Raw genomic sequence first — 120,808 nt, 5'->3', positions numbered from 1 at the left:
GTTGCCTATGGCAGTAAAAGTGTTGATTATTTATTGATTCTATTTGTGGAAATTTATTTTGTGATCTAGGCATACATTTGTTATTTGATAAAGGAATCACAACTCTTTCGTGAGTTGTACCCCTTTAACCCAAAATATTAGCTTAAAATGTTTATTTATTTATTTAAAATGTTACTTTTTTATTTTATATTTTGGTTTGATATTATCTTTAATGATGCTGATAACAAAGAATAGACTTTATTTATAATAATCACAATTAAATACAGTAGTGGCAGAAGAAATAAGTAAAATGTTCATATGCATGTTATTCTATAAAGGTCAGATAACATTTCTTTCTTTAAAATTTCTAATAAACATAATGTCTTTTAGAGCTTTTTTTTTTTTTAGAAAATGTCAACTGTCAGAAACAATAATGGTGACTGAAAATCAAGGTTGGTAAATTGACTACTTGGCACCTCTAAGGCTAAAACATTAGTATTGTTCTGACTAAAGACATGAGCATGTCTAAAAACTTGATACTATCATTGTTTTAATAAAAACATTATAAATAAATAAATAAATAAATAAATAAATAAATAAATAAATAAATAAATAATAAATTTATATATATAGTTGAAGTCAGAAATATTAGCCCCCCTTTAATTTTTTTTTTCTTTTTTAAATATTTCCCAAGTGATGTTGAACAGAGCAAGGAAATTTCCACAGTATGTCTGAAAATATTTTTTCCTCTGGAGAAAATTTTATTTGTTTTATTTTGGCAAGAATCTTAATTTGTTTTATAAATCAAGGTGAAAATTATAAGCCTTTTTAAGCTATATTTTTGATAGTCTACAGAACAAACCAATATCAATATTACAATATCTAAAATTATTAAAATATCTTCAATTTTAGAACAACACTTTTTATAGGGAAAAACACTTTCTATAAAGCTAACTTTTATTAAGTCCTTTCTTCATTGTAGTCTCTTCTGCTCACCAAACCTGCATTTACTCCAAAGCACAGCAAAACAATCCTATTATTATTATTATTATTATTATTATTACTATTATTATTATCAATTTTATTAACATTTTAGTACATTTTTATTTGATGTTTAAATATATCCAAATACCAGCATTTATCTGATATGAAAAGCTTTTGTAACATTATATTATAGTATTGAATAGCTTTAAGCTATTTTTTTTGTCAAAAAAAACATTGTAAAATTAATAATTTTATTTAACAAGAACACTTTAAATTGAACAAAAGTGAGGATTAAGTCATTAATAATGTCTTATGATTTAATTCCGGCAAATGCAGTTCTTTTGAAATTTCTAGTCATCAAAGAAAGCCGAAAAAACTCCATCCTGTATGTCTGTCAGCTTTGCCCAGCAGGATGTAGATGTGTGTCTGATCCCACCTGAAAGAAGCAGAGGAACAGAATGCTAAAATACTTAGGAATGGAAATGAATATGGTATCAGCAAGCTATCAGAAAATGAGCAGCTGTGATCATTGTAATGTGTTTTGTCTCTGCTGTGTAGTCTGTTGTCCAGCGGAGGGTTCCAGAAACTGTGGGATGGCTTGTGAAGGTTGTCTGTCGTTTCAAGATGGCCAGCCATTCTGGATCAAGCTCAAGCTTCTCGTAGGAGCTTCCTCCACAATCTGCAATAACAAAACAACTGAATCTACTTCTGGATCTCACTTCATACCAAAACATGCAGGATGACGGAAACGGCAGGATCATTACCTGAAGGAAGACATTCGTCATGTGAAAGAAACTTGCTGATCTTCGGGCAGCATTATTCATTATTGTTAGCCTAAAGGGACGAACAGCTTGTTGTTATTCATTTTAAACTGATATCTACAGATATAAAAGAGTTCAGCTTGTCATAAATAAAAAAAAAAAAACGGAAACATGCAAGACTTTGGCAATTAAATTGTCCTCTTTGTGTTTAAAATTACTTCCATCACACAAAATTTCAAATGTGGATGAAAAAATGTTGCGCGGGCATATACCTTATAACAGATAAAGCATGAACTCACTGGCCACTTGTCCGACTGCTCGTTAACGCACATTTTAATCAGCCAGTTAAATGGCATTAACTCAATGCAATTAGGCATGTAAACATGGTCAAAACAATCTTATGCAGTCAAAACCGAGCATCAGAATGAGAAAGAAAGAGGATTTAAGTGACTTTAATCTTGGCAAAGTTGTGCCAGACGGCCTGGTCTGAGTATTTCAGGAACTGCTGATCTACTGGGTTTTACAGAGGGTTTACAAAGAATGATCAGAAATAGAGAAATATCCAGAGAGCAGCAGTTCTGTGGGCGCAAATGCCTTGTTGATGTCAAAGGTCAGTAGAGAATGGCCAGACTGGTTCCAGCTGATAGAAAGGCAAAAGTAACTCAAATAACCCCTCGTTACAACTGAAGTATGCAGGAGAACATCTCTGAACACACAACACCTCTAACCTTGAGCTGGATAGGTTACAGCAGCACAAGACCACACCGGGTGCCACTCCTGTCAGCTCAGAACAGGAAAATGAGGCTACAATTTGCACAGAATCACCAAAATTGGACAATAGAAGATTGGAAAAACGTTGCCTGATCTGATGAGATTTGATTTCTGCTGCGACATTCGAATGGTAGGGTCAGAATTTGGTGTCAACAAGATGAAAGCATGGATCCATCCTGCCTTGTATCAACGGTTCAGGCTGGTGGTGGTGGTGTAATGGTGTGGGGGATATTTTCTTGGCACACTTTGGGCCCATTAGTACCAATTCAGCATCGTGTCAACGCCACAGCCTACCTGAATATTGCTGCTGACCATGTCCAGCCCTTTATGACCACACTGTACCCATCTTCTCCCAACTTCCAGCAGGATAAGGGGGCATTTCATAAAGCCAAAATCATCTCAAACTGGTTTTATGAACATGACAATGAGTTCACTGTACTCAAATGGCCTCCAGAGTCGCCAGATCCTAATCCAATAGAGCGCCTTTGGGATGTGGTGGAACGGGAGATTCACATGATAGATGTGCAGCTGACAAATCTGCAGCAACTGCGTGATGCTATCATGTCAAGGGCTAACAATTTTGACTTTATATTTCAATAAATGCCATGTAGTGTGTGAAACAGGCTCAATCCAAGGTAACCAAAAGCTTTCATTTGTCAAAAGCACAGAATGACAGTGAATGAGGACCCACCTGGGGTTGCATCAGAGTTGAGTTAAAAGCAGGTGAGCAGAGATCTAGTATCTGCACTGTGTAGGTGCTCTAGAAGCTCAGCAGCAGCAGCAGCAGGGTTTCCCAAAGAACTGCTCTCCACTTCCTGTCGAACGTCGTCCTGCGCACAAGAGCATTTATGTTGTATAAAGTTATGCTGTACTGATAATAAATGCCTTATGAACAATCATGAAGCAGGAAGACGACTTTGAGCATCTACATCTGGAGAAATTCAGTAAGAATGTTTTTATTTCATTAGAGAGGAATCTGATGTGTATTAAATCTATTCTAATCCATTTCCAGTTCCAGCTGTTTCTAACACAACAGTAAATCTGACTGCTTAACACTAAAATCTGGATTTATAAAATGTATTGAAATAATTATAAAACACTATGTGTCATTCACTATAAACAAACTTGGTCATCAGCTTCTTGGAGAGAATGATTCAGCATTTTTATTGTGCGAATTGTTTTCTGTAGGGGTGATTAATGCAGCATAAATTAATGAAGTCAAGATATGTTTTTACTTATGTAATTAATTACTATTTTGAAATAATAAACCTAATTTAAATAACAAATTACTAATGCTAGCTAATGGCCACTGTGTGGATCAGTGTTACTGCAGTGGTTGCCAAAAATTGAATTGCCAATTAGTTTATAACAGCCTGTTATAAAGCAAATAAACACCTATTGTAGTTTATGTTTTCATATTGCCATTGTGTTGTTTTTTCCAGCTTTCAGTTTTTTTGGATTGCTTACACACTAAAGTTAAATGTAGTACACTATTAACAATACCTTACACACAAGTATCAAAACATCAGCCCATATTTGCACAACTATAAGCACATTGTCAGCCTCACACTTGTTGCAAATCTCTACACACAGTGATTTGCAAAACACTAAACACACTTAACACATTACACACTTAAATCTATCATGAAGTCACTTCATTGCAATACCAAAGCACTAACTGTCAAATTACTGCACCGTCCAACCAATTGGTTCAACACAGTCATCAGGTGTGCAAACACTTCTTTGATTTATTGTAGACACAACAATCAGGTGTTTAAGCACTGTAAAATGCCAGTTTCAATGAAAACCATCAGGGCTCAATATTAACACTGGCACACACCATAAAAAAAAAACATATTCAAATGAAGCAAATTTATAGAGTGCCTTTAGAGCACAATTTCGAAAGGGTGAAAAGACTGGCATGATTATGCAGAGGTATGTATTCACTTTAGCATTGTGATCTGGCAATCTGTCTCATAATCTTTTACTGTACTGTAATACTAGATCTACACTGAACTACACAATTTTGCCTGACACTGTTCTTCAGGTAGTTTTACGAATGGATGGAGAGGAGATCCAGCATGAGTTCATTTACGTAGATGATGGTGTGTTCAACCTGACGAGAAGAAATAATGAAGAAATATTGGCCACAGGGCTATAGTCAATGTCCCAGGGCAACGTGGGGGAAATATACAGTAACACATGTGCAGCCATTACAAAGAATGGGGTCCTCCACTGCCATGCCCATATGGGCCCTTACTGTATAACACAGCACATATACTTACATTCTTGGACCAATTGCACAACATAACAGCAGCAAATCAAATTGGTCATACCCAGTACATTGTTGTCTGGGACAATGTGTCTTTCCACCGTTCTGCTCTGGTTCAGAACTGGTTTTAGCAACATCCACATTTTACCGTCCTATATCTTCCACCATACTCTCCATTCCTCAACCCTATAGAAGAGTTTTTCTCGGCATAGTGGTGGAAAGTATATGATCTTCATCTCCGAGCTGAGGTACCCCTCATCCAAGCCATGGAGGAGGCCTGTGACCAGATGGAGGTAGCAGCAATACATGATTCTACATTCAAGACACTTCTTTCCAAGGTGTCTTGCCAAGGACAACATTGCAATTGATAATTCTCATGCTACATCTATCTTACAGTTCAAAACGTAAAGTGACATGTTACAGTACTTTGAATCTTCATGCCAACATGTTGGACATGTTGATGAATTACAGTTTTTTACAATGGCTATGACACTTTTTTCAATACATTTTACAAGTTTGCTAAACTCTTAACGCAACAACACACCTAAAATACACAATTGGCAAAACAGTTAATTTTATGCTCAAAATCACACATTGTAAACTAAACCTCTAAACTACTTTTCAGAATACAATAATAAACGAACACACTACATCATGTCTAACAAAACACTGCAATCATGTTTCAAAATGAAATTATTGTTCAAAACACAAACACATGTTCTCTTCCAACATAAACATTCAGTCAATCAGAAAACACTGACAATAAAAACACTATCATCAGCTGACATTACAGAAACTCCATTAGTTTATGTGTCAGCTCTGCCCTTATATTTGAAGTCTCGTTACAGTTTTGTTTCGTTGGGTTAAGTAAATGCATGCATTTTCTTTCGTTTACGGCAAAAATTCTATACAAAACTATACAAAATTCTATGCTTTATAAAATTTACAATTTATGTAAAAAAAATACAGACACAGAATTTCTGCAGTACAGACTTTTTTTGCAGAAGGACATCACTGCAAACAGGAAAAGCACCACAATTATAATAAAATAACAAAGTAATCTTCTATTCTGCCCTGTCTTTTGCCACATGTTCTCATCCACATTATACTTGATATCTTCTGTGGACCGGCACGGTAACTGTGGCTCTTTGGCCTATTATGTTTTTCCTACGGCGACATCCCCAGCCTTGTCAACATTGAAAATTTCATGTGGTACTTGATTGGCCTCTAACTTCATGACTCTCTAAGGGTGCTTTCACACCTACACTTTTGTTTCGGAACGTATCTCGTTTGCCCAGTTAGCGCGGTTCGATTGACATATGTGAACAGGGCAATCGCGCTCTGTTCCGCGCCAAAGTAATCGCTCCGAGATCGCTTGAATGAGGTGGTCTCGGCTCGATTGAAACGAACCCTGGAGCGGTTCGATTGCAGTGAGAAAGCGATCCGATCCGAGCGCGGTTATATCACAGTGTTTTATGCATACGTAATAGGCTTACGGCTATATGAAGAGAGAATTATGAGTAGGGCGGGAAGTTTCGCGAGTCTCCGGATGCCCGCAAACGAGTGATGATCTCCCGGTAATCTTGCGTCTCCCTCCCTCAAATAGGCATCGTTGCGCACCCTTCTCACCCCTCCCCACCGCGTCTCTCCTCAGACATGTCGCGCGCGCGCACCCTGTCAATCACCACCAAACCACCACCTCTCCTGACAGCTGAGCGGGACGCTGCAAAACAAACCCTGACACTCTGACCAATGTGAGGAGAGTTTACTCGCACGTGACTTGTTTTAACTCTTTTGGTCCGTTTAGAAACTTTGCAGTGTGAAAGCGAACCGCTCCAAGAGCAAAGAGCAACAATGTAACAATTGTAATCTCTGTTTCGGAACAACTGAATCGATTCACAGGTGTGAAAGCACCCTGAAAGTAATTATACACAGTGTATGCAAATGCTGTATATGTACTGTATGTACTAATGAACTCCAGGTTTAAAGAGTAGTTTACTGCAAAACACACTGTGTATACAGTAATGACTGTATTGTATAATCTTACATGGACGTATTGGTGACAGAGTTCTTTGATGTTCCTTTCAAAAACCTCAAGAGTCCTCTATTAGAACATATGATCATGTGATTGGAAAAACCAAAACAAGACATGAGTGTGCTTTCTAGATGGGAATCAGCTGTCATATATATATCATATATATATGAGAGACTCATATTGCAGTTATATATATATATATATATATATATATATATATATATATATATATATATATATATATATATATATATATATATATATATATATATATATATATATATATATATATATATATATATATATATATATATATACATTTATTTATTTATTTATTTATTTATATAACCGCAATATGCTGTTTCTCATTGGCAATTGAATAAAATACAGGGAATAAACTTGTGTTTCAATTCACAATTAGATCAGCTGTTCCTTTTGACTTTATCCTATATAATTTCTGTTTAGAACATGGTGTTATCTGTTCTGACATACTGTGTTAAAGCATTTGTAAATTTGACTGTAAAATTACATAGTTTTGGTCTTGGTTGTGCTTGTATGTAAAAGAAGTTAAAGCATTTTAAATTTGTGTTAACTGGATGCATTTTGTGTCAAAACAACAAGAAATGTGTTAATTGTATAGCCCACGAAGACGGATGTTGTGCTAACTGTGTTAAGAGTTTAGGAAACTTGTTAAATGTATTGATAAAAGTGTCATAGCAATTGTAAAAAACTGTAATGAGTTGCTTCAAGGTGCAGCATTGGTCTTGAGTAGTGTTTGGTGAATTTACTTTATATTTGTACTTTGTTGGTGGTAGCATATTCTAATCATAGGGAAGTAGAAGTGCTAAAAGTGTTTTAGGTTTATCACAGCAGTGTGTAACTCGTGCAAACAGTGTATAGTAAATGTGAAAATGTGTGTTTCTTATTGTAAAAAAGTGTGGTTTTTAAACAGAAGTCTATAGTTTTTTATAAGAGTGTTAAATTATGCAAAGGATCTGTAGTGTTTTGCTAATTGGGTGTGTGGTTGTGCTAATTGTGTGTACTGTTTTGAAAACACGGGCCCTATTTTAAAAATCGTGCTTAAGCAATCCAAAAAAACTGTAACATACATCACACACTAAAATCTATCATGAAGTCTCTTTCTTGCAATACCAAAGCACGGACTGTCAAATTACTGCACCGTCCATCCAATTGGTTCAACACAGTCGTCAGGTGTGCAAACACTTGTTTGATTAATTGTAGACACACCAATCAGGTGTTTAAGCACTGTAAAATGCCAGTTTCAATGAAAACCATCAGGTCTCAATATCAACACTGGCACACACCATAAAAAAAAAAAAACATATTCAAATGAAGCAAATTTATGGAGTGCCATTCGAGCACAATTTCGAAAGGGTGAAAAGACTGGCATGATTATGCAGAGGTATGTATTCACTTTAGCATTGTGATCTGGCAATCTGTCTCATTATCTTTTACTGTACTGTAATACTAGATCTACACTGAACTACACAATTTTGCCTGACACTGTTCTTCAGGTAGTTTTACGAATGGATGGAGAGGAGATCCAGCATGAGTTCGCTTACGTAGATGATGGTGTGTTCAACCTGATGAGAACACGGAGTAGAAGAAACATCATTGACCACTGGGCTATAGTCAATGTCCCAGGGCAACGTGGGGGAAATAACAGCAACACTCTGAGCAGCCATTACAAAGAATGGAGTCCTCCACTGCCATGACCACTTGGACAAACTGCACAACATAACAGCAGCAAATCAAATCGATCATACGCAATACATTGTTGTCTGGGACAATGTGTCTTTCCACTGTTCTGCTCTGGTTCAGAACTGGTTTTAGCAACATCCACATTTTACCGTCCTATATCTTCCACCATACTCTCCATTCCTCAACCCTATTGAAAAGTTTTTCTCGGCATAGTGGTGGAAAGTATATGATCTTCGTCTCCAAGCTGAGGTACCCCTCATCCAAGCCATGGAGGAGGCCTGTGACCAGATGGAGGTAGCAGCAATACATGATTCTACATTCAAGACTCTTCTTTTCAAGGTGTCTTGTTAAGGAGAACATTGCAATTGATAATTCTCTTGCAAGATCCAGCTAGGCGAAGAGACAATGTCTAACTTACAGTTCAATACGTAAAGTGACATGTTACAGTACTTTCAATCTTCATGTAAATATGTTGGACATGTTGAGGAATTAATGAGTTTCTTCAAGGTGCAACATTGTTCTTGAGTAGTGTTTGGTGAATTTATTTTATATTTGTACTTTGTTGATGGTAGCCTACTCTAATCATAGGGAAGTAGAAGTGCTAAAAGTGTTTTAGGTTTATCACAGCAGTGTGTGACTCGTGCAAACAGAGTATAGTAAATGTGAAGATGTGTGTTTCTTATGGTAAAAAAGTGTGGTTTTTAAACATAAGTGTAAAGTTTTTACAAGAGTGTTTAATTATGCAAATGATCTGTAGTGTTTTGCTAATTGGGTGTGTGGTTGTGCTAATTGTGTGTACTGTTTTGAAAACAGGGGCCCTGTTTTGAAAATCGTGCTTAAGCAATCCAAAAAAACTGTAAAAAAGAGAAAACAAACTTACAATCAGAGTCAGTTTAAAAATGCTTATATTTATATATTTACTGCTGAATAACAATGTCAGTTTTCTATTGGCCTCAAAGTGAATGATTTCAGATTCTCTGCACATTTTTGCAATTTATTTCTTTATTTCAAACTGAGGATTTGGATAGTAAAAATTGTCACTCGTTAAATCAATTACTATGAGAGATCATAAATATAAGAAACTACTTATTATACACCATATAATAACAATTATATCTAGACTTTAGATTTAAATGAACAACAGTGGATATTTGTGGAAAACTTGCCCACAGACTGACAAATGTCCTAAACCAGAACATTAAAGTGTTATATTACATTTTCCAACACTTCTGTTTATATTTCTTTATATATTAGCATGAACTAAATGAAATGCAACTGCAAATAAACACAGCTGCCCTTAAGATGAATGCCTTTTCTTTAAATCTGGCCTGCGGTCAAATTGTCTGTTAGTTTCAGATTGTGCATCCTCATACCAGATTCAGACCATTCTTGTGCAAAAACTGATCTAAATGAGTCAGTTAAGAAGAGGACTAAATATGATGTCCTGATTATTATTTTTATTCTTATTTAGTCAAACCAGCAAGAGACAAGCAATAACCAGCATCAAAACATACCTTACCAGCATATGATTATTTTAATGGTGCCCATACGCCACCTGCAGGAAAGACATCTTATTCCTCAAGGGAAATGCTTGTACGGGTTTTGTTATCAATTCACCCCTACAGTGGACAGGGAAAGTTGTTTATTTAAATTACGAAATAATATTGTTGTGTCAAAGTCTGTTAAAAAACTAAATCAAAAGTTCATGTTGGTTGAGAATTTTGAAGTGAATAAAGTTTTTTTAATAGTTAGATATTTTAAAAGCTGACCATTTTACCAATTATACAATCACGGTTTAACTACACTAACAACAGTTTAACCAGGGCATTAACAAATTTTATAGGGCATATTCCATGATAATTTAGGCCTTTGTCTCATACATGGAAGTCTACCAAGAGAAACAACCCATTCTTGTCATTTTAAACCAAAAAATGTAAGCTAAAAACCCTAATATCACTAACCTTGCAAGATATCCAGAGAAATGCCGTCCCAAAAAGTTTTTGTATCAACTCTGTAACGGTAAATAATAAAACAACCACTTTATGATTTCACTAAGTGTTTACACCACGAATACAAGTTTAAAGCATTACAAACAATTATGCTAACCATTAAAATCACCAGGCCTACATGCTAATGCTTTCTAGTCTTCTGGGACATTTCATATTTTTTGTTGTCTTTTTCACAAGCGTCTTTTTAATTATGCTGCAGTTGAGAAAGAAGTTTGAATAATGTTAAAAAAAAACCACACAAACTGTCAGCATCTCCTCTAAAATTCAGGCCTAAAAATAATCCCATTATTTGGCTACCTCGTCAATATCTCTTGGCCTACCTGACGGATAAGGAAGATGCCATCATTTGGCCCTCAAACGTAGATTTTTAGTAACTTTCGTTTGTAAACTCTGCTCTCTTTGATTTATTGTTTTTACATTTTACGATTTTAGCATTTTTATATGGTCCATGTTGGTTAATTTAGCCCACTTCATGCAAATTACGCACTTGAGCCGTTGGAGCTGTTGTGTAGCCTACTGACATGAACTTCCCGCGAAATCCGAAACACTTAAAGGAATGGTACATCCAAAAATAGTGGTTTGGAACAAATCTGAAGGGTGAATATATGGTGACAGAATATTCAATTGTGTTGATAACATGACACCAGAGCCATATATGGCACGTGTATGTATGCTGTATCATTATAGAAATGACCTCGTGGGATGTGTTCTTTCTTTTGACATCACATGCTGACATATGTATAAAGTCCAGAGAGCTCTTTACTTCTTTGTTGAATGATTTTGTTGTTTGACCTAATCATCTCACTCATTAGACATTACTACCACCTACTGGAAGATTTAGATTCTTATTTTGAGGATTATTTCAGTTTTTAAAAATCATATTTTTTCATATTAAAATGCAATAAAGAACAAAGAACATTATTAGGCTATTTGAAGTAAAGGGATAATTCAAACGCACAGAATAATTTTGACATCATATACAGACTTTTGTGCCGTTTAAATCTGTATCAATTTCTTGGTATTGTAGATGAAAATGTTTACTTTGCTTCTTTTCACATTTAACTCAATAATGACTTGAAATCTTCTTTCAGTGGTAAATTATATGTCAATTTTATAACATTAAACACAGAATTTTCACAATAATTTGAAATAATTCATTTAAATTAAATTAAATTAAATAATTCATGTATATATATGTATATATATATATATATATATATATATATATATATATATATATATATATATATATATATATATATATATATATATTTTTTTTTTTTTTTTTTTAAATATCAGGCCTATCGTCTGCAGTCCATAATCAGGTGGTTTGTCTTGGTCAGGCATCTCAGCTGAGACCTGTCCACTATGGGTGACCCTACCGGTAACTGTGAAGTACCAGTGGCATAGCTCTCAGCATCACTGATGCACACAAGCCCTCACAGCACGTCAAGCTGCAAACCGTGTGAGGGACCCTAACCTACCCTAACCCAACAACCAACACTAACAACCCTAACAACAACCACTGATGTGCCAAAAACCACTCAGAGGAGACCAGCAATACGCAACAATCCGCCTAAGAAAACCTTGCTAAACGCATATCAACCTACAGCGAACCATCCAAAGAACCCAACAACCCAAGAGCCGAATACCAGCAACACCGACAATCACCAAAACATCCAGCAATGTGATGAAAACTAGAATTAAAAGTGAAATTTGATGTATTGCAAACTTATTCTATAACTATATACAATATATACAGTATGTACATACGTGCCCATGATACGTGCTCCATCTGGCACTAGGATGGCTCAGTGCCTGGGCTTCTTCCTCCGGGGCTCCTTGGGCAGCGGCTCCTTGCTGATGTCCACCACGATACGAGGGGGGACACTGGACCCGGATCTGATCTCCGTGATGAACACACGTCCATCAGCCTGCTCGGTCTCCAGCAGCGCAGGCCGGTCCAGCTTCTCCCACAGACGCTGCTTTACCTCCAATCCTTGTTGGGGAGTGTACCGTCTTGCGCGCTTCTTCACGGTGGAGTCCACCACACTGCGGTAAATGTGCTGATACTCCTGGACACTCCGACCGTGGATGGAGAGGGGCTCCTCCTGTGGACACTTACCCACTGAGGAGACTGAAGCTGCAGGTCGGAGGGCAGGAAGGACAGCCGCGTTCCGCAGGTGTCGCTGTTCCACGGAGGTGTCCGACATGCTGTTGGTGCGCTCCAGCAAGAAGTCCTTGAGTTGTCCAGGGAGAGTCCTGGTCCTTTTTGAACGACGCAGAGTCATCATGAACAACTTCCCGAACTGATGAAAGTCAGCTAACAGGAGATTAGTTCAGAGTTTAGAAGCGCGCTGATCAGGATTGATGACTTTATAGGCAGATGTGTGGATTTGTAAACCAACTCAGGTCGCCGTGGTGACATGACGAGGGTCATTTAAATGTAAACAATAATTGATTTCAGTATTAAGTCAATTAGAGCAGCAGGAGCTGTATGTTTACACAGTCTTTGTTGTTAAATACAGAAAATATTTCAATAAGTAGTAAATATAGAAATAGAGGGCCCATATACCTGAATAAATAAATATTGTCCCCGTTTTTCCTTATTAGGATAGTTTTACTTTTGAACTTGAACATCGTCACACGTTTCTACGTCAGAAAGAAAAAAATAATAATAATATTTAACCAATAAAGTAAAATCTTAGTAATGTTACATGACATCTCTTTTAACCAATAAAACTTCACGTTATTTGCCATTTGCTTTACAAAATTGGAAAACGGGAAATGAGACTAAAATCAGCACACAGGCTCTCAAGCAAGGGCGTATTCGCCTTTGATACTGGTGGGGACCGAGTTTGACATCGACCAAATGTTAATGTAACTTCACTTTTAAAATGTAAAGTCTTCCGTTTACTGAGGGCTTATTTGCGCATAATCACTTACACCGCATCTGAACACCTTTTTGTCAGTATAATAATGACATTTATTCACTTTAAGCTAAAAGATGAGTTTACATGTTCTTTTCTTTCTCTGAACATGCAAACAGAACAGCACGTTCAATTTGCACTTTAAAAAAGCTTAAATAAATAAATAAATTAATCCAATATAATTAGTCATAAAACAACATTTTATAAAGCATGTCTTATGGTGCAAAGTTAAAGTAAATTTAAATGATTTGCAGAATGCAGACTTCTGGAAAGGGGAGGCATATGACACAATAACCTTTTTATCTCGATTGTTGTTTTTTCGTAATCGTTGTGGAGGCCAAAATAGAAATTTTTTTTTTATTATTAATTGCACATCCATGGTTCCTATTATAGTAGACTTAGTGAACCTGACTTCAATTTTCACTCACACTTTTCTTTAAAATAGCTTATGTCCATGTCTTACCTGAGTCTTGCACAGTAATCCTGACTGGAATATTTCAACAAAGAATTATTTTATTTTGGAGGCGATTAAATTATTGGGGGACATTTTAATAACTGTGGATATTTGTGTGGACACGTCCCCTCCGTCCATGCTAATTCTACAACCTTGCTCTCAAGGCACGATGTATGGAGGACGAAACCTGCAAAAACAATAAATAAATAAACACGCAAATATATAAATAAATGAGTAAATAAATCCACAAATCTCTGCATAAATAAAGAAATATACAAATAAAGAAATAAATGTATATAAAAATTCACAAATTCTTGCATAAATAATTATTTCAATAATGAATAGTGCGGGCAGGTAATCAGATAAATAACATGAATGTTGGGGGAATAAGAAAATGCTAAACTGAAGGTTTATTTACCCCCTTTCAAATGTTTATTCATGCTCTTTAGCATGTTGGCTTGAGAAAAAGCTAAATACGAAACTATCAAGAAATGAATAAACGTTTGAAGAGGGAAATAAACCTTTACTTTTTCCCCCAACATTTGTGTAATTTTGTATACATTTTACACACATTTATTTGCATCGATTTATTTATTATTTTATTTATACAGGGATTTATTTTAAGAATGACAAAGTACTTTTAGCGATACATTATCCATATTGTTTATGTGTATCTGTCAGTGTCGTTCAGTACAATGAGTTGAGAGTTTTATATCTGTTTTCTAGGCAGGGGCGCCCCCAAGGGGTGGCCAGGGGTGGCCACGGCCACCCCTCGGTAAACTCTGGCCACCCCTGTGGCCACCCCTTTGGCCACCCAAATATAATTTTGCGGTTGACATTATTGATTTAAATGAACTTATAAATTCCCAATATTTAAATAAATAAATAAATAAATAAAATGCAGCCACTAAATTATTGTTGGTGTTACTGACATAGCTCTCCCCCTCTGGTTCAATGCTGGTAAAAGCAGACTGACGCATGCGCGCAGAAAACCATTCCCGCGTGCCTCACGCACTCCTGTGGTTGTTTGCATGCACGCCGACAAAATAGGCACCGCTCATGCGCCGTGAAACCGGAGTAACAGCCTTTTGTGCAGAGGTGTCGGCAAGCAGCGAGTTTTGAAAGTCGACTAAAGTTTATATATGATGATGATGATGATGATGATGATGATGATGTTACTTTCACTAAGCATACCTTTAAAGCAGAAAGGAGGGATAATGAGTCAGGGAGGTAAGACTTCATAACATGATTTCGATCTGGTCTAAGACCACAGATAATTCTATAATACATTTTTTGTATTCTCTAGAATTGTCATAATTAATTTTCATGCAAAAGGTTTCTTAAGTGATCTTGGCATATCACTCCAGTTGTTGTTTTGCAGTAATATTTAGGACTGATTTCTGTTATTTATTTAGAATAATAATTGTATATTAATATCAATTGTATTTATTTAGAATAAATGTAAATAAATTGTTATATTTATTGAATAACAAATCTAACAATTCAAGAGAGGTGGGGGTGTATAGGGTGGTTCGCCCAGGGTGTCATTTAAACTAGAACCACCACTACCCTTCCCGATCGTCGTTGACAGCACGCACACACCTTCAATAGACAGCAATGGCAATTTAATATTTACCTTAAGCTACAGTATATCAATAGAAGAAGCTGCATTAATAAAATCAAAAAGCAATAAGCAAAAAGCAATATGGATAAATAATATTATTAGGTATAGTGAGTGTGTATATAGTTCAGTTTTGTTCAGTTTGTTCATTTGTTTGGGTTATTAATAAACTCATTATTCTTTCATTCATTTTCTTTTCGGCTTAGTCCCTTTATTAATCCATGGCCACCACAGCACATTTTTACACAGCGGATGCCCTTCCAGCTGCAACCCATCACTGGAAATAATAAACTCATTAATCTTCATTAATTTTAGACATGGCATATACCGTATGATGTACAATAAAGGCACATAAAAAAGAAGTTATTTATACAGTATATGAAAAGTGTTTTTAAACTAAACATAGATTTTTATTTGGTTTGCACATGTACTTGCTGAATTATTTCAGGAATAAATTGTAATACTACAAGAAGAATTAATTAAATTAATAAAAACTACATTATTTCATTTACCAGAAACAAAAATATAACATTACACTTAATTCATTATTTTTTTGTGTGCCACCCCAAGATTTGGTGCGGCCTCTTCTGGCCACCCCTAAGAAAATTTTCTGGGGGCGCCACTGTTTCTAGGTTGATGTTAGTAAGTTTTTACGGAGGACAGAGAGGAAAACCTGAACCAATTCCTGAAGGCAGTGATGATAGTGACAGCATTGCATGGGAATGTCGCAACAAGTTTGTTATCAAAGTCAGCCATTCGTATTCATTTTCCTACACCAGTTTAGGAGATGCGTCTTGCCATAGCAGATGAGCTGCACTCTCCAGGTTACTACTTCAAGCAAATGATTTCCTTTAACACATCGTCCAGCAAACCTTTACTCAGTTCAACAAGAGATGAACTCATCACTGAACTGCACAGAGAAAGAAATGTGGTATATACATTTTTTTGTTTGCTATTAAGTAGTTACACTTAAAAAAAAGTATGTATGGTAATTCTGTGTTATGGATAACATTCTGTGCTTTTATGCCAACAAACCTATTGCATTTGTAACACCTGCATACATACTTTATGTGGCAAAAAACGTATATATAAAGCTCTGTTTTTCATAGGTGTTTCACATTTACTCACACTTAAGTGGTTTTAAACTTAAATTATTTTCTTTATTCTGTTGAATGTTGAACAGAAAATGTTGGAAAAAAGCAGCCATTGACATCCATAATAGGAGGAATATACTACAGAACTCAATGGCTGCTGCTTTTTTAGTATACGTTTATGTTTGGCAGAAGAAATAAAAAAAAGATTTGAAAAGCAAATGATGACCATTTTTATTTTGGGTGAAGTATATTCATTCATTTTCTTCTACTTATCCGGGGCCGGGTCATGGGGGCAGCAGTCTCAGGAGAGAACCCCAGACTTTCCTCTCCTCAGACACTTCCTCCAGTTCCTCCAGACGGATTGCGGGGCGTTTCCAGGCCAGCCAAGAGACATAGTCCCTCCAGCGTGTCCTAGGTCTTCACATAGGTCTCCTCCCGGTGGGACATGCCTGGAACACCTGCCAAGGTAGGCATCCAAAACAGATTGCCCGAGCCACCTCAGCTGACTTCTCTCGATGTGGAGAAGCAGCGACTCAACTCCGATCCCTGCCACGCTGCGAAGGATACTCATTTCAGTCGCTTGTATCCAAGATCTTATCCTTTCTGTCATGACCTAAATCTCATGATCATAGGTGAAAGTAGGAACGTAGATTGACAGATAAATCAAGAGCTTTGCCTTTCAGCTGAGCATTGACCGTATTACTGCTGCACCGATCCGCCTTTAATCTCACTTTCCATCCTTCCCCAACCTGTGAACAAAACCCAAACATACTTGAACTCCTAAACCTAAAGTAAAGACTTTTCTCCGTCCTGGAGTTGGCAAGCCACCTGTTTCCAGTGGAGCACCATGACCTCGGACTTCGAGGGGCTGATTCTCATCCCAGCCGTGTCACATTCAGAAGCAAACAGCTCCAGTCCATGCTGAAGGTCCATGTCGGATTAAGCCAACAGAACAACATCATCGGTGAATAACAATCATTTCTGTGGTCCCTAAATCGGACCCCCTCCAGCCCAGGGTTAGAGTTTTAGGCCCAGGGCTGCACTTAGAAATTCTGTCCATAAAAATGAAAGGTGGTGAACTATCCCCTTAATTTTAATTACCCAATAAAATGTAACAATATGGCATCTGAATAATTGTATTCTGCTTTTGAGTGATATTTAAAATGTTACGCTTGAATATTTTAGTGTATTTCTTGTTTCCAAGTTAATCAATTCAATCAAAATGCAACTTCAGTCAGCATTCATTCAGTGGTCATGCTACACAAAGAAAATGAGGCAAGAAATGCAAGCCTGTGCAAATTTGGAGTTTGGTGAACTCTGACCTGCATTTACATATTATGTGAAGACGTGCAGTCAGGAGACGATCAGTGTGATCTTTAGCAAAAAGAAAGAAATCTGAATGTGAATCTGCAGAATTTTTGCACATGTTATATGCTGAATTGTGCTTTTGTAGAAATGTCAAGTGTAATGTCATCCTTATAATCCACTACAGCATCCATAGCACCTTCTTTTGCTTTAAGTCTACAGTTTGAAACAACAGTCAAAATGTTTGAGCGTTTTATTTTAAATGTTTGAGCGTTTTATTTGAAGTGGATGGTAACAAGAGGACAGAAAGATGTGAAGGATTTAATTTCTTTCAATTTGTTATTCTCTGAAATCCTGACTATCCTTTGAAATCCTTTCCTTTATAAAGTGTTTATAGCAGTAACTTGGGACAAATGGCTGTGCAATATTTATAATCTACTACAATAAAATCACAATTGCTTATTTAATAATGTGTGAGGAGACATTACCAAGGATGTTTTTCAAAAAGCAAAAGCAAAAAAAAAAAAAAAAGCGCTTTGTATTAACTGCCATATGACATCTATCACAACTTAGCAATAATGCAATTATATTTATCCCTTATTATTAATATGATTGTCCAATTTAAATGGTTAGTTCACCCAAAAATAAAAATTCTGCTAATAACTACTCACCCTCAAGTTGTACCAAACCCTTTGTTAATCTTCAAAACACACGTAAAATATTTTAGATTAAATCGGAGCTCTCTCATCCTAAGTAGACAGTGAAGTCCAGAAAACATCCTCAAAACAGTCCATTTTTCTTCATGTGGTTCAATCAGAATATTGTTATTAAGCTACATGAATATTTTCGACATAAAACAAAATCAATGACTTTATTTAATAGTTTCTTCTCCTCAGCGTCAGTATAGGCTGTGTGTTAATTTCAAGCACTGTGAATCTCGAATACACCCGTGTGGGTATACATCAATGCACAGTGCTCATAAATGTGCACAATATACTGACACTGATGAGAAATACTAATAAATGAAGTCATATTTTTTGTCTTAAGTGCCCCCCCAAATTTTTTCTTATACCTTCATAATATTCCGACTGATCCACTAAAGACATGTGGAATGTTTTTTGGTTCTATAGTTTTTGAATTGCTGCTGTCAGCTCAGAGATTTTATCCAAAACATCTTATTTTTTTTGTTCTTAAGATGAAAGAACGCCTCACGAGTTTGGAATTACATGAGTGGGAGTAATTGAGCATTTTCATTTTTTGGGGGAAATAACAGTTTAATAATATACACAAGTCTGCAAACACACCCAAATATTTCCCAAATATCGTTTTGTGACCACTTGCAAATGTAATTTACGTTTTATACAACAGTTCTGTGAGGTTAAGAGTAATTAAGTAACAAGCTTTTGTTTTGTTTGTCAATAAAAAATTGCTTAAAAGCCAGAAAATGGCACATTTGTGCTTCCCAGAGCAAGACTTGTTTTATTTCGATTTTCCTCGGAATAAAATGTTTGACTTCATCATTTGTGCCAATGATTCAGTGAACTATTCATTTGAACAAATACAAAATAGTTTGAAAGAATGAATAAATTGATTAAAATCAATTATTAATAAATTTTGTAACATCTAAAATAAATAAATAAAGCCCACACACCCAAAGCACATTCTGCTGTAAGCGTTTCCTTTGTCTTTTACGTTAGAAATGAATACAAAATCAAAGTAAATCAACTGTCATTTCGGGGTGGAAAATTCATTTAAAGTAAAAGCTCACCCAAAAATAAATATTCTGTCAACATTTACTCGCTTCACTTGTCAAGTACACATTTGAGGCTTTTACTTCTGTTCGGAACAAAAGAAGATATTTTGAAGAATGTTGAGGGGAAAAAAAATCTGTAACCATCGACTTCCATAGTATTTGTTTATCATCTCTTGTGTTCAACAGAAGACAACTTAAAGTTTGCAACCACCTGTGAGTAAATGGCGAGTACATTTTTATGTTGTGGGGGAACTTCCACTTTAAACCAGCCGACAGACTTGAAAATGTAGACATCAGAGATGAAGAGATGAGAAAAGAATGGAAAAAGTAAAGAACAGAAAAGGTCAAAGAAGAGAATACATTTATTACCGAGCCACCCTTTAAAATCCATAAGACTGGGAATAGGGGTCAGAGACAAGAAAAAAAACAAAAACATTTGCACTACTTAATAAAGCATTACTAGTAATATCTCTCATAATAATAATAAAAAGTACAAATGTTTGTTAAAAATTTTTATATCAAGCCTTCAAATGATTTTGGTTACAGATATTATACATATGAAACTACAACATGTTAAATGATACAATTGTATTTTAATGGTAAGAATTAAAACAACCAATAAACAAACGCAAGAGAATTCATAAGCTCTCTTATTGGTTTCTGCAAAACAAAAGAATACGGGGAGAGAGAAGAAAAAAAAAACATAAATAGTAAAACTGAGGTAACTGCTATTGTACCAAGCAGGGAAAAACAAAACAAAAAACCTCCTATAACACAGAATGACGATGGTTAAGTAAGAGTAATGCACGTCTGTTTTTGCAAAGAATAAAGAATTCATAAGTTCGTGGTCGTCATGAATTCGATTATGACACTAAAGCGGACAACACTGGAGAATGGTTTAAAGGCATCTCTCATTAAGACACTGCAGGCTCTGAGACTAAAATCACACAAGTATATGACACTTTCTACACCAGTCATAGAGCCCACGTCATGCCACGCAGAGGCAGTTATATCCATTCATAATGACAACAATGCAGGACGTAAAACCATCATACAGCATACATAAAAACAAACCAACAAACAAACAAACAAACAAACAAACACCCCCTTTTGGGTCGTAACACATCTCAGGCATTCATTATAAAGTAACGCACATGGCTATGAATGGCTATAACAGCCTTATTGAGGCTGTATGAGTGGGTGCACTGGAAGGCAGTTTGAGTACAGCAATAAAAAAAAGAAGCTAACTGTATAGTGAGGGCAGTGACTAAACGACAAGAAACCGTTTACTAAAACCAGGAGCCTTTAGGGAATGATACTAACAACATTGCAATCTGTATTAGCCTTTTTTAGTCTGCAAACATTGCAAACAATATGATAACAACTCCTCTTTGAATGGGCATGTACGCATATTTTTGCTCTGATTACTACATTTTAAAGCATGCAAAATCAAATAATGATTTTTTTTAATCAGAGATAGCTGTGTTTATCTACTAGGTTAGCTGGTGAATGGATCACTTCTTAGGCAAAAACTGATATCTGATCTTGGGCTTAAAAATGATGAATTGCTATTTTTGGACACATAGGGTTAAGTTCATCTCAAAATGAAATCCTGTCATCATTTGCAGACACTTACGTTGTTCTAATGTTTATTTGGAACACGAAGACATTTTAATCCAAGCAGATTTCTGCTCCTATATTGACAGTTCACTCAAAAACCCAGACGCATTAGGAGACCCGTTAATATCAATATAAATGGAGCCGTTTAATTTAAGTCTTTGAAGAAAACATGATCACTTTATACAATCAGCAGAAATAAATTAGACTTTTATTTGCATATAACTGTTGATCAGTAGACAATTCTGCAGCAATAAAATTTGGTCAAATTTGGAAGCACTAAAATTAATGTGTGTGTGTGTCATGCGATATGCAAATAACCCCCTTCAAAAAAATCCCTTCATTGTATAATTTTTAAATCGAATAAAATGTTATATTTGCAGGTATGGATTATTGTTTTGACCGTTTCACGAATGGTTTATATTAAACTTTGAAATGTCAGAACTGAAAGCTTTCATATTTCATTAAAAATATCCTCTTATGAGTTTAAAAGAAGAAGGTCTTACAAGTGTGAAACAACATAAGGGAGAGTAAATGATGAGGAATTTACATTTCAGAAAAATGTTGACTTTTATTCGCATATAAATGTTGATCAGGAGACAATTTTGCAGCATTAAACTTGGTTTAACTTGGAGCCACTGAAATTAATTTGTGCCTGTCATGCGATACGCAAATAACAGCAAAAAATATTAATTTATAGTTTAATGTTCATATTTAAAAAAGTATTTAAAAATTTGAATAAAACCTTATATTTGCAGGTATGGATTATTGTTTTGATCGCTTCACGAATGGTTTAAATTAAACTTTGAAATGTCAGAACTGAAAGCTTTCATGTTTCATTTAAAATGTCTTCTAATGTGTTTCAAAGATGAAGGTCTTTCAGGTCTGAAACAACATAAGAGAGAGTTAATGATGAGGAATTTATATTTCAGAAAAATGTAGACTTTTATTCGCAAATAAAGTTGATCAGGAGACAATTTTGCAGCATTAAAATTTTGTCAAATTTGAAGCTATTCAAAATTAATTATTTGTGTGTCATGCAATATGCAGATAACAGCTAAAATAGTCAATTATTATATAATGTTCATATCTTTCCAAAAAAATATAATAAAACCTTATATTTAACGGGTATGTATTACTTTTTTGAACGTTTCACGAATGATTTTAAGCAAACTTTAAATTGTCAGAACTGAAAGCTTTCATACATCATTAAAAATATCTTCTAATGAGTTGCAAAAATGAAGGTCTTACGGTTGTGAAACAACATAAGGGAGAGTAAATGATGAGCAATTTACATTTCTGGACAATTAGACTTTTATTTGCATATAAACGTTAATCAGGAGACAATTTTGCAGCTTTAAAATTGGGTCAAATTAGGAACTGCTGAAATTAATGTGTGTCACGCGATATGCAAATAACGCACAAAAATATTTATTTATTGTATAATGTTCATGAATTTCAAAAATATATAATAAAGCCTTACATTTACAGGTATGGATTATTGTTTCGATTGCTTCACGAATGATTTAAAGCAAACATGTCAGAAATGAAAGCTTTCATATAGCATTAAATTTATCTTCTAATGTGTTTCAAACATGACAGAAGGTCTTACAGGTCTGAAACAACACAAGAATAATTTAATGATGACAGAATTTACATGTCAGGACCAAACTAAACCCTAACAGCGAATATAACAGCCACCAACTCATAAAAATGGACACTATGGAGTTTTAAGTGCTAAAAGTGGTGATTTCTACATGATCAATCTGCAGGTCTGGCTAATAAATGGAGTAACAGTTTTTTTTTTTATATGAAGATAGCAAAAACGTGAAAGATTTCAAACAAAACTGGGAAAAAAATGAAGGCTGCAGCAGTATAAATCTATTAAGTAACTCAAAAATATTCCACTGCCCTCTAAACCAATCACATGTCATGTCAGTGCGCATCGTCAGCCAATCCCAGACGAGAATAAAAGTGAGAGTGAAAAGCCAGTGTTCTGTACCACACATATGGGATAAATAACAAACAACTGATTCTCTAATAATACACACACACACACACACACACTCTCTCTCACACACACACAAATCACACACACACACACACACCTCACAGTTTTCCAATTCTATGCTAAATCATAATTGAGCAGGAACCACCCAAAAAGCCCGTTTTTCTGTATAGATAGAATTTGAGTCGCAAACTTTTCCTCCATTTTTGGACAAAGACAGTCTTCCATAATTGCATTTTTTTCCTATTTTTTCTTTTTTAAAGTTGTAATTTGTCCCTCTATATTGATACATACATACATATTTATATATAGCTATATTTGTTGGTAAAATATAAAAGCCCATGCTCACAACATTAACCTTCGAAAAGAGACCACCACACCACAGTGTGCTCACATAGCCGGGAATGTTAGTGCACATACACGCTCACTCATTCACACAAGACTGCAACATACCAACACCCACCCCCAAAAGGGGAGAACTAAACTATATATATTTATATATTTAAAAAAAAAAAGAAACCAAAGAAAAACAATATCAGAACCAGAACATAACCAGAATGATAATATGAACCATAATCTTTGGACTTCCACTCAAAGAATTAGTGATCAAACAACCGAAGGGACGTCTGTGTGTGCGTGTGTGTGTGTGTTTATCTTTCAGTGAGTCTGATATTCGCCAATGAATATCAAACAATTTTTTTAATGAACAAAGTTTTGGCGAATCATTTGCAGCAGTCATCTGTGTGCGAGGAGTAATTATGCATGTGGAAGTTAACTGAATATAACAGGAGAATGACAGAAGTGTTTAGTGTGTGTGTGTGTTTATGTGTGTGTGTGTGTTTGGGGAGCAGCATCACTCAGAATCCCGCTGGACTTCAGATGCATCCGCTCGGCAAATAGGACAGGTTCTGTTAGCCTGGAAGACAAGAGAAGGACAGAAGTGTCACAGAAGTGAAGGAAAAGCAAGGAGGTCAGTTGAGGGATATTTATTGTTTGTATTTTTTATTTTCATCTACATTGTTAGTGTCGCAACTTTTTTCCTCATATTGACCTGTTTTTGCAATGTGGAAGTGTGATCGTTAGGAAAAGTTACCATCTGATTATTGTTCCATATTTTAATCTTATATGTTGTATTAGGCACGCTTACGTCATCGCTGCTGGGCTGTTCAGTGAGAAGCTCTCTCTCACTCAGCAGCACAGTGGAGATTTCTCTAGTTATATCGTTTCAGTCGTTTGATATGCCGTCAAATATTTCGCCAAATAGTCCTTAGGGATGCGGGGACACGCAGTCAGATATTTCGCCGTACAGATCCGCCACTTTTGGCGCTCATAAACTATCATAAAGCTCTCGTGCTGCAGGAATGAGGAGGTCTGCTGAAGGCGCGCAGCTGTCGTGAAGTGAGGAGTTTGCCTCTTTAATAAACTATGGCAGTTTGCGTTCACTGAACAGTAAGAATGATTAATAAATCTATATGAAACAGTCCCTTAAAAGGTCATGTCTCGCTTTCAGTTTCGGGCTTTGGCGCGTTTTGCACTCACACACAAGCGTACCGTGCCAAAGCCCAAGTGAACCGCGCTCAGGCACACCTCTTCCAACCGGGCCAGGGCCGGCCAAGTGAACCGTGATTGAGCCCGATTCAGCGCACTCACACTTCTCAAACGATCCGGGAAACGGGCCTGGGCACGGTACAGATGGCATAGTGTGAGTAGGCCCTTAAAATGAAAAAAGTAAGGCCATAACTGATTAAACTATAGGCTAGTATGATTATTATTTTGATGGATCAAGCAAGAACAAGAAGTGAAATACAATTTAAAACTAGGTTTACAAATAAATGAAAAATAAAAATATTGCCTGGAGTATAGACTGAAGTAATGAGCGCATTTCTAAATTAGGCATTTTGGTGGGTTTCAAACAGACAAAAAACATATAATTGTTGTAGTTGTCAACTAAACCACGCATTAAACAATATCAATGTAATTAGTATTATCATATGTTTAAATTAAATCAATTTATTTTAATATTAGTGGAGTGGAACCCTTACCTTAAAGAAGATAAACACAGACACACACACACAGTCACTGTCATTAGTATATATATATATATATATATATATATATATATATATATATATATATATATATATATATATATATACATATACACACACACACACACACACACACACGCACACACATATATATATATATATACATATACATATATATATATATATACACACACACACACACACACACACACACATACATATACATATATATATACACATATATATACATATATATATATATACATATATATATATATATATATATATATATATATATATATATATATATATATATATATATATATATATATATATATATATATATATATGAGAAGCTTTTGAAATGTCTGAATTAATAAATGCATTGGGGTTCATTTTGTACATCTATATTCTTAATTTCAGTTTACAAAACGTTTGAAACGATCTATCAATACTGCATTGGATATCAGTGCTGTGTTAAGAAGCACTGATATAAATGGGTATACAGTACCACCACTACATTAATGCTCAGTTTGATTAATAATAATTGATTTATTTAATCTGCTTGCTTACCTTAAGCCATTTATCGACACACTTGGCATGGAATTCGTGATTACAGGGCAGTACTCTCAACAGCTGACGAGACTCGAAATCACACATGCACACTACACACCTGCAGGGGGGAAAAGAGAGAAAAGGTTTAATATTTCCAACATTAAAATAGTTAAAATGCATTAAAATAAAAAATAAATAAATAAATAGAAAATAGAAATGTATATTTAATGTATATTATGTATGATTCTACAATTGTGGGTAAATGTTCCTGGATAAAACAAAAACTTTGAACCATTTTTAATAACAACAAAGTATATCAAGTAAAATCTAAAAATAACGTTTAATGTGCATTCAGGGACATTAAAGACCCCCACTATACCCATTTCTGACTGTCTCTGCCTCCTAAATCACACATTCAAGCTTACATTCAATGTAAAATCAGTCTAATTAATTATCTTTTTCGTGTTTACGAAGTTAAACATTAGCATAAAGCACATACTGTCTGTATTGTTCGTCATTTCAATCAATCAATAAATAAATAAATAAATAAATAAATAAATAAATAGAAACCTGTCAGTCCCTCATTTCAGGTCAACTCTGTTACATCAGTTTTCAAAAGACAAAGCAATCTTTAAAGCACTGATAGAAAAAGCATGCGACTTGCTGCAGTGATGTCACTTCCTCTGGCGGGAAACTCTGGAAGGCCTTGAGGCATGTCAGTATTCTTCTCATTAAATTGTACAAAACCAATAGAAGATTACTTATATCAACTCTGTTATGGTGAACATCTATAAGTATATACAATTCTGTTTTAGACATGCCATGTGGTATCTGCTTTGAGGTTAGCATCTTGAGCTAAAGCAGAAAATGATGGAAAATGTCAACTCTGTTAGTGGTTTTACAAGTTTGACAATAATCAACCATTAGCAACAGAATCAAATGCAGATTTTGAAAATTGTAATTATTTGTAGTCTCTCAATTCTTAAGGTCACAAAAGACTCAAATACTAATTAGTTTGCAGTAATGGTGTGTTACACTCACAAAGTCTGCTCAGACTGATGGTTGCTGGGGTTGAATCTGTAGGAAGGCAGCTGTTCGATATCGGCTTTTGTCAAACCTCTAGGCTTGGCTTCTCCAAGACGCTCGGCCAGGTTTAACAGAGCCTAGTGGAACACAAGAACAAACGTATGTAAGACCCAGCAGGGGATTGGTCTTTAAACATATCATTAAGAACAGTCACCTGAAATGATTATAGCCTCTCACCTCATAATTCTCAACCTCTCCATCATCTACATCCAGCTCTAGGCTAATGGCGGGACCCACTGCTGTTGGCTGGACTGGAAGAACAGATCTGACCAACCAAAAAAACAAAAATAAAGATAAATAAATAAAAAACTGTGTCAAAAACACAACTGGAAAAGTTTTATATACACAACCTACTGAAAGAGAGTACATTTGCATTTGCTTTTAGCCTTTTATTTACTATTTATTTATACAGGTATGCTTTATGTAGCACAATTTCACAATGCTTGAGTCATTGTTTGTACTTTATATTTTTGTTTATGAATTTATTTATGTATTTTATTGTATATTTACTAATTTATCTTGACATTGGCATCACAATTACACTGGACAATCAAATGCATTTGTTTAAGTGTTTTAGCAGACTTGCTAATTCTCAACACCTGTCCACGGAAGGCTTGAAATAAAATGAAAATAAAATAGATCCTAGCGATGTAACAATTCACCTGACTCGCGATTCACGATACTAATCTTACGATTTAGTCACGATTTTAAGGTGAAAAGCTTTTTTCTAAAATGCTGCACATTTTTTGCAAAATAATACATTTTCTGCCATAAGTAGACTGCTATTTTAATAGCAAATTAATATAAACAAACTAAAACTGTGATTGTGCTGGGATATTATATTTTAAAAAAGAAATATCAGCATATCTATGTTTTCTAGCATAAGCTGCGGTCTTTCACTGGGAACTGAGATGACTAGTGTGGAGAGGTAAGCCTTTCCTAAACCACAGAGCTGTGTGTACAGAGATGGTCAGTAGACCCTCTGCTGGCACAAAAACTGATACAATTTTAATATGAAATTTGAACTGATATGATTTTTCCAGATTTTTTCTTTTAGTCAGGGCAAGTTTTAAATGTTAGTGAACGGTTAAATATTTTGAGTATGTCATCACTGAAGACATGAGTGATGATAATGATATGTACAGGGAACATTGAAAGTTATATGTTCAAGCAAATATGCTAGTGAGAAAGTTTTATTTGTGTTTGGAGCAGGTTGAGGCTCTGTAGAAGTTATTGCAGTTCTTTATACACAGTTCCTCTGTGGTATCATTTTAAAAAAAGAGAGTCTCCATAAGCTGCAGATTGCATACAATGATTGTTTAAGGATTCTTCTTAAAAAAAACATAGAAGGTGTAGAGCAAGACAATTATTTTGTAATATAGGAGTTCGATCATTTTTTTCTTTGATGAGAAATTTGATCTATAAGTTTATATGTTATACGATTGGAGATGGGCATTTTAAAGTTATTGATAAATCCCAGGCTTACTGAGGTGCGTTTTCAATCACCTTTAATGAAACATTGGCATACCTGTTTTTAAGGTATATTGTGTGGTTTGTATTGTTTTGTTTGTTTGTCTTTTGTACTATTGGACCTAGTGTCTGGAATAAAGAGAATTCAAATAATAAAAATAATATAAATATACATTCAAAAAGGGGTGTCAGAATTGATACATTTTTCATCAAATTGATACATTTTTCATAAATCATTACATTTTACACTTCATATTTTGAAATGATACAAATCTAATTTCATTTTCTATTATTATTTGTAAAATATCAGTATAAAAAAAACAACAGAAATTGTCTAATTAGCTTATTAATGACTGACTTTAGCTTTGTGAAATGCATGTTTTATCTTATATTTTGAAATTACAAATTCCACTTTCATTTTATTTTTTTTAATACTTGAAAAATGTGGGAAGAAAAATATGAAATCTGTATTGTGGCTGATTGGTTTGTTTTGAAAAAATAAAATAAATCATAATGCGCCTTTAATACATCACTAAGCACAAAGCTCTGGTGTAGGCGAGTATGTGTAACTCACAGGAAGTAGGGCAGCAGACTAGGGTGGTAAGGAGGTGGCGGTACGGCCTGCTGAGAGCGGTAGCGTCTGCCTGTGATTCGCCGTGGCATGAAGTGAGGATACGGCTGGACAGAACGCACAGGAAAACACAAGATTCATTAACTTGTTTAGATTGTATTGAGCAGAAGTGATGAAGGGTGAAGGTCACTCACCATTCCAAACAGCTCCTGGTGCAGGGGTTCATGGGAGAGGAACTGCAATGGGGTGGAAGGGGGCAGAGGACTAGGATGGCCTGAATGAGGATAGTTAAACCCTCCGCCTACCGACAGGTGATCCCCCAACAACTCCACTTCATTTTCTATCCTCTGCAATGGCTATTATTAATTAAAAAACAAAACACATAATTAGTCTTTTAGTTTGTTGGCATATGCATTTGGTTTCTTTTAGTGCAGCAGAAGTTTAATATTAAAAACACAGAAACACAAATATTAAATTGTTTAATAGCTAACATAACAATAACACTTAATAGCTGCTCAAATACTTTTTCACTTGATATTGCTTCTATAGTACCAAAAAAAAATAAATAAATTGCATATTAAAATAATAGTATAGTTTATAAATGACATTTACAAAAAAAAAAAAAAAAAAATTTCAGCAACAATAAGTAAAGCCAAAAGTAACATTAAAGGTTTATAATGTAAAAAAAGTTGACTCCAACTCCAAACTCCAAGAAAATGTAGACAAATTATTTATGTTTTCTCAAAAAAAAGTAGAATAAAATAAAAATTCTAAAAAGTTTTTAGAATTCATGAGAAATAAAGTTTTAGCTGTACGTTTCAGCTTTGAAAGCTGAAAATGTAACTTTGGGTTGATGGCGTGGATTTTCTAAAGGATGTCTGTTTCAGAATGAAGTATCACATGTCTTTTCTTATGTCTTTATGATTATTAATAAAGTTAAAAGTTTAAGGGCCTAGATGTCCAAACTCAGTCCTGGAGGGCCGGTGTCCTGCAGATTTGAACTCTAACTTGCCTCGACACACCTACAAGGATGTTTCTAGAAAGCCTAGTAGGAGCTTGATTAGCTATCCCAGGTGTATCTGATTGGGGTTGGAACTAAACTTTGCAGGACACCGGCCCTCCAGAACAGAGTTTGCACATGCCTGGCCTAGATTATATGACCTTAATGTCATGCCACTTTAAAATAAAACTGGAATAATAATGTGTGTGTGTGATTGTTTTTCTGTATGCCAAATGATTCATTTCCTCAGGATCTACCAATCCAGGTCAGAGGTAATTGAGACCTGGACACTCAAAGAATTGGAAACAACTGTTTCCTGTGGTCTCTGCCATTTTATGTGTTAGTAAAAGTTAATTCCTTTGTATGCAAGCTGCCAGTTTGGATGTAGATTATACCAGTTTTTAACCAGTTTTGATAAGACTGCTGAGAGTACACTCAGCCTTGAGTAAGAAACGGAATGTACTTTGTGTGAGTAATCTATTCATTTTTGGATCATTTCACAGGTCTGGGATCAGCTCTGAAGTGGCTGTCTGACGTTTGTATGCTTAAGATATTGAGATACTGTATACACACACATGGAAATTTTCCACATATATGGAATATATTTCACACCTATATGTACTGTATGACACAGTTAATGATGTCATGTAGGAGTATAGTTGTTGATGCTTTGAGATTGTAAGCAGAGCGGCCAACGAACTCATTTGCAAGTGTTGAAGTTGGCTTATGCTGATGACACTGCAAACTATCTTCAGTAAACTTTCTTTTTGATCTGACTGCAGGTCTTCTTCATCTGACAGACTGGTCACTTTTGGGTTAAAACTGTAAAAATCCCCACAGGGTCACAGTAACAAATAATATGTAGCTTAAAAAAAAACAACAACACTATTTTAAATGATAATAAATGAGACAAAAACACAGCTTTGCTCAGTGTAAATGTAAAAATGTATAATGTATACATGAATAATAACCATTAAAAAAAACAATATTTGAATGATATTTTACAAAAACATATAATGCTCACAGATCGGGACTGTTGCGCTTGGAAGGGTAAGAACTGTCCCGGAGTAGGAAGGTGTGGCGACAGATGTGGAGGATGAAGCAGGAAGGGTGGATCACTGGATAGAAGAGAGGGGAATGCGTACGGCACTGGCAAATGCTGCACCGAGCAGGCCGGCAACATCTGCATTTCAAACACAAACACTTATTAAAACATTTTATTAAAACACTTATTAAAACATTTTACAAACACTTATTAAAACATTTTCACAAATAAATGTGCACCCTTTAAAAAGACTTTCAAACCTCTATTTTTATTTTTAAATATTTTTAGTTTTAAAAAGCAGTCAGTACTGTTATATAAATAAATACAAGTACATGTTTGACTATGGATGTCTATGGTTTTCAACATTCTTCAAAATATCTCACTATAAGGTAAGTAAACGGGTGCAAATGTCTATTCTTGGGTGTACAGTCCCATTAAAAATATATATTTAACAACTTTCTACCACTAGAGAGCAGCAGATCCAAACATACCACATGCGCTCGCAAAAACCAATTAATGCTACGCCTCTTCACACTCTAGTATGTACTTACCGGAGGCGGTACGCTACAGATTGGATAGTGTTGCTGTCCGCTGAACACCACAGAACAGGCAGGCACCTGCTGTTGAGAAGAGCATGCTGGGAGATGCTGTCCCGTACAGAGAGGAGCAGGCAGACCATGGGGCGGTACTGGAGAAACTGTATACGAGACTGGCACCGTACCCTGAGGAAGCTAACACATAAAAAATAAAAAATAAAATAAAAAAACATAAATAAAATGATTAAGTTAAATGTGTTTGATTTAGTGTTAAATGGTCATAAACTTCCTTTTTAAATGTCAAAATATTTAAAATTTAAAATATTTGATCCCCTGCCCTTATTTGATCCCTCTCATCAGAACACACCTTCTTAATAGGAATGACCGATTACAAACTCTGAGGTAAATGCCAACTACTATGATTGGCTAACAGATTAGTATATTTAAATTTATATAATCATTTTGAAATGAGATTAGGTCCTACAGTTTGAATGGACAGCTGTGTCCACTTCTACATATATTTTTGAGCGCGTATATCCCTTAAAGGTGGACTCAACTAGTCAAAAACACTTAAATACTATAATCTGACAAAGTAGTAGTGAACATACTACAAATAGGTATACTTGTGCAGTGTGGCCTTACTGTTAGATCCAATAAAGTCAACATAGCATTATATTTCTGAAAATGCAGAGTCAAATTGTGCCTTGTTTGAAAACAAATTCAATATTAAAATAAAGTGAAGAAAAAGAGTTTGTCCCTCTTTCCTAATGTTTGGATCAGAACTGTTATTCCACAGTAAGGCATGGCATTTTATTGTTTGGTATACGCATAAACCTGTGTTTGGGTCTCTCAATATTTACCTGCTACATATGCAAATCAGTGGGCGGAGTTAAACAAACAGAACTGTATAAGCAGGTGGTTCATTTACAATGTTGTGTAATAAGTGTCGCATTCTACAGCCTACCATAATGCCCAAATGGCTTTGATATAAGCCACTTTCAGACTTGTTTCAGAAGTTTTGAGTCCTGAAACTTAAAGGATATTTTTTTTTGTACAATAACTTCTCATATGCAAAAGAACGATGAAGGAAATTTAGATCTCATAGTTGATGCCCACTTTAAATTCTGCATGAACCAGAAGTTGCTGAAACTTATTTCAGGATGTTGATGTAACTGAAGTGAAATAATGATTTGTGCATAATTACCTTGTAGCAAACTAACGGTAAGAAAGGTGTTATGAATATTGTGGGAGAATCAGTGTTGCCAGATTTATACATTTTTAACCATACAGCAACCAACACCCGCAGTCACAGAACCACAACATAAACGGATCACATCAAAACACTGTACCCCTCTCATTTCACACAGTATTACAGTATGTTTTACTTTTGAAATGGGGTAAAAAAAGTCATCCCATTTGGTGTTTTAAATTCTTTTGAAAATAATTAAGTGCTGCTTGTCAATCAGACAACGCTTTGTTGTCAATCGCTGAAAAAAATATTGATAAAAGCATCATGATAAACCAATGTGAGTTTAACTGCAGGGACTGTGTGATGGGGAGTCAGATTTGTTCGGGAGTCTGATTTTGATACAACTTTCCTCCATCTCCTTTTGCGGTTTGTGCTATGCACTGGTCACTACTAACTGAACTGAAAACTGAAAGTTATGTTTTGTTCAATAAGATTTACGCTTCAAAACCGAGGCCAAATTGTGTCAACCCACCCACCTTTACCCGCACAAAATCAAAACCGCAAAAACTGGGTGGAAACCATCCAATCTGGCAACACTGGGAAGAATACATCAAACTGATGACATCATAGAAGAACCGCCATGCCAAACACGGTGGAAAATGATCAGACTTTGATTAAAGATTACCAAAACAAACATTTTTTCACCAAATCAACATGAATGGATTAATTGTTCACCTAGAGAACACAAATGTTTGCTAGCAATATAAACATTGTAAAATTTTGACTAATGCGTGACGCACAAACTGAAAAAGTTGATTTATAGTATCAATCGGTTTAATCTTGTTAGTTCAAAACCACAATAGGGCACCTCTGGCCCCTGTTATGAGCCCACAGAGAGCCTCTAACCTGCTCGTGGAGGTCCATGACCATGGCGCCCTGCTGCGGCGGGTGGAGTAGTCGTGGGGAGAGCGTGGGGGGGTGGAAGGCCCGGGGCTCATCAAGACCGGGTGGAGGGTGGGATGGAGGCTGGCCGTAGGGATGAAGAGAATGCGGGTGAGGAGGGTGGCGGTAGTTTTCATCCTGCCCCCCACCTGGTGAACCGTGAGGGGGATGGTGCCTTGACAGACGGTCTCGACGGCCACGCTGACGCCGCACTGGAGGACTGAACAAGAGAAAGACACGGTTATTTAAAACAGAGACTTATATAATATAATGTCTACACACAATGCTTATTTATATAAAAGTTTTTTTAAAAAGCCTTCATTAAATGCAATATTTACAGTTGAAGTCAAAATTATTAGAATTTCCTATTTAAATGTTTCCCAAATGATGTTTAACAGAGCAAGGAATTTTTCACAGTATATTCTATATCTTTTCTTCTGGCAAAAGACTTATTTGTTTTATTTCAGCTAGAATAAAAGCTGTTTTAAATAGTTTTGAAACCATTTTAAGGTACCCCTGGAGCAATTTTTTTGTTGTCTACAGAACAAACAATTGCTACACAATGACTTGCCTAATTACCCTGACTTGCCTAGTTAACCTATAAATGCCACTTTAAGCTGTATATAAGGGTGCTTTCACACCTAAACTTTTGTTTCGGAACGTATCTCGTTTGCCCAGTTAGCGCGGTTCGATTGGCATATGTGAACAGGGCAATCGCGCTCTGTTCCGCGCCAAAGTAATCACTCCGAGATCGCTTGAATGAGGTGGTCTCGGCTCGATTGAAACGAACCCTGGAGCGGTTCGATTGCAATGAGAAAGCGATCCGATCCGAGCGCGGTTATATCACAGTGTTTTATGGATATGTAATAGGCTTACGGCTATATGAAGAGGGAATTATGAGTAGGGCGGGAAGTTTCGCGAGTCTCCGGATGCACGCAAACGAGGGATGATCTCCCGGTAATCTCGCGTCTCTCTCCCAGTCCTCAAATAGGCATCGTCGCGCACCCTTCTCACCCCTCCCCACCGTGTCTCTCCTCAGACACGTCACGCGCGCGCACCCTGTCAATCACCACCAAACCACCACCTCTCCTGACAGCTGAGCGGGACGCTGCAAAATAAACCCTGACACTCTGACCAATGTAAGGAGATTTTACTCGCACGTGACTTGTTTTAGCTCTTTTGGTCCGATTAGAAACTTTGCAGTGTGAAAGCGAACCGCTCCAAGAGCAAAGAACAACAATGTAACAATTTTAATCTCTGTTTCGGAACAACTGAATCGATTCACAGGTGTGAAAGCACCCTAAGTGTCTTGAGAATTATCTAGTAAAATATTATTTAGTGTCATCATGACAAAGATAAAACAAAACAGTTAGAAGAAAAGAGTTATTAAAAATATTAAGCTTCGATTTGAAAAAGTCTTTGTTAAACAGAAACTGGGGAAAATAAAAAACAGTTGGCTAATAATTCAGGAGGGCTAATAATTCTGTCTTCAACTGTATATATTATAAACAAAAAGACCTAGGAGATTTATATAATACAAAATATTATAATACAATAAAAACACATAAATAATATAAAATCATGTAAATTATCTAAATGTCTGCGCAAAATGAATGCAGACATTATTTTAAAAAAGGCATTTTCATAGATTAATAATATATAATAATACTGCATTTCTAATTATATAAAAAAAGTTTAGAAATATCTCAGACTGTAATGATATATAACCAAACATATATAATAATGTATTTATTTGTTGAATTAAATGTCTTTTGATATTCAATTATATAATAGAAAATAAAAACAGGCTTGATTTATTAAATTCAACGCTTATACATGTCTTTCCCATTATTTGTGTTGCCACTGTAAAGTCACAGAGCATACCTGCGTCTGTGTCGTGCAGGTGTGTGGCAGCGTTCGGGATGGTAGTGTGGATGTGGATAGGGGTGTGGCCTGCGACTGGGCGGAAGCTCCCATGGTCTGATGGGTGGAGAGGGTGTGGAGGGAGGCGCAGAGGTAAACTCCAGAACTGACTGCTGGGAAAGACGCTGCCTCTTCGGGCTCGGAGAATCCTCCGTCTGAAGGGAAAAACACATTAGATAAATTATTTATTTCATATTTGCAAACCCCACACAATTTACTACTTCACTGCTTAAGCATCTTGACACTGCAGCGTTTTAATGCAGTAAAAACATGTTCAAGTACAACTTTAGACGTCAGACTCTCATTTGATTTGAAACAAGATAAATGGACTATATTTTTTTGAGTGATATCTTTAGATTAAAAGCAGCGTAAACAAATGTGCTAAATTTTTCCACATGGGTTAATTAAATATGAACTTGTTAATAAAATCCTTACCATAACATAATTCACAATATATTACATAATAGAACTTTAATAGCCAAATATTGATCACTGTGGCAATAGCAATACAAATGTACTTACTAATAACTAACACTATACATAATTACAAGCAACTAACACAAGGTGAGTTTATTTATATAGCACATTTCATACACAGTGGCAAATCAAAGTGTTTTACATAAACAACAATAAAAGAGACAAGAATAATAATAAAAAAATTAAAAAATATATATAAAACTGATTAAAATGTGTTAAAATAGCTTATAAAAGAATGAAACAGAAAAGAAAGACATAATAATGTGATCTGTCAGACGTAGCACAGTGCTCACTCAGAAAAGGCACAGCTAAACAGATGTGTTTTCAGTCTTAAATTGAATGTGCCTAATGTTGGAGCACATCTGATCATTTCTAAAAATTGATTCCAGCAGCAGGGGGCGCAGTAGCTGAAGGCGGATTCACCCTGCTTTGACTGAACTCTTGGAATTTCTAATTTATTTGATCCTAAAGATCTGAGTGGTCAGTGAGCATGTCTGTAATGTATTGAGGTCCTAGGCCATTTAGTGATTTATAGACAAGTAATGATAGTTCAAAATCTCTTCTGAACTGGAAGCCAATGTAAAGACCAGAGGACAGATGTGATGTGCTCTGATTTTCTGGTTCTGGTCAGAATCCTGGCAGCAGCGTTTTGGATCAGCTGCAACTGTCTGACTGTCTTTTTGGGAAGGCCAACGAGGAACAGGGGAACCGTTACAGTAATCCACCATGCTGGTGATAAAAGCATGAACAAGTTTCTCCAAGTCTTCACTGGAGTATGATGGAGATGATAGTATGCTGATTTACTGACTGCTTTGACATGACTACTGAAACTCAGATCTGACTCCAGAATCACACCAAGATTCTTGACCTTATTTTTTGTTGTTTGACCTTTAAAGTCAAGGTACGCATTCACCTCAATAACTTCATCTCTGTTCTTAAATGCAATGACTTCAGTTTTCTCTTTGTTTAACTGAAGAAAGCTTTGGCACATCCAACTGTTGATCAGTGCATTGGTAGGAAGTGTCAATGGGGCTGAAGTCATCAGGCAGTAAGGCAGTAGATCTGAGTGTCATCAGCATAGCTGTGGTAGGAGATTTGGTTCTCTCTCATTATTTGGCTCAGTTGGAGCATATAAAGGTTAAAAAGGTTGAACAATAATACTAATTTTATAGCAAGATCATGTTCATTAATATAACTTCTAACAATTACTTCAATAAAATTTACCTAAAACAGTGTAAGCAACAAACAACAACAACAAATTGTAGCAATTTAATATAGCTTACTGCCCTAAAGAACAAATAAAGATATCTCGTTTGAGATTTTTTTGGGAGTTGGATGTTACATCATAGTAGTAGTAATAACAATGATGATAATAATAATAATAATAATAATAATAATTAGTATTATTTATAATATTTAAGTAAAAATAATGTTCACTGATACAATAAACAATCAAAATCATCACAAACCGCCTACTTTATCACAGTATTTTCCCACTATATGATCACCCTTTGTGTTTGAACAGTTTTGTACATATGCTATCTGTTTTTGCCCATTGAGAGCACAAGCAGCTATTGTGCCTAGCGGCATCAGTGGCATTTCCTGTCAATGACATCACTGCCTCTGTTGCCTAAGGCAGTGTGAGGTCACTTCCCGAAAGTTTGAGGAAACCCACGGCCTGTTGCTCAACAAAACACACACACTTGCTCACCCGGTGTTACTCAAACACATTTAGCCATCTCCTCTCAGACATGGGAAAACATGCAGTGACACATGACTCAGTGTGTGTAACAAAGGCTCAAACATTGCAAGAATATTCTCAACATCATATCAGCTTCATCTAACACTCGCCTTTTACTGGAAGTCAACACACACGTGCTTACTCATGAATGAACACACACACAGTGACTCTTGAACACTTTACCACCTGATGAGCTCGGCAAAACTTAAATCTACTTAGTTTGGAAGAGTCATCGATTTATGAGGGGTGGATTCAGAAAAGGGACAAATGACTTGCTACAACACTTTTGGGTGACTAACAAGTTACTAAGACAAAGTTTCAAGAACAAACCCACATACCTTCAAGGCTTTCAAGATGGAAATTATGGCTGGGTTTACATGAGTGTATTTTTGTTCACTGTAATTGACTTAAAATTGTAAGGCAGCTTGCAAACAGTTTTTTTGAGTTGGCTCAACTTTTAACCCTAGAACTTTAGTTGACTATTTGTCAAATAAAGTTCTTGGGTTAAAAGTTCAGCCAATTCAAAAAAGCTGTTTGCAAGTTGCCTAACAATTTTAAGTTGAGCCAACTTTTTATTATTTTTTTTACAGGGTAACACTTTACAATAAGGTTCATGCATTTCCTAACATGAACTAATCATGAACAACACTTGTACAGCATTTATCAACCATAATTGAACATTTACTAATGCATTATTAACATTCAAGTCCGACTCTCCAAAACCCTCAAGGTCTTCCGTATAATCAAAAATAAAGCAGGAATTTGAGTCGTTAACATGTTAAAATGAGAAAAAGTCTAAGATTGTGCCTGAAGAATAATATTAATATAGCAACATATAATCTATCATAACATTGCCAATATAATATAGCAGCCTGCAGTCCAGCAAACATACAAGCAAAGAAAATGGTTGTATGATCTGTCCAGGTGTTTTATGTGGATGCTGGAACACTATTGACTAGACACGAAAACACAATTTAACATTTCCTCATGATATGTGTATATACATACATACACACAAGACTATGTTGTTTTTAAATTTAATGTTGTATTTTTCTAGATTTTTTTGTTCTTTTTTTAGAGATGCACAGATACCATTTTTTTGATACCAAACCGAAACCAAAATTCTGAATATTGGCTGATACAGAGCCGATCCCGATACTGTGCTGTTTTTTCTTTTTTCCCCCCTTTTTAGGCAAAGTTTCTATAGTTCTGGAGATAAACTCAAATAATACATCTTATTTATTAAAAATAACAGACCTATAGGCCTACTATACAGGACAGATGACAAAATCTAACTAAAAACATTATGCTTGCTGTAAACTAAGCTACATTATTTGAGCATTCGTTATGACATTAATCTGCTTAAGATTTTTCTTTGAAATTTGTAGGCTAGCACTATTGACACTAATCAAAACACAAACTGATCTGTTAAATAAAATTAAATTGGAGTGAAATCCATATTGCGCCCGTCTGTTTCACTTTTATTAATTTAAATCAACTACTTTGACCTCAATGAGCCAGGCTTTACAAACTATTCGCAGGACTGAAAGCATTACCCTCAGAAGAATAAACTCAGTCGGAAGAATGGGAGAATAGAAACTTTTAATATTACAGAATAATTTTACAGAGCGACGAACATCACGTCTGTGCAGCCGCTGGTATCGGGTTCGTTGCATCTCTAGTTCTTTTTACTGACCCCGTCAGTACCTGAATGGGAGTTCACATGGGAAACTGCCGGAAGGTTGCTGCCGGAAGTGATGTTAGTAAAGACCAGCAGAAAACGCTCAACCTGTTGTCTGTATGGGTCCTAACGTCCCAGTATATTGATGGGGACTCTATACTGCTCAGTGAGTGCCATCTTTCGAATGAGACCGTAAACTGAGGTACTGTTTATCTGTGGTCATTAAAAATCCCAGGATGTCCTTCGAAAAAGAGCCCACTGACCTCATCATGGCCTCCTAACTATGCCCATATCATAATTGGCTTCATCACTCCGTCTCCTCTCCACCAATCAGCTGGTGTGCGGTGTGAGGTCTGGTGCAATATAGCTGCCATTGTGTCATCCAGGTAGATAATGCACACTGGTGGTGGATGAAGAGATAGCCCCAAAAATTTGTAAAGCGCTTTGAGTGTCCAGAAAAAGCACTATATAAATGTGAGGAATTATTATTATTAATCAAAGGGAACATTTAAAGAGATTTCTGCTTTATAAAACTGACTCTTCATCTCTCAATTAAAATGTTGTTCATATTTATTTATTTATTTATTTATCTTACATTATGTAAGATATTATATAATATAATATTAAATAATAATTATATTTATTTTATATTATTTAAGTTAAGTTGGAGAGAGAGAAAGGGGGCGGTGGGATTGGGAAAGCTCCTTGAGCCAAAATTCAAACTCGGGACACTCGAAGCAAAGCTGTGCTACATATCGGCACACTGCCCATAAGACTAATACCACTGATTTCATTTATAAATAGCAGTGGTCACCAAACTTGTTCCTGGAGGGCCGGTGTCCTGCAGATTTTAGCTCCAACCCTAATCAAACACACCTGAACAAGCTAATCAAGGTCTTACTAGATATACTTGAAACATCCAGCCAGGTGTGTTGAGGTATGTTGGAGCTAAACCCAGCAGGGACACTGACACTCCAGGACCGAGATTGGTGACCCCTGAAATATAGTCTACAATTGTTTACTATAATTTGATAGCTTCTGACATCCGTTTTCATTCATGTAGTGTGAATAGAATCACTGAAATTAAGTGAAAATGCCAGCAAGATATTTTTTTAATTTTAAAACACCATTTCAAAACTACATTGCACTAGTATAAACTTAACCTAAAGGCCCATCCTAAAGGAACACACATGTGATTACAGAGAGAAGCACATGGGACACACACACACACACACACACACACACACACACACACACACACACACACACACACACACACACACACACACACACACACACACACACACACACACACACACACACACTGTGGGTGGTAAAGTGAGCTCACTCAAAACAGGGTTAAGCCAAGTGTGGAGATACAGAGAGCAGCCGCTGACTTGACTGTGTGTGAGAAACCAGTAAGAGGAAACAGCTGGGGAGCAGGCCAGACTTATCTGAGAAGGGATTTGAGTCCGGTTTATTAAAAAAAAATCTCCTGAAACAGATCTACCTTCTATTTCCTCTCATCTCATTTTCCATGAGATAAAAACAGTCTCGTAGTCTGTGTGAGTGAGGTGAGACCTTGCAAAGTAATGTCTGAGTCAGCTGCCGCATCCTATTCAAAACAATGACATCAACCTAGAGTACACGCTCTATATTCTCCTCTCACACACACACAAAATGTTATTATATGCATGTTTGAAAATAACATTGTTTTTGGCCTTTGGCAACCTTGTTTCCATACATCATCCATCACTGTCATAATTAATAGACAGAAAGGCATTGGAATATGACAGAATGAGACATGTCACAAGTAGCAGAACTGCCAAACCAATGCTACATAAAATGTAAATAATAATAAAATATGAAAACATACACTGCCTATAAATGTATGTGCATTTTTCCTTAAACATTGTCAGAAAAGGGTTCCTCCTAATGCATTGTTGGTTCGAGGTCAGAAAAGTTTTTAAATAGGGCTGCATTAATCGAATAGCAATCGCACCAATAATCGATCTAATTTCTCCAGGTTGATCTTTTCAATTACCATCCCTTCTGCGTGTGGAGTCAACGTGACCTTGCTCTGTTAAAGGCTGTGGCTGATTTATACTTCTGGAGCCACTTTGCAGTCACATCTGATCTCTGGTCAAGTAGGAGGATGGACCCATTTTTGAGCCTTACTTTGCACTACATTGACGATGATTGGAAGCTGCGCCATGCACTGTTTAAAATATTATTTACCGGATATACAAGAGTTATTTTTCAATGCGAAAAGCACTGAAATGTATTTTGTTTCCAAAAGTGCAAGTTATTTATTTTCACTTTTTATAAGAAAGGTTTAAGGTAATATGTGTATCAGGGCTCGAAATTGCGACCATTTTGGTCGCATATGCGCCCGAAATTTTATCTTTGCGACCTTGAAATATATTTGGGAGCATTTCTGCGAGTGTTTAAAATTGTAGTGTGCGACCACTGTTTACTGCAAAATGTTCAGCACATGCGCGGATTCGGGAGACATTCACGCAGAATGCATCTCTAAGCTTTTTGTCTGCACTTGAAACGCGAAACGCAGCGCTCGGGAATGGTTTAAAACAGTTGTCATGTCAACTTGGTGCAGTAAACAAATCCAAGTCCGTAATGCTTGCCCCGCCTTTGCGCTCTTCATATTGGCCCAACACTGCTCTAGCACTGAACGCGAATGATTGGTTAATATCAGCTGTCAATCACTCAGTGCCTTCTGGCTTCGGATGACAGAGAGAGCTACTACTGCGAAAAATTGTAAAGCGCTGAAGATGAGAATGAAGATAACATAACACTTGACAGATTTTGTTTTACAAACCATGGCATCTACAGTTGCAAATAATGACACATCTTACTAGTTATACCGTTACCACGTTAATTCAAGCAGTGCGTGCAGGGCCGGTGAGCACTCCGTGTATGCTTTGGTCACTCAGTTATGTTATAAAAATCTATTTTCTTGTGATAACGGGATTTTGTTGAGACATATTTTCCTCACGCTTGCATATAACGTTATATATAATTTTTTTTTTTGCTTGTTAGTTTGATTAGTGTTGATTTCAAATACAATCAATATGTTTGTATAAAACTTGTAGTAACAGTGCTCATAATTGGTGGTGCGACTAAATTTTGGCTGATGCGCCTAAATTTTTAAAGTTAGGAGCACCGGTGCTACCAAGCAAAAAGGTTAATTTCGAGCCCTGTGTATTAATTCCAGTTGTTCAACGTTAATGTTCAAAAAAATAATAATCATAGATAGTAGACCGTGTGTGTTTCCGACATTATTCATATACCGATATTCAGATATCTCTTGCGTGCAATATCTGTATAAAATCTGTCCGTGAACGATGAGGGCAAATAAATTAAACAAATAAAATATTTGTTCATTAATCGTAATCGAGTTAAATTGTTCAATGAATGGAGATTTAGATTGTAAGCCAAATTGCCCAACCCTATTTTGAAAAAAAAGTTTTGTATTTTTATATTAAGTACAAATGCATTACACTGACAAGCAAGATGACGCCAAACAACTAGGACAGACAAAAGTCAACTGTGTTGTCGCCTCGGTTTGGCTCACGTTTGGTTCCATCTGGGCCAAATACCTGTCCTTGAACATACTAAATGGACCAAAGCCAACTGAAAAGTGAAAGACTTCCATGTTCAGAGACAGCCCGCCTCTTTGTTTCTTCTTAACTTAAATTGACTTGCTGCTATGCCACTTTACTACATCACACTCGCGCTCTAACTCGTTTTTAAAAAAAACTAATCAAAACGCTCTCTTCAGCAAAAGGCTAATGCTGATTTGGCTCAATGAGTTGAGCCAACTAGCTCTGACGAAAAAAAAAAAGAAAAATGACAAGCCAGACCAACGAAGCCCAATCGCCAACCATCGACTTAGTGTGTCCAGGCCTTTAGTCTTAACACCACAAACACTAAATTATACATTTCAGAACACAATTATAACGCAATTAAAAATGACCAAAGCTGCTTTCTAAAATCATTACTAGATTCGTATGGTACAAAAATACACCAAGGAAACAAGAACACTACCCCCACTGCTCATTTCAAGTACAGAAAATATAAAGTATAAATCAAATTATCAGCAGTAGTGTAGTTTTAGAATTAGCAGCAGTATTAGTAGTAGCAAACATTAAGGAAAAAAAAATTTTTTTAAAGACCATTTAGTGTATGTTTAGGTACTAAAATGCATCCCCTGAAGGTAAATAAGCTAAATAGGATGCAACTTCAAAAATTATGACACACTATAAAAAATGCCCGTGATTTCAACAGAAAAAAAAACAAAAAAAAAAAAAAAAACTGTTGTAAAAATGCAACGGTAAAAATCTGTAACTTGGTTAACAGTATGTTTCCTTAATATACACGGTGAAAAACCTTAGACTGACTTTCCCAGAATTCCCTGCATGATGCATCACTTTTTATGCTTTTTGTTGACATTATTATGGATCTTTTTAGTTGTATCAGTTATGTACATTAGAGAGTTGTTACATCTAATGTTGATAAACAATGTTTATTTCATGACTTTATTTTATGCGTGTTACCATACTGGTGTTTAGTAGCTGTGTGAATGACAATGATACACTTTTCTACTTGTGGGAAAAGTTGATGAGCATTGGTTTATTTATGTAACTTTCTCATCACCACCTGCATATGGCTGTGTTAACGTGTCTATTTGTGTAACAAAAGATGTGTGGATGTTGCCAATTCAAAATACAGACATATCACATCAATAAATTAATAAAATATGGTAGTTTACTGTAAAAATGAGAAATTACTTTAACAATTTTTACTGTATTTTTACTGTAAAATACTTGCAACCACAGCTGCCGTTTTTTTTTCCGTAAATTTTACGGATTTATTTTTTACAGAGCATCTTCTATAGCTTTTTCACGAGAAAACAATGAGTTTTTATTTATTTTTACAATTGCTAAAATCCAGTGCTGTTTTAGGATCACCGATATACAATTACATTAAATGTGGTTATTATATGTATTCTCATGAGATGCATATGCACACAGTCAAGTTAAGTTCATATACAGGTACAGTGTTTTACCAGAGCAGAGCCTTGATAAGTTGAAGATGTCACTTTCAGCACAGCTATGGAAGATTTAACAGCCGTGTTCTAAAGCTGGATATTAAATCTAGCAGTGTGTTGAAATGCCTTCTCCTGTTCTGATGGCCATATGGTCACACTGTCGGCTTGCATGACAACTTCATAATGAGCATGAAGTCTTTTCAAGAGTAGTGGAAAGACCCAGAATAGGAAACAGTCGCAACAATTACACAGCTAGCCTTTACTTTTATGAAGGTGTGATTCCTGGACATGTAAAATGGTTCTTTTGAACAAAAACATGGATATAATACTATTGTATGCAAGAGCGTATACCTGCATGTATGAGTGTATCAGAGCTGTCAATCAATTAAAATTGTTAATTGTGATTAATCAGTGATTTGCAGATGGAGGAAGAAAAGCAGAGAATGACCTCAGTCCTGAGTTTTTTTTCATAAGCGGAGGGCAGGAGAGAGAGGTGAAAGGAGGGATGAGACACTGGAGGGGGTGTAGATGGATGGACAGAGGGGGGAGGACAGGAGAGAGCCCCTGGGGGCTGCAGGGTGGAGCTGAGAGGGGGAAAGTGCAGAATTGAAAATGATCAGCTATGAACAGTGCCTGAAGAACAGCCTGGAGACATTTAAACCAGCCCAAACCAGTGACTGCCTACCCCGACATGGATGGGCAGCATACCTGAAACATTCTAAAGCAGCCATACATGGATTATTGCTATTGGAGGAGAAGGAGAGTGAGGGGAGCATTATGATATGAAAAACACATGCACAGCTCTGTATATGAGAGGTGTAATATTGAATATTGTAGGGTTGCACGATATTGGAAAAATTTGACTGCAATATTGTTTTTTCTTTGCAATATGTTGTGATATAAATACAAATTCACCAGATGACTTAAATAGCTCAATTTGGAAAGTAATTCATTTAGATTTATTGGGATTATTTTGTAAGGGAGTGAAATATAAATATATTTTTTTATGTAAGATAGTGTATATATATGGAGAAAACACATAAGTGAAATAAATGGTGCTTTATGGTTTTCAGAAATTGAAACCTTCATCTATTATTAAACTTCTTTATGCACTATTAAAATGCTTTAAACTTTCTTAAAATGCTCACAAATCCACAGGCCTTAAAACACTTAGCAGATGGTAAACATTCACATTTTAATAATTCAATTCTGCATGGTCTCCACAAATTTCATGTTTTGACCTGTGGTTTCTGTTGAAATATAATCCCAACAATAGATTCTAACATTGCAAATCCTGCGATTGCACACGCACAAACTGCAATATCAATACTCAAATAATATATTGTGCAGTCCTAATATGTTGTATTATTATTATTATAGTTTATTTTTTTTTAAATGATTATATATTAGTAGAAGGTGACGCAGTGGCGCAGTAGGCAGTGCTGTCACCTCACAGCAAGAAGCTGGTTCGAGCCTCGGCTGGGTCAGTTGGCGTTTCTGTGTGGAGTTTGCATGTTCTCCTTGTGTTTGTGTGGGTTCTTCCGGGTGCTCCGGTTTCCCCCACAAGTCCAAAGACATGCGACACAGGTGAACTGGGTAGGCTAAATTGTGCTGGATAAGTAGGCAGTTCAGTCCGCTGTGGCGACCTAATAAAGGGACTAAGCCGACAAGAAAATTAATGAATGAATGAATATTAGTAGTAGTATTAGCAACATTAGCAATAGCAATAGTAGTAGTAGTAGTTGTAGTAGTAGTATTAATTCAATATTTTAATGTTTGTTTAGGTCCTAATATGCACCCTCTGGAGGTAAATCAGCAAACAAAGATGCAACGTAAAAAATTATTACAGAGTCACATATCTTTTTCCTAAGAAAATAAAATTTTTCATTTTGATAAAAGTTTAACTGCTACAAGCCAGAGCTATTTCAGTGTCCCTGAGATTAAACGATATATCATATCATCTACACAGTATTTGATCAATTTTATTCCAATATGATGAAATAAGCTAGAGTCGATGATTAAAAAACAGCAACATAGGTTTTGTAAATTAAAATGAGCTTGCCAAGACACTACTATAAGGTTTCATCATTTGGGAACATTAGTTATTAAACTAATGTTAACAAAATTTTTAACATTACCTTTTGTTAATGCTCATCGACAAAATCTTGATCTTTTTGATATAATAACAAAATGTTGAGATCACACTGACTATAACGGAATCAAATCATACAATTTAATATTGTATTTCAATAAAACTGAAGCTGAAACGTGATTAACTTGCGAAAATAAATTCAGGTAACAAAATCAAAATCTGTAAACAATTTCATAAATAAGTTTTTTTGGAAATGCACTTTAATGCGCCACAAATCATTTACTAATATATCACAAATCAATATTATTTAATGCTTTAGAAGTGTATTCAATTGCACAAGGTAACTAATATAAACAAAAGCAACTGTATTATACTGACATTTCCCAGTATGGGTTGTGGCTGGAAGGGCATGTGATGTATAAAACATGTGTTGCACTATATACTGTTTTGCATCTGCGCACTCTGGTTTGCACTGCTTTCCATATGCCCTTAAGTGTAATTATACTTTACAATTTTTATTTTTACTTATATTTTTAGATTATATTATGTGTGATTGTATTTATTGTGTGTGTGTGTGTGTGTGTGTGTGCGTGCGTGTGTGTGCGTGTGTGTGTGTGTGTATATATATATATATATATATATATATATATATATATATATATATATATATATATATATATATATATATATATATATATATATACACATATATATATACATACATATATATATATACATACACTTTTTGTATTACTATTATTATTACTGTTATGCACCTAGGGTCTGAGAGTAACGCAATTTCTTTGTATGTCCAGTACACATAGTTTAATTGACAATACAGCTGACTTTGACTTGATATGCTGGAATAGCTGGCGGTTCATTCTTCTGTGGCGACCTAAAAAGAGACTTAGCCGAAGGAAAGTGAATGAATTATACTGACATACACTATGACATTATTGTAAATCCCAAAATATTTTTCCAAAAGAGTGCAGTCAAAAAAATCCTTAAAGCCAGGTTGTCAATTTTGTCCTTAACCTACAACTAAGTGAACAGAACACACCCACAAATTACAAGGCATTGACAAATAAAGGAAAAACAAAAGGCACATCTAAAGACAAGCACTTCGGTGCAAAGCCAGACAGCATCCAAGATGCACAACGCAAACACCCACAGATACACACATCTGTCCAAACCCGGTCAGACAGGTCCATTAGTATGAAACATTAATGGGGCTGTACATCCGTGTTTGGGCTGGGAGAGGAGTGGGTGAGGGGGGTGGAGAAGAAAATCTGAACACGCTCATGTGGACAAGCAGAAGATTAGCAAAACATTGAATGATAATAAAAGATATATAATAACAATAATTATATATTAAAAACACTAATTTTTGCTGTATGACAGTAATGTTTGGATTACACAATCAAATTTAATTACAAAACCTCTTACACAAACTTGGGTTGAATTAACAGCATCCTTTCAGAACGTAACATTTTTCAAAATATTGTATTTATCAAAACTAAAAATGATGTACATTTTACACATAATAACAACAACAAATGAAAAACACAAATTATCATTGTTTATTTTTGTTGTTGTAGTAAACAATAAACAAAAAGATTTACTTTTGTTGTTATAAATAATAAACAACAACAAAAATAATAATTTATTGTTGTTGTAGTAAATAAACAACAAAAAATATCATTGACTTTTGTTGTTGTAAATAAAAAATAACAAAGCATTATCATTAACTTTTGTTGTTATTTAAATACACAACAAAAACAAAAATCATCATTTACTGGTGTTGTCGTTGTAAATAATAAACAACAACAAAAATGATCACTTGTTGTTGTTGTAAATAAACAAAAATGATCATTTACTGTTGTTGTCCTTGTAAATAATAAACAACAACATCAAAAAGGATCACTTACTGTTGTTGTTGATGTTGATGTTGTTGTGAAATTTTCATTTACCTTTGTTGTTGTAAATAATAAATAACAACAAAAACAACAAAAATCATCATTTACATTTGTTGTTGTACATAATAAACAACAACAAATACAACAAAAAATATCATTATTTACTGTTGTTTTTATCATTTACTACAACAACAAAAGTGACAACAACGCAGTTATTTTGTAAATTGCCATATCAATGCGAATAGTGCCGCTGAAATATGTACATTGTTCCACATAAGTCTTGTCGTTGTACATGTTGTAGCAAGGCTGGCCTAAAATCAAAACCTCACAAAATTGATCATTATTGTGGATTAGATTATTAAACAATTTTTAAAATAATATTATAATTTATAATATTATTTTTCAATGTTATTATGTATTTACTTATCTCCTCCTAGTACTAATAGGTTTAAAAAATTGCAATAAATTACATGGGGAAATTCCGTCGGCTGGATTTTCAACTTATCGCCCAGAGTTATGTTATTAGTACATAGATTGATTAATGGCACGTCATTAAATCCCCACGTGATGCCATACAACATTCACTCTACAGTAAAAGTCTTGGTTATGATAGCATATACAGTTGAGTGCTTGATTTTTAATTTTACGAAAGCTTCAAATACAGTTAATCATTTGTCATAGCAATCAGATGACAGCAGGTACAAATAGCTTTAAAGCTGTGTATATCTGGAAGAAAAGTAATACACAATCATAATAATGTAATACTACTTTGATAAAGTAACTAAAATGGAAATATTCCACGTCTCGTGTGACGATCAAGTTACAGTTATTTTAAATACTCAAAATCTGTTTACATTGTAGATTATAAATCACTGTATGGGTCCTGTCTAATATTAAAATGTCGTTGTCCATGTAAACGTATGCGGTGTGACCATATTCATTATAGTGGAACATAAAAACAGTTCTTAGTGCCACATGTATATGTCAGAGCTCAAAATCCAGCTTTAAAACTAGAGCTCCAGAACCCGCCATCACATGCTCAACAAATAGCGAGTGCTCTGTGCCTGGGGGGCCGCAGTGTCTACAGGGAATAACCACTGCTATTGTGAGGCAGCTTGGCAAAGTGCTGAACACCCAGCCACTGTATCCGTGCGATCCGAGAGCAGTCAGCTCTGCTGTGGGTATAAACCGGAGCTGGAAATCATGGGGGATTAACAGATTCTGGTTATGAGACAGATTCAACTTATAGAGTCTGTATGTGAGGAGCATTTAGGAGTTTAACTGCAATGTTAAAAATGAGCAGATATGACTGTGGAATTGCTTGTACCAGCTCTGCATTTTTTGGAAGAAAAAATTATTCCCCCTGATAAACAGGGATCTGTAGATTTTGTTGTTGTTGCTCGCAGGGCTGCACAATTTGCTCTAACATTAAGACTTGGTGTCTTCAAATTAACAACAACAACAACAACAACAACAACAACAACAACAACAATAACAATAATAATAATAATAATATTATTACTTGCATATAATACTTTACAAGATTTACTAAAATGTACACTTAAAATGAAACTGAATAAACAAAATTCCTAATTTCTTTTTATATTAACAAATATAATAAAAGACATTTGAAAGTTTCTTATTTAGGAATTTTGTACAGGATTACCTATTAAATAAAAAACTGACTAAAACTGTAATATTCCTTTAAATTTTTATATTTCAATATTTAATATTTTGAGAAGTACATTTCTGCTGTATAATAGTAATGTCTTGGTTACACTTGAAAAACATTTGCACAAATTTGGGCAGATTTTTAAAATAAAGCCATACTAAAATTATTGTCTTTACTATAAATACGGAAGATATCATATAAAGTCAAGCTTGTTTTGTCCATTTTACACCGCTCTGCCAGAAGAAGTAGTTAATAGATGAGGTACACAGCATTTGATTTATTAAAATGAATGGGTAAAATCAACTTATTATGATGCCTTAACTTGTTGGATCAGTTTCAGTCCTAAATTCACTCAGCCACTGGACCAATTTGGGTTGTTTTCAGCTCAGTGATTTGTTTTGTTTTGGTTTTGAGTGGGTTTTGTTTTTGCTTTGGGTTTTGTTATGGTATGGGGTTTTGTTTCGCGTTTTGTTTTGGCTGGGTTTTGTTTTCTTATCGGTTTTGAGGTTTTTTTTGCATTTTGTTTAGGGTGGATTTGTTTTGTATTTTGCTTTAGGGGGGTTATTTTGCGTTTGTTTGTTTTTTGTTTTGTGTTTTGTTTTACGTTTGTTTTGGCGGGGTTTTGTTTTGCGTTTTGTTTTGAGTGGGTTGTGTTTTTTGGTTTGTGTTTTGTTTTGCGGTTTTTTTTTTTGGCTGGGTTTTGTTTTGCGTTTTGTTTTGAATGGGTTTTGTTTTTGTTTTGGGTTGTGTGTTTTTATTTTGTTTTGCGTTTTGTTTTGATCGGGTTTTGTTTTTTGTCGAGTGGGTTTTGTTTTTGTTTTGGGTTGTGTTTTTATTTTGTTTTGCGTTTTGTTTTGAGTGGGTTTTGTTTTTTGTGTTTTGTTTTGTTTCAAGTTGGTTTTGTTTTTGTTGTGGGTTGTGTTTTTATTTTGTTTTGCGTTTTGTTTTGAGTGGGTTTTGTTTTTTGTCTTATTCTGGGTGGGTTTGGTTTTTGTTTCGTTTTGGGTTTTGTGTTTTTGTTTCGGGTGGGTGCTGTTTTTTTTTTTCTGTTTTGTGTGGGTTTTGTTTTTGGGTTATGTGGTTTTGTTTTGAGTGGGTTCTGTTTTTGAGTTTTAGTTTTTCATTCATTCATCAATTTTCTTACCGATTAGTCCCTTCATTAATTTGGGGTCGCCACAGCACAATTACCGCCAACTTATCCAGCATGTTTTTTTAGGCAGTGGAAACCCTTTCAGCCGCAACCCATCTTTGGGAAACATCTACGCACACTCATTTACACTTACACACTATGGACAATTTAGCCAACCCAATTCACCTGTACCGAATGTCTTTGGACTGTGAGGGAAACCGGAGCACCCGGAGGAAACCCACGCGAACGCAGGGAGAACATGCAAACTCCACACAGAAACGCCAACTGACCCAGAAAAAGCTCGAACCAGCAACCTTCTTGCTGTGAGGCGACAGCACTACCTACTGCGCCACTTAGTCATGGGTTTTGCATTTTTGTTTTGGATAGGTTTTGTTTTGTTTCCAGTTTTGTTTTTTAAATCTCATTTTTGTTATTTTTTCGGTTAGTTTTTTTTTTGTTTCGTTTTTTTTTGTTCTGGTTTTGTTTTGTCTGTCACAGTTGTTACACGTCTATATTCAGATTATCAACTTCTGAAGGCAGGAATGGACATATTTACAGCACGCTTTACAGCTGGACTTATGTGAATCAGCCATGATGATGAAGGTAGCTGAGACGGTTGCAGAGCACAGGGAACTCCCAACATTAACTATGGTGTCTCATTGAGACCATTCGTAGAGCTGTTGTTGAGCAAGCAGACCAACACCCTGTGCAACTAAGTCAAGTATGCATTCTTCCATTAGATGGAAACAATTTGCATCTCTTTACCATAGGGATTTCTTAAAATACTCAGAACATGCCAAACTGCAAGGGTATAGGGTTCTGTTACCAGTTGGTACTTGCTCTTAGTCTCATGGTACTTATGTGTCCCTAGTGCTTTTACCCAAAGTGACTTTTACCCAACAGTACACTTAGAAATCTGAGGTTAAGTGCCTTGTGAGGAGGGCACAATGGTGGTTGTTCAGGGACGTGCCTTGTGGGATTAAAACAACAACTCTTTTACAAGATCAGTTCCTTAACCCTATGCTAAACCCAGGCAAATGTAATGCTTTTAGTAATAAAACGTATAATAATAATAATTCTTTAAACAAACATACACAACCATAGTGGCATACTTGCTTTATCAGAAAAATATGGATTTAGTTCACAACATACATCCAAGCGGAGCTGCATCAATTGCACACACACAATTAATTATGTATAGACATAAGTGTCAAGCCACTGATGGCACATCATCACTTTTCAACAGGTACTGTTTAATAACAAGGTGACAGTGGCAAATACCAGCCTGCCATAAGTAATTCATTGTTTTTGGCAGTTTTCACAGAAATGTGCAAATGCTGATCATTTTGAAAACATTGTAGTGGAGACGTAAAAAAATTTTTTTTATACAAACTTGATTGAACTTTAGTGAATAATGTATTATGTTGATTTTAGGCTCAGCATTTAATCAACAGTAATAGCATATTCTTTAAATGTAGCACAGCTGTAAAACCTCCAATCCACTGGAGTTTCTTAATGTAGCAACATTATTGCACAAGCTCTGAAAGCACGCTTGATGGTGTCAATTATTTCATTATGCCATAATTAGAAATAAAACAAAAGGCCTGTATAATTAGTCTGGGTGCAATCAGAAATTGAAACTTTAAACTGAGAATGAATTTAAAATTTCTTATGCAGATAAAGAAAATAAAGACAATTTAATAATCAACATAATGCATGGAAAAAAACTGTGTTTTTATCTTAAATATCCTGTAGCACCTAAGGTTAAGGAAACTCATTACAGAATTTTGTTTAGGATATACTGTGTGAATGAGTTTATTCAAAGACAAACTAACTTTGATGTTGACATGTGTAGCTTTTGTTCAAATCTTCCAGAAACATTCGATCACTTATTTTCCTCTTGTGAATTTACTTCTAAATTCTGGTTTGACATTTAAACAAGGCTTTTATTAGATGATTTCTGTCCCCCTATTGTTATAGAAGAAATTGTCCTTTACGAATGTGATTTACATTTTTCTTTCTCTGATGCTGCAAACTTTCATTTACTAGTAAGTAGGGCCACAAAGAATCTGCACAAGCAGAAATCCACAGATTTCCTTAAATTTTAAGCCCACCATTGGGTCCAATTATTTACTTGTTTAAATGTGTGCAAATTAATATTATTCAGTTTTTAAATTGATTTCAGCAATGTAATTGACTTATATGAACATTTACATATGATGTATTTACAATACAGTTTGTACGGTAAAAATTACTGTCTTTTAGTATATATTACATGAGACTTGCTTTGTTTACCAAATAAGTAGATCTAATTTGATTTGCATTTAAACATTGAATAAAAGTAAAAAAGGTATTTCATATTTAATTTAATTTTTAGTTATGATAGTTGTGCATAAATTGGCAGATATTTTACAAAATTCTGTGCAGAAATAGGAAAAAAATGTCCGCAGGTTCTGTCTGGCCCTACTAATAAGTAAATTTCATTTTCAAAATATTTATTATGATATATTTTTTCTCCTTTGATGTATACATTTCATACTGTTCATTACTCATTGTTGCAGTTGTTATTTATTTTTATTTATTCATTTTTGAAGAGAACAATTTTAATTTATTTTAATAGTAAACATGCCTTGCAAAGTTGATTTTTCCCTGTTTGGTGGTGTAAATTTTTTGCAGCAAAAATAAATAAATAAATAATAAGTGAAATGGTTAAACAACAATTAATATTCTAATTATTATTATTATTATTATTATTATTAGTAGTAGTAGTAGTAGTAGTAGTAGTAGTAGTAGTAGTAGCAGTAGTAATGGTAGTAGTAGTCGTAGTAGCAGTAGTAATGGTAGTAGCAGTAGTAGTAATGGAAGTAGTAGTAGTAGTAATGGAAGTAGTAGTAGTAGTAGTAGTAGTAGTAGTAGTAGCAGCAGCAGTAGTAATGGTAGTAGCAGTAGTAGTAGTAGTAGTAGTAGTAGTAGTAGTAGCAGTAGTCGTAGTAGCAGTAGTAATGGTAGTAGCAGTAGTAGTAATGGAAGTAGTAGTAGTAGTAGTAGTAGTAGTAGTAGTAGTAGTAGCAGTAGTAATGGTAGTAGCAGTAGTAGTAGTAGTAGTAGTAGCAGTAGTAGTAGCAGCAGTAGTAGTAGTAGCAGCAGTAGTAATGGTAGTAGCAGTAGTAGCAGTAGTAGTAGTAGTAGTAGTAATAATAGTAGTAGTAGTAATAATAGTAGTAGTAGCAACAGTAGCAGTAGTGGTAGTAGTAGCAGTAGTGGTAGTAGTAGCAGTAGTGATAGCAGTAGTAGTAGTAGTAGTAGTAGTAGTAGTAATGGTAGTAGCAGTAGTAGTAATGGAAGTAGTAGTAGTAGTAATGGAAGTAGTAGTAGTAGTAGTAGTAGTAGTAGTAGTAGTAGCAGCAGTAGTAATGGTAGTAGCAGTAGTAGTAGTAGTAGTAGTAGTAGTAGCAGTAGTAATGGTAGTAGTAGTCGTAGTAGCAGTAGTAATGGTAGTAGCAGTAGTAGTAATGGAAGTAGTAGTAGTAGTAGTAGTAGTAGTAGTAGTAGCAGTAGTAATGGTAGTAGCAGTAGTAGTAGTAGTAGCAGTAGTAGTAGTAGCAGCAGTAGTAATGGTAGTAGCAGTAGTAGCAGTAGTAGCAGTAGTAGTAGTAGTAGTAGTAGTAGTAATAATAGTAGTAGTAGCAACAGTAGCAGTAGTGGTAGTAGTAGCAGTAGTGGTAGTAGTAGCAGTAGTGATAGCAGTAGTAGTAGTAGTAGTAGTAGTAGTAGTAGTAGTAGTAGTAGTAGTAGTAGTAGTAGCAGCAGTAATGGTAGTAGTAGTAGTAGTAGTAGCAGCAGTAATGGTAGTAGTAGTAGTAGTAGTAGTAGTAGTAGCAGTAGTAATGGTAGTAGCAGTAGTAGTAGTAGTAGTAGTAGCAGTAGTAGTAGCAGCAGTAATAGTAGTAGCAGCAGTAGTAATGGTAGTAGCAGTAGTAGCAGTAGTAGTAGTAGTAGTAGTAGTAATAATAGTAGTAGTAGCAACAGTAGCAGTAGTGGTAGTAGTAGCAGTAGTGGTAGTAGTAGCAGTAGTGATAGCAGTAGTAGTAGTAGTAGTAGTAGTAGTAGTAGTAGTAGTAGTAGCAGCAGTAATGGTAGTAGTACACAAATCGTTTTGCTGCTTGATGGAACCTATTTAAAATGAGACGAAATGCAGTTCTTGAGATTGTTTGGGGACAACCTAATTGTTTTATGTTCAATCCACTTCAATATGTTACATCAACTTGATCCATTTTTGTTGACACAACACGAATGAATTGTGTGGAACCTTGCGCTTTAACAGTGTAATCATATATTGATCAACCATTGTGAGACATCCCTACCCAATAATGTAATGATATAAAATTGGCATGCTGAAAGGCTTTTACATTCTCTCAAATAACAGGTGCATTTGGAGGTGAAATATGAAAGCACAAAACTGCACTACTTTGCCAGGCCCTGACATCACGAGATGCTGCATTTCCCAACCTCCGTAAACAACAACCAGCAGGAGATTCCACATCCTCGCACGCCTAACCGAAGAGCTGCTTTGATGTGCCAATTCACAATGTGCTTCTGTTTCAGTGTAATACTTTAATATTTAATAGGCTGAGTCTATAGAGTCCTTGCGCTGGGTGACTGCTCTTCAAACGCTGGGACTTTATGAAAGTGCTCCGAATAAGCGGGTCCCCCCTCATCTCTTCCTCAGTCTCATTATTTTCCAGCCTTTCATTTCTCCTCCCTCTTTTCCTCCCTCTGACAGGCAAACCCATTTGAGGCCGCCTTACATTCTCCGCCATAGAGAGCTTGTTTCTGCGTGTGCGGAGGCCTAGGAATGGACACACACGTCTCAGTTTCAGCACTCTATATTCAGGACCTCCCAAGAGCCAACACGTCCTGTTCTGCTGTTCACATAGACGACCAGCAGTGAGCTCAAAGCTTTCCAATCGGCTCCACACACCCTAAATATGCTTTGTTTAGTTCTGAACAGTCAGCACACACAGGATGAGACGTGGTTACCCATGGGCCCAAACACTCTTCTGTTCTGTGTGTGTGTGCGTTGTTCTCCCTTAAACACGCATACCCACACACATTTGTCAAAACAGGAAACTGTATGGGTTGTTGGCCTGGTTTCTTTTCTACCACTAAGAGCTAGAGCAGCAAAACCATTCAAGCCTCTTTTTTTTTTCTTTTTTTTACATGACAAAATCCTCTCAGAAATACAGACTAAATTCCCTTAGTCTCCTTCGGCCATAACTCAGTCCCTCGCACCGCATCAACAAAGCCCCACCGGTCTTTTTCCACTCCCTTCATTTCGACAGCCATCCATTTCTCTGCCACTGTTCCCCTCTCTGTGTCCCACAGCTGGAGGTGAAATCATTAGTGCCCCTGCTCCCCCTTTCCTCTTCCCCTCTCTCACATCATCCCTTCTTCCTCTCCCGCCGCCCGCTCACATTCCTCCCCCTCCCCCTTTCCCTCCCTCACAGGGCTGGGTCCGGCCCCAGAGGCTGCTCCAGCCAATCACAGAGCTGCATTCAGCTGGCCCTCCTCCTCTCTTTGACAGTAAACACTGTGGAGTAAAACAGGGCAGGAACAGTCTTTTGTTTTTGCCTTCCCTCCCTTTTCACTCTCGATTTTAAAAGACTAGCAGTGACAGAATGACATTTTCCTCATCGTTCTATGAACGTTATGGATTTATGGCATTCAAATATGAGAATATTAGAATTTCTGAGGGTGGAAAAATATTAGACTTTTATTAGCCATAGGCTTAATGTACACACACTCTTGGTATATAATGCGACACACACATTGACCCCAAACAGTATTTGGAATCTTAAATCTGAACTTTTCATATCCTAAAATAATAAGTAATCCAGGTTGATGTTCTTAAAAGGTGGTTTCTTCAAGTGTTGTCATAAGACTGGAATTTCTAACTTCGATACGATACTAAAAAAAAGAATAAAAAACGATATTCGGTACCATTTTTGATGTTTATTCTTATTTATTTGCACCGTTGAACGTCTAAACATGGCGTCAAATTCGTTACATGCATATACACAGCAATTTGTTCTAAAAGTTTGAAATAAATAATGACTATCTTTATTTTGCTAGCGCATATTGTTATTCTTTAGGTGAACAATTAATACAAGTTAATCCACAGAGAAAATATTTGTTTTGGTAACCTTAAATCAAATCTGACCATTTGCTTCTGCGTTTTTTTTGTGGCGATCTACCTCTGATGACGTCAGTTCGATGTCTTCAGCCACAGTATTCTTAACCACACCCCTCTTACCAATAAGGTTGTTTTCTCATGACGTCATTTATGACGCGTGAGATTCAAATGGAGGGCAGGAAGTGATTTTTCAACATAGAAATTGCTATCAAAATCGTTCTATTTTATATGGTTTATAAAATATAAATAGGCACAAATAAGAAAAGTCGAACAGCTTTTATCCCAAAAGTTTTTGCTCATAATGGGGGGAAAGTTAAAAAACTGGCTGAAAAAAATGGAAGAAAAGGCGGCATGTAATAAACATTCATTCAGTACATCCATGTGTGCAATCTTTTTTTTGAAAACGATAATTCGTTTGACAGCACCAATAAAGTTTATATACAGGATATGTTAACATGTTATATAGAAATCTGATACAAACACCACCACACAAAATCCAGGAGAATATAAATAACGTATTCTGCCATGTGTAATCACTGCGATGAAATTTCTGTCTTGTTTTGCAGTAATCCATGTCTTTACTGGCGTTTCGGCAGAATGCACAATCATAAAATGAACATCAAGATGCGCAGCAGTGGTGAACGTTTGTTAATGGTAAGTTCAATGATCGAACGAAAAATAAATGCAACCCTTGTGACAAAACTAGGTTATTATTTGGATTAAAAACAACCTACAGTTTACTAGAAATGGATGATGTGCAAAAGCAAGCTCCACCCTGTACACAATATTCAATTTCAGTTGTAAGTTCATCAACATGCTGAAATAAAAAGCTCAGCAACTTCCGCTTCACAGAAAGACTTTAAACTCTATCTAATGTTAGTGAGTCTGGACTATTCTAAATCAGTGTTTCTCAACCACACTCCTGAAGGACCAGACTGAAAGACCTATAATAGGTCTGACAGACAAAAGAGACATCCAAAACATGCAGTGCTGGTGGTTCTCCATGAACGTGGTTGAGAAACTCTGTTCTAAATGAGAGATTACGAGCATAAGTTCAGTTGTTTGCATAATACCCACCCAAACCATTTCCAAATAAGGGCTTTCCACACAACCTTGACTTTAAAAGCTTTCCGTCACACTCGTCAAACATATGCTGCTCTCTGCAGACGTGCTCCTGCCAGATCCTTAAGCAATGCCAAGTGTGTCAATTTCAAATCCAGCTCTAACACACCAAACACCTTTTATATAGACGCAGATTACAAAGCTCTCATTAGCCATGAGTACGTTTGTGCATATCAGTGTTATTCTCAGAAACCTCACAGCTCCGGAAATAATGCAACTGTTCTAACACCGTGATGAAAAACATTTATATGCCAGTGATTCACATTAAAGTTCTAATGGTTTATGAAAATTTTAATGAAAAGAAAATGTGACATATTGTGCCTTTAAATATATCAAGACTTAACAGCAGTATGTTATACTGCAGGGGTGTCAAACTGGAGTTTAGATCCAACCCTGTGTCAACAAACTTACCTGTAGGTTTCAAACAAGCCTGAAGGACTCAATTTGTTTGAGCAGGTGTGTTTAATTAGGGTTACAGCTAAACTGTGCAGAGCTGCGACCCCCAGAAACGAAGTTAGACGCTCCTGTTATACAGTAAGCCTCATGTGTATGGGTGTGTCTCAATCATGGATCGGTAGGTGGTGTACACAAATGTATGTACTGGTAATTAAATGATGAGCTTGGTTGACAACACATTGGGACACTGAGGCCCCGTTTACACTAGTGCGTTTTAGTTTTTAAACGGCGTTTTAGAATGAAAACAATCCGCGTCCACACTCGCGTTTTACCCAGCGTTTCTGAACTTCTCTCTGTCCACACCAAAACTCTGAAAACGCACATCACGTGACCACACAGACACTCTTTGGCAAGCGCTGCAGCCCATCTACCCAGATGAGAACTCTGCTAGTCGGACTTCTCATCAAGCATCTCCCGCTGGATCTAATCTCACTATATTTATTAATCGGGATATTTCATTCATCTTGTTGTCTTTATCTAACGACATATTCCCTGACTTTGGTCATTGGAATCTATTACTTGTTCTCAGTTAACGTGTTTTGGCTGAGCGCAAAGATAAGTTAATGATTAATGTAAGCACGTACAATCTGTATATTGACTGATCGCCTTTATTTCCTATAATGTATAAACTTATTGTATGTTATACTTTTATAATGGCCATTATTGATTATTAAAACTGATTTTCAGCAAAAGAGAGGGTGTGTTTCGTATTTTCACTGAAATTGAAAGGAGACAGTTGTTATCGGCTCCATTTTGTTATAAATATCCACACAGTGAAGATGATGCTCATATATGCAGCACGGCGCCTCAACATTTCTGCTGTCTGCTTAGTTGTTAATATTAAAATGAAAATAGGCAGTTCCTTATATCATGTTTACATTTTATTGTTGAGAAAGTGAAACAACGTAGCCAGGGTGATGTGAATGAAGTTATAAAGTACACTGTTCCCTTTAAAGATTTACCCGTGTCCTCGGTATAGTCTGTTTTCCATATCAAACTGAGAAGAAGAGACTGCAGCCTTAATCAAACTTGCGAAGTCTGAACTTACACGGAGAAGATGCAGGACTGAACTGTGTGTGTTGGGCTACTTAATATTGAGGAAAAGCCCCAATCAGAGAGGCGAATGTCAGCAGCCCCGCCTCCGTTTTCAGATGTCTCCGTTTTCCATCATCCACACTGAGACGGAGTAGCAGCTTTTCAGAATGAAAACGGCCTCTCCAGCGCTTTTCGAAACGCTCCGTTTTCGGTGCTCGATAACTCCGGCGTAGTGTGGACGGACGGCGTAACCGTAGCAAAACTTATGCGTTTTCAAACTAAAACGCATTAGTGTAAACGGGGCCTGAGTGTGACCAGAGAATATTCTCGTTATACAACATTAAAACTGGAATTTATAAACAGCAGCAGAACAATAATTTTCGATATATCAAATTGATGACGTTTTTAAAAGTACATTATAGCTATTTAATTGGATTTTTATACTACAAGCAACATCAACCATTAAACAATTATAAATCGACTGAAATCTGCTAGATTGTTCTTAACCTGTCTAGCCATGATCCTTCATGTTAAATATAAATAACAGATTGTTTTTAGAAAAACGTCTCTCATCTGCCGTTATGTTTGATGGTATGGTTCACATGATTTTTGCTTCACGCTTCTGAACAGAGACAAATCTTTCAGTCCACTGAAAAAAAATATAAAATTATTTGACACTTAAAACGGCTGACTCCCTTATCAGTGCACTGCCTAATCCCCCATTCACACTACGAGCTACAATCAACGACAAATCAACAAGCAACCACTCATGTTAATTGAGAGTGACCGACTTCTGGTACACAAGCAACAGGGACTGTAGGAGACCGGATGTGGGTGTGTTTAGCGAAGCAAAAAAAATGTTAAAATCCTTCTACTTTATGCAAATGAAGAGTCTTTTTTGCGAGCCACAGCCAATGGGAGCATCAGTTGAACTCCTGATACTCTCAGCTCCTGCAGCAGCCGGTTGGATTGAGCATGCGATAAATAGCTGCAATGACTAAGAACACTTTTTTTCTTGTTTATCTTTATAATTAAGCATTTTATGTACCGATTCCATTTATAGTTGGTGTTTTAATTTTTTTTCAGCAGCACAATCTCATTCACACTCAGCGAATATCATAATAAACACTATCCAAGCAACCTCAAGGTAGGAACACCCAAAAGGTTTTTTTAGTTTACTATTTTTAATCAACCAAAAAACAACAACGTATGAATGATTGCATATACATTGTATCATCTTCACATCAAATTACAAAATAAAAACAATTAAAAAACAAAAAACACTTGTGCAAGGTGCTCTTAACGCAGTGTCTATGGGCGGGACAGTAAATTTGACATTGTTCTCTCTTATGGCTGTCGTTATCAATCTCTCACAATTATTTTCCTTTTTCTGAAAGTCTTGATAACACCATCGTGGAGTTCTTTCATTACTTCAGCAAATAGGATTGTAAACATTTTTTTGTTGTGCTCTCCCATTCACTGTGCTCTATTTTCACCCAACTATAACAACTTCTGCTACTGAGAAACCCTTCATGGCGACAAGCAGATACAAAATCGCTGTCAGTGTGAATGCACCTTAATTAACTAGGGCTGGGTGTTTATTCAAAAAATACTCTAAATCGACATTCAGAACCCATAATCGATCTAATTTTCCCTGGTCAATTATTTTGATTATTTTTTCCACCGCATGTGGTCACGTGATGTATGGTCAGGTGCAACATTCACGCGCACCTCTCAAAAATGTAGCTACTCGCTGCAACGAGGCGTAGCACAAGCTCTGTGATTGGTCGGTTTGGATCGACCCGAATAGCTATGGGACAGCAGCAAGCCCGTTGGAGCAAGTGTTTACAGGTGTGAAGCCTGTGGAGGAGCTCCAGATGGATACTTTTGTTTTGTGTTTACCTTATGATTAAAGTTGTTGCACGTGCATTGGTTTCCACCCATAAATGAGCGAGTTTTAGCTTCTTATAAATTAAGGTTGCATTCAGAAAAAAATAAACCTTCACAAAGAAAAACGACACAGAGGTCCTTAAAAACCCACTGCCAGCTAGAGTTTCCGAAGTGTTGTTGCAGAGCAACACAAACAACATACAGAAGCGTAAATGCACAACTACGCGCAAGGCAAGGACAATCAATCAATGCAGAAGGTTTTAGAGACTTAAAAGGCTGATTTATACTTTTGCTGCCATCTAGACACGTCTGATCTCTGGTCAGGTAGGATGATGGACCACTCTTGAGCCTTACTTTGCACTACATTGACGATGATTAGAAGCTGTACTAGAGATTCTTTGAGAGGGCATATTTTCCATTATTTTCCAAAATTATTATTATTTACATGAAAATATTTGTTTTATTATTTTATTTAGTAGAAATGCTGCCTACTTTTTCCACTTTTAATATGAAAAAACACTTGATTTTGCTTTAAAAAATTGCAAGTTATTTATTTTCACTATTTTATAAGAAAAAAAAAAGTGACTGTGAGGCAATGCGTTTTAATTTCAGTCATTCTGCATTGATGTTTACTAAATAGTCATAGATAGTAGATCTAGTGCGTGTTTCCTAAATTATTTTAAAATCAAGTAATGCTCCCTTCATTCACAAATCTCTCACTAGTAGTATGTGAACAAATTTACTGTACAAAACCCATCAGTGAACTATGAGTGCAAAAAATAAATAACTAAATAAATAAAATAATCGTACATTAATTATAGTCTAATTCAAATGTTCAATTAATTAGGATGTTGATTTTAGGCCAAATCGTCCAGCCTCATGAACACGGGAGCTGTTTGAGACGCACCCTATGTTTTGCTCACAAAATGTATGCTTACAGTCTGTTTTGTGCAAGAGCTATTCTTTAAACAGACAAGCCATACAAGATAAAACATCACAAAACCATGCAAATAGTCAAGTCAAAGCATTGACTGTCATTCGATTTGTAGTCCAAAGCCTTTAGTAGTCCAGCTAAATCCCCTGCAAATGCGGTTTATTTGTCTACATTGCAGGCTATAAGCATTGAGGATGTCTTACCTTGTCAGTGGCATCTGCGCACGCATGCTCTGAATGATAGTGGTAAACTCCTCCCATGGCACCTATAGAGAGAGCAGAAGAACAGTTGAAGTCGACAGCTAAAAACACTACAATCATGCGATACAGCAATAATTATTTACAGCTTGTAAGCCATGTTTGGCAGTCAACAGTTTCAACAGGTCCAATAACAGAATCTTGATCCAGCAGCTTTACAGGATATCGGCAGCATGTTGAGACATCTGGGCACTACTTTAATCTCGCCTGGTGTGTTATTACATTAATGTAAGTACAAATCACCAATATTTAAATCACCATCACACGCTCCAAATGATCTCCAAAAGGGTAACGCTGGGGTATAAGCTCCAGTAATACGACATTAGAATTGTTGTTTGTAAAGGATAAACCGTATTTACTTGGGTCAATCTGATTAATTAATGTTAAAGGTGCTTTCATTTGGAACGTTAGCCTATTGATGACGATGACAACATGTTATTGTTGTGATGGAGAGAAACATAATAAAATACATTAATCCTAGATTATAGCATGGGGCTTTCATGACAACACATGCAAAGCCTTTTGTTGTCTTTGGCTCTTTGTTTTTGCATTTTTACACTCGTCTGTGTTTGTTTGCGTGTTTCCAGTGTCTCTGCGAACGTTTCATCAGACGAGCACAGGATTACCCTTGAACACTCCCCAAAAAAAATCTCCAAGGACAAGGAGGCTCGTATGTAGGAACGAGGAGTGTGTGAAGTATCCACAAAAAAAGCTTTTTATTTGAACTCGTGCTTCTATTTTCTGTCACCATAAGTTCTTTTTAGTCTCTTTTCTCTCAATGACAGAGCGAGCGAGTGACTGACGACTCTCAGATAACAGAGAGAGAGAGAGAAAGAGAGAGAGATGAACCTGGGTATGAGGAGGATACTGACAGCACATGAGCCAAAAAATAAAATGGAAAAAAAAGCAAGCACAACCAACTACTAGACAAATGTGTCAAAATACTGATTATCCCATCCAAAGTGAGATCTATCAGGGTCTATCATGGAATTTATTTTATATGTGGTGCCTTTAATGCAAGGGTGGGCAAATCATTTTTTCCAAGGGGGCACGTTAGACTCTGGGATGGTTTTAGAGAGCCAGGCAATCAGTTTAAAAAAATAAAAAATAAAATACAATTCAGTGAAACTATTTGATAAACGTTTATTAAAAACTCTAAAGTAAAAAAAAAAGAACCAAAAGTATTTTAAAACCAGCATCACAATATCAACATCATATAAATGCCACGGGAATGTTTGTTTGATTGCTTCATCTTAGTTCATTTTTATTTACTCATTCATTTATTTATTTATTTTTTATGTTCAGTGAGAGAATTCTAGCCTGTGTTGGGCTGAACAAGTGCACTGAAGTCAGGTAGAATGTGAGGTAATGATCATCACTGAGAGAGGATCTGTTTCTGCATTTGTTAAACTGTTAATCTAAGGGTATTAGTTTATCTTTATTACTGTGTAAATTACAAAGTGTGAAGCTGCCTGGTTGGTTCCGGTCACATGACTTCGCTCACTGCACAATAAAATGTTTGGATTTTTTCAACTGGCAGCACCTGGAAAACAGTGTGCATACTTTCTAGTTCTGTGCAATTTGGGGAAAATATCTAATTGCGATTTATTTGACAGATATTGCGATTGTAATTTGATTTTCAATTTAATTTTGTAGTCAAGCTCCAGCTCAATTATCTGTAATTCGTGGCAACAATTCTGCAACAGAAGCTCTTAAAAATGACTTGTTTTTGTTCAGTGTCTGTGACTTTGAAACCAAAATATTCCCATATTTTTTTTTTTTTGGTTTTTCCTTTGATATTAATTTGTCAATTATTACTGATTGGTATACAATTCTGATGGGGCAGAACGAAAGTGTGCTCACTGAATTGGCTAGTAAGACTGTATAATAAATATATTTAATTTCATATTGCAGCCTCTTGTAACTAATCACAACGTTACAAAATGCGATTGAGATTTGATTTAGATTATTCACACACCCCTAATCCCTTTCAAATTGCATGTCTCTATTTTCTCATGTCTCAGTTTCATTATGTGAAAGTCCCCATTTGTTGACTTAAAATATCAGACCTGTGCATTGCAAGGCCGTTTGCGGTTGAATTTAAAATTTAAAAAATGCTTAACATGGGCCAATAAAAGACGTCCACCGGGCCGAAAATTAAGGTACCAAAATAGTTTAAGTGGCTGACTGGGCAAAATGTTCATATTCATGCATTATGAACCAGAATATATTTTAAGATTCCTAAGTTTCAGTCCTAGTATTGTACAGCATGACAAAGTCAAACTAAAACTGATTTGCTTTCAAAACTATGACAATCATACCAACATCTTTTGTAAGATTGGTCATATAAATAGTAAAACATTCAAATAAATTGATCCAAACTAATACAAATAGTATACATATTATTAAAATTTTTGTTTTGGAAAAAAAAATAGAATAAAGCTAAACTAAAAATCTAAAAAATAGAAAACAAGAATATATGGAGGAAAAAACACACCGCAATGACAATCCAAACAGCAAAAATGTTCATACTAAAGTTAAACGAAAGATTTCAAATGTAACACTGGCCGTCACTCCCATGTGCAGCAGGGAAAGCCAAGCACTCATCAGAGGAGCGAGACTCATATTTAGCCTTAGTGCGTACGTGGCCTGTGTGTGTGTGTGACTGACTGTTACTAATTAAACCATTCTCAATATACCAGACAGATCATCTAGAGATATCCTTGCACTAAAGGAAAATCTTCATGCTGACCGAATCATGTCTTAAATGAAAAATATCTGACAGACTAACAAATTTCTTCACAAGTAATGAAGATTTGATTTTTCTCAATATTTAAAGCTCTCTGTAGCCATGCCAGTCGTAGCCCCGGGCAACTACATATCTGTAAAAAAAACAAAAAAAAAAACAACACATGCATTTTATAGCAATTTAGTGCATAGTTTGTAGCACAGGTCTCCAATACACAAAACTCAAGGACTAAAAATGATTTTAAAACATTTACTCACGATTTATCCACTCTCAAGTGCTTCCAAACCTGAGTTTCTCTTTCTCGTTGAACACAAAAGAAGATATTTTGAAGCTGGAAAACTAATAACTTCCATAGTAGAAAAGGCAAATAGTGTGGAACTCAACTGGTGTCCAACAATTTTACAAAATGTTTAACCGAAGAAAAAAAACTTTGGAACAAGTCAAGGGCGAGTAAACGATGACCGACTTTTTATTTTGGGTAAATTATCCCTTTAAGGCGAGCATAAAGTACAAGTACACAAAGCCCCTTTAGTTATGGAATGGAACAAAACATTATCGATTAAGTATTATTTTATCAAAAGTAGGCATTGCACACCAAAAAAAAAAAAGCATAAAGGTTATTAAGGCAAATGCAACATAGCTAATAGGATAGTGATGAACAATATAGTCGGGGCTTAAAACCACAGCCTAAAGTACAGTATACTTCATTTTTTTTAAGGTGGACAGTCGATTACACAGCTTTTTCTAAGTACACTTCATGTGATTCACCGTGTCATTCAGCACAATAGCATACAACAGGCATTCAACATGCACATAAACAACAAAAAGATTTATAGTTCTTTCTCTCCAAAAGTTATTTGCATAGCTTTTTGTATTTCTTTCAAGCTAAGTTGCCCTTATGTTTTAGCCAATATGTTTTTTAATACTGAAATTTGGGCAGGTGGGTCATCCGTAAAATGCATAAATGTCCCAAATAAATGAACAAATAAATTAATAAAACAAACATACAAATAAATTAACAAATAAATAAATATCAATCTGTACAAAACACTGAACAAATTAAAATCCGAATCCATAGGAAGTGGTTCTGAATGAGTCGATGTCTGTAAAATGAGCATTGGGTACGTGTCTACTGCGGCATTTTTTCTCCAAGCTGCGGTTTTGTTTTGTTTTAGTCAATGAAAGCGCAACATTTTTTTTTTATGGCGGCAGCATAGCAAGATGCTGATTATGCATTTTAATGCTTAATGTTTGAGAAGTGCTCACAGCTAAGAATTTTTAAATGATTTCATCGGCAGGAAAAAAAATACTTCGGTGAACATGCGCCCTTAGGGCCAGGACACACCAAGCTGAAAGTCGGACATTGGCTTTGACGGTCCAATCTCGTTGGGTTGACATCACAGCTTGTTGGCTTTATACAGAGTGTAGAATCGGTGTTGAAGAGAGCGCTATAATTGGTTATGCAGCAATGAATCATAGTATGAGTGTAACGGTGAAATGACAAGTAAACTTGATGGTGCTGAGGGTTTGGTGTTGGCTTGGTGTGTCCCAGCCCTTACAGTCATATATTGACAAATGTGCAGACACACTCACAATCAGAGGTGTGAACCTACATTGGTCTAAAGGATCAGAGACGATTATCATGCCATCGATTCAGTTCAATTTAATATGTCAGTGCATTGGCGATGCTTTCCATACACAATTTTTAAAATGTTACTTCACAGCACAACAATTCTTATATGAAAATTAATAAATATTTTATATATGTAATATCTTATATTGTCCTTTAATACAAACAGTCAGATACATGAACTAAACCTTTACAACTCAAACATATGCTGTGGCGGATTTAGAGATTGGCAAAATGGGCGATCGCCCAAGGGGGCATCTTATTAAGGGCAGCGTAGAGACTCCCTCACCGTAGTAAGGTACCGCAATATAGGGCATGAGATAAATTCCGTCAGTATGTAATAACCAGCTATGATTATTACTGAACCGATACCAAATTGTCCACGTCTGCAATCGTGGAGCACTGAAGAAACAAATAATTGATATCTAATAGAAAACAGGGGTCTGATAACTCACTTGAATGAATCAGCATTTTGAACAGATCTCTTAAACAAATACTTCCTCAGCAAATACATATTTACCAGCAAGTGTCAAGAATCTTGAACATGATTATTTACTCCATTTTTATCACTAGTAATTGCAAAAATGTATCCCATTACAACCCCTATTCTGAAAAAAAGTTATGTTTTTGAAAAAATAAACTAACAATTACAATATGCGATGTTCATTCTCTTCAACCTTTATTTAATTGGTAAAAGCACAAATAAAAAAAATTATTGATTTTCACAGACCAAAAAAATGTATTCTGGTGATATAAACAAAATTTGAGACGTTTGCTTCATAACACTGGACAGATAAGGATTGTACCAGTCAAAATCATTCATGGCCGTCTGGCTAGGCCGACTGTCCCGTTGTTGTTCTTGTTCTACTGTGGCACCATGATGACGCACTTTGAGTACACAGTTACAGTACAAACTCATCGATGACATGTGGTGAAGGATGCATGATGTAAGACACACCAACTGACCAATACACACACATTTTGCAATGATAATGGAGGGGAAGGCGAGATGATAGAAGGAGGGAGAGAGGAAAAGAAAGAGGCCCACCGACGGGAAGAGAACTAGAATAAACCTCCAACTGAACTAGAATTTCATCTATTCGTTTTAAAAAGGACACCATTAAAATCAAGTCAAAGGAGGGAGCCACACAAACACCACACATATCAGACTAGAACACAATAAAGCAGGACTGCATTAACACTACCACTGGTCTCTCACACTTTTGCTGCAAATCATTACATTGATGTGTCCTGATGTACCGAATTATGACCCGTCATGACACACTGCAATCTGTGAGGTACATTGTAAAAAATACATAACAAAAAAGACATCAATCATGTGCTTTTGTTACTTGAACTTCATTTAGAAAGTAAATCAGGTTTCAACATCCAAGAAATTTGAACTTGATCTTTAAGATCAGCTAAACTGATACAAGTTAAAGATAATTGTAAAATTACATTGTTTTAAAAGGTGCTGTATGTAAGTTTTTGACTCTTCTAAAGCATAAAAATACCTTAATATGTTTGCAGATATTCAAGAAACATGCTGAGTGAACATTCTGGTTTATTTGAAAGAAAATGCTAAAAGTCAGGTATTCTGCTTTAAAAATGTCCATTACGTATTGGAACATTTCCTTTTTAGGCCATTTTAGGTCGCCCAATGACAGTTTAGCCAGTCAGGTAGGCTCTCAAAGTATGTGTCCATGACCGAAATGCGACCTATGATGGACACAAGAAGCCTCCAAAATAAGACACAGATTCAGAGTTAGTAAATAATATAAATAATATGAACATAAACACTAGGTGAGCAGGTTACATTATAATCCCATGTCCTAACAACACTCTACATGACGAGATTTGCAGTGATAAGCAATTTTGCTGCAAGAAATAGAAGTCGTTTCTAAAATATATATTTCAGGTGTTGGTTAGAACAAAAACTTCTGTTAATATGGAAAATATTGCTTCTGTTGAGTGCCGTTGCTTTTTTTTAGAACACAATTTAAATCAGCCTTTAGACTCAACAGTTGAAGGTGCTGTAGGTGTCATCAATCTGGCAAACTGTGCTTGAGTGCGTTTTGAACCAGGAGTGCAATACCTAGTTCAACCACTGGGTGTCAATTTTACATACCGCACCTTTAAAATTTAAGAGCAACATTTTTTTACATTGTAGTTGGTGATATTCAATAAATAGGCTTTAATAAGATAATGCAAATTATGACGGCTTTGACAAAGATTTAGAATATAATGCATAAACGAATTTGTTCATGTAAGCTAATTGGGTGTCGAGTGATGACTGACGCTATCCTAGACAAAACTTGTTGTTTTTGTGTGAAATGCATATTATATTTACATTATTAAACAACTCTATAGTTAATATATTTGTCTTTACTCTTTTGATCAATTTAATTATGCATTTCATATACTGACTGCTAATGTATAATCACTTAAATAAACGCTGGGTTCCACACAATCAATTTGTGTTCAAACAACATGAAGAAATTAAGTTTACTTGTTAGTTTTTTTATTAATTTAAGTGGACTGAACATAAAACAATTAAGTTGTCCTCAAAAACGTCAAAAAATGAGTGGTTTCTTTTTAAATTGGTTTGAACAAACAGCAAATGTCATTTTTTTATGATGTAGCACATCCTGTTTATTACATCAATATTCATTTAAAATTATTACAGCAATTTCATAATTTTGAAAAAAAACAAAACAAAAATCCAACTACAACTAATTTTCCACTGCAATTTTTTTTTTACATTTTGATGCTTTATAAATCTTTCAATCTGAATCATCAAGTCACTGTCATCTGTGGAGGTCAATTCAACTTTATCAGCAGATGGCCAGTAACTTGGTGCATTTGCAACATGGTTTATTTATTTGCCAGAGCCTAGCATCTGGTGCTTTCAGAACGGTCGTTTTAGACCTGGTTTCTAAACAGATCATGGAGAAAGAGAAGATCCTGGTGTCACTGTGGGGGAAGGGGCAGGCGAGAGGTGTCCTGGCTGATGTTCTAGGAAGAAAAAAGATCCAGGGAAAATGGAGAGGGAGTGATAGAAAGAGATACAGGGGACCGAGGCTTCCCTCTTGGCTACTATTGATTTTTTTCTCTGAGCTTCAGAGAGCATCAGCTTTATTTGCTCATTCCTGCTCCATCCTTCCCTCTGAACTGAGCCCATCACTAGCTTTTACTGTCACACCAATCACAGGTGCTCTCTAGCTTTTTCCCCCCATATACACTAGCAAACAGGCATCGATCATTCACCAAATTAGGTGAACAATAATTTTGAAAAAATAGTTAAAAACAGATCAATGCCAATTTTCTCCTGAAAATACCAGCTTAACTCAAGTTTCTCAGCCAAAGCACTTTGATAGGAATTTTAAGAACAACACAAACAGCTAAATAACAGTGACAGCAATGCATTGTTCCTTGTTAATGCATATAATGTGTATAATAGTCAATTGGCTTTTGTTATATTTGCATTAAAATGTCTTGTACTACTGCTACAGCTACTACTTGGGCAGCTACTTGGGCTGCACTATATATCATGTCAGCATAGATATTGCAACGCGCACATCTGCAATAATCACATCATAGGATGTGCAATGTTAAATCTCAATTATAGTCGACCAGGAACCACCAAATACACGCGACTTGTAAAGTGACTGCAAAGTTTAACCCCTAAAGAATGAATGAAAATGTGTCATCTGCATGTGTGTTTTGGGCCAGTGAACATTTCAAGGGAGGTTAAAACATTTGGCCTCAAGAAGTTATGCTGTTTGGAGGTGTAGCAAAGATTAATTAAATTTAATTATTCATATGATCAAGACTATGTAGTGTTATTTTACATTTGCACTGCAAAAATGCTTTTCTTACATGGAATGTTGTTTCTTTTACAAACTTTAAAACTAAAAAATTCAGGAAAAAAAACATTTCTGAACAAGAAAACAACAATATTTTTACTTCATCTAGGAAGTATTAGATATTTGGACAAGAATCGCAATTTCTGTAAGCAAACTCTGTTAGATTCCCAAGACAACATCAGAGCCATTTAAACCTTCTGGTGAAGCTGTATTCATATCACAATAATTAAAATCGCAAAGCGTTTATTATTATTATTATTATTATGTAGAAGTAGTAAAGGCGAGGCAGTGGCGCAGTAGGTAGTGCTGTTGCCTCACAGCAAGAAGGTTGCTGGTTCGAACCTCGGCTCAGTTGGCGTTTCTGTGTGGAGTTTGCATGTTCTCCCTGCCTTCGCGTGGGTTTCCTCCGTGTGCTCCAGTTTCCCCCACAGTCCAAAGACATGCGGTACAGGTGAATTGGGTAGGCTAAATTGTCCGTAGTGTATGAGTGTGTGTGGATGTTTCCCAGAGATGGGTTGCGGAAGGGAAGGGCATCCGCTGCGTAAAAAACTTGCTGGATAAGTTGGCGGTTCATTCCGCTGTGGCGACCCCAGATTAATAAAGGGACTAAGCCGACAAGAAAATGAATGAATGAATGTATTAGTAGTAGTAGTACTAGTACCAGTAGTAGTAGTACCAGTAGTAATAGTGGTAATAGTACTAGTAGTAGTAGTAATAGTAGTAGTGGTAGTAGTAGTAGTAGTAGCACAATCATTATAATTATTAGCATAAAAAGCTAGATGGTGAGCAGCAGTAAATTTTTTAAAAACCCAACAGCTGAAAAAAAAAAAAAAAAAGAGGAAGGAAGGTCAGAGTTGGAAAAGTTGAGCCAACAGAGCAAGAGAGAGGGAGCGAGAAAGGAAGTCAGTGGAGTTTAAATGAGCGAGTTCAAGAGTGTGACAGAACATGCGTGAGGGAGAGAGAGAGATTTGGCTAATGTTTCTCAGCTTGGTTCAGCTTTCCCTCTCACCCCTCTCAGCTCTCCAGCACACAAAGAAAGGGAAGCCAGAAAGACACACATGCACTCCCTCTCTTTCCCTCTTAATGTGTATCCTACCTCTCTCGCCCGCTTAACAGATCTTCCAAAGGCCACTCAAACACACTTTGCTTTGGCCTGTCTTTTCCCAGTCTTTCTCTTCTTCAGACGTGCACACAGAGACGCCTGAAGCTTGTCTGACAGCGACAAAACCGGTATTATAAGCCCCAATCTGTTCCCCTTCCCAGAGCCTCTCGGTTAACCTGGGACAAAGATTGCATCTAGAAAATGTAACTCTATGGTCGGCTCAAGTCCCATTTACAGTAACAGGCTCTACAGAGCTGGGACTAAAAATGAGATTGGTGAAGACTGACGTCAGATGTGAGATTTACACTGAGATGAGAGGTCAATGCGGTTTGAGGAAAGCCACACTTATGCTTTGGTCTCCAACAAACACAAAAGAGCAGAATGCAGGATGGGGCTCTCATAATGACCGGAATGGACCGTACAGCAATGCTGTTTGCTCCCGAGTGGATTCTGCTTTGATGAACACTGGGTAGAGTCCTGATTTGCAGCCATTTCCAAACGACAATGGATCACGAGTTGGAGTTTGACTACATTTATAGAAAATTAATGCCAGACAAAGATTTCTGATGCTACTGCAAAAGTTAAAATAATAATCTGCAGTTAATATGCATCTGCTTACTGACCAGAGGATTATGCTGCATTAGGGCAAACGTTGGTAAATCATTAGCAAACTTCACTAAAGTCCAGTTAAGCTGATCAGCTTTGGACAATGCTGTGTGTGGGTCTTCCAATTAGGTGTTTAATTCTACTCCATCATGCTGATAGATAGTTTGATAACAAATCGTGTTTTTGGGAATATAGACTATAAACAGACTACATTAAGGATGTATATCATATGTATACAAAAAAAAAGGGTTTCGAAAAAACCTATTAATGTCCCATTTCTTAAGTTACATCCACATGGCAATCCTTCAGCAGATTCTAACAGTTTCCCATCCATACACGTAATGTTTCAAGAAATGTCTGCATCCACATGGAAATGGGAAAGGTGGGTTAAAATGATGTAATACATTTGCCACTTATATGTGGCGCTGTAAACAAATACAGACAGAGCCATGGGTTAAACTAAAATCACAGAAGAATGCAATGAGCATGTGTGACGAGTACAGAAATAAACAAGACGTTTATCTAAGAACATATCTGATGTAACTGTTAATGCATCTCCATTGGTTGTCTAGTTTAGTCCCAACTTTATCACCACAGACTGGTCAACGCTTGTCAATTTTATAGAATTTATTTTGGTTTATTTATGGAGAGAATTACAAAGCACTGCAGTGTTTGAGAGTTCTTGGTTTGTCTAAGATAATTAGTCTAGCAAAATGTGTATATTCTATACAAGCTGAAGCTGATCAGTCAGTTCTTGTCACACGAGTCATGATGCACTGATGGTGCCGTGCACCTCCCTTGAAAATAACAAACTTGTGCAAACTCTAGAAAAGACACGATATGCGAACAGCTTCTAAAAGGCTGTCATTGTTTGCGATCTTCAGCAGTTGATCTTCTTGCATAGACATGGTGAATTCACCTGATTTGTTGGCAAATGGGTTACAGATCTATTACTTGGCAGTTCGCTTGTCCTTCACAAGGCCTTTTCCTCTTAGCAAAAAAACTTTCCAAAGATGTCCGTTTCTTACTCCTTTTGCTGCTTGTGGGTAAAATTTGGGCGCTGAAGTGACCCAGATGTAAGAGAGAATACGGTCATTTTTCAAAATAAAAGATCATTCAGACCCAGATAATTAAATACAGCAATAATTAAATGATTTCTTGTGCTGCCTGGTACCAACTGATCTATGGACCGGTAACAGTCTGTGGCCTGGTGGTTAAGGACCACTGGTCTAGTTGGCACATCATTATCAGGTTTTGTTGTAATAGTACTAATAAACATAGAATCGCCTGCAGCCCAAACACAACTCTGCAATGCATCATAGATGCCATCATTTGCATTATTTGTTCTTCCTTCTGGTTAGGTGGTACGGTGACATCATAGTTTCTAGAGAGTTGCGTCATTTCAATCTACACAGTTATAAAACAGGTGATGTTTTGAGATTTTCCTACTCTGTCACCTGTTGTTCAAAATTTTGTTTTAGTGCAGTGTGGTGTTGTGTCGATGAAAGGCCAAACGAATTTACTTTTTGCAGATTGGCCTGTATCAGTACAGATCGGGCCTTGGATTTTCATAGCAAAAACTTTGCAAGTCATTCACTTACCAATCAGTCTAAAGGCAATAGAGTACAGTAAAGTACACTAAATTTTTATCCACTGTCAGAACAGAAGTACCAAAATAGTGAACCACATCATAACACATTTTTGGGATCCTTTCATAAGGGTAGTTAGCACAACTAGATGGCTTCAAAAGAGTGGAGCTAGAAGCTAAGCTTATTGCTATTGGTTAAAAAAAGTCCCCTTTTGCCAATGGAAAGAACCAGTTTTAAATACACAGCCAAAACAAGACACCGTAATAATAAAGTTACACACAGCAATAAACAAATGGAGAAACAAAGCTCAACCAAAACTTGTCATCTTCTCATCTTAAAGCAAGACCAGGATCTCCTGTATGTTTACAGGGCAGTTCATGCCACATCTACACATGTGAAAAGTGTGAAGGGAGATCACTTCCTCTGTTTATTTGATCACGCTCGCCATGCGTACATTTAAAAATGAATTTAAACTTCCAAAAAACATGTAAATGAGTCATATGGCTTTCTTCTTTGAGAAAGAATTACAATCGATCACAAATGACTACTTTTTCACGCCTACCAAGTAAAAGTACTGCTGGCAGCAGAAACGCAAGCCGGGGAGATCCTTACGGATTTGTATTAAACAGTACCATAGCGCTCAGTGGAAATGGGACAGTAGACGTAATAAGGGCACACTCACATTAGGTACAGTTGCCTTGAACCGCGATTGTCCCCCATCCCCTCCTCGTGTTTATTGAAAATTATAAATGATTATTAAATCCATGTGGAAAAACTCCCCTAAAAGTGACGTTGCATCTTCAGTTTCGGGCTCAGGCGTGCTTTGCACTCTCACTATAAGCGTACTGTGCCAAAGCCCAAGTAAACCACACTCTGGCACACCTCTTCCAACCGGGCCAAGGCCAACCTGAGCCCAATTTAGAGCACTCACACATCTCAAATGAATCAGGAAATGCGCCTGGGCGTGATTCGGATAGCATAGTGTCAGTGCGCCCCAAGTCAAGGAAGGTTTTGCCTTCAAGTTCCATCATTCAGCGTTTACACATATGTAATATAGTGGTGAATAAATGATAACTCTTACATGCAACTAAATCAGATGTTGTTTTGTTACTTTTAGGCACTGCTCTATGTAAATTAGTAATTTATGATTAGCTAATCAGTGCATACTGCTGTAAATATGTATATTGCTCATTAGTAGTCACATTAGTTCTAAGGTTTATATGAATAAACCATATGTTTGACCATAATGAACCACCTGACTAATTTCAAAGCAGCAAAGGAAATGCTGATTAGTGATTACAAATGATTAGATTAAAAGAAGAATTAAGTCGAAACCAGAAACTGCTGAATACCTCATGATTTTCATCTCTAGCTTAACTGCTTATATGCTTGCTGACCAGTCAGTTAACAGAGGGCCTGCCGGTCGATACTCGCATCCAGAAATAAAGTGGCGAGTAGGGCCCTCAAAACGGAACTGCTGGAGAGGTTGCCTGGAGACGGACAAAAGCAGCCAAAACAAACAGACTCTTTTGTTATGAAAATGGAGTGTGAGAGTAAGTTTTGCAGAAAAAAGTAACAATAAATGTGTGTTTGAAAGTGTTACAGCGCTGATCGGTACACAGATGACGAGGTTTAGTCATTCAGCTTTTCCTACCCCACAGTTTCCCTCACTATACGTGTGATCAAAACAAAATTCAACTCTTGTTGTCGTTTAAAGCCAGGGATACTATACTGCATGAATGAACAGTGCTTATTTTTCTTACAGCCCCTGAAAATAGCCCTTTTTGGCAGTTTAGTGATTGTTGTGAATATTATTAATTTTAACATGGGCTATATATAATAATAATTTAATTAAACTTCAAAAAGTCCCCTTATATTTATATATTTACTGTTAATATTTTTACTAAAATGATGTACAAAACACATTTAAGAGAGATGATTTTTTTAATCATTTAAATATGTAGTAAAAAGTAACAGATTTGTTAAAAAAAATATTTTGATTATATTTTATCTTGTGAAATAGATCAACTAAAAGATATATTGATAAATGGTAGTCTATTATGCTGGCATAACATTTTAGTTGTGATTATTATGCAAAAGTACAAACAATTAAATCAAAATGTAACCAAATTCTCTAATACAGCATTTTACATCACGATTCAACCCACATTCTATAAATTGTGTTAATAAGTACATTTATTTATTTATTTCAATTAGTATTATTATTATTTTTAATTTCTCATACAAAGAGATGGAGATGATCACAACCATCAAGGACTACCAGGACAACACATGTACACATAGACATCACCTATACGTATAGGCCCAAAAAGAATCTGTGCGCGCAGAAATCTGCAGCGTTCTACAGATTTTCAGCTCATCATTGAATCGATATACTTGTGTAAATGTATATTTATTCAGTTTTTAATGTTCATATGATTTACTTACAATACAGTTTGTAAAGTAATCTCTGCATGTCTTTTAGTAGATACAGTTGAAGTCAGAATTATTAGCCCTCCTTTGAATTTTTTTTTTCTTTTATTAATGTTTCACAAATTATGTTTAATGGAGCAAGAAAATTTTGAGAGTATGTCTGATAATATTTTTTCTTCTGAAGAAAGTCTTATTTGTTTTATTTCGGCTAGAATAAAAGCAGGTTTTTTTTTTGTTTTTTTTTAACTATTAAAGGCCAAAATTATTGGCCCCTTTAGATTTTTCCTGATAGTCTACAGAACAAACCATCGTTATACAATAACTTGCCTAATTACCCAAACCTGCCTAGTTAACCTAATGAACCAAGTTAAGCCTTTTAATGTCAATTTAAGAAAAATAGAAGTGTCTTGAAAAGTATCTAGTCAAATATTATTTACTGTCATCATGGCAAAGATAAAATAAATCAATTATTAGAAATGAGTTATTAAAACTATTATGTTTAGAAATGTGTTGAAAAAAATCTCTCCGTAAACAATAATTAGGGAAAAAATAAACAGGGGGCTAGTACTTCAGAAGGGCTAATAATTCTGACTTCAACTGTATATGTTAGATACATTACATGAGAGAATTGATTTCTTTACCAAATAAATTGGTCTAAACAGGATTTGCATAGTAAACATTTAGGTAAAAAAAAAAAAAAAATATATATATATATATATATATATATATATATATATATATATATATATATATATATATATATATATATATATATATATATATATATATATATATTTTATTAATATCAATAATTACGTTTTTAGTTGCAATACATCCAAAATCATTACGCACAAAACCGTAGATTTTTTACAATATTCTGTGCTAAAATAGCAAAAAATAACCACAGATTCTGTTTGGCCCTACCTATATGCAATAAAATTACAGGTTAACTACATCTATAATAACTTATATTTGATTGTAACTTTAACTTAATCTGACTGTAATGCAATAAGGTTCCCTTTTTCTAAAGCTGCTTTAAAACAATAAATATTGTAAAAAGCATTATACAAAAATAAACTTGGATTGAATTATTAAATCCTAAAGTGTTGTATACATTTTATTTTATTAAATCCCCTGAAGTGCTAATTACAGCTTAATGCTTTCTATAAACTGTTTACCGCCTGGAGTCAGCACACAACTCTCATTAAAATGTCCTTTTCAAAAACCATTTCTGCAAGGCGGCCCCAGACACGTCATCGCAGTAACAAACATGAATTCCATGTCATGGCGGTACATTAATACATTTCCATGCAACTGACCAAAAAGCTTTTACGAGCAGTTAAAAAAAAAAGCATTCAGCTCAGTGTAGACTTCGAAAAAATTAAGTAAATGCTCTCACACACTTACTTGCATACAAAATGCCTGGCTTTCTGACAGCTGGCTGTCTGTTCAGCATAAATCCAGCCAAATTCCAGCTGAATTCACACCCATATTTCATAGGATTGATGAAAAAACAAGCTTCTTACTGCTGCAGTGAGGACACGGTCTCTCGGTGTGTGTACATTCAAACACAGCATCACATATAAAGGCTAACATTGTAAATTACAGTCTAAAAAGGGTTTATAACATTCAGTCATGTGATTTATTTCAACCGCAAGCCCATCCTCTCCCTCTTTCCACCTTCATCCTTTTCTCTTTCAACACACCTGGCACCTGTAAGCACTTCTGAGCGTCTGTTCTGATGTTTTTTTGTATGTCTGCTCTCACTTCTCTCTGAAGATGATGCCAGGTCAGTGCAGTAGAGGAGAAAACCTCCAGCCTTCCTTTTAACACTCGTCCCCGTTCCTCTGTTCCTGGGCTGAAAGGAAACGGCCGTGCTTTCTGAATGGTTTATTGAGAGGTAGGGATGAGGGCTTGTGCTAATGCTCAAACTGCGCCACTGGTTTAAATAATGATCAGGAGCGTAGTCCAATTAAAACAGCTTAGTGACACTACAAAGCCCAGCGCTCATCTCCCGCGCTGCACCTTGCCTGCTGAACAGCTCGTTGCATGTGCGCGTGTGTGTGTGTGTGCGTGCATGAGAGTCAGACCTACTCAAGGTGAAAACTGAAGAGTGCTTCAGGGACGCCGGCTTGATTTGGAGCACGCAGCAACAGTTGTCTTCATGTTAAGTGGAGTTCTGCAAGGTTCTGATTTGGGTCCAAGTGTCTCATAGAGCTGAGTGCACTAAAATAGACGCTGTTGTTCATAGTTAAACCTGAGAACGGACTTACAAAACAACCAAACACACTAGCTCAGGGGACCAGCTGGGCCTTCTTAATGCAAGCTTGGTCATCCTTAAATGAGAGTCATGAAGTTGGGAAAAAAAGGCACAGCCATCTCAAGAGTGTCCTTTAAATTCACATGAGCTGAGACACCAGAAGATTATGTCTAGCTCTAAAACAAAGCAACTTTAAAGCCCACTGGCAGTTTCCGTTGACCAATAAGAACATCAATAGTTCAATCGAACCACACACACCAAGAAAGCAAAGACAAATAATAATGAGACAAACTAGGGCTGCTCGATATTGTAAAAATCTAATGTTGCAATGTTTAATTTTTCTGTGATAATTGCGATATGAATCAAAATCGTTGAATAGCTCTATTTAACAGTTCTCTGAAGGTACAGAAATTTAATAATTACAATGCAAAAAATGCTTTTCTTACATTAATTTCTAGTCCAAATATCAAAAAATTCTTAGATCAAGTAAAAATAATTTGTTTTCAACTTCAGAAAAAAAAGTCAAAATTAGAGTTTTTCCTTAAAACAAGCAAAATTATCTGCCAGTGGGGCAATTAAAAAAAATCTAAAAAAACAAGACAAAAATTCTAAGCAAGTCTATTTTTTGTATTCCGTAATAATAATTTACAATTCTATAGCTTGTGGTCAACTATAATTAAGACTCAACATTGAGTATCTTGCGATATGACTATTGCAGATGCGCACATTGCGATATCCATGCTGATATTATATATTGTGCAGCCCTAAGACAAACTAAAGTAAAATCTAGATTTAAAAAGAACTAAATAACTAATGGGGTGGGTGGTATGCCCAAATTTCGATTTCACGGTCAGAGTAATTTTATTTCATGCTAACAATATAGTTTATACTGTTATTTAAATAGGTAGTTATTTCAAAAAGAATGGGCTTTATAATAAACTTTAATTGAAGAGCGTCATTATTTTCATATTTTTTATTAAATTTATCATGTTTGAGATTTTTATTCCATAAGTGTTAGCTTCTCACAATAAATTAAATCAGACTTTCAGGCCCCAACTGATGCTTAGCTCATAGATTTAACTAACTATTTTCTTTATTATTGTAACACAGCAGCCCCTGAATAAAGTTATTAGAACAGATCCTTAATAAAGTATGACTGTAAGATTAACGTTGGTCAATAAGTTAAATCAAAGTCAAAATCAAAGTCAAAACTTCATTCATTTTCCTTTATGCAGATCAGTCAAGTTACCGGGTAGGCATTAGTACGTGTGGGAGGCTTTTAGTTGCAAGAAGCTGTAGTGTTTTACTTCCTAAGGGATATTGCACAACGATTTATTTTGTACTAGGGCTGTCACAACACTGGAATTCGGTACCGAGATTTTAAAAACCTCCATTTCCTGCTAACATTTCAGCACTATTGAGCGCATTCTTAAACAGCGCAAATTTGCCATTGCGTTTAGATGCTTAACAGAAATTACTGATCAGCTGGTTTGTCTACAAACTGACATTCGAGCAATCTGTCGATGAATAGTGGCTTTAAAATGCTCCAGTGTCCCTGCATCTGTGGTTACACTCAGTAACCTGCGGTGAGTTTGGCTTCACAGCCAATCACAGTCCTTTCTGTTGAGCACATGAACACAATGGCAAATAAGCGGTGTTTAAGAACGTGCTCAACTGTGCTCAAATATTAGCAGGATTTCAGTATCGATTGGTACTAAATTCGTATTGTGACAACCCTATAATGTAATCACATTTGCAAGTTCATGTCGGCAATTCAAACTTTAAAATCAAAGGTAAAATTCACTTTATATTGCTGACTTGATCTTACTATTAAATCACGCACACTGAACCGAAGTTAGCCATGCCAGCTTATTTACAGGTCACAGTATACACAATATAAAATATCTATTTCAATTATAAAATTACACTAAAAACAATGTATCATCAACCATCATAACAACTAAAGCCAGTCCTAACAACTAAAACTACTTTTTTTCTTATCCCCACATTTACTGCAAATATGTTTTGACACTACATTGAAACATTGGATTCAGAAGCTTGTGCATTTTGTTTCTTAGTGCAACAATATGCTTACATGAACCAGCTGCACACAGTTCTGCACCAAAACACCAGAACGAGACTGCCTTGAGGCTGAAATATGTTGATAAGTGGTGGACTGTTGGAGATGGCAAACTCTGAGCCAGCGAGTTTCATTAAGTCTCTATTTTGAAACAAGCAAACCAACTAAACAAAACACCCTAATATACCAATTACAGTTTATGCTCAATTCATTTTCCAACCTGCTTTTAAAAATTGAGTCAAACACTGTTATTACTCCCAAAACAATCACCTCACATCACACTTTCCCACCCAAGTGCCTCCCATTTTGACCAAATCATAACTCGATTAAAAGGCTGAAACACAACCATTTATTAGGTGTATCATCACACACTCACCTCTATAATTGCACCAAAATTTGATTTAATCAGAAAACTCTGCATTACTACCAACATAGTATAGCTTGTTAAACAGAGCTAATAGAATTACTCTATAAACGTTTATTTAATGGCATTATTGGTTCCATGAAGAATCAATAGATCAATAAATTCTTTAGATTATTAAAATATTATTCATAATAAAAAGGTGCATTTTCTATTGTTTGGAGAAATGCAATCAGTGAAATCTAGTCATTCCTTTAACATGCCACACAAGAGATACAGTTTTAAATGCATGTCAATTCACACTGATGAAAATAAATGAAAATGAATGAAAGTGTTTTTTTTTACTGAAACACTGATATTGTGTCCAAACTTCTACAAATGGGGTAATTAAGTCCCTCAAAAAACATGACACATTTTTCTACTTTAAGCAAAGAACAATTTATAAAAAGGTTCTTCCAATTAGGACTGGGCGGTAAAATCGGCATTGATATTTATTGATCAAACACCACTGTTAATATTGATTATTAAAAAAAAAAATTCGGTATGAATACTATATTTTTATTAAAATGTGGCTGCTGAGCGTGCCTTGGAAGCATTGCCAAAAGCTTAGGGTGTTAGTTTGTCATTCCCAATGGAGGTGGCGACTTGCACAACGCACAAATGGGAGTGACGCGCACATGTTGTGAGGTACAATTTCCAGCCTCATCTAGTTAAAAAAAAACAACTCAACTTTTCAAAATGCCAAAAGTGACCTATGATTCTTGCAATCTGCTTCACACTTTTTATGGAATATACACATTTCAGTAATATTTACCTCAAACAAACACAGTGTACCCAAACACTGCAGTGCTTTTAACTTTTCTCCATAAACTTGTGTCGGAGCTGAAGCAATGATTTTTTTCATTTGTCATCCTCTGAAAAAAAGATGGTTGATGGTATGATATGAGAGACGCCAGGAGAGCGTGAGCCATTGTAAACGGTCAAGTTATTCAACTTCACAATTTGTATTTGAATAATGATGGTTGGTTCCATTACTTGAAAAGCTCAGATTTGATAATCATCATTTGTGTTTTTGACAGAGTTTGAGGTTTATTGAATCATTATTATTCACAGCTTAAAGCAGGGATGTCCAAACTTGGTCCTGGAGGACCAGTGTCCTGCAGATTTTAGCTCCAACTTGCCTCAACACACCTGCAAGTATGTTTCTAGAAAGCCTTGTAAGAGATTGATTAGCTACTTCAGGTGTGTCTGATTGGGGTTGGAACTAAACTTTACAGGACACCGGGCCTCCAGGACAGAGTTTGCTTATAGTTTGCTTTGACTGTTCAGTGTTTACGCTTTACCATTGCACACACTTTTCATTTCATTTATCAAGATTAAGAGTCTCTTTAACACTTGTTTATTTTATTATAAAGAGATGAGATATTTGTTTAAATATTTTTTGACTATTAGAACTATTTGCCTTAGTAATGTTTGTAAATTAAAATAAAGTGGTTAAGTAACAACAAAAAAATCCTAATATTCCTAAATATATTGTTAAAAAAAATTCAATAATTATTGATATCGAATGATATGCAACATTTTATTGTGATATTTTTTTTGCAATATCGCCCAGCCCTACTTCCACTATTAATGTTTAAGTCTCTTAATGAAACTACCCGATACAATAAAAATAAATTAATAAATAAAATAAATTCATTTTTCACAGCCTAAAAACGGTTTAATGAAAGAATCTTTTGGAAAAGCATAGTGAAAAATCCCCTTTCTTAACCTTCATTTTAAATAGCGCAGCTAACATCAGAATCTAAATAACCAAACTATTTCATCAACACATGCAGAAGGGGTGGAAGCTCTGATGGAATTTTATGAATGACAGACACTCCAGCTCTGTGGAAAGCAAACTGTGTGTGCCAGCTCTTCTTCATTAGAAAATAGAACACATTAAACTTTGATCGGAAAAGGTGGAGAGAGCAGCGTTTTATCCTTAATCCATTCGGTTACCTCTAACATACTCTTTGCATTTCTGTTCAGAGTCAGCAGAACTGAGTCTGGACCGGCCCTAGGGGGGATTCTACACCCTTCAAATGATCTTGAACTGTCCACATGCTCACACATAGACACTCAGGAGCAAAGGGACTGCATGCACACAAGCCCACCAGAAATCCTTTTCTCTATTGATTTTATGGGACCTGATAGCCTTTTCTTCTCCCTCTCTCCGCTCAGAGCTTGAGAAAAATGCCGTACACCTACAGCCGAAAAAGCCTCAGGAGGTCTAACACGGTTCCTCCCTCTATGCATACATGTGCATTTACAGGCTAAATATGAGTTTGATGAGAGGATGAAATATGCAAGAGGGTAAATGGACAGGGAAAGTCAGTGTGAGAAAATGAAAGGGGGATCGGGTGGACAAAAGAGATAAAGGGATGAGGAATGAGCGCGAGAGAGGCGCAGAGAGAGAGAGAGCGCTTCTGTATTGAGAGCAGATGGTGTTGAACTCGGGGGATTTCAGTGTGCCGAGCTTCTCTCATTATCAAAGCGGCCTATCTGATCTCAGTCAATATCACACACACACACACACACGGCTACTGTATATCCCACTGGTCAATATCACGTATACACTCTCAGGTAAAGTACCTCTGATTATCCATCCAGTCAATACCACAAGCTCACAAAGAGGTGCATTCGCATATTGGGACAAATCATGGGACAGGGGAAAAAGAACAAGACTAGCTTAATGACAAACGGCCATAACAAAAAAGCTCTAACACACACACAGACATGAATGCTAACCTATGAAGTGGCGGCAGCAGGCAGGCAAAGCAGGTCGCTTGACGCTCACTCCATCAGACAGGTATTTCCAGTCTGGGCTTTTTAGTAAAGTGTGTGTGTGGAGCGAAGCTTAGCCACAAAAGCAACTGCCAGTAGGCAAACACACCTGGGCTTAAATGCAGCACCTGAGATATTACAGTCCACCCTCTCCGCACATGCAAGCGTAGCCATACCGACTCTGCACGCATTTTATTTTTTTATTTTAGCACGTGTTATGTCATCAAAGCCCTGCTCCTGTCTCGTAACAGTATACGAGCGGTGGCTACATTAACTCTCAGTGAACACATGGCCATGTGTGTGTTCGGTCCCGCCAGCTTGTTGTCTGTCAAAAAGGAAGTGCTCTGGCTGATTAAGCCCATCATGTGGCAGGAAATAAGGATGCCAGAGGCTTGAGCGCTTTATATTTTGGAATTTCCATTCGGCTACACTGAAATCGTAAAGCACTGGGATGCCGTTGGACAGACAGCGCAATTGGGTCAATTATTAACTTAAATCCAAAAGTCAGTGGGAACAATTGTCCCGTATTGTGAGGTGGGGGGCTCTGATCTATTTTGGACTAGTGAATAACAAAATTAAGCATTTAAAACAAAGGAGAAGTCATGGCTTGTGTAATCGAATGAACGCTAGCATGTCTGCTTGTACATGTGCATAACAATCTAATACAATAGAAGATCAAATCGGCTGCTTAAGATGAAGTGCTGCGACTCAATAAGAATGTTTGAATCTATGTGGCGGGATTAGAACACATACATTATATTTATTAATAAATAAACAAGGAGAAGAGCAGTTTGGTTTGACATCCAGATAGTCACTAGCTATGTTTCCATTCAAAGATGCGAATTTAATTTATACGCAAAACAGGAATACTGCATAAAATATGTGTGAATAAAGCAGCGTTTCCATCCAACGAGTCAAAGAGAACAAAATGGTCACTTCTCGATTAACTGACGGCAAATATCAAAAGTAAAAACCAAATTTGCTGAAAGCTGCGTGAATCTTTTTCTTATTAAAACAAATGACTTGCGCCTCAGAAGACGATGCCAACATGCAATGAACGCAAGGTGGCGTTTGAAGGTGTGAGACGCGGAGCTCAGACACTCATGACAATCTGGACATAATTAATAAATGTAATAACATTAATACTGAACAGTTAAGGCAGTTTAGATTGACTAAAACAACATTTCAGGTGTTTTAGTGTGCTCAGCATGCTGGTTTATCCATTTACACACACTTTTATCATCACATGAACTCCTATAACATAATTACATGACTATTAAATGCGCATACTGGAATTGTTTCAGTAAGTGTTTCCATCGTAGTTAATGCGCATTTTCAAAATCTGAGCATTTTAGCATTTCCATCAATCGTTTTTTATGCGCATATCCAAAATGCACATAAAAGTAGGTGGATGGAAACTTAGCTAATGTGGTAGCTAAAAGCACTGAAGGTCTGTTGAGTTCTTTACACACAAAGTTTAAGGCTCTGTTTTACAACTGGTATTTAAATGAGAGATTTGTTTACTCCTGGTGTTTTAATCCACTTCTTTTATCGTTTGACCACTTCTTTTAACCACTATCGTGATTTCTTTACAGAGAGGGTCCACTCGTGGGTGTATATGAATCTAATATTACAAAATAAGGTCACTTAAGAGAGCAGAAAGGAATTTTGAGAACTGCAGCTTTCATCTAGCTGCACCAAAAACTGTTGAATTGTGCTAAAATCAGAACTAGTAAAAACACTCTTTTTACGTTTTTTTCACCTTCAAACCAAACTTGTGATTTCAGATGGCAAAGTTTAAATCCCATATGGGTGGTGCAGTTAAAACAGCACATCCTTTAATGTTTAAGAGTTATGCCAGTAGGCAGAGAGTAGGTGGTCTTTTGTGGCTGTTAAACTGCATTTGACTACAGGAGTGTCTACACTATGAAAGCAAATGAGTTTTTCCAACTAGGTCTGGAAGTGGTAGAAAGTGGACAAGCTCAGAGTATTCCAGGCCCTGTACACCTATATTTAACATCGTCCACTGGTTCAACAAAAGTGCATCATAATACCAGGTATGAATAGGGCAATTCGGCTAATGAAGAAATCAGAGCTGCCTTATAGACTGCATGCAATTCATAACACATCAATAATATCAGACCAACTTTGTTATATTACAATTAGGGCTGGGCGATAAAAATTGGTATCAGTATTTATTGACTGAGCACCATTGTCACCAAGAATAAAAAAAGTTTGCCATAAAGTTCGGTATGTACGCTATAGTTTTATTAAAATGTAGCTGGTTAGCGAGCACCTTGGAAGCACCTTGTAAGCTTGGAATGCAAGTTTGTCATTTCCAATGGAAACTTGCACGACGCACACAAGATATTTTGTTTAAATATTTTTGCTTTTAACTATCAAAACTACTTTCCTTAGTAATTTTGGTAAAATGATAGACGAGCTGTTAGATAATTAAAAAAAAAAATCCTATTATTCCTAAATATATTGTTAAGAAATATTTAATACAAATATCAAATAAACATTATTATCGTGATGATTTGTTTTGCAATAATCGCCCAGCCTTAATTACAATATTCAAATGAAAATCCATTTTAAATTAAATCAACTGACCTTTTAAAATATGAATACATACATTACTACACATAACACACACTTTTGTACTAGGGCTGGGCGATTATTTGAAAAGTAATAGAAAACGACATTCAGAACAAACAATCGATCTGATTTTTCCAGGTCAATTTTTTCAAGTACTTTCACGTGACCCCACTCTGTTAAGACTGATTTATACTTATTATATTATTATGATATTACGCTTCTGCCAAGCGGACGAGTTTGGTCCAGCACAGCCTTTGCATACCTGTGTACCTCTCCAAAAAATGTAACTACACGTCACAGCAATGTGTAGCGCAAGCTTTGTGATAGGTCAGTTTGGTAGAAGCGATGACGGTGGGCGTCGTAGTGAGCCGCGTTTTATGCAATGTGCGTTTTAATTTCAGTTGTTCAGCATTGATGTTCAATAAATAATCATATAGTAGATAGTGAGTGTGTCCTTCAATTATTTTAAAATCAATTAACGCACCCTACATTCAGAAATCTCTCACTTTAATATGTGAGCAAATTAACTGTACAAAACCTGTCAGTGAACTATGAGGACAAAAAATAAATAAATAAAACAATCAATCGATATATATGATGAATAGTCCAAAGATGGTTCGACATGGCACCATAGATGCCAAAAAAAAGACCTTTATTTTAACAACTAGGAGAATTTTCTGCCAGATTTGTTCAAATACAATCACATCTAGGCTACAGATTGTGATGAGACCATGTTCCAAACAATTATATAACAACATGGAGTCAGTATCTCAGTACATGCTTACATTCTATCTCCAAGATTGCTTAAAATGATCTTACCTGCTCCAGAGTTCCTGTGCACTCCAGGCCCTGCGTGTCTGTGGGCACCTGGGGAAAGCATGCTCCCGGGTGGGCGCAGGTTTTCCGTGTGACCATGAGCTCCAAATTGCTGTTGTTGTTGGTGGTGGTGATGGAGGTGATGGTGGTTTATTCCTCCAGCTGGACTTAACGCACCACCGCCACTCCCGGAATTACCGTTCGGGTTAGATAATCCACCATGGTAAAATCCAGACCGCGATCGTGATCGAGTCCTTGGGGGTTCCATAGTTACCGGATGGGGGTGATGATGATGATGATGGTGGTGGTGGTGGAGGAGGAAAGGGGAAGTGGGAGGGGAAAAAGACGCCGCAGAGGAGCTTTCAAGTGCTCCAGAGAGTCTAGTGCTGCCCAGGCTGTGGCCCCCCTCCAAACCCCCGTATTCCGCTGGCTGGGCCCCTGCGTCCTCGCATAAATCAGCACGCTTGGGAACGGGGTCCGGGGAACAGACGCGGGGCTCTCGAGACGCTGAATGACCAGTAGTAGCGATTGGCATTTCCTTTCGGCTTATACGATTCTCCCTCTCTCGCTTCCTCCTCTCCGGTTCCACGCCAGAAAACACAGATTTAAAACACTGTTTGAAAAAAAAACAAAACACAGGTCAAGTCAAAAAAATTCTTTAAATACACAGTTTAGCTAATAATTAAAAATATATTGAGTTGCTAAAATATTTAATAAAAAAAAAACTATCACTATATATGACTAATTAAAAATAAATTGCGGTTACCAGTACTTTACTTTAAAAATGTTACAAGCACTGTCAAGTCACAGTATTACTGATTTATTTACAGTTTTAACTACACTTGTTTTACACTTTTTTTTTCTTTTTTAAAGAAAACTATTCTGTTCATCAAGGCGGCATTTATTAAATATTTATTTATTGCTTACTGTATGTAGTTTCAAATGAAATTATTAGTCCAGTCATTATTGCTTTTATTACTATTACCATTAATAACAATAATAATATTGTTGTTATTACTAAATCATAATAATAACAACAATAGCATTAATAAATAATTTTAGAGTGATTACTGAACCATCATGTGTCTCTAAAGACTGGAGTAATGAAGCTGAAAAATCATTTATAAATTATTAAATTAAATTATAAAGTACTTTTTAACAGTTATTTTATAGTGCATTAACATTTCACAATTTTACAATTTGTACTGTATTTTTGATTAAATAAACTCAGCCTTGGTGAGCAGGATACGTTTGTTTTTAAAACATTTAAAATTTCGTCGTGCAATAGTCTAGTGATTAGACATATGGTGGAGTAGCGCATCAAGGTGTCCCGAGTTCGAATCCCGGCTCGAGGTCATTTCCCAACCCTATCCCCCTCTCCCTTTCTCTCTCTCCCGCTTCACTTCCTGTCTCAATACTTTCTTTTTTAATCCTGCTGACCCAAAACTTTTGATTGGTAGCATAAATATGGGATTACAATATATAAAGAAATAATGCAGTATTGAGCTTAGACATTTTTTTTAAATATTTGGGCATATCAACATGCATACATGTACACATCTAAGTTGGTTCTATCAATCCATCTCTCACTCTTGTTTAAACAATTAACGTTACCACACAAATATGTCTGTCTGACTATATAATTTTTTTAATCTAATTTTTACTTTTTTACTTAGAAAGTATATATAAAGTTTTAATAAGCTGGTACAATTACATATACAAGACTACAGTTTAATGTACAGACCCTATAACGTTACTGAAAAACAAGAAATTTAAACTAATCTACTGACGGTCTATCGAAAGCCTTTTAAATAAATCTTATTCCTTATAGGCGTGTCCCGTTCATTACACACAAAACTATTACAAACAGCAGTAAATAAAGTCAGTCAGACTCTTCGTTGTATCTTCATTTATATTTAAATCACTTTTAACGTTTTTAACGTTACAAACGCCAAACTTCCCAAGCCCAGCCAAGTCATACCAAAAGAGAAATAAGAGATAAAAACAACACGAAACTAGCTGCGACGCTCAAAACAACCCAGCACAACTCAACACGTGCGTTGTGTTTATACTGAATGAAGTAAATAAAGTATAATCATAAGAATGGGCAGCAGCTGCTTATCAGACACTTCCGTGAAGCGCTAGCGTTAGCTCCCAGCTACACAAAAACACACAAATACACCAATTAAAATACGTCCACCACTCCTCTAACACACTAAACACAGAGATATACTCTATAAAAACAGGCTTACTCCTCTACAATGCGTTTAACTGATTTAAATCACACCTAGAGTAAACCATGTAGATGTATTAGCTTGTATTAGCAGTGAACGTCGCGCTGGCTTTGGTCCACCATCTGCCTTTAGTCTCACAAAACTACCACAAATAAAGCCCTGGTCGTCCTTTAAAACCTCAGGGCTACATGTCCTGAACAGGCCGCTCGTCTCTTATCAGTCCCCCAGGTTTATGACAGACATTTCTTTTTTTATAAACTGTGTTTTTGTGACGATCGGCAGGAGCTGAAGCGATGTAAAGTCCCTAATTATATTTACATCAGTGGAAAAAAACGGCGAAAAGAGGCTATTTTTCCACTCCTCCCACTCAAACAAAGGCATTTATATATGAGCGATGAAATAAAAAGCGGAACTCACCCGGAGCTGAGTGGAGCTGTGTGTTATGAAGTGTTTTTGAGCTGATCTTTTGGCGTGGTGCTCCTGCGCTCAGACGGTGTCAGTGAGAAATAATGTGACAGACCATCAGCGCGATTTCACAGCTCCACAAAGCAGACCAGAGTAGTCGAGCACAGTCGAGTCCGCGCAGCCCGCCGACAACGCACAGTATAGAGAGGAGACACTAATTTCTCTATTTACAAATAAGACCCACTTCACAATCCTCCATTTTCAAATGAAACCAAAATGAGACTTCCATTTATATTAACTAAAGCCTTAACATCAAGATAAGTGAGCTGTCATTTCAACACAGTAAGTAGTTTGTTTACACGACACAATTTTAAACCTGTGTGTGTGTGTGAATGAATTGTTGCTTTTTACATATACTTATTCACTTTGGCACAAAAGTAAGCTCCAAGTATTTAAAAGGTATGGGAAAAAATCTAAATTTACACACTATTTACTCACCTAAGCTAAACGCACCGGGTGCCTGGAGGGCCGTTGTCCTGCAGGTTTTTTTTCTCCAACTCAACACACCTGCTAGGAAGCTCAAGTGGTTCCAAATCTTTATGGGTTTCTTTTTTTAAGTTATTATAGCTTATTGTGTTATTTTACATATATTTTCAGTGTGTCTAAGACCTTGACTTTGCTTTAAGAGCAGTTCAAAAGAATAACACATCAAAAAAAAAAAAAAAAGTAAATTTACTCTCTATTTTTACGCACTCACTTGTGCCGGGTGCCCAAGCTCAGTCCTGCAGGGTCATTGTCCGCAGGGTTAATTTTCAACTTGCCTTAACACACCTGCTAGCAAGCTCAAGTGGTTCCAGATCTTTATGAGTTTCTTTCTTCTTGAATTATGAATTATTATAACTTATTTTGTTATTTAACATACAATTATTAGTGTGTTTAAGACTTAGATTCCCTTTATCCATATCAAAGGGATAGTTCATCCAAAAAATATAAATTTACTCTCTATTTAGACTAGTGCCGGTGCCCAACCTCAGTCCCAGAGGGCCGTTTTCCTGCAGGATTTATCTCCAAAATGTCTTAACAAACACACCTGCTAGGAAGCTCAAGTGGTTCCAAATCTTTTTCGTTCTTCTGATGGACACAAAAGAAGATATTCTGAAGAATGCGGAAAACTATTAGCATACATTAGCGTAGGAAAAACGATCATTATGGAGATCGATGGTTACTGGCTTCCAGCTTTCCTCGAAATATCTTCCTTTGTGTTCATCAGAAGAAAGAAAGTCAAACAGGTTTTGTACAAAGAAAGGGAGTGCAAATGATGACAGAATTTTTGTTTAACTTTCCCTTAAAGATTATATGCAATAAAGAGGGGGAGCTGTTGTTATAATTTACCCCACAAGAAGAAAAACATTGTCATTGAAATATCAAGTATCCTAAATTGGTTTAACTAATGTCATAAAACTACTAAACATGAAATGATTAAGAGAGCAAATCTGCCAATGAAATATACTCAGATTAAAACTTAAAATCCAACTGCAAATCATACTATTTCTAAAATAAATATTTATATGATACATATTTACAGTACTTTACCATGTGTATCTTGTGTAGTTCTTTTTTTTTTTTTACTTTTGTGTCATAGTAGCAGTATGAGATAATTTTGTTTGTGATTATTGTGATTATTCGATACAAAAGTCGTGAAGCTTAAAGTGAAAACATTTTAAAGTCTTTTTGTCGGATATCTAATAACAATAACATGACTAATTAATTTGTTTTATTAATTTTGCTTCAGCTTCGTGCCTCATTTATTAAGGGTTATCACAGCAAAATGAACCACCAACTAATCCGGCAAATGTTTTACACAGCGGATGCCCTTCCAGCCTCAACCCAGTACTGGGAAATACCCATACACCCTCTCATCTACAACAGCCAACTTAGTTTATTAATTTCACCTATACCGCATGTCTTTGGACTGCATGAACAATCACACAGAAATGCCAACTGGCCCAGCCGGGACTCAAACCAGTGACCTTAATGCTGTGAGGCGACAGTGCTAAACACCAAGCCACTGTGCCACCCAACTTGAAAAATAGTAACTATTATTTTAATATGAATTTATTTGTGACATCTAACAATACCTTTAAAAAACAAAATTAATAGAGCTTTATCTATCTTTAATATGTGTGACGGTTCATTCCGCTGTGGCGACCCCAGATTAATAAAGGGACTAAGCCGAAAAGAAAATGAATGAATGAATTATGCGTGCTGTTTTCTTATTATTGCCACCTCATAGTTTCATAAAGGTGTTTATTTAACTATTTATCAAATGCAACAAAAATAACATTAACAATTCCAGCTGTTATTCTTATTCATTCATTTATGAACTTAGTGAAGGCATGAAAGAATGGTCCCTTTTGGTACACCTTGAAGCATTAGAGCACAACCCTCAGCGATGCCTGTGGAATCGATCGAGTTTCTATTGCTCTGGTCTAGTTGGAGCACTGAAGTGAATGCAAAATAGAGAGATGCGCCGCTGAAGGGGAAACGCGTGAATAATTTACAAATGTTAGATGCTTCTCCAATTCATCATGACAACACGCGTAAACTGCCTCCATTCACTTAAATATCCCCTGCACTTTTTCGATTTCTGTAAACGTTTGATTTGCGTGGTCTGTAGTTGTTAACACGGCCCACTCTCTGGGGCTCGCTGGACATTTAAACCCGATCACGCCTCTTGTTGGCCAGTGGACATGGAAATAGAGCAAGGCAAAACAAAGATTGGAGGATTTTTACGAAAGTACGCAGTGTTCTTTAATCACACTCGTATAATTTTAACTTTCATGTGCTTTAGGCTAAATACCAAATTTCATAAAAGTAGTAGTAACAATGTTAGCTTAAAAAAGACAGTTACACACACACAAAAAACATACAAATTATTTGATTTACAAAAACATTTTGAAGGTAAGTGGTTGCAAATCATTAATATGGGCTGAATATACACAAATTAAACGTATTAATGTTCAACTTAATTTGTTTAAATTCAACCCATTTAAATAGTTTGCAACCACTTAACTTAAAAACATTGAGTAAATCCAATGAATATTTTTGTTTCAATGTATGCCAACATTTTTATTCACTCCCAATGTGCTTGTTCTAAACCCATTTGCGTTTTTTTCTTCCCTTGGACACAAAAGAAGCTATTTTAAAAATGATGGGAATTGGTAACCTTTGACTTCCAGAGTATGTCTTGTCAAACCTCAAAATATCTTCTACTATGCTCAAAAGAGAAACAAACTCAAAGATTTGGAACCACTTGAGGGCGATTAAATTAGCATTTTGGGGTGAACTACCCTTTTAACATATTTAACCCAGAAAATGTCTCCTTTTTTTACAGGGGATTCAATGAGCTAACAGATCTACATTTTCATCTCTTCAAGAAGTCTTCAATGAGTCACAAATGGAGCTGTGTGGGTGTGTGAGTCCCATTTTACAATCCACCTTGACGCACAGTTTTTATCTCACTTTCTTTTGAAAACACACTCACATGCGCATCACATGCTTTCCAGAACGTGTGTTTGATATTCATGTAAGCTCCGAACCCAAAGCAAGATCTTACATTGAACTGCACATGGGAAAGACACTACACACTTCTGGTAGGCGTGTTCTGTGGTGATAATTTAAAGATTGGGCGAGAGATGGCAGCAAGAGGGGCTGCTTTGAAAGGAAATATGGGGGAGTGAGTGATAGAGAGAGGGAAAGGGGGATGGGGAGAGAAAGAGAGGATGGGGGTAGGGAGGTGTGTGTGTGTGTGTGTGTGTGTGTGTGTAGAAGGGGAATCGACTGATATGCCCTCTTATTGGTTTGTTCAAATGGTGGGGGAGGGGCACCCAGCATACACCAGCTGTATGAGGAGAGAGAGGAGAAACAAAGGGTGAGATGGCGAAGGGGGGGCATGGCGTACGTTTCCTCACTAATATTCAGGGATAATTAAAATGCAGGCAGGGCAGATGATTTAAAATGCTGATACGCTCAAATTAAAAATTAACATGCGGTTGGATTCTGATCTGATCTAATATTAATGCAAAAAAACTTGCTTTTAAAGGCATAGTTCACCCAAAATGAACATTCGTCGCTTGATTAAAACCTTTTTGAGTTTCTCTTTATCTAATAAACACAAAAGAGGATGTTTTGAGGAAAGCTGAAAACCTGTAACCATTAACTTCCACTGTATGATAAACAAAACCATAGAAGTCAATGGTTACAGTTTTCTTTCTTCAAAATATTATATTTTGTGTTTATTATATACAAAAAAAGTCAATTAGGTCTTAATCAAGTGACGAATGTTCATTTTTGGGTGAACTATCCCTTTTTTTATCCGTTTTTTGCTTTTATCATTGACTTCTATAGTATTTGTTTGTCATATTGTGGAAGTCAATGGTTACAGGTTTTCAGCTTTCTTCAAAACATCTAATTTAGTGTTCAGCAGATAAAATAAACTTATAAAGGGTTAAAAACACACGAGAGTGAGTAAATAGTGAGTGCATTTTCATTTTTTTTGGATGAAATTTCCCTTTAAGTAAAGCTTTTATTAGTATTCTGCTGTAGATTTCATCTTTTCCTTTACTAAATTTGCAGTAGTTTTCCCCCTTAACCTTGACCTGGCAGATTTTATTCATCAGGAGATCTTTGTGCTGCAGTGAAATGTGTATACACACATAAGCTAGAGGAAGCTGTGCTTTGCGTTATTTATTTAAAGGACAAAGGAATTACTGGAACCCTTTAAAAACCAGTGTGACTAGTCTCAAAAAACACATAGAGAGCGAGAGGGGAAGAGAGCAGACTGGGTGAGAATGAGAGAGAAAGGAGGAAGAAAAAAAACACAGGAAATGAGAGAGGGAGAAGGGAGGAGAGCGCCCGGCCTCCTTGCGTTTTAAGCCAAACCAAATCTGAGGGAATTGGCATTGGCCGCTTCGCATGAGAACCGAGAGGGGAGAACTATAAGACTGAAATAAGGCTGAAAGAGAAATGCCAAGAATGCAAAGGCAAGAATCAACACATTTAAGAGTCTTTCGTTCTGCTGGCTGACTCGCTCTGCCTTCTGAACGCAATTATAAACTACCAACGTTTTCACACTGTAAGCCGAAAGCCGGTTTTGATTAAGACGCGTCGACTTGGGTGTTGGTAGTCAGCATTAATTAGTGGAAGACCTGGGTTTAATCGCCTCTGTAGGCTTGTAACATAAAAAAAAACTTGTCTACTCAAACTAAAATGTATGTTTTTACGGTCATTCTTCTAAAGTGATGCATTCTGGTATCGCAGCTGGGATATCTTAAGCTGTCTTTGAATATTAGACGTCTCCATTTTGGCTGGGACAGATAAGTTTACTGATTCAGGATTGCTGTTATGTCTTTTGGAGCAGACATAGTGGGATTCTTGTCTAGGCGTCCCGTGCAGCGTCTTCCCTGTTAACATCAGAGATTGAGTGTGTTTGCCAAGTTTCTGGAGCGTATGGTGGAGATTCACTGTCTGCTTTTAAGTTTCTCGGTCTATGGAAGTCGTGCCAAAACCTACTGAGACTTAAACGTTAAAACACACACACACATTCATATATGTCTCAGGCCTGCAGCTCGGTAACTTCACATTATGCCCACATAAACATCCTTTATGACATGTTAATAATGTATGCTTTTTTCTTTAAAGCTCCATAAAAGCCAAATCTGCATAGTCAAGAATTGATTTGCCAAATAAAAAAGTTCTGATTTAATTAATTAGCCATTGACTTACATTGTATGTGGTTTTCCTACCATGAAAGTGAAGTGTAACTGGTTTCCAGCTTTCTTCTTATTTTGTGTTCAACAGAAGAATGAGATTCAAAGGTTTGAAACCACTTGAAGTTGAGTAAATGTGCATGTTTTGGTGTTTTATCCCTTTAAAGAGCACCTATGATGATCTTTTGTATAATTATTTGGACAGAACTGTGTATGTATAGTGTGTTCACAGTCATATTGGGGTGATATAAACACAATAAGTCAGTTTTTTTTTATTTCTTGACAGTAAAATATGATCCAAATGCCTCCCATTTTGAGCCCGACTGGAATGTGACGTAGGAGTGTGGTTTCCTCGCCCACCGAGTTGATCGACAGCCGCGTATTAACGTGTCTCTGTAACGTGTATAATCATATTAACAAGAACGAACGTGCGCAAAGCAACTGGGATCTAAATATCTGTTCAGCTGTCTGTGATCATCAATCAGCAAATGTGATCAAGAATGAGTTTTACAAGTTTAATACATTTTTAAAACAGTGCATGTTTGGAATAATGTAAGTTGTAGACGGTTAAATCACCACAGCTGCATGTCAGTACAATTATAAAAGAATACGCTTCAATCCTGGTTTGTGGACATTAAATCAGATTTATTTTGTACATTAATATAATGGATACCCATGCAGCAGTGGATATTAATGTGTATCCTGTCACATTTGCCGTGCAAAAACTGTGTGTGTTGCTGTGTGTGTAACTTTGTAATGACATTGTGTGTGACTCATCGTTCTCATTGACTCATTAACTCTAGAACAAATACATTAAATAATCATTGGGAAAGTTCTTACTGTAGTCTCGCACAAACTTTACGGGATATCTGCTTCCTTCATGTCTGTCACTTTGCAGCCTGATACAGCCAAAGCAGATATTGAGGCAGAATCTGACAGGCACGTCAGAACAGTGGGCGGGGAGAACTAGAATTAAAGGCACAGGCAACAAAAACAGCTACAATGTGTTTAGAGCAGAGAATTCCAATATTCTGAAAGGTATAATAAATAATCTGATGGGTGTTTTGTGCTGAAATTTTAAAGACACATTCTGGAGACACAAAAGACTTTTACAGTATTAAATCTACCTTGAAAATGTGGTAATATAGGTGCCCTTTAAATAAAGTCAAAAAGTAGTGTTTCAATCAGTTTGTAGTTTTCCTTGTTAGTTGAACTCACTGAATTGATTTGTTTGACGTTAAATGAAAATTTCTTCCCAAAATTAAAATTTAATGTTTTCTATAGTCGAATGTTGGGGAAAATTTTAATGCTACTTACACTTTGAGAGTCAAAATATAAATACAATTAAGTATTAAACAACTGATTTTGTCTGATACAATTTAGGAATTCAACTAAGTACAATCTCAGGGCTCTATTTTAACGTTTTAAGCACAAAGTCTTAAGCGCATGATGCAAAAGCATTAACGGTGTATCCAAATTCACTTTTGATATTTAAGGACGGAAAAATACGCTCTGCACTGTGAAACATGGTTTAAAAGGGTTGTGCTTATTCTCTCAATGAGTTATGGGAGTGTTTAGAGCATAATTTGCATTAAACCAATCAAAGTCTCATCTGCCATTCCCTTTAATAGTCAGATGTGTCACACCATGGTGCATTTGCCATTTACATGATGGACTTTGTAAGAGGAAAAACTGAACACTTTACTAGTGAAAAAACTTTTAAGCAAACTATCTGCCACACGAGGACAAAGAATAAGTCTCCTCTATTCACACTTTTACATTTTACTTTTACACTTTACCCCTTAAAGGCTGATTTATACTTCTGTGTCAAACGCCAGCGTATGCTACGGCGCTGACGCATAGCCCTTCGCCGTGACCGTCGGCGTCGCTGACGTTCACCTCTCAAAAAAATGTAACTACACGTCGCAACGACGCGTAGCGCAAGCTCTGTGATTGGTTGGCTTGGTAGCGCTGATGAGTCTGGGCGGGACCGAGAGCCGCGCGAATGGGGCGAGCCAAATGTAGCGATTGTTTACAAGTGTGGATTCCTGTGAAGTATGGCGAGTTTTGTTTTGTGTTTACCTCATAGTTAAAGTTGTTGCACGTCCTCCGGTTCCTGCCTCAAAATGAGCAAGTTTAAGCCACTTGTACATCCAGGAAGTGTTCAGGAAAAGCAAAACACCAACGAAGAAACTCGACACAGAAGAACATTTACACCTCACTGCCAACTAGCGTTTCGGAAGTGTTAATGCAGACCAACAGAGACAGCGTGCAGAAGTATAAATGCACAGCCACGCGCGTTGCATGCGCCATGGGTTACGCTGGTCAATTGACGCAGAAGTATAAATCAGCCTTTACTTTCGTGGATGAGGAAACTGTGTAGTAAGCAGTCAACTGAAGACATTCTTTATCCTATCAACATATTTAATTTTGTTTGTTAAGTGCAAAGATTTGTTTCAAAACTATTAAATTCAGTTCTAATTTCCAGCAAACGAATAAATTAACAATAATAACAAAATGTGGTAAAAAAACACACTTATTTTCAAAGTTATATGTAAACACACATGCTCGATATGCTGATGCATACGTCTTCAAAACCACCACAATCTCACAGCAATTTGTCATGAAAATGAAAAAAAGCAAATTGTCATGAATTAACTGAAAAAGCACCCCGACATAAAGGCACGGAGGTAATGGTTTTTATATTTATGTTGAAAATGTAAATTTTGTAACATTGTAATTCTTTTATTTTTTATATGTGAAGAAATTTGTGTATTGCTGTTCATCCTGTGTGTATATAGCAATGTGTACATGTTTGGACCCACATAGCCGCATAATTAACACGCTCTGCACTCATTTAGACATAAGACCTGCTTTTAGTTGGTCAATAACACAGTCTATTTCAGTTCCTTTAAAATATCAACACACCAACAATGCGCCTTAACACACCTCCTTTTTAGACCAGCACGCCCATGAGTCTACAAAGTGGCGCAAATGCACTTGCAATTTAAACAGCATGGAGCAAAATATGAAAATGCGAGTTGCGCTGGTCTGAAAATAGCAACAAATTGAGCCAAACGCGTCTTGCGTCGTATTGTGACGAGTGTATGATAGGGCCCTCAGAGTCTTATTTCTATATTGATGCATACACTGTATTAATCACATTTTCATAAATCATCCAAAATATGTTTTGCTTATAATTTTTCCTTCGGATTGATTTGTTGTTAGGTTAAGCATTTGATTTAAAATGCTGGGGTTTATATTTGGTTCATATTTAAACAAATTTGAGTTAAAACAACACAGCATTTTAGAGTCTATATTTGAAGTCAAAGCTTTCACTGTTAACCAAAACAGTGACACACTAAACCCCAAATTATCTGACTCAATTTGTCTCACATCTACCATTTTGGGATTCTTCATTTAATAATTCATGTTGTCAGGCAAATTACAAAAAATAGTTGTCCTTGGCATTTTAGCATAGCATATATTTAGACCGGAACAAATGTAGCCAAATTTCTCCCAGTCCCAGGCTGGAGTATATGATGAGGACTTTCTAAATATGTATTCACGTGGCAAAGATTACGCTCAGTTTGCTTGATTAAGAGGGCGACACAGCTTACCCTACTCTCCTGCACTCTTATTCTATCCCCTCTCCTCGATTTCTCAGCCAGAAAGAAGAGGATTTAGGCAGTTTTTTCAGAGCCAAACTAAACCAGCATGAAAAAGGACAGAAAGAGAAGCCCTCCCTTCCTCTAACCCTGTTTTGCTCTTCTCTCTGTAGTTTGGCAGTAGACATTAGTGTGTATGTGTGTGTGAGTGTGCGGTCTGTGTGAACAAGCGCTCATGTGGACAGGGCTCTGACTCCGCTGTTTGGTGAAGTTCCCAGTTAGGCTTGATGGGAAATGTTTTTTTTTTATCCCTCACTGAATGAAGTTGGTTCAGTCTACTGTAAAAAAAACCATTGGATCAAATGCTCAGAAAAAAAAACTAAAGACTGATGTTTACCAGCCTGACAGAAACCCACTTTATTTACCCTTTATGTGATGTTCGTTCATTCATTTTCCTTCGGCTTAGTCCCTTATTTATGATGGGTCACCACAGTGGAATGAACCGACAACTATTTCGGCATCTGTTTTATGCAGAGGATGCCCTTTCAGCTGCATCTATGTGATGTTGTAAAATAAAAAATAAAAGGATTTTTCGAAAGTAAAAAAAAGTAGAAAAAAGTTGAGAAATGCTGAATTTATCAGATGTAAAATCGAGCAAATGTTTAATATTTGTCAAATTTACAATAACGGTACTGTTTTTTGTTTTTAGACTTTTAGCATTTTGCTTCATTTGGAATTCAGGTGGACGAGAGGAAATACATTACCATTTCATTTTTAAAGTCTTTTGTCTACTTTTGATAAATATCCATTATAGAGAAGGTCAATGGCGGAGTGCTATGATATCAAACTTTGCACTATAGTAAACTATCAAGTAATATTAAATACATCTTGAAAGGCGTAAACAAGTCCTGAAAATAAATAAAAAATGAATGCAATCCAAGATGGAGGAATCTGATTTAGATGTTCTATTACCTCTTCGTTAACATGGGACTGTGAGGTTGAAACTGTTTATTTGTTGGAGCTAATATTCACAGAAAATACTTAAAATAAAGTAGAAAAAGGTTGCTTATACTCATCAATGCTGAATTTATTTGATTTGAAATTAAGCCAAAGGGCTATCTTTGTTGAATTCACAACAATAGTAGAATTTACAATACAAAAAATTCTGCTTTAAAATGTTAATAACTGTTTTTGTTTTCAGCATTTTGCTTCATTTGGAATTCAAGCAGATGGAAATCCATTACCATTTAGTTTTTAACTTTTGTTTTTTGTCTACTTTTGACTAATTTACACCATAATTCAGTGACGGGGTGATATGATATAAAACTATTTACTATAGTAAACTAACTATTTACTAATATTAAACACATCTTGAAAGGTGTAAACAAGTGCCGAAAATGAATGCAATCCAGGATAGAGAAATCAGGTTTAGATGTTCTATACCTCCTCTTTATTGTGGGACTGTGAGGTTGAAACTGTTTATTTGTTGAAACTGATATTTACAGACAATATTTATAGATAATTTTTTAAATTGAGCAAATGTGTAATATTTGTCGAATTTACAACAACAGTAGAATTTACAGTACAAAAACTTTGTTTTTTGGTCCACTTGGCATCCAAGCGGACTAGAGAAAATAATTTACCGTTTAATTTTTAACATGACTTTTGTCTACTTTTGACTAATTTCCACCTTAGAGATGGTCGATGGCAGGGTGCTATGATATAAAACTATCTGGTATAGTAAACAAACCATCTATTAACATTAAACACATCTTGAAAGCTGTAAACAAGTGCTGAAAATGAATCAAAAATGAATGCAATCCCGGATAGAGAATATAGATTTGACAGAGACTTGTTTTATTTAACCCTCTGAATGTTCATTCATTCATTTTCCTTCGGCTTAGTCTGTTATTTTTAAGGGGTCATCACAGTGGAATGAACCGCCAACTATTCTGGCATATGTTTTATGCAGCGGATGCCCTTCCAGCTGCCTCTATGTGATGATGTAAAATTAATTAAAGGACTTGATTTTTCAAATGTAAAATAAGTAGAAAAAGGTTGCTTATTCTCATCAATGCTGAATTTATTTGATGTAAAATTGAGCAAATGTGTAATATTTGTCGAATTTACAACATTAGTAAAATTTACAAAACTGAAACTTCTGTCTTAAAATGATATTAACTGTTTTTTGTTTTCAGACTTTTACTTTTTTTTTTCTCTGTTTCCCCTGATAGTTCTTGTTTTTCTAGTTTGTTTATACGTTTACTCGTTGGTTTACTGATTATGTTCACCTGTGTGTGGTTTAGTTACTAATCATCATGTGTTTATATGCCCTCAGTTCCTTCAGCTTATTATCCAGCACTGTCTGTGTGTGTAAAGCTGCAACAGCCTCTCCTGTGCCTCAGTTTGGTATCATTCCTTGATAACTACATTTGTTTTTGTTTATGAATAAAGATAAACAGCTGCAATTCCTCTCCTTGCCTGACCCTGCAGTAACACAGTCTGCAGTGTCACTTCATGAGTCTTCATATTAAAAGAGAGACTATTATCATATGTTGGCAGCTGTGCTGCTTAAGAAAACAAACAATAAAGCATTAAATAGAACTTTAAACACTTTGTCAAATTTGTAAAATGTTGCGATTAGTTTTGATCATTTATTGACTTGTTGACTTATAAAAGTATTTGGTTCTTTCAGTAAACAACATTTATTTATTTACCTTCAGCTTAAGGCTGATTTATACTTCTGCATCAAGCGCATACGTATGCATGGGCGCAACCTTTGTGCTGATGCATAACCCTCACCGTGGCTGACAGACACTTACCCGCACCTCTCAAAAAATGTAACTACACATTGCAACGACACGTAGCACAAGCTCTATGATTGGTCAACTTGGGACCAGTGACGAGTGTAGGTGGCGTTTTTACCAAGTTGTTGCACGTCCGCCAGTTCCCACCTCTGACTGAGCAAGTTTACATGTAGTGTTCAGAAAAACAAAACACCTTCAAAGAAACTCGGCACAGAGACGCATAAAAACCTACTGCCAGCTAGCATTTCGGAAGTGTTATTGCAGAGCAACACAAACAGCACACAAAACTTTAAATTCACGGCTACGCACAAGGCAGGCGCCGTGGGTCATGCCGATCACTCCACGCAGAAATAAAAATCAGCCTTCAGTCTCTATTTCAGAGGTCGCCACAGCAAAATTAACTGACAATTATTCCAGCATATGTTTTCAGCAGCGCATGTCCTTCCAGCTGCAACCCAGTACTGGGAAACACCCATACACTCCCACGCTCATACATTTTAGCTTACCCAATTCACTTATAGTGCATGTGTTTGGATTCTGGGGGAAACCGGAGCACCTGGAGAAAACCCACGTGAACACAGGGAGAACATACAAACTCCGCACAGAAATGCCAACTGACCCAGCTGGGACTCAAACCAGCAAGTTTCTTGCTGAGGCGACAGTGTGAACTGCTGAGCCACTGTGCTGCCCCAATAAACAACATCTGATTCCAAAATTATAACAGAGATACAAAAATAAAAACTAAAACAGGTTTTTAATGAACAAATGTAGGAAATCTTCATGCTGTGACTGAATTTTAGGCGGAAATAGTTTCAACTGGGGCGTCACAGCCATGTCACCCTGCAGCCCAAGACCGGTTACTCACTGAAGCTAAGCAGGGTTGAGCCTGGTCAGTACCTGGATGGGAGACCACTAGGGAACACTAGGTTGCTGTTGGAAGTGGTGTTAGTGAGGCCAGCAGGGGGCGCTCAACCTTTGGTCTGTGTAAGTCCTAATGCCCCAGTAAAAGGGAAGGGGACACTACACTGTCAGTGAGCGCCGTCTTTCGGATGAGACGTTAAACCGAGGTCCTGACTCTCTGTGGTCATTAAAAATCCCATGGCACTTCTCGTGAAAGAGCAGGGGTGTAACCCCGGTGTCCTGGCCAAAGTCCCTCTATCGGCCCTTACGATCATGGCCTCCCAATCATCCCCTTCCACCGAATTGGCTCAATCACTGTCTCTCCTCTCCACCAAAAGCTGGTGTGTGGTGAGCGCACTGGCGCCGTTGTCCTGGGGCTGCCGTCGCATCATCCAAGTGGATGCTGCACACTGGTGGTGGTGTGGAGAGACCCCCCCTCATGATTGTGAAGCGCTTTGGGTGTACGGCCATACACAATAAATGCGCTATATAAATACACATTACATTACATTACATTAGACGGTGGCGCAGGTTTGCCTCACAGCACGAAGGTTGCTGATTCCAGCCCCAGCTGGGTCAGTTGGCATTTCTGTATGGAGTTTGCATGTTCTCCCCATGTTGGCGTGGGTTTCCCCTATATGCTCCAGTTTCCCCCACAGTCCAAAGAAATGCGCTATAGGTGAATTGGGTAAGCTAAATTGTCCGAAGTGTATGTGTGTGAATGAGTGTGTGTGAATGTCCCTCAGTGATGGGGTGCTGCTGGAAGGGCATCCACTGCGTAATACATGTGCTGGATAAGTTGGTGGTTCATTCTGCTGTGGCGACCCCAGATTTATCAAGGGACTAAGCTGAAAATAAAATAAATGAATGAATAAATATTTTCAACTGAACACTTCCAACACAGCCATGTCTCATCCCATGCGGTCCCACAATAATAAATATTTATTACTTATTTTAAAATTCATCCTATTAATTAAATGTACAAATCAATCACAGGCTAACAGATCGATGAGCATTTACCATTTATATTTTATAGAAAATTGAAACAGCAGCAATTCCATTGAATTGTTCAGACCAGAGCTAAGCTCAATTCAAATGAAGCCTGTGTGTTTTGCCTTCCAGCACACACACATAGAGATTGTGGGGGAGTTGTGTGTATGTGTATAAATCAAGCTAAACCGAGGGCAATAGTGCTTTGCAACTGGAGCCAGACTCTTATTCATCCTTTAAATCTCAACACACACATACACAAAAACACGCTCTCCTTACTCTGCTTCTCACGGCTTTCTGTGCTCGCCCAATCAAGCGCCTTTCAGTGATGTCATCGCTCAATGTGTGTGTGTTTGTGTGTGTGTGCAGCAGCAGTTTTGGGTTTCTCCTAAACTCCTGTTCTCCCACACTGGAGCTTTTTAATCTCAGGGATGGAGAGAAAGAGGATGAAAAAGGGCGAGCGGACAGATCGAGGGGTTGAGAAGCGGAGACCATGACAACCCATGAAATCCGAGCGGCTGACATCTGTGTCCCTCTCAATCTGCCTCTCTGTTGTTCCCTTGACTCGCATCCAGCAAACAAACCCACAAGCTTTCATTTCATAACAGACTCCGACTAGTCTGATGACCTCACACGGCCCTCGACATCATCTTTGATTTCAAACCGCAATGACAGAAGTGTGAAGTCTCCGTCCAACAGCAGGACTCTGACTTGAGAGCAGACTTAATATGACAGACTCTTTATATCACAGCACTCACACACACACGCACACACATAAGTCTGACCAAACATCTGATTGCTTGAATTGAGCATATTTTCATTTCGAATCATTTCTTGCTTCCTGTCTGCACCTCTTGCCACATCCTTTTCTTGTACAGAGTATAGAGAGGCTGTCAACAGTTGAGACGCTCACACATTTCCTGCATCTCGACATTTCACGCATCAAGAACTATTAGAGCTCATCTACAACCATGGTGAGCTTCTGTCCTATATGTGGGAAGCCTGTTTATTTTGGTGAGTGGCGTTCTGGGATCAAACGATCCTTCTTTAAGAACTGTTTAAGATGCGACTTTTATGTTTTGATGTAGTTATAAATATCATTGTAAAGTGTTGATGCTGCACATTTTGTGTTTACCTGCAAAAACTTCTGTTTTGACTTAAAAACTCAGTGTTTTGACATGCTGTTGGTGCATTTAAGAGGTTTAAGGAATATATTGTGCCAAATAACTTTTTTTGATGTGTAAACGAGTATATGTTAACAGCAGATCCAAGTAACAGCAATACGGCAGCATGCTAAATGCTAAGCTAAAGTAGCTTTAGCTTCTGCTTGGTGAAACAAACTATGAAAACTGTGAAATGAAGCATTTTAAGCCTCTAACTGTGTGCATTTGTGTAAAAATAGTGGGTCTGCAGTCTCCTAACCACAATCAGCATCTCACAACACGAGTCACAAGAACACAGGAAGTGTCTGCCTGTGGCAGGAAGTGGAATAGGCCAGAACAAGACCTGCTAGACTGTTCAAATTGGCAGATAGCAGTGCAGAAACTTATGGATGGAAGAAAGAGAAGAATTTGGCTAGAATTTTTTTTTCCGCTAGTCTTGTTTAAGGATTCAATGATAATAGATTTTGGTTGTATGATTATAGTCTGAAGAATAATCACGGTTTTATAGTTATCATGATTATTATGCATACATTAATTTCAAAACTATACTAGTTTTAATTTTGATTTGATTTATTTATTTCGAACAAAATATCATACATAAAATTTCTTTAACAAAAAATACATTTCAACATGGACGACATAAAGTGGGATGAAGCACAAGCTTGTTATTTTCCCAACCCATTACCACACACAAATCATTCGTCTATTACTTTACTTATTTTTTATTTTACTTATCTCTTCTTTTTACATGAGACATTTGAGCTTTACATGAGACATTTTTTTACTCTTTTGGCATCTTTGACATATTATATGTTGGATTCCACTTGTACATTTATATTTTATAACATAAAAAATGTAATGCAAACAGCCATTCATTGAAACTTCATCATACCTTTCTCATTTTTCAATTAGCTCTATTCATCATTATATTCATTTAATAATATATTTATACAACTTTTTAAATTGATTATTATCCTGACATTGTTTGAGAATCTGTTCTATAATTTCACACCACATTAGGTTGTTCTCAGCCACCTAAGATTTTGTTCTTCCCTCAGATTATACCCCTTGTCTTTTTTCAAAAAGACTATTGTATGCATTGTGGAAGTAATTTATTCCTAGCTTAAAACATAAATTGTGCTGTTTTTAATATAACCAAATCATTAAACTCAAGTATCTTCAATTTAAAAAAATAAAGGATTTGTATGCTCCAAATACCCCACATGCTCCATCAGTCTAATTACAATTTTCTGCATTGTACATAAGCATCGTAAATTTGATTTATATGTATTTCCCTAAATTTGAACACAATAATTCATACTGTATATGGCAGCACAAGTGTCTTATATAGTACATACATTGATTCATTATCCAGGATAAATCTTTTTATTTATTTTTGGGCTTTTTGATTAGATAGGACAGTATTGAGACAGGAAGCGAAGTGGGAGAAAGAGAGAGGGGATAGGGTAGGGAAATGTCGTCGAGCCGGGATTCGAACTCGCGACACCCTGACGTGCTATTGCACCATATGTCGGCGCGCTAACCACTAGGCTATTGCGTCGACATCCAGGATAAATCTTGCTTTATACACTATTGCTAGTTTTTTTTTCTAATTTTGATATCACATTTATTTGTGGTTTCTAAATTATTTTCTGATCCAATACAACACAGAGAAACTTAATTGCATAAACTCTTTCTGTAACTTTATTATCAATCTGTAACTCTGACTATTTTTTTAAATTTCCCATTCAACATACCCTTTGTTTTACTTAGATTGGTTTAATAAATCACATTTTATGGAATATACAAACTTCTACTCCAAAGTGTGAAGCTGACCCTTTTGTTTTTATAACGTGACTCGCGTTGTGCTCACAGCATTTTTTCAACTAGGTTCTCCTGGCAAGTGTGAGCGCTTTGTGCCACTTGCCACTGCCGATATGCAAGCCACGCACCTCCATTGGAGTTACTAAACTTACTGGCTCAAAAGACGAGATATATGAACGGCCCTTAGTTAATAGCCTCAGCCATAGTTAAAAGCAGCCTTCAATCCAGTGTGCATTGTATTCTAGCTCGAAAGTTTAAATAGCACACAGTTTGCATTAATTCCTTTAGTTGCAGCAGTTTTATTCCTTGCAGAAAGGCGGTGTTGAGAAGTCTTTGGGATTAATTAACCGTGAGGAATTAAAGTGCAGTTAATAGTGAAATCAGTTATTCGTTGCATTCCTAGTCTTGTTTTAGCGCCAAAATCTAGGACAAAAAACTGGAGTGCAGGCTGTTGTTTATTTTGAGAGCTTGACCAATCATGTTGATAGGAAGTTTGGTTTTAGCCTGATCCTGGGTCAGCCTGAAGACTTCATGGCCAATGTTGGAGGTCAGATATTCAATAGGTGGACTTTTGCCAAGCACACATCAAAGAATAACATCTACATAGGTCTGAGGGTTTATGTCTTGCATCTTTGCATTTTGGTCCATTTGGAATCCAAGAGGATGAGAGGAAATACATTAGCATTTAACTTTTAACTTTTGTCTACTTTTGACCGATTTCCACCTTAGAGTTGGTCAATGGCGGGTTGCTGTAGTATGTTAAACTAAGCTATAGTAAACTATCTACAAATATTAAACACATCTTTAAAGCTGCAAACAAGTGCTGAGAATGAATAAAAAAGTAATGCGATCCAGGATGGAGGAATCAGATTTAGATGTTTTATAGAATTGCCCAGGGCCGGAGTGGGACACCTTTTCAGCCCTGGAGTTTCAAGCCTCAGACCGGCCCACCTCAGTTCACGACTGACTATATTAAAATAAGGTCATTTCCAAATCAGTTTCTAATGACACTATCCCGTCTTTTTTTGAGAAAACAGCTGCTTTAGAACTTCAAATGTTCAACAACCCTAACAGTACTATATGTCTTAACAATAAAAATGAAAACAATAAGTTACGCTAACGAGGATCGAACCCGGGTCTGCAGCGTCTTATTCTAACGTGCTAACCGCTGGACCACAATAGCTGCGATCAGAAAGGAGACACAACTGAGTTTTATAATCATTAAAATAGATGAAAAGACAAGAGTTGCGGTAAAATAATGAATAAAAAGGCTGTGGTGAAGTAAATAAATAAATTTGAAAAGTGTGACTGCTGAGAGCAACAGATTCTGCAGCTAGGGACACCGGCCCTCGCGGCCAAAAAACGGACCGGCCCACCGGGAATTCTCCCGGTCCTCCCGATTAGCCAATCCGGGCCTGGAATTGCCTCCTCATTAACGTGGGACTGTGAGGTTGAAACTAATATTAATAATTCTTTATTGATTTTTCAATCAACTTCCACATAGTTATACAATAAAATACAAAATTATTGATGGTTAAAATAATTTTGACTCTCTCAATATTAAAAAAAAAGACTTAAAACATATTTTTTATAGTATTTTGTTGTCCTAATTTCAGCTGAAAAAAAACATTAAACATACAAACGTTCACTAAACGTCACTAAGATCAGACAAACACATTCAGTAAGTAAATGGGATTGATTCTGCTGTTAATTTGTTAAAAGAGACTGAAATAAGAAATGAAGTAAAACTGTAAGAAGACAGAATATGCATTATTGTGTTCATAAATATTGGTGTAAAAGTAATCCATTCAAATCAGTGATGTTTTAGCTAACTTAAACCAATATTTCTAGACTGAAGTATTAGAAGAAATCCAAAAGGTCAATTAAATGCTGCCTCAAAGAGTGAAGTTTACATCTTAGCTTAACCAGCTTGAGATGAATCACTTAAATATCTCCTAAACCTGAAATAAAAATAGAATAATAGCTAGATATAATTCAATAGAAGTTAAAAATAAGAACAAAATTTAATTTAGTACAAAAAAGACAAAAGCATATAAAAACGCTAATCTTCAACTAAAGACAAAACTTAATAATCAAAAGTTAAATATACAAATAAAAGTCTAGTAATTACTTAAAACCTAAAATTGAAATAAAAACTTAATAATATCTAAATATATTTTAATAGACATTTAAAATAACAAAATAAAATTCAGTACAAAAAAGACAAAAGCACGTACAATTCCTAATCTTAAACAAAAGATAAACTAAAAATATACAAATAAAATGTTAAGGGTCGAGTTACTTAAATAATTACTAAAGACCTAAAATTTAAATAATAATTGAATAATAGCTATAACTGAATAGAAATTTCAAATAAAAAAAAATATAGAATTTAGTACAAAAAAAGACAAAAAGCACAAACAAGTACTAATCTTAAACCAAAGAAAAAACAAAAAATATACAAGAAATGAACAAATATGGTATATAAATAGTGCCAAACTGCACCGATGCCTTAGTGTTCTAACTAATTCATGAAACATATAAGCAAACTGCCGCCAAACACATTAATTACTCAGACCATTACCCCTCCCCTGACAACCAAACAAACTCCAGCTTCAGTAAACACACCTGGCTCATTTCTTAACCTTTGACCTTTGATTGACGCAGGTGAGAAGAAGAGGTCACTGGGGCGCGATTATCACCCGCTGTGTTTGAAGTGCCACAAGTGTAAAAGACAGTTAACACCCGGTCAGCATGCAGAGGTATACACACACTCATACACATTGTTGTAAACGTTTTTTAAATAATATTAAGCACAGTATACAAAAGTTTTATCTTTTACGTCTTTATGCAGCACGATGAGAAGCCATTCTGCACTAACTGCTTCATGAGAGATTTTGGGCCAAGAGGTGAGAATGAATGTGTTTATTCATTAATATTATTATTATACTATTATTAGTATAATTATTATTAGCTGTTATTTGGTTGTAATTACATTATGTTGGAACTAATGTTGAAAGCAAATGACTTTTAGAAATTAAGTTTGAAGGTTTTTTAACTTTTTTTTGTGCGTTAATCTTGTCAATAATTTTATTCATAATATTATTCAGATATTATTGATTCACACTCATTAAATTATTAATTTCTATAGCTTTATTTTACATTCTTAGGTGATAAAAAGCACAGTCATTTCAGCACAATGCCTTTCTCAGTGTTTGACACAGTCCTTTCACTCCACTCTTTTATCCCACAATCACATTACATCATTAGTTAGACGGCCACTCTATAGTTAAAAACAATCTCATTTTCATTTCAATATACTGTAATTAATTACAGAAGAAATATTTACCTTCACCTTTAAATACATTATCTCCATTGCATAGGAAAATAACATATCAATTATCATCATTCACTTATTCATGTCTACATCAATGCAATGAAATTCTGACAGTCCAAAATATTAAAAATACATTTTCATCTCATTATTTGTATAATTACATACTCAAATCCCTGATTCACAATGTTAAAAATTAACAACAAACCCTTTAAGAAACACAGAAAAGTCCAGTTCCTCATTCATTCCTCTAGGTGTAGATGATTTTAATTTATGAATCCAGAACTCTTCTCCTTGTAATAGTCTTTTATTCAGATTACCTCCTGTAACTCAAATAATTCCTCAATTCCTATGTATTCTAGTTGTTTAATGTCATGTCCAAAATTAATAAAATGTCTTGCTATTGCTGACGTTATATCTTTTCATGGTGTATACTTCAGTAATTCTCACCTTCAACTGACGTGATGACTTCCCTACATATCTTTTGGCACGGGCATTTTAACATGTAGACCACATTTTGGGTAGAGCAGGAAATGCAGGTTTTTTTATTATATATTTTTACCTGTTGCTGGATTCAAAAATTCCTTACACTTTACCCAATTCTGCACAGAAAACAACCCAGGAGGAACACCACATCATAAGACGATAATATTAGGTTAGATTGAGGTCATTTCGTCATTTGTATAAAAGTGGATTTCTTACTTTATAATATATCTATAATATATCTGTTAATCATTATATCTGCAAAATTTTGGGATCTTTTAAAATTTATAATGGATGATGTTGAAATTTATTATTTTTCGTCGGAAGATAATGTCCATGAAAGCAAATGACTGAAATTATAGTGTTGAATTACAATTATTAAATATTTAATTTATTATTGTATTAACATTTAAAATAACTTCATGGTTCATTTGAACCAAAAATAAAATGTTATTAAATGTTTATTTTATTTCATTAAAAGTTTAATAAAATATTTGCAAAATCATTTGCAAAATAATTGCCTGATTATTTATTTATTTTAGATTTGTTTAATTATAATAATTTTTTTAATAATTATATTATATATTAATATAATTATATTATATATTAATATAATTTTATATATATATATATATATATATATATATATATATATATATATATATATAATTATATGATAAAAAATATTAAAATATTCTCATTTTACATTATTTGAAATCTGAATTGAACTAAATATTTTTATTCATATATACAATTATTTTTAAAGTTACAAATAATTATACATGTTATGTTGTTATGTCACATTATATTATATTATATTATATTATATTATATTATATTATATTATATTATATTATATTATATTATATTATATTATATTCCCCTTGGCTCACTTGATCCATCAGGGGTTATCACAGAAGATTGAACCTCCTATATGATATAATATAATATAATATAATATAATATAATATAATATAATATAATATAATATAATATAATATAATATAATATTTCTTTCTTTAAGCAGGTAATCGAGGACCTGCAGTGATTCGGACCTACACAGCTTCATCTTGAAAGAGATCCTTCAGTCTTGAGAGAAACACACAGCATTTCCATCTACAAGAACAACAACAGCAGCACACCCAAACCTTCTTCATTTTGAGACCCACAACAAACCACTGGAAAGTATTCCCCAGCTGATCCCTCCTTACCACAGAACTACACACAACTCCATCCTCATATAGCCATTCATCAGAAACTCACAAAAATAGACGTAATAACCTACCAAACATCCATCCATGCTGACATTCTCATCTGCTTCATGAGCTGATTTCATTATACATCTACAGTTATGCCACTTCATACAGTCGAATACAAAATTATAAGTGCTCTGTAATGTAAATTCTTTTCAGAATTATTACCCAAGTGCTGTTTAATGAAGAGATTTTTTAAGAACACTTTAATAACTTGCTTCTTTTTTGCTTGGCATGACGACAGTACATAATATTTTACAGTGTACAAGTATTCAGCATAAAATGCAGTTAAAAGACTAAATCTGGCAAATTAGGTTAATTGGGCAAGTCGTGGTTTGTTCTGTAGCCAATTGAAACTAAATATTAATGGGGTTTATAAGATTTACCTCATCAGTTGTACATCACTATTACATATTTTATTCCAAACCACACTGTAAAAAATCCCTAAATTTGCAGTTTCTCATATTTTATGATTCAAGTTTTTATTTTTACGCATTACTTTTTTTATTTTATTATAGGACATTGATCTTTTCTTTCTTTCTTTCTTTCTTTCTTTCTTTCTTTCTTTCTTTCTTTCTTTCTTTCTTTCTTTCTTTCTTTTAACCTTTAAAATTAAAAAAGTGACATAAAATTGACTAAAAATGTGAGGTATAATCAAACTGCCAGTATATTTTCTTTTATTTTACATCTTTATATATTATTTCTTATACATCATATTTTTTTCAAACTACTAAAATGTCAATAAAAGTCACTTTGTTAAACTGTAGAGTTATTATTAACATCAAAAATCGACAGAGTTTTAACAGAGATTAACATCCCATAATGCAATTCACTACTCTAAATAAATGGAGAACACTTGCAAACCACAAAATACAGAAACTATTAATTTGATATTTTTTACAGTGCAAACTAAAGAAAATATTACTTTATCCAGAAGAAAAAAAAACATAATACTGAAATGTCCAATCAAAAGTGTTCTTGCTTGGTTAAACATAACAAAAAAAATATTATAAATGCAAGAATCTATGAACAAAGTACAAAGAAAAGATATTCTAATGTTTTCACTGACAAGATAAATTCTGTAAATGTAAACTCATTTTTAAGTTGGATGGCTTAAGCACACTCCAAAAAACTGAATGCATGTTTAACAGTATTACATCACCTTTCCTTTTAATCACAATGTTTAGTCGTTCAGGATTACAAGATATTAACTGTTAAAGGTTTACAAGCATGATGTTTGCCCAAACTGACAGGATAGCTGTCTTCAGCTGCTCACCTATCTGTGGTCATCATTGTCTGGCTCTCATTTTCAAATAAATGTACATCTGAAATGATGTTTTGGCCATTCTAAAATGCCTTAGCTCTTTTTAGAACTGTGTTGAGCAGCTGTGCTCCCAAAGTGCAGTCTTACACCTCTAAAAGCCGGTTAGGACTGCGTTCATTGCCTTTTGTCTTTTTAATGCAATATTTAATTTTTGTGCATTTTCTGTTAAATTTGCATTTTTGTGTGGAAACATAACTAGTGACTCTGAAGTACAGCTGAGTCCATGTGGCTATATTTAATTTCACAGCAATTCATTCGTTTTCAATTATATTATTTATTATTTAACAGTTTTTTATGCAGTGCTGTCCCCACATGAAAAAATACTATAGCAATTTATAGTTAATAATAAATTAGATAGTAAAATGTATTATTGTGTATATATGTGACTGGATAACTGTAAACATTTTAATTAATAATTTCTAATAAATTGCTGAATAAATAAACATTGCATTGTTTGTTAGAAAAGGACAATATTTGGCCAAGATAAAATCTGAGGGTTCGAAAAAAGAAAAAAAACAAGTTTTAATATATTTACAGAAGAAAATGAGCAAAATCTCTTTATGGAAAATAATCTTGATTTAAAATTATATGAATTTAAAATATCTATATTCTTAATTTTGACTTCTATAATTTAATTGTTGTATTTCCACAGCAACTTCAGAATTCAAAGATTCATTTAATTATGGTTCAAAATCACTTTCTATAAATTGCTCATTGCACATTAAGAAATTACTCTAGATTTCTTTTGCCACCCTCAGTCCTTTTCGCATAATTTAATATGATAATTAGTAAAAGAAAATTCTTTACATTGAAATGTGTGATTTTTTTTTCCATTTATTTAATAATTATTTAATTTTATAATTTAATTTTATACCTAAAATGAGTATCACTTGTTCAAGTTCACCTGCTTATAATTTTTCAAAACCATTTTATTAGCATATTCTGTAACATTTCAATTTTTATTTTGCCTCTAGAGTGTGATCAAAATCAAAATAAAAGATTATGTAAACAAAATACACTTTGATTTGTTGGTGAAAACCCTGGATGTGTGTACTTTTGTTAATGCACAAACTTATGCAAACAAACAGATTCTTGAATTTTACAAAATGTTCCAACGCTTTCGAAATTGGTGTTGTACATAGGTCTAGAATGAAGCTGTTGTGTCACTGTTTAATCATTGCCTAGCCCAGGGGTGATTTTAGAATTTTCATTTTAGGGGGGCTCAGCTCCTTACACTTAAAAATGTTTGTTTAATATCGTAGGGTTGCATAATAGTATTCCACTGTATTACATACAGGCACAGTCATTTGAGTCCTGAATAAGCAAAATAAGACTTTCTATATTTAAGTGCTTTTTTGTTTTCATGTATTAAATAAATAAACGGCCTCTTTTCTAATTAAAAGGCATACATATAAATATATATATTTAAACTTACAGGCTAATTCACATTTTTCTCGATCGGATTGATAATAACAAATATGTTTTTTAAAAAATACTAGACAACACTTGTTTCTATCTCTGTCAGTGACTCAATGACAGTTAAAATGAGTACATTTTCTAAGTGCTTCAGTCACTGTGTTTAATCCTTTCTGTGCAAGACTGTATGATATAGTTAATGCCACACAAACTGTAAAGTGTTTAATATTGGAAGTTAATTTTGAAATAAAAATAGCGAAATATTCGTTAAATTTTTCGCTGGAGGAAACGCCGAGAAACCCGACTGCTAATCCATGACATTGGGATACAGATGATACAAGATTATCTTTATCAAAGAACTACAAATAAGCAAATATTATAACAATTTATCAATAAACACACACCTCGTTCTCTCTGTGCACAGCTGTGGTTTGTTGATCAAATGAAAAACAAAAGACGGGGAGGCGCTGAATTCTGCCGTCGTCTTTAAATCAAATTTAAAGGGGACTGAGGCGACAGTTCAGTGTACAGTTTATGAGCTAATCTCAAAAGTTTTAGGGGGGCTGAGTAGAAATATAGCCCTGATATAGCCATATCAGCGCCCATGGCCTAGCCTAATAGGAAAATATTATGTGTACATATCAAACTAACTTAGTGTAGGAAGGTGTTGTGTTTAAGCATCATATTTTTGGTTTAAAAATATTTGTATACAATTAATTCATTGACTTGCAACACAATGTACATTTTTGTGCTCTATTATTGTTTGTTCATTTGTCTAGGATTTTGAGGATGAGAGGCTCTAAATCCTTTAAAGAGACAAAAAAAATCTGGGTTTTTTCAAAACAAAGCAAATTTATCTACAAAGCAAAAAATGACAGTTAATTAATCATTGTGTCTTTTTAATTAGGAGCAGAAGCTTGCGCCTCAAAATCCTTGATGCACATTAGAGATGGCGTTATTACTTTTTTGTTATAACTATAGTTCAGGAAGAATACAAATTTTATTCTATGATTTTATCTGTTTTTTTTTGTATTTCTCATTAGTTCTTTGAAAAGAAGTGTCTCACAGAGAACTGCCAACTATAGAGTATTGTTAACTCACTGATTCAGAATAACTTTGTCTCCTTATTGAAATTCAAAAAATATGTATTTTTATATATTATTGTGTTTCTTAACGAAGATGTTTGTATCCTGATGGAAACTGCAATTACTTTGAACTGAACTCCATTAAAGATGTATACCTCAAAAGGTAACTGCTTAAAATACAAAATACATTGTTTCTGATTGCATGTTGATCTTGTCTGTAAATTTATTTTTATATTAAACAAACACACATTCACACACACACACACGTTCTGACCCTACCTTCCAAATGTCACAGCAGAAATCGAGACTCATCAGACAAGGCAACGTTTTTCCAATCTTTTATGGTCCAATTTTGTGAGCCCGTGTGAATTGTAGCCTCAGTTTTCTGTTCTTAGCTGACAGGAGTGGAACCCTGTGTGGTCTTCTGCTGCTGTAGCCCATCAGTCTCAAGGTTAGACGTGTTGTGCGTTCAGAGATGCTCTTCTGCATACCTCAGTTGTAACGAGTGGTTTTAAGTTCCTGTTGCCTTTCTATCAGCTGGAACCAGTCTGGCCATTCTCCTCGGACCTCTGGCATCAACAAGGCATTTGCGCCCACAGAACTGCTCTCACTGGATATTTTGTCTTTTTCGGATCATTTTCTGTAAACCCAAGAGAGGGCTGTGCGTGAAAATACCAGTAGATCAGCAGCTTCTGAAATACTCAGACCAGCCCATCTGGCACCAACAACCATGCCATGTTCAAAGTCACTTAAATTACATTTCTTCCCCATTCTGATGCTTGGTTTGAACTGCAGCAGATCATCTTGACCATGTCTACACTACATGCCTAAATGCACTGAGTTGCTGCCATGTGATTGGCTGATTAGAAATTTGCGTTAACGAGCAGTTGTACAGATGTATCTAATAAAGTGGCTGATGTCTCTCTCTCTCTCTCTCTCTCTCTCTCTCTCTCTCTCTCTCTATATATATATATATATATATATATATATATATATATATATATATATATATATATAGAGAGAGAGAGAGAGAGAGAGAGAGAGAGAGAGAGAGAGACATCAGCCACTTCATATATATATATATATATATATATATATATATATAAATATTAGTTAAAGTCAGAAATATTAGGCCCTCTAAATTATTAGCCTGCCTGTTTATTTTTTCCCCATTTTCTTTTTAACGGAAAGAAGATTTTTTTCAGCACATTTCTGATCATAATAGTTTTAATAACTCATCTCTAATAACTGATTTATTTGATCTTTGTCATGATGACAGTAAATAATATTTGACTAGATATTTACAAGACAGCTTAGATTTACAAGTCACATTTGAAGACTTAACTAGGTTAATTAGGGTAGCTAGGCAGGTTAGGGTAATTAGGCAAGTTATTGTAAAAGGATGGTTTGTTCTGTAGACTATCGGAACAAAAAATAGCCTAAAAGGGCTCATAATTTTGACCCTAAAATGGTGTTTAAAAAATTTAAAACTTATTCTAGCCGAAATAAAACAAATAAGTTTTTCTCCAGAAGAAAAAAATATTATCAGACAAACTGTGAAAATTTCTTTGCTCTGTTGAACATCATTTGGCAAATATTCAAAAAAGAAAAAAATTAAAAGGGGGGGTAATAATTCTGACTTCAACTGTATATATATATATATATATATATATATATATATATATATATATATATATATATATATATATATATATATATATATATATATATATGAATATACATATACATACATATACATGTATATAGATATGTTTTTTGCAGAATCTGTTGGCTGCTTGTCTCCATAAGCTTCCACACGCATTGACACTAAGTATGATTTACAGAAACACTCATCATCTGGAGCCAGAGAGAGAGAAAGGCTGGCAAAAGGTTGTCTTCATGAGGCCAGGGCAGTCTGCTGGAATGTGTGTGTGTGCGTGGTGAGAGAGAGAGAGAGAGCTGGCAGCCGCTCCGTAGCAGACCTACTGCTGGATACCTGCTGTTGATCCTGTCAAACTCTCACAGCCACACACACACACACACACATATCCAGGGCCTGTTTGTGCAGGCATATGTGCATGTGTGAGCTCGTATACACACATATGTGATTAGCTTCATGCATGAGCAAACATTTGCACAGAGGAAGAACGCAAATCGGGTGACAATCCCAGACTTGCGTCGCTTATCACTGCTGCTCCCTTTCTTCTTCTTTCAGATTAAGACAGAGGAAGAAAATGAAAGCGTATAGGAGTGGTGTAAGGAGGATTATTTCAGTATGTGTGTATGTGTATGGAGGGTTTCCCGCTGCAGAGTGTCTTTGAACCACCACCCCCACCTTGACAGGTCACATGGTCTGTGTGATGCCAGCTGTCTCATTTGCATGTGTTTTAAGTACACCGCAAATCCATCAATCGGGAGAGAAAGCGAGAGAGAAAGAGAGAAAAGGGGCGGAGATACAAAAAGGGGCTGCAGAGACAGTCGAAGAACTGATTGATGAAGAAAGAGAGACGCCTTCGTTCCTGTGAGCTTCACAGATGATGTTCAATGCCCACCAGACCCTCTGAAGACTCATCTCATATGAACAAGAAGAGGATATAACTGTATGCAGAGGGTACAGGCACTGCCTTCATATGGCTTATTCTGGAATTGAGGATACATTTAAAGAACGTGCACATAAACAATATGTGTTTTAGGCTCCAAAATAGGCAGCGCAGTGGCGCAAAGGAGAGCACAATCGCCTCACAGCAAGAAGGTTGCTGGTTCGAGCCTTGGCTGGGTCAGTTGGCATTTCTTTGTGGAGTTTGCATGTTCTCCCTGTGTTCACATGGGTTTCATCTGGGTGCTCCAGTTTTCTCCCACAAGTCCAAAAACATGTGGTACAGATGAATTGGTAAGCTAAATTGTCTGAAGTGTATGTGTGTGAAAGAGTGTGTATGGATGTTTCCCAGTACTGGGTTGCAGCTGGAAGATGAATAAAGGGACTAAGCCAAAAGAAAATGAATGAATGAAGATATTTGCTCACTGGAACGATTTACAGAATCCTCATTAAAACACATATATACAAAAAATTTAAAAGATTATCTGAAAAGTCTCTAAGTTTACAATTTAAATAAATAAAATTAAGTTTTCTTCAGAATATCCAATAAAATGTTGTCATTTTGGCCTTTTTGTTTTCAAAATAGTAAAATGATGCCAAATCAGACATGATTATATTCATTTATTAATTTTCAGCTTAGTCCCTTTAATAATCAGGGGAAGGAACCGCCAACTTATCCAGCATATGTTTTATGCAGCGGATTCCCTTCCAGCCGTAACCCAACACTAGGAAACACCCATACACACTCATTCACACACATACACTACAGCCAATTTCATTCATTTCATTTTCTTTTCAGCTTAGTCCCTTTATTAATCTGGGGTTGACACAGCGGAATGAACCACCAACTTATTCAGCATATGTTTTACGCAGCGGATGCCCTTCCAGCTGCAACCCATCATTGGGAAACACCCATACACACTCATTCACACACATACACTATGGAAAATTTTAGCTTACCCAATTCACCTATTGCACATGGACTGTGGAGGAAACCGGAGCACCCGGAGGAAACCCACACGAACACAAGGAGAGCATTCAAACTCCACATAAAAATTCCCAAAAAAGACACAGCTGTGGTTCAAACCAGCGACTTTCGTACTGTGAGACGATTGTGCGACCCACTGCACCACCGTGACACCTTTTTTTATTTATTTTAGAAATAATCTCAGTTGAGATTGTCAAATAACATGTGATTTTATTTAGACGCACAACAGAAGTTTATCTGTAGAAATCTGTAAAAATAAAGCACAGAGTGCTGTATTAATTTGAATAAATGTTCTGTAATAATATTTTATACTGGGTTATTTCAAACCAATATTAAATGAAACCAGTCAACAATTGGGTTCATTCATGTTT

At 35.9% G+C, this 120,808-nt stretch overlaps 2 protein-coding genes and 1 long non-coding RNA gene across 11 annotated transcripts; 1 reads left to right on the top strand and 2 right to left on the bottom strand.

The window, feature by feature from the left end:
- Positions 1-20,189: 20,189 nt before the first annotated feature.
- Positions 20,190-91,001, bottom strand: rnf38 (ring finger protein 38). The gene is made up of 13 exons (XM_690108.10): positions 90,911-91,001; positions 88,263-88,872; positions 63,290-63,351; positions 35,642-35,835; positions 33,722-33,977; positions 31,642-31,821; positions 31,070-31,228; positions 29,240-29,401; positions 29,049-29,152; positions 27,182-27,269; positions 26,960-27,081; positions 25,937-26,036; positions 20,190-24,231 (listed from the first exon to the last, which is right to left on the bottom strand). The coding sequence occupies exons 2-13, from the start codon at positions 88,792-88,794 to the stop codon at positions 24,169-24,171; spliced, it is 2,022 nt and encodes a 673-aa protein (XP_695200.4). The 5' UTR covers positions 88,795-88,872; positions 90,911-91,001; the 3' UTR covers positions 20,190-24,168.
- On the bottom strand, positions 57,202-62,389 carry LOC141385545 (uncharacterized). Its single transcript, XR_012405928.1, has 2 exons — positions 62,165-62,389; positions 57,202-59,182 (listed from the first exon to the last, which is right to left on the bottom strand). It is a non-coding gene; the product is annotated as an uncharacterized lncRNA (long non-coding RNA).
- A 66-nt stretch (positions 91,002-91,067) lies between the features above and the next one.
- On the top strand, positions 91,068-115,358 carry zgc:195282. 9 transcript variants are annotated; one of them, XM_073948301.1, is made up of 6 exons: positions 93,388-93,463; positions 93,576-93,695; positions 94,293-94,369; positions 110,626-110,720; positions 110,813-110,867; positions 112,803-114,853. In XM_073948301.1, exons 2-6 carry the CDS (start codon positions 93,649-93,651, stop codon positions 112,847-112,849), a joined length of 321 nt encoding a protein of 106 aa, XP_073804402.1. In that variant the 5' UTR covers positions 93,388-93,463; positions 93,576-93,648; the 3' UTR covers positions 112,850-114,853. The 9 variants fall into 9 exon arrangements, with proteins under 9 accessions (XP_073804562.1, XP_073804402.1, XP_073804284.1 ...); XM_073948183.1 differs by having other exon boundaries at positions 112,800-114,853; XM_073948414.1 differs by lacking the exon at positions 93,388-93,463 and adding an exon at positions 105,850-105,985 and having other exon boundaries at positions 93,467-93,695; positions 94,293-94,373; positions 112,803-115,358.
- The last annotated feature ends 5,450 nt before the right edge of the window (positions 115,359-120,808 follow it).

The sequence above is a fragment of the Danio rerio genome, chromosome 1 (genome assembly GCF_049306965.1).
Source record: "Danio rerio strain Tuebingen ecotype United States chromosome 1, GRCz12tu, whole genome shotgun sequence".
In the NCBI taxonomy this organism is placed as follows: domain Eukaryota; kingdom Metazoa; phylum Chordata; class Actinopteri; order Cypriniformes; family Danionidae; genus Danio; species Danio rerio.
Note: the sequence above shows the minus strand (reverse complement) of the source record. Positions and strands in the feature narration are given on the sequence as shown.

Coding starts and splice junctions, on each gene's coding strand:
- zgc:195282 (XM_073948183.1), top strand. CDS start 93,649: ATGGAAATAGAGCAAGGCAAAACAAAGATTGGAGGATTTTTACGAAA. Junction 110,721..110,812: donor CACCCGGTCAGCATGCAGAG/GTATACACACAC, acceptor GTCTTTATGCAG/CACGATGAGAAGCCATTCTG. Junction 110,868..112,799: donor GAGAGATTTTGGGCCAAGAG/GTGAGAATGAAT, acceptor TCTTTCTTTAAG/CAGGTAATCGAGGACCTGCA.
- rnf38 (XM_690108.10), bottom strand. CDS start 88,794: ATGCCAATCGCTACTACTGGTCATTCAGCGTCTCGAGAGCCCCGCGTC. Junction 29,153..29,239: donor ACCAGGAGCTGTTTGGAATG/GTGAGTGACCTT, acceptor CGTTCTGTCCAG/CCGTATCCTCACTTCATGCC. Junction 24,232..25,936: donor GTGTCGATAAATGGCTTAAG/GTAAGCAAGCAG, acceptor CTTGTCTTCCAG/GCTAACAGAACCTGTCCTAT.